At 37.8% G+C, this 144,179-nt stretch overlaps 3 protein-coding genes across 3 annotated transcripts; 2 read left to right on the forward strand and 1 right to left on the reverse strand.

The window, feature by feature from the left end:
* Positions 1-7,695: 7,695 nt before the first annotated feature.
* LOC149793065 (ras-related protein Rab-8A-like) lies at positions 7,696-90,244 on the forward strand. Its single transcript, XM_089966964.1, has 7 exons — positions 7,696-7,868; positions 28,833-28,893; positions 46,774-46,834; positions 74,670-74,747; positions 78,825-78,914; positions 83,970-84,086; positions 85,581-90,244. The coding sequence occupies exons 1-7, from the start codon at positions 7,745-7,747 to the stop codon at positions 85,674-85,676; spliced, it is 627 nt and encodes a 208-aa protein (XP_089823090.1). The 5' UTR covers positions 7,696-7,744; the 3' UTR covers positions 85,677-90,244.
* Positions 90,245-97,031: 6,787 nt separating this feature from the next.
* On the reverse strand, positions 97,032-137,642 carry LOC149793066 (ras-related protein Rab-31-like). Its single transcript, XM_089966965.1, has 7 exons — positions 137,439-137,642; positions 131,162-131,258; positions 125,719-125,788; positions 115,377-115,470; positions 114,825-114,854; positions 112,305-112,430; positions 97,032-105,406 (listed from the first exon to the last, which is right to left on the reverse strand). Exons 1-7 carry the CDS (start codon positions 137,500-137,502, stop codon positions 105,210-105,212), a joined length of 678 nt encoding a protein of 225 aa, XP_089823091.1. The 5' UTR covers positions 137,503-137,642; the 3' UTR covers positions 97,032-105,209.
* Positions 137,643-137,819: 177 nt separating this feature from the next.
* On the forward strand, positions 137,820-143,365 carry LOC149793067 (adenosine 5'-monophosphoramidase HINT1-like). Its single transcript, XM_089966966.1, has 3 exons — positions 137,820-137,945; positions 141,331-141,435; positions 142,938-143,365. The coding sequence occupies exons 1-3, from the start codon at positions 137,838-137,840 to the stop codon at positions 143,100-143,102; spliced, it is 378 nt and encodes a 125-aa protein (XP_089823092.1). The 5' UTR covers positions 137,820-137,837; the 3' UTR covers positions 143,103-143,365.
* Positions 143,366-144,179: the final 814 nt, after the last annotated feature.

Genomic DNA, 144,179 nt, shown 5'->3' on the forward strand with positions numbered 1-144,179 from the left:
TGAAACTTACTTTGCTCACTAAAGTTGCTAACATTTTGCGATTAAGTGCGACTAACATGCTTTGATTAGTTGATATTTCATTGGTCAAGATACAATGATGTTGTTATGGGGTTTAAAGTCATTATTCAGCACAAGATAAGCTATACATGTTGACCAGTTGGATGTGGAGGCATTCCCTCACATATGCTGGCATGTTCTAGTCACCCTTGGAGACAGCGAGTGACTAAAACATGTCAGCAGATGGGAGGGAACTCCTCCACATCCAATCAGACATCATCTTCCCATAGTTTATATTCTATCGAAAGTGAACGTGACCCTCTGCAGGAATCCAGTCAAACAGATTTCATAACCAATGAGAACCCAACGAGTCTCCACGAGATTGCATCAGTCCAGCTCTTCTACACAATCGGTTGTCAGTAGAAATGACATTTTGAACAAAAAGAGAAAACTGGAAGAACCAGGTACAGAATGTCCAGAAGTGAAACATCTGCTACTACCTTCCTAATCAATTCTGCTTTATAAAGAAGCAAGAAAACTTCTATCCTAATTTGTGAAATTTAAAAAGGTAGTTAAGAGGACATTGTACCAAACATGAGGTCATCTGTTTACTTAACTGCACTAAGTGTAAGTGAGACTAAAAGGCAATAAAAAGAACACTTGAGGGATATCTCTAATTATAAAGATTCCCCAGTGTATAAGCATTTTAATTTATGTAACTACAACATAGATTGTGTTAAATATCAGATAATAGAAATTATAAAATCTGGTCCAGAGCTCTCCAGTAGCACTTTTTATTGGATACATGGAGAACATTTTTGGATTTACCAATCACATACTCTACAGCTGTTGGGGATTAACATCAGTGTTTAAACAGGAGTTCAGGCATTTTTTACTTATACCTGGTGACCAGTATAACTGCTGGAGGAAGATCCTGGGAAAAGCCCAGAAGGATACACTGACCCATGGGAAGCCAGGCCCGTCCCTAGGGCAAGGTGAATGAGAAGGAAGCTATTGGCATACTTTCTCATGTACTCACATTGGCCGAGCCCAGACTTGAACTCGCACAGACAGAGATGGCAGTGATCCGTAACAGTGAACGCTTAAAACCACTCGGCCACTCTGGGCCCAGATACTTTGATGAAGGGATCCCATGTAATTTATGAAGAAAAAAAATTGTAATCTTGGATTCTTAGATTTGTGGGGTTACAAAGTGTACATGTATTCACTGAAATCACACAGTGGGAAAGGTGTACTAAGACTTAGATACGTATGGGCAGAACATAAAAATATTATCGATACAATAAAAGAAAATAAATATTATTAAGAAGAAGGTTGCATTAATGGGAAGGCAACACTTAAACTCACCACACACAGACAACTGTATGAACATTCTGATGAATAATCACTATATCTCTTCCAAGCTGTTTATTTATGCAGCAGTGGTCACTGCAGTTGTATGGTAAGGAGTTTATTCCCTAGTGATTTTCAGTCAGTATATCTGTTAAAAGTGATATTTGCTTTAAATGTATTAACAAATCCAGCAATGTTTACAAAATATAAGAATAACATGTCAAGTTCTTTTAACACAGAATTTGATGATTTACTTATTTCACTCTAATGTATACTTTCCAACAGATATAATGCTGTTAAACTTGCCTAAGCCAGACAGTTGGATCAAAAATATTAGCTTTATTGAGGTTGCCAGTATACAGAAGTTTGGTTTGTATCAAAACTGCCTCAATGAGGCCAAAAATATGTGCCCAGATTGTAAATGAGATCAAATTACAGATGGGTCGGAATGTAGATGCTGTAGGGTTACAAAGAGGCCAGTTTGTAAATGAGCTGGGGTTATAGAGAGGTCAGATTATAAAGGAGATTGGATTACAGAAGGAAAAAGCTATAAAAGCTTTGGGGTTACCAAAAGGCCAGACTGTAGAAAATGTGTAGTTTACAAGGGGCCTGAATGAAGAAGTCATGAGGTTAGATAGGGTCGAAATTCTGCAGGCTATAGGGTTTCAGACTGGCCAGGGTCCAGACTCTACAGGCTATAGGGTTTCAGAGTGGCCAGGGTCCAGACTCTACAGGCTATACAGAGTGGCCAGATCATTTGGAAATGGTTACAGAAGAGCCAGACTACAGAGGAGATTGGATTTAAAACAGGTCAGGGTGATAATAATAATAATAATAATAATAATAATGATAATAAAAATAATAATAATAAATACTTTTTTGATGTGGGTAACTCAGCATAATATTCTCCCTTCAGAGCCTCAGGATGAACAAACTATTGTAAATGCAAAAAAGAAAAAAGAAAAAAACAAAGATTAAAAATAACAAATCGTGCTTAAAAGCATTAAGTATGAAGCACAAAGTGTATGAAATATGTTAAGAGGATAAATTTGAGTACATGGTCATTTGTAAATGATCTCAGTTTAGGTCCTTGGTACTGTTCATCTGAATTGAAATGAAACATTCCATGCAAATATTGTAGACAGAGTTTATTCTGGACTTTGAACATTAATGTGGACTTTTGGTATGCTGACTTTGAACATTAATGTGGACTGTTGGTATGCTAATTTTGAACTTTGAACATTAATATGGAGTGTTGGTATGCTGACTTTGAACATTAATATGGACTTTTGGCATGCTGACTTTGTACATTTATATGGACTTTTGGTATGCTGACTTTGAACATTAATGTGGACTTTTGGTATGCTGACCTAGAACTTTAATGTGGACTTCTGGTATGCTGACTTTGAACATTAATGTGGACTTTTGGTATGCTGACTTTGAACATTAATGTGGACTATTGGTATGCTGACTTTGAACATTAATGTGGACTGTTGGTATGCTGACTTTGTACATTTTTATGGACTTTTGGTATGCTGACTTTGAACATTAATGTGGACTTTTGGTATGCTAACTTTGAACATTAATGTGGACTTTTGGTATGCTGACTTTGAACATTAATGTAGACTTTTGGTATGCCGACTTTGAACATTAATGTGGACTGTTGGTATGCTGACTTTGAATACTAATGTGGACTTTTGGTATGCTAACTTTGAACATTAATGTGGACTTTTGGCATGCTAACTTTGAACATTAATATCGACTTTTGTTATGCTAATCAGTATACAGATTTCAGCCATGTCAATTTTAAAAATAGGTTTTTGGATGATGGTATCACATGGTAAATTTAGGATAATTATTGCTGCCCATTTTGAAGTTTGTGAATTGTTTCAATATTACCATCAGTTGTATTTCCCAAATCATGCGGCAGTAGTCCAAAAGAGGAAGAGAATGCATTGTAAAATAATTTCTGGTAGCTAAGTGGTAGAGACCATTTTATCCTCTGTGGGGAAAATTCTTAAGTTTACTACAGAACAAGGCATTTTACTTGCTTACTCCAGTCTAGATTCTTATCAATATGAACTCCCAAAAGTTTTTCCTGTGTCAATATTTTCAGTTTCGTTACTGAACATGTACAGCTCAAATTTGGATTTCTGTTCAGTGATAATCTTTGCTTAGTTCCAATCAATATTGACTTGGTTTTTAGGAGATAAGGAAAAATGATATTCATTGTGCACCAATGTTCAACTTGATATAAATCTGGACCCAATTTTTTGTTCAAAGTTATAAAGTTAGAATCATACTTGAATATAGTAGTATCATCAGCATATTGATCCATTTTTGAATGTCATACATACAGGGGCAAGTCATTTAGAGATGATGTGGTTACAAAGAGTCCAGATTTTATGCACACTTGAAAGCCCCATTATTGTGCAACTATACTTTCCATCAGATTAGTTTAAATTCTGTTGAACGATCTTTGAAAAGAATTTGTTTGAAGAGTTTTCTATTTTTAGTAAGGGTGGCAATATACAAAGGTATAATCAAACCTGTCAGTAACAGGCATCCATGAGAAAAATTGAAAGTTACCATTGTAAAGGGTGACATCTGAATGCTGGTTCACTTTTAAAACTTGGTTCTTGAACAAATACCATGCAATGAATACCATTGTCACTATTATTACTATTATTATTATTATTATGTTTCAGGCAGTTCACTATAAATTTATCATTCATACATAGATTTTTTCAAGATTTTCCTCAGTATATTTTTCTTGTAGTGTATTTTTACTTACGTAGCTGTTGGTATACTTCTGCTGGAAGTTTGCTGACTCTGAAACAACAGACTTTTGCTAAATATAGAAAGCACCAGCCCAGTGATTGACAGGTCACTTTTTTTTAAAGACCTGTAATGCCTTTACATTTGAAATGTTGTTACCATCATGTATGGGCACAAGCATCTGACCTCAGTATTCTTGTTGCAGGATTTGGCATAGCAATTCTATAAAATTTTTGAACTGACAGAATGAGTGCAGTGTTTTTTCACTATCTGTTCTTGGATTAAAAAGAGTAACCCTATGATTATATAATGCGTAAATATTCTCGTCTCACACATGAAAGGTATTTAATGAGGAGCGGAAAATGTATCTGTTGGTTTTTCTTGGACAACAATTCAATGTTATCAAAGGGATTTATTCAAATTTTCCAATTTCCATAGCATTTTAATACATTAAACTGTTGGATTTTTTAAAAAACAAATCTAATTATCCAACAGAAATGAAGAATTTTTGAATTCAATTTTACACATAATAAGTAAGGAAAGCTTACCATCATCTTTATTCCCAAACTATTTTATGCAGTAAAGTGCTAATATAAATCTTGGATAAAATTAGTTCTTGATACACATTAGTAGCTATCATCACACACCCAACCCCAAAAATAAGGGGGAGGACTATAAAAATAATGATTTACCATGGGTATTTACCATAAAAACAAACTTCTTATTTGCCACAAAAATTACTCTTTCAGTGGTTTTGTGGCTTTTTTAAGATTCTTAAATGAGCAGTTGGCTCATATAACGTTACACGAACAGATTGACTTGAACACAGTATTTATAATCAAGATAAGGCATGTTTACACATCTATTCACATGACATGTCTTTACCTAAACAACTCTTTTCTTGTGAAAATAAATACTTCGTTTACACAGTCAACACACTCACATGATCTTTTTGAGCAGTAAGGGGCTGTCCATTTAGTATGTACGCATGGAGGGAGGAGTGGGGTTTAACCCAAATGCTTACTCTTGCGTATGGAGGGGTCTACTGATAATGTATGTATACATAGGAAATGGGTTTACTTGAAACCTAGATAATAATTTGTCTAATACGTAACCTGTTCAACTGGGTTCAGTTGGCATGTGAATTTTAGCAGACACTAGACAAATTTTTAAAGTTACACTGCTTATTTCTTTGATGCAGCCAGACATTCAATGTCGGTAGACTATCTGTTTCTTTAAACACATTAATACTTTTATTCCGTGATCATTTCTGCATGGATTAAATATAGGCCATTGTATAGAATTCGGGGGTGGGGGTGCATCCATCATAAATACCCATGTGATGGTGTTGTGGGTGAAAAAGTATGAATGTGTACAGGGAAGGGGGGGGCAAGGGTCAAGCTTTGCCAGATTTTTGCATATGTACTAAATGGATAGCCCCAAAGAAACACCTTGTTTAGGAATTATCTTCTGACAACAGAAAGCAGGTGACTGTTTATGACATGACCTTTTGAATACATGGCTTTTACAGAGGAAGTTTCACAGGGGAAAATGGGAATGGCTACTGAGACCAGGTGACCACTAGATAAGAATGGTAGATGGGAATGGCCATTGAGACCAGGTGACTGCTATATAAAGATGGATAAATGTGAATGGCCACTGAGACAGGTGACCACTCTATAAAGGTGCCTTTGGGCTATGACGCTTTCTGTGACAATCTGGAATGCTTTTATGCTATGAAGCTTTCTATGACAGTCTGGAATGTTTTTATGCTATGAAGCTTTCTATGACAATCTGGAATGTTTTTTTTTTTGTGCAATGACGCTTTCTATGACAATCTGGAATGTTTTTATGCTATGAAGCTTTCTATGACAATCTGGAATGTTTTTTTTTGTGCAATGACGCTTTCTATGACAATCTGGAATGCTTTTATGCTATGATGCTTTCTATGACAATCTGGAATGCTTTTATGCTATAACGCTTTTTTTGCAAAATTTTGTCCAACTCTCTTGATATTTTCTCAGAAGTTTAATGGTTTTTCTATTTTTTAAATGGTGGCCAGCTATAGAAATTGTAAAGCTGTCCATGGCAGGTAAACTTATTTTTAGGCTGATTTGATGGTAAACATTATAAAAAAAATATAGTATCAAAAAGTTGATGTCTCCTAGACAAAGTATATTTGTATTTGTCAAATTTGTGCATAAAAACAAGTGTGTGTGTGTTTTTCCCCTCTACACTACATTTATTGTCCCCAGATTATGTTTGATTGTAAGGTGATCTTGGGATGGTTTCCCAACCCATTGGTTTTCCTGTTACAGAAACCATTAAAACATTGGTCAAATTCTGAACAACACATAAGTTGAATGTGTGTTAGGCCCATTCCCACTCATGAAAGCCCTTCATTCAGGTCGTTAGGGATATATAGTCCTACGACCTGACAGCTAAATTAGCAGTGCTCCTTGAGCACATAAACGCTTGGGGAATGTGGTACTAATTCCTTCCCCCAGGAACATTTAGCATCCCGCTACGCGGGAATAAACCCGTCGCACATGCCCTTTTGGGTGCACGCGACGTAAATCCAAGTAATCAATCAATCAATCAAACATAAGTTGAATCAAGTTTTCTTACTTTTTATGACATAATAGTTTCCATATCTGAGGGTGGATTGGCATCATTTGAATAAATCTGAAAGACCTTTACGACAGTATGTTTTCTATCAATTTGGTCAATTCTGTTAAGCATTTTATGAAAAGAATTTTATGTTTTAATTGTTAGTGATCATACCTGAAGATGGATTAGAATCTATTTTTATTACTCTGAAAGGCCCATTTCTGTCAAATTATGTTGAGCAGTGTGTGAAAAGAAGTCATTTAAAGGTTTTTCTTTCTTTGGTCACATTCTCAGAAGCCTATGAGAAGTTGTATAATGTTGTTTCTATTGTCAGTCATGGTTGTCATAGTTGATGGTGAATTGGTTTGTTTTGGTGCTTTATGGTACGGCAACACAAGTAGGTTATTTTGTACCAGGGCAATTGGTATTAGGCGACGGCAGATCCGTGTCTGTGCAGTTTGCAGTTGAACTCGACATGAATGCGAATATATATGTTATACATGTCAGGGTGTCTCGTTTATAGTATGAAATGTTAATGGGGGTAAGGTTAAATATATGTTTGAACTAATCACTGATTATGAAATTGCTTTAGAAAAAAAAATTAGCTTTTTTAAAAAGTATTTTATCCGCTAGGTGCACAAAATTCAAGTCAGTATACTTCAATAATGAATATAAATTGTGTTGAGTTATTTAGAGAGCCCCTTACAAGAACAGCCCAAAGGCACATTATTAAAAAAATATGATCGTATATTGCATTATTTCATTCACGATAAATACCGAGTTTTCAGTGAGAGAGAGAGAGAGAGATGTAAAAATCGACAACAAATAAACAAAAAGACCCCCAAAACACCCACCCCCAACCCTCGCTCCTTCTATCAAGCAAATAGCCAGTTAAAAATCCATGGTTTTGAGTTGTATATAGTACGGAAGTTTCCCACTTGTGACGTCATGAACAAATTGTACAAGGAAGTGTTTATTTGGCTTTGTGCTAAATAACAGCACATAGATGGCGAAGGCTTACGACTACTTGTTCAAATTATTGTTGATAGGTGATGCGGGAGTTGGAAAAGCCGGTGTGTTGGTCCGATTTACAGATGATTCTCATAATGCCACCTTTATATCGACTATAGGTATGTTTGTCTATTACAATCTATTACAATGAGTATTACAATGATTGGTGTGTGTGTGTGTGTGTGTGTGTGTGTGTTGAGTTTCACTAGTCACATAAAGTAACAGAGTGCTGACCTTGATATTCTTGTTTTTATTGTTTAACTGTGCCGATGAAACTAGTTTTTCACAAAGCTAATGGATGACTGTCCATTACGATGATAATGTTGAGAGCGGGGAAAGCACATTCCGTGGGATGTGACATTTTTTTTAGCACCAATGTAATGCCGCTTAGCCTGCCTAATATAAATTCTCAACAAAAAATAAAATACACAACTGAAGTCAAGAAGGTTTCTATTTTTATAGCTGTAATAAGATAAAGCATAATATCAGCCACTAGATGTTAGAAGGCAATGACAGTTCATAGCAAAAGTAGTTCACGCATCCCAACCCCAAATTCATACATGCATTTTTCACACCCGAAGGTAATTTTTGACACAGTGATGCTCACAGTACAAACGCGATCGCTTTCCCTAGGTGATAATTTAAAGAACTGTACTGAACAGCCTGATGCAATTCAAAAAAGTTGTCATCCAGGCCTATTTTGAGAAATTCTACTTGCCTCGAACACACGTGTCATCTGACATGGATGGTTAGCTCTGCTCCCTAGAAGACTATCGGTTTTGTTTGGTACTTTAAGGCACATCAACTCATATTGGTTATTTAGTATTTCGCAACCAACACAACATAATCTCTGATTCCACCAACTTCGACCAGTTTCTTTCCGACAGCATCTCGCAGCTTCAAAACATCTTGAATGTCCACATTGGATGTTCGCAGTTTCCAGTTTTATATTAAATAAATCAGAAGCTTTTTCAGAGCCACCTCGGATGCAGTTCCGACTTCTCCTAACGCAGCAACTTTTGCAACCGCAAGAGCCGCAGCTGATAACAACGCTGCAGTGGCAACGAAGAATGGAAATATTCCGCTAGTCTTTTGCATTTGCGTAACTACTGACTTCGACAGTTTCAACGTCACCAAGGTGTTCTTTCGTTTGGCCGCATTAAACTGATTAAATTGTGTCTGGGTAAACCACACGGGTACATTTCCAGTTAACTTTGTAGGAGAAACCCTCAGTGTGATCCCGCCATTGTTTCGTATTGTGCTCTTTATTTTCGCAAGGTGGTTTGGTCCAAGGCCAACCTTAACTTCTTAATAGGACATTATTATTTGAAAACGTAACAGCTTTAATTACTATGTTACGAGTTTGAGAACATTATATGAGATTTCTAAAGGCCAGTTAATGACCCTTATTCCTTCGTCTGTACCCTCAACCAACAGACACATATCGGAGAGAATTTCGGCAATGCATCTGTAGCCACATCTGACGCGGGGAGAGTGGGTGACAGTGAGAATGGGTCCACCTACACGTGCTTCAAAGTATACGTCTACAAGAGACTTATTGAACGAATCCAAGTATTCTAGTGAAACCTAATAAGTCGGGTACATCGTACGAAAGTCGTGCTGAGAAATTTTCAGACCCATGTCAACGTTCTGATGTCGGCCCAGATACGACCATAGCTCATGGTATGCACGTGCGACTTGATCGTCGTCAAAGTTAATCAAAATTTGTTCGGTGGGTTCCTGATGACCGTGTAACAATAAAAAGACCTCGGACACTCCTAGTCTGTCACATATCATAGCACTATTGTGTTATTATTTTCTAGATCTCTATTTTTACAAACGCCACGAACACGTGTTTTGGTGCGCTGAGACCATGTTCGATACTTGTCTGCCATGTAAACTATTCCTGAATATCTCTTCTTGGTTGTGCATCTGTGGTGTGAGCGAGAAACGATAACGTTGACGCGGTTCCAGACCACATAAACGACAATAAACCCGATTCTCTGACCAGTAAAAGGATTAGCTCATACTGAAGTTGCCTAATGGTATCCGGTTTATGATCTGCCTGATCAAATGAGACCTTGTAAAACATCATAGACGGGCCAGCAGACTTCACATAATCTTCACTGTTTTTGGCGAATCCGATAATCGTTGAGCAGCAGAGGGGGCGAATCGGACATTTTGTCCAATCGTTATTTTGCTTAATTATTACTTTCTGCACTCAACGATCTAGTGTCGTCAGCGCCTGGTAAAAAAAAAACGACGACGTCGTTGGGGGATCGTCGCGTCGTCATTTGGTTTAATTAACACCTTCTGCGCGCCGATCCCCAGCGTCGTCAGCGTCCGGTAAGCACGTCGACGACCGCGTCGATGTCATTGCCCCCTCTGCTGCTAAGAGGTTATTTACAATGAAAATTATTTACAACTAACCGAATATTTGGTCAAGTCCGATACGATATCGTGTCCGAGGATCATGTAAATTTATCGTTATGAATCCATGTGGGGTCGACTGAGCATGACTAAAAAAGTTTCGAAAAACATTAAAGTCCATGTCACCGCCGCACCATGTCTGCCAAATATTTCGTAGCGTGTGTGTATCAACGCCGTTGAATACAGCAAGAATATTGCAGTTATCTCTGATTACTTTTGGAATCTGAGTGTATCGTTGAGTGACATATATCACGTCAGTGTTTTTATGCCTGCCTCTGGAAAATATCCTAGCTGGGTTCTTTTGATTGTCTAACATAACATCATCGTACACGACTAGATTGTTAACGTCGCCATCAATATCATCAATACCCGGTGCATCATTGATATCCGTAATAAACTCAATAACATTCTTTTTAGCGATCGCTGATGCATTCTCGTTGAAATCTTTCAACACCTCGTAGCATCGTTGATCATCTACGCTAGGAGCAACCAAATACAACTTATCCCACTTCATCCATCTCATTATTAAATTGAGTAACAATTGCGTCTTGCCGGATCCAGATGGTCCGATGATAATCATCCGGATCGAGTTTGGTAACGCTGCAACATGCTTAACTGGTTCTCTTGTTTTAGTCGCCGAAAAATCAATTATATTCATATCTCTATACATAAATTATGGATCTATATTGTGTGAAGTGTAGAGTGCGTACTGGCACAAATGATATGACAACCGTTACGACAAGAAATAACAGATCGGCGCTTACTGGTAAGTGTGTACAATGCGGTACAAAGAAATTTAGATTTATTTCTATTAGAGATGTTTTAAAAAAAAGCGAGGAGGTGACATCGCAGCCAAATTGGCAAAACTCCCCGGAACACCGTGGGCAAAGTATCCAGGAGAAAAACACCTCCCAGGATATAACTACTGTGGCCCCGGAACACGATTAGATATTAGACTCGATGATCAAAATCAGCCCAAACCCGGTGAGTATCCAATAAACGCTATCGATAAGGCGTGTCATGCTCATGATGTTGCTTACAAAAGTAGCGATCTGCAACAGCGTCATATCGCGGATGTAAAATTAATTCACGCGCTAAATGCTATTCCTGATAAATCCGTCAAAGAAAAATTGGCCTCATGGTTGGTAAAATCGGCTATGAAAGGTAAATTAATGATTGGCGCTGGTAATTAATAACAATCATCCAAGAAAAACGATGGATTCCATCTATTATTCTCCGAGAGGATACTGGAAGGGGAAGGCCGCAATTGGTAAGCTTGCAAGCGCTGCAAAGGTAACAAAGACCACTGCGGCTAATTGGTTATCCAAACAGGCTATATGGCAAATCTATCTACCACCGCCTAAACAAATCAACTTCTCGCGCTTTGATGTCAGCGTACCTAATGAAGTTCATCAGGCTGATATACTATTTCTGCCGCATGACAACGGTTACAAATACGCGCTAACCGTAGTTGATGTTGCGAGTCGATACAAACAAGCGGAACCGTTGAAAACAAAGTCAGCAACTGAAGTAGCCGATGCGTTTGAGCGGATTTATCGAAGAGGTCCTCTGCGCTGGCCAAATCTATTACAAGTTGATCCTGGTAGTGAATTTCGCGGCGCTGTTTTATCAACGCTGAAACATCATAGCGTCGCGATACGACGAGGTCATACTGCGCTACATCGCGATCAGGCAATTGTTGAACGATTCAATCGGACTCTCGCTGAACGGTTATTTGGATATCAATACGCGAAGGAATTCATCCAAGAAAAACGATCTCGTGAATGGGTTAAAAGGTTGCCAGGTGTAATTGCAGCGTTAAATAACGAGATTACCCGAGTAATCAACATGAAGCCCAGCGACGCGATTAAATACGAGTATATACCCGGAAAATTAAAAATAAATAGCGTTTCTAAGCCGATTCTTGGCGATGTCACTGTTAGATATCTATATGAACCAGGAGAGCTTGAAGGCGGTAAAAAAAGGGCTACCGATCCTATTTGGAGTGTTACCACACATAACATATCAACGATAACACGATCAACTGGTAGACCACCGATCTATAGACTGGATTCAACTGCTCCTCAGCGCGGATTTACACGCGAGCAACTACAAGTGATACCTAACGATACTCAATTACCCCCGCGTGGTCTTAACTAGCGCCGTTGCGTCTATTACACTCAAGACAGGTCAACCTCACATTGTTTTTGACATGACCGAGACTGTTATCGATCCTATCCACGGTAAATTGGCGAGTGTCTTTATCCGAATAACGCCAACTCATTATACAATTGCAACTCGCGCAGTGATTATTCTGTTGTTGTCGTAGCGAGATTATTAATTCGGCATCAATATCAAAACGCCGCTGTTTTTTTTTATCCTGTTGGCGGTAACCCGAGAGTTTTCTATCAATGACGCTTGCATCGATGGTGACTTTGTCGCCGGCTTCGTCGGTGGCTTCGTCAATAACAATTCTTCGAAGCTGATTTATCCTTCGTACTCTGGACACTGCAAGATAGACTAGATTCGACCATTCGATGCGATTATCAACTATCCAAACAATTGTGTCCGTGATGGTTAGTCCCTGCGAGGAATGTATTGTTGTTGCGTATCCTAGCGTCCACGGGGATTTATCAGCACGTAGCGCGTCCTCGACGACGCTGATATCAACGAGCACGATATCATTCAGCACGAGAATTTGTTTTTCTGTCCGACCTGGAATTTCAACTTCAATGTTCTGCCGCCGTGTGTCCGCGGGTCTATAACATAACGGCACTGGACGCGTTGGAAACTTTTCCTTATGCAACGTAAACAACTTCCGCTGAAGTGTGTCTCTGACTATCTTTCTACTCGCTACAATCAAATCGTTTGGTCTCCATGTTTCCCAGAATTCATTTAACGGCGTTTCCGGAATCACCTCGCGAATTATTTCACATTGAATTCTATCCGGCTGTAATCTGATTAATTTCTTAACCTCGCGCAGTTGTTCATCAAGTGCTCGGTAATCAGTATCGGTTTCTTCATAATAGTCCACAAAACCCCTTAACCAATCATGTGGACCCTCGCCGACAAATGGTGGTGGTTGGCCATGGTCCCCACACATGATTACCGCTGTATTCGCGCGCAGCAACCACTCAAGAAACATTTGTAAAGTATCTAACGAAACAGTACATATCTCATCCCAGATGATAATGTCGGGAATAAATTTTTCACCCATTCGATCAGGAGTCCACTCACCGCCGCTGTATCGAAAAAAGCTGTGATAAGTAACGGCGTCAACATTTCGTTGTTTTATCTCTCGCGCTAGTCTATGGGTCGGTGTAAGCACGATTATACTTGCCCGCGTTCGAAATAATTCAATTGCCCGAGTCGTCTTTCCTGACCCGCCACAGCCGCTTAAATAAACCGTCTTGTGTCTACAAATTGGATCAGAACACGATGGTGCATTAGACCATTCTGACAATTTATCACCGCGTAAGTAGTTGTTCTCAACGGTGACATCTGCTGACGGGGAATAATCGCGTCGTATTTCATTTTTAATTCTCCATGTACCCCAACTCTCGTCCGGACTAGTAAACTCGGCTACGTTTCCTTTATACGCTACGTCAACATAAAACGAATCAACGGCTACTCTAACCGCGGTATCGGGGAATCTATTTATCATCGAGAATAAATTGATAGCGGCATATCCCAGCATAGACGCCCTCAAATGTGGATACGCCGGGCTGTCTCCATCGCTGTAGGTAACAACTGTACCCAACCTCGTTCCATTGGACAAGAAAGCTGTTTTGCAGTTCACGTATCTATTTTTTGCCACTGTGTCCTTGATTACGAAATCATATTCTGCGTCATCTATAATCAGCCGTGAGCAATATCGTTTGTAGTCGTGGTTTTTTCCACCTTGTGTGAACTTACCAATTATTCTTCTACCGAGATCTTTTGCCTCGCGGTTTCGTTGGTTAAATATCCTCCTGGACCATTCGATGATATATTCCTCGTCGGCATCAATGTTTTTTCTGGACTCGTCAATTATGCTATCTAGACGCTCCGGTTCTGGTAACCAGACTTCAGTCTGTGCCCGGTATGATATAATCGCGTCACTGACAATCAACGAAACTAGCATGCTACAATCAATCATATACCGTAGCAGCGCTATTGGCAGCCATCTCTTTTCAGCCATGTGTCTACCGATCCAAATATAGCAACAGCGATGGAGTCCTGCCGCGAATTCAAATGATACTATGCGAGCGAATCCGGTTAAATCAAAATCAGGCAGTGGTCCATTAATAGCAACACGAATCATTTCATGACTGGGGTGTCCAAATCGTCTAAAGTACTCAGCGGCGGATCCATACCCGAGAAAACTCGCTGGATAACAGGCAACCATATCAACCGAGATCATAGCGTCGCGGTTGTATTCAGTGTTCCATAGTCCACCGTGATAGTATTCCAAACAACTGGATTGTACATCCGGTAGAAATTCCCTGCGCGTTGGTCTCCACGCATTTTTCCTTGCTGCAACATGAGCTACAACCGATGGAATCGTAAAACAATTTGTTAGCAGTTGTTCATCATGCTCCTCAAATTCTATGGCGGTTTTTTTCATCCTGTTGTGAAATGCTTCAGTGCGATATAATTCACCGTTTGGTCTTACAAACTGATCAAAGGTATCCGCATCGTTTTCAGCGCTGCGAAGTAACCACATTGATACAGGGTCGTTTTTACACAAGTAGGCAATAGCATCAAATAGTTTCCTCTCCGCGAGAAAACCGTCCTTGGAGAATTGTTCTCCCAGGAATTCTTCGGGGATATACTTTACTGTTCTATCCCGTGGAAATATTGTGATCGCGGGCGTCCATGCGTGTTCGTTATGATCAATAATTTTGATTGGGGCTCCCTTCGATTTATACTTCGATTCGTATAATACTTCACCGGTTATCGTAACGGTTATTGGAAATCTCAGCGATGTTTCTAATCTCGCTATGTCGCTGATGGTTGCTCCACGCTCTTTTACGGTTAGTTCCCACTGGTTGATTTTGCTACGTCGTAAATCAGTCAATTTGTTTCCTCGACATGCATTTGTAAAATGCTCTATTATTCGTTCTGCTACACAATTTATCCCAGTTGACTGTTTCATCGGTTTCAGTTTTCCGATATCAGGTTTCTTATTTAACGGGTATATTCCATAAACAACTGCTGTTTCAGGATACGCTCGTTCATAGTATGGTTTGTCAATTCCGGTTAACAACCCCGGCTTGGAGTCGCGGCTGACAGTGACTGTTTTCTTGTCGCTGAGAACTGGTTCAAATTTATCACGCATGATCCAATCGCCTGATTCCACCCGGACAATGAATTTTACTCTGAAGAAATACCTTTTACCGTCAAGTTGTGATATTATCATTGCTGCGCGGTTGTCGTTCATGGTAGCATCAACAATGCCATCAATTCGAAATGTTGACCAACTGTGAGATGCGCCATCACGCTTGAATTCATTGATACAATCGCGTATTTTACTCAACAGGGTTTTATCGTTTATTAACGCTTTTGGTGTGTCCTTGAGGACTCTATCGAGATTAAACCTAATATTTTTCCGGGGCTTAATTGCTGCCAATCTCTCGAACTCATCCATATAATTAAAACAAGTATTTAAATGAAAGAATATAGTATAATGAATCACTGCAAATGGTTGATGATTGGGTCGACAACCCCGTGCAATAAATCATGTAGAGGTGAATTCTGCGGGTATCATTTACAAAGCGTTCGTAATGGTTCTCTTGGCCCCCTCCCGTGCTTGGTTTGCCACGTCGGTGTAAGAGGAAAATCACAGTTGTGTATCAATTGTGGCGGAAAGCGATACAGGGAACTAAAACGCTATTATGACAAGCGAATTAAAAACGCCGTCATCAACCCCACCGCCGACTTCGTCATCAAAACCCCCCAAGACTACGTTGAAAGATTCATAATTAAACCAAATAATAAATTAGACAAGTAGTATTATTATACAAATGGACCAAGAATTTCAGCCGCATCCCCTGCTCGTCAATTACGAGGCATCTCGCGACGGTATTGTTAGAAATCGTAGACTGAAGAAGCCGGTTGGATGGAAAAACAATCACGGGTATTTAATGTTTACTGCTGGAGGGAAAAAATATCTCTGTCACAGAATCATCTATGAATGTTTCCACGGATTGATCAAAGATACTCTCGTTATTGATCACATTGATTCTAATTATCAAAATAATAGACTGTGTAATCTGCAAGCCATCTCTCAGAGTGAAAATAGTAAAAAAGGCCAAACTGGTAAATACTCAAAGAAAGCAAAACCCGTAAAGTCATTTGATACAACAACTCACGAGGAAAAAATATTTCAGTCGATGAATGAGGCAGGAAAATATTTTGACATTTGTATCGCCTCAATACAATTTGTTGCAGAACGAATATATCAAACAGCGATCTCAAAAAAGACGGGTCATAGAATTCGATTTTCATATATAACATCAAAGGGAGATAACTCGTTTTGTGATAGCGTCGCATGACAAGAGTTACGTCCCTTGAAGTCTAATTAATGTTGCGTCCCTTGAAGTCCAATTAATGTTGCGATTAATTAATCATTTTACGATGAAAACTAATGAAATACACGCTATTATCTAACAGCTGTATTCTTTTTTTTAATGTTTTATTTGAGTATTTGGTTTCATTTAAATGCCGTGAAACACCATTAATAAGTATTTAAGGATTCAAACGATTCAAGGGAATTCAAATTAACACACACCTTGTGACTGACGCCGCTGTATTAGTCACTTTATATACAAGATGACTCGTTATAAGCCTGGGGCTTTCGAAAGCCAATTCAACTAATCAAAACTAACCCACGCTCTTGACCCGGGCGTGTGGTTGTCTTTTGTTCACAATCATGCAACCGGGTTAATTTAATTGGGTTGCTTTTGATTGGTTGAATTGGCCGTAGAGTTCCGCCCCGCCGTTTTATGTTTGTGCTGTCTTGTGCCGTCCCATCATCCATCAATCATTTCATTGTAAATATATTCATCCTTAATTAAGTACATGTAGTGATGTCCCCCAAGCATATCTTCTGGGCGGTCTACGATGACGTTTGTCACCCTAGGCCTCCCTCCCGGAGATGTATGCTTTGGGGTTCCAAGATGTGAATGTCCTTAATTAAGTATATGTATATGCCTGTAATCTGCCACAACACTCGAGTGGAGATCTACGGCATTGTACTGTCCATGTATGCCTGCAATCTGCCACAACACTCGAGTGGAGATCTACGGCATTGTACTGTCCATACAAAAAACGGGGTCAAAAATGGCCCCAATAATTTTATTAAAATTTTTGATATTAGAAATAAGATGTTTTATAAGAATAATGAATATCGAAGACATCAATAATATATTAACTGAGATTTCAAAATTAAAAAATCAAGGAATTGAATTATCTGATGGTCTCGACAGTGAAAAAATATTATCCGATTATGAGATTATTAACGAACAGTCGAAACGGGGGCGTTTTACCCTGGCCCGCGAGTATTTTTTTATAAAACGATTACAACATACGATTAATGAGAACCTGTACCACAATGACGCAAATGCATTCATTGGACTATTTACTGCCGTTGAAATAATACGAAAAAAACTCGGACGTGTTTATGAACGACGCCGGGAGATTTCTAGTAAGATCAAAAACATTAGAAGGATTATAGACGAAAACTCCGTGGAGCTCCCGATGGTACACTCGGCGGAAAATTAGAAAATTGCGGATCAATTTACAATAATGGTAGGTGAATCACTTACTACTCGGCTAGCCAGAGAGCGGCTAGCAGCGCTTAAAAAGTTTATACCGTTACGAGACAGAGTGAGAGAGAAACTTCAAACGCGACAACAAATGCAAACCGATTTTACTGTTGGAAGCGAACAGTTATTTGCCCCGGTAACTAAAGCGACTAAGGATGTTACGGCGGCAACTGTACCCGTTCTTGGTGCGCTTGAAAAGATAGCGGCAGAGACAAAACAAACAAAAAGGTCTTTAGAAACACTCCCTGCAAAAATAGCGGATGCTACAACACGGAGGCCACCACCACTCGCTATAACCGAACCACAAGAACCTTATGTTACAATGGCCGACGAAGAAGAACCAGGCGCCACCGCAAGAGAACCAGAAGAAGAAATACCCGAAAAAACACCAGAAGAAGAAATACCGGAAGAAAAAGAGGGGAATATACCCCGTATTGTACTCAAGAAGAGCACAATAGATCAAATTAGAGGCTTCAGCAACAGGGAAGAATTAATTAATTTTACTGCCAACAATTTTGCTAAGAACATACGAGATAAGAAGCATATCAATAGCGGTTACGAGAAAAATATAAAGTCGTTAAAAGACTGGGCAAGAATAGTGTATTTAGCAAGTAAACATAAAGATGCATTACCACATCGTAGTAAATCCGATTACGACGCATTCCACAAGGAAGTTAAGAGTATAACACCAAAAAAAGGAAAAGGATACCCTGTTGGTAAAGAATCCTACGGCGTTACCTGCCCTAATAGTGTTCTCAGTGATATATCACGGCTGGAAGTACTAATCGGAGGAAAACGAGCCGGAAATAACTCTCCGGAAATAATCAATGAGGCCGCTGATATTTGCAAGCGTTTATTTGCAGGCGGTATTATGGACATTAATGCATATCGAACGCTCATAGACGAGCTCGTGGATGATTAATTGGAAAACTGGTGTTTTTAATAAGGATGATCATACACTACAACCATGATAAACCAGTACTCGTCTACGTGGTAAACTCGCGATTGCCTGTTTACCGCGCGTACTATGGAGATGGTCTCGGTAGCACCATTGCGGGGTTATTTACAAGAATGGCTCCAAAAGTAGCGCCGTTAGCCAAACAATTAGGAATGAAGGCTATTGATGTTATTCGTGATAAGGGTATTAGTGCTATTGGAGATGTTGCCGGAAAGGCGCTTTCTGCCGCGCGAGACAAACTAATGTCGTTGGTGAAATCCAGGAGAAAAAAACAGAAACCACCGGTGATGCCATCAACGACAGTGATGCCTGCAAATGTCAGTAAAGTAATAAATAACGCCGTGGAAGAAAAATTAGAGTCGTTGGCGACGACTCAGTCGTTGGCGACTTCGCCATCCGCCGATGCGGCAACCAACGCGCTCATGAACGCGATAGCGGGGAGTGGTTTAAATTCAAAGAATTTACGACGAAAAAATCGCAATTGAAAACATCAACATGATAAATAATAGAATGTTTGCGCGTACCGCTGATCCCGCGTTTGATATGGATGCCCCAGTGCGCAGGGATGATTCTGTCCGTGATTATCAATATTATTCTTATTATGCAGCGCAACCCGACCTACGATCGCGAATTGAACTTCAGGTCCAAGATACCAGTAAATACTTTCTGCCGTGTGAAGCGTTTATCGAAATTGAGGGAGAACTCGTGACAAATGCCGCCGATAATACACCATACGCAGATGACCATCGTGTTCGAGTTGGCTTCGTCAACAACGGTATCATGGCGTTATTTGAGAGCGCCAGATATCTTATTGACGGGCGAGAAATTGAATCAATAGAACGCGAGGTTGATGTTGCAACGACGATAATTGGGTTGGCGAGATACTCGGATGATTATACAAGATCGGCGGGCCCATCTATGATGTTTGCGAAGGACACCACCAATAACGCTGACCATATTCAGTACATCAACGTGCTGGCGGAAAGAGATACCGCAACTGACCCACAGGCTGAAGCAGCCAATCCAGACCGCAGAGCAAGACCAGGTGCTAATTTTAATATTATAAAAAGCACCAACAATGATTACAATCTAGGATTCGCAGCACGAGTAGGAATGTTGCAAGGACCACGCCGACAGTTTTCATGCGCGATTCCACTCCATCACATATTTGGATTCTGCAGAAATGTCAGAAAAGTTGTCTATGGGGCTAAGCATACAATCGCGCTGACGCGAAGGGGCGATGATAACAATGCAATATGGCGTGCTGCTGGCGTCGCTGCCGGTAAAGTCATTTTAACTAAAATGGCATTGTGGATGCCGGTGCTGACTCCATCAGTTACCACGGAAGCACGATTGTTAGCATTTATGGAACAGGGAGGGAAATCGTTGTTGAGTTGGCTAGCGGTAACAACTGATGCTAAAGAGGATAACGTCGCCGATACGTTTACATGGCACCTGGCATCAAAACAGGGTGTTTCAGCCCCGCGTCATATATTCATAGCGCTACAGAATAGGGAACGATTGGGCAGTCAAGAACGCAGCCATATGATATTTGATCAATTAGGAGTCAGGGATGTTTCGCTGAGAATAAACGGACAACAGGAACCATCCGAGGATATACAGCTTAATTACGGCGACAACCATATCGCACGTGTGTACCATCGATTGCTGTCGTATATGGGTCGTGATCAAAACGTCGACACTGGTTTGCAAATATCACAACTTGATTTTAAAAACCTGTATCCGATTTATTATTTTTCGCTGGAACATCTTGATTTAACGAGACAATCCGTCGTTGATATACACTTCCGAGCTCGTATAGCCCCGGGTGGTGTTAATTATAGAGCGGTTGCTGTCATTCTCAGCGATAAATCAATGCTGCTAGAAGGTGTTGGTGGACGAATGAGAATCGTTGATGCGCCAGTGGAAAACATGTAATTGAAAGCACAAAACGCGTTTACAATAAATGTCGTATAGTGTCGTCAGTGTAGAGTTGACTGATGGTCAAGTCAAGAAATTACGATCAAAGTCGGCTAAACAATGCGGAACCACAATAACGCTGAAGCCGTCGCAGATGGCGGGTGGTAATCATAAGATATCGTTGACGGCGCGTCAAATAAAACATTTCAATGATGCGATGAAGAATAAAAAGGGTGTTCAAATAGATTTTTCGGCCGCAGCAATTAAAAACATGGAAAAGACCGGTGGGATATTTCCGCTGTTAGCTGCGATTCCGGCATTAATTGCCGCGGCCGCACCAGCAGTGGCTAAGGCGGCGGCGTTGGGGGCCGTTGGTACCGCGGCGGGAATGGCATTGAAGAAGGCAACCGGGAAAGGCTACAAAAAAAAACGACCCGTAGCCGGAAAGGGTCTAAGACTACCGGGAACCCCGTATTCATGGTATTCGGGAAAGGGTCTAAGACTACCGGGAACCGTTTATTAACGCAGGAGTCAATGACTCCTGAGTCAATGACTCCCATGTCTAATTTTGATTTAATAGACGCCGCAAACGCGTTAGCGATAAAAAACTTCAGAGGTGTTTTTATGAGGGATCAATTACCGGCGGCCCCAAGGAATACTGAAACCGGTATAATTAACCTCGATGGGTCCTCCGGAGCGGGAACTCATTGGGTTGCATACGCGATTGATCCGCGTGCGATCGTCTATTTTGATTCATACGGGTTAGCCCCGCCGAAAGAGTTTATGCGGTATATCCGGGCGTGTTCAGCCCCGGCGTGTTCAGCCCGGGTTTTTTATTCCACGCTGCCAACACAGCAGTTAAGTGACCCACCGATATGCGGCCGTGAGGTATTGAACGTACTCGCGGCGATTTCATCATCGCGAAAACCACCTCATGTGGTTGTAAACGAATACACTAGTAGGGTCGTAGAAGCTCAACGGATTTTAGAGAATAACATTTACAATAATAATGATTGATATTTGGGGACGACCGGTTTCGGCGCTGAAAGAATCCACGGAAACGACCGCCGCCGACATAAAAAAAATAATTGAGGATGAAATCGCTGATATGTTGAATTTAACAAGTGTTGACCCGGGCGAAATAGTTGTATTTCAAGACCGCCAGGGTAAATTGAAATCCGGTAATATGTCACTGAATGACGTTTTAACACGACAGCGTGATGCCGACGAGGGCTCTATCGCGTTGTATACCGCCGACGGACGAATCAAACCGGGTGAATCCATCTTGACGATAAATGGAAAAATAAGTACACTTGGCGACAATTATATAACCATGTCAAATTCGTTAAAGGGTTTACGTAGTGAAATTAAATTATATGAAGAACGGATCGTGTTGACGCTAGCGCATTTCGACGATGTGCAACACATTGTCGAAAGATTTTTTCGGGGATCCACGACGGCAGACGAACCAAATCTTGTAAAAATAAAAAATGCTATTTCGGATCTTATGGAGATGTCGGCCAATTTACCCCCGTTGCGAAAAAATGTTAACAGGATCGATGACAACTTTGATAAATTCTTTGGTAAAAAAAATACCAAGCCGGATGAGATTACAATAACTATAAATGATATCACTGCGTATGGACAGGAAATAAAAACAATCAAAACTGATGTTGCAACAAACAAAAGGAGTGTAGACGCGCATGAACGGGAAATAGAAATAATCGGCGCTAATGTTGCAACGATCATAAATAATGTAGACTCGCATGGACGGAAAATAGAAACAATCAAAACTGATGTTACAACGATCATAAATAATATGGACACGCATACACAGGAAATAGGAACAATCAAAACTGATATTGAAGCGAACAAAAAAAATATAGACGCGTATTGGCGGGGAATAGGATTAATCAAAACTGATGTTGCAGCGAACAAAAAAGGTATAGACGTGCATACATATGAAATAGGAACAATCAAACTTGATGTTGCAGCAAACAAAAAAAGTATGACCGAGAATACACGGGAAATAGAAACAATCAAAACTAATGTTGCAGCGAACAAGAATAATATAGACGCGCATTGGCAGGAAGTAGGAATAATCAGAACTGATGTTGAAGCGATTAAAGACGGGCTACCGAGAGTAGCAGAGCAATTTGAAAAAATAAAAATCCCTCATGAGAACATCATCAACACAGTATACACAATTCGGCATGGATCATTCGATTGGACTCCTACACAGAATACAGTAAATATCACCGCAACTGTTAAGGGCATTTATCGATTGACACTGATTTCAATGATGCAGTTTAATATATTATCGTCGAGTTCATCCGGGTTTAACAATACAATATCAACAATTATAGACAAGAACGCAACTGAACTATTTACAATTTATGCCGTTGATAGAAATCTAGCCGGGGCAAACATTACATGGTATGTGGAATTTGTAGCGAATCTAAGTAATTAAAAACACTAGTTCTTTTAAAATAAAAATGACCACCAAGGAAATTGAATCAGAGGTATCACCGACGTCACATCAATATCGATTCGATACCGCAAAAGAATTCTCCGCGAACTTGAAAACGCTTTCCGAACAATACCGTGCAAAAATAAAAAAATACCGCCGAAAAATAACCGCCATCGACGCGGTCGTGTACTCGGTGTCGGGTATAGTGGCCGGTACCGGTGTTATTTTATCCACGGTGACCACGATAGCCCCGATCGCTGTTCCAATCGCTGTCTCCGCGATGACAACAGTTGCTGGAGTCGCCAACGCAATCACTAGGAAGATATCATCGTGTTTTCAGAAAAAACTCAACGAGTATACAGTAAAACATCAAATAGTATCCGACGCATACTCGAAATTATCCGGGTTGATCTCGTTATCGATTGATAATTTGTTCGTATCCGATGTTGAATTCTCCACGATGGTCCAGTTATATAGCTCCGCGATGTCAAAAATCGAGGATTTTCAACTGGAAGCCGAAACCACCTGGTTGTTAAAATTAGACACTAAAGACAACAAATAATAATAATGTCGCTGAACCCCGAAGGGTTTCAATTACTTCAGCGGATCGCGGAGAACACCACTCCGGTACAAACAAATATGATATCAATAACGTCAACGAAACCCGAATTCAGTGTGAACTTCCCGTCGCCGGTTCCAGTGAAGGAAATAGCGCTGGCAAAATTGCGAGTATATCACAGTTGGCCTAATATTCGAGCGGACGCATTTAACGGACAACAACCTAATAACTCGCTGGTTTTTGCACGGAAAAATAAACCCGATGGGACCCCAGACTGGGAGGAGGTTACAATACCAACTGGGTCATACCAAATAGAGCAAATCAATAAAGAATTTCAACGCAGAATAAAATCGATCACAGGAAAGGAATCAAAAATCGCTATTACGGTTCATGAACCGACGTTATCATCGACGATTGAAATAAGCACACCGGGGTATATGGTTGATATTTATAACAGTTCAATAAGAACCATACTAGGATGGCCTAAGAATCCACCCGCGGATTTGCACACAAATGTGCAATCGTATCATGAGATTAATCCCAGTTATCTGAATGATTTGTCTATTATAAGAAACACGTTATTACCCAGCGAGTTTATATTTCAAGACAGGAATACCATGCAATGGTTTTTTCCGTATAAGAAAACTCCTGAATTGTCAGCCAAGGTCACAGTTCGTTTAGATGATATCACTGGTGCGTTTGCCGAGATTAATCGTAATTACCAATCACAACTAGAACAGCTACGGAAAACAAAAGCACGAAAACACGTTGAGGTGTTAAATCAACTTATATCAGACATGGAATATATTAATGAGCGAATCGTTAAGACAATATCCGATAGCAGCGATGATAATAAACAAAAATTCCTAACCGGGTATAATATCACAGAAGCCGATTTACCCGATTTCAAGTTTCCAGGATACAACGCGCCAGAACTAAGAAAGTCTCTTAATGATTTTCTCAGTCCATCAACTTATATCCTCAGACACGATAACGGGGATGATGGTATGCATATTGCTCCATACAACGTAAATATCGCATCGGTGATAGCAATCAATCTAGTGTGTGATGTTATCGAAGGGAGTTACCAGGTAGATACCAATCAATCAAATCAAGCTCAACAGGGATATATCCTTTATTCATTTTCACCAACAGCCCCTCCGGGATTTTTAATCGTTGAGAATCCGATTAATCCGGTCTATATGCGATGCCATGATCGGTTTTTAACGAGAATTAATTTTAAACTCACCGATCAGTCAAATAACCTAATTGATCTACAGGAGGAGGAGTTAGTGATCACTCTGTTTGTAAGATCATTGTAAATAACTTCTTAGCAGCAGAGGGGGCAATGACATCGACGCGGTCGTCGACGTGCTTACCGGACGCTGACGACGCTGGGGATCGGCGCGCAGAAGGTGTTAATTAAACCAAATGACGACGCGACGATCCCCCAACGACGTCGTCGTTTTTTTTTTACCAGGCGCTGACGACACTAGATCGTTGAGTGCAGAAAGTAATAATTAAGCAAAATAACGATTGGACAAAATGTCCGATTCGCCCCCTCTGCTGCTCGTTGTGACATGATCAACGTTATCTAGAATTGCTACGATTTCCTTTCCATCGATGGAATAACATGTTCTGCTAAACAACGCCATGACTACATTGTTGACAATTCCAACATGAATATCGGGAGGACACTCATTATTGTTGTCCCCTATCAGTTTTCCCTCGATTCAAAGAAAGCCTCACACGAAATAAAGAATCTAGAAGTGCCCTTCACTTTTAATTCTATGTTTTGTTGATCAAGGACCGTAGCAGAGTACGAATAGTACTGAAGATATGTGTTGCTGCGATTTACATTGGTACAGGCACGCCCATGTCCAACGCAGGATCGAATGTATCTTTGAATTAGGCCATCGTTTATACATTTATGGTTTCGTCTGATTCATTGTGTGAGAATATTATTTCGTAGAGATTGGGTGAGAATATATTAAACAGTATTGCGGCGTATATTATATTAATGAAGAAAAATTCACAGATTGATGCACATAGTACTTTCAAAGAATGTATGATTATACAAGATTCTGGGACAATGCTACTGAAATTTTTCTAACGTTTCGGTACAGATTAAATAACTGTTTCGCTTGAATGCATCCTACAGATTAGTATGAGGCTCAAAATGTGTGTGCTATCTAGTATGTGTGTGATATCTAGAGCTTCTTGATAAATTAATCGACTTAGCACAGCAACATATTCGACTTGGCCAGTAATTTAGAAAAGTGAAAATTTGTATTTGACATTGTTACGAAAAAAAAATGAGTAGACCACCCAGTGTGGATGAATTAAATATCCTATAATTTTATGATGATGTAATTAGCTACTTTTGTTGTAGCAGTTAAGATTGGCAAGGATACACTAATTTACAGAAATGCTAACAATAGATAGCTCCCAATACACTTTATATCCAAGTTTGCGGCTTCTTTTCATGGTGCCTTTGAATGTCTCTACCCCAAACCCAAGATTGTATATACAAGTTTAAACAAGCCAAAACAAATGTCGCAAAAAATCGCCAGATGGTATATTTTGTCGCCAATTAGTAAACAAAATCGCAGTTTGCGACATTTTCGAAGCCCAGCGCCATCCCTGAATTAGCATGGTTGTGTTCGAAATTGTGCTGTTGGAAATGGAAAACTACAGACGCATCTGCAGACAGATCCGAAACTGAGGCAGTAGAGATCAAAATCAGGTAATTGATTTACAGGCAGTGAATATCGAATAACTGATAGCCAGCAGACTTTGCTTTGCAAAAAACATTTACGTGACTGAAGGGTAAAATCACCAACAGAAATTTGCTGCGCAAGAATGGTTTATGCAAGTAAAGAGTATCCACAATGGCACTACTGTTACTAGTGACATCATTTGATAATGCCACCGTATATTTCTCTATTTCCAATAAAATTATAACAGCTACATCTTGGTACGCTAGCCGTGTTTGTTACGCAGTCTTTCACGCGTGCGTTAAAACTATTTTGTACTGCCCCATAGTGCATACACTCGGGGTAAAGGAGAAAAGTCATGGGATATATAAAATCTTTGATTCGCAGTCTCACAGAGGAATACATGTGTTTTACAGATAAACATACCCAAGTAAATAACTTAAAACTGACTTTATTCGAAAAAGAATTTTCATAAATTTGGATTTGGATCGAACACCTTTGAAAACATCCCATTTGGACACCACGTTGGCACATGTGACAGGTGTCAAATATGTGATTAAAGGCTCATAAATATAATTATATTTTTATTATCCAATAATAATTTGTGACATAATACAACTGTATGGTTAACAAAATATATTTTAAGAATTATTTTGTCATTTAAAATGAAAGCATTCTGTAAATATCGCTAAATTTGTAACAACATTACTCGGGAATTTCCGTATATTCCTTAATGACGGAAACTAACGAAGTACCGGTGCAGCGAAAAAGTACAGTGATACATACCATCCGAAAAAAAAAGCCCACAAAACAACCCGAATACCTGTAATACCGCTCACATCTAATTGCTAGTACAATTCGAATTATGCAACATCATATTAATGTATTAATATGTATTGTTTAATGGTGTGGATACGAATGGTAAGATAAAGGTTAAAGTCTTCGCAAGGCCACTAGTTCCCTCTTTATAAATCCATTAGGATACTCTTGCCTCTCATATGGTATAACATAATAGTTGTCCTTTATGATAAGTCCACTCATTATACTGTTTCCCCTCGTACAGCACAACACACAATGGTCCTTCATTATAAATCCCTCAGTTTAATGTTTCCCCTCGGACAGCACAACACACAATGGTCCTTTATTATAAATCCCTCAGATTAATGTTGCCCCTCGTACAGCACAACACACAATGGTCCTTCATTATAAATCCCTCAGTTTAATGTTTCCCCTCGTACAGCACAACACACAATAGTCCTTCATTATAAATCCCTCAGTTTAATGTTTCCCCTCGTACAGCACAACACACAATGGTCCTTCATTATAAATCCCTCAGTTTAATGTTTCCCCTTGTACAGCACAACACACAATGGTCCTTCATTATGAATCCCTCAGTTTAATGTTTCCCCTCGTACAGCACAACACACAATGGTCCTTCATTATAAATCCATCAGATTAATGTTGCCCATCGTACAGCACAACACACAATGGTCCTTTATTATAAATCCATCAGATTAATGTTGCCCATCGTACAGCACAACACACAATGGTCCTTTATTATAAATCACCCGAGCATACTGTGCAACACCCCTTGTCCTTATTGCTGCTATCCCAGGGAATAACAAGCTGACTGTTGACATTCTAGCCTGGTACATTGAATGGGTGAAAAAAAAGCTGTGTGCAAAGTAGAAATTTGTTTGCTTTTTTCAATTAAAACGTTGGGCTAGTTACATAAAAGTTTGTTAGCCCACTGATGATTGTTTTTAGATGGGCGTGTGATACTACTCTCTGTACCCATTTAAAGTTGGTTTGAGGGAGCAATGGTGGCTCATAGTAGAGCATCAAACTTATTATTCACTACCTACCCAAGGCAACTTGAATCGGCAGTCTTGGTGTATCGCTGTGAACTGCGTTTAGCTTTCACTTCCTTGGAATTATATCGCCAACACCGCGTTAAAGGTACCATTAAAAATCTTCAACCCCATCCTCACGCACCCCGCAATCCAAAAAATAAAATAGTTGGTCGTACAAGAGTAAATAATGTCTAGTGTAGCTTAATGCTACATCAGTCGCGGAGAAGGCAACCCACGCCATTTTTATACTGTGTATATAGTTCCAATCTTTGTGCAATGTTATTTATATAGTATCTGTTCTGTGAAACATAATGTCTACATCAGTGCACATGCATTTTAGCACTCAGCATGCGTTCTTTTCCTTTCAGCCGTTGATTTCAAGGTGAAAACGATAGATCTGGATGGAAAGAAAATAAAACTACAGATGTGGTATGCCATATTTAGAAGAAGGTGTATCATTTCCTACATGCATATTCTGCTGTTTATTGTCATTTCATGATGTGGTGGAAGTGGACAATATTGAAAATATTTTTGTCACCTTTTAATTCTTATCCATTAACAGTCTTCTTTATAACAATTTACATATACATTGATAAAATCAAGAATAATTACTGTCTAAGTATCACTTGCCATGTAAGCGGAAGAGAGCATTTTATTTACTTAAGTCGAACACGAGTATATCCGTATAGAGAGGCAGTGAAAACTAATTATAACGCTGCCTTGAATGATATAATGAACCAAAATCGGCCAGAGTAACAAGATATAATTATTAATTCCTTGAATACAATTACTACAACCTTTGGTCATGTATACGATTTTGCAAAACATAATCTGTTAGTTGTCTCAGTCAAGCCTATACACTAATGGATTGATTGATTTGCACTAGCAAAGAATTACTCCAGCTTCAGTGCCTGTAACATAATTGCCTATTTTATTTCCCTAACGCCTCTGTTCCTTATCTGTGCAAAATGTCGTCGATGGTTTTCCATTTCCACTAGCACCATTTCGAACTCAGCCATACTATATGTTTTATTCCTCAAAAGCTATCAAGTAGAGTTTATTAATCGTCATGAAACTACGTTGTGCTGAGGCGAGAAGTTGTAAATAAATGCGTATCCATGAATGTAATCTATCGAAATAATTTTACCAGCACCTCCTGCGATACCGGTTACTATCGATAGAGCCCCGACAACTATTCAGATTTGTGCTCCATATTATAGTCGCCGTTGTTGCGATTCCAGAAAGAACAAGGTTAAATGTGGTTGCCACGGTTATTCCGCAAATTGCACCATACACACGCATTTGTATTTCACGAGAAGCGCGTTCTTTGGGTGATTTCATATCGCAGTTTCAACCAATTCTTTTTTACTGATATAACTGTCTTACAGTCATAGGAAATGTCCTTTCGGGGGAATATTTTAATTTCTGGCTGTTGCACGTTCTTAGGGGTTGGCATTACTTTGGTATTAAACCATACTGATTATGCCACCGAATAGTTTCTGAAACAATCGGCTTCGTCTTCGCCCACCCAAAATATTACACGGACAAGTACGTTCTTGCTGAATATCAGTTGAGAGTTTTCTCTTCTTGGCTGAGTCAATGTTGATGCAACATAATCAATGGGGAATGCAATCAGGATGGATTTGTTGGTGAACTCCACTTAATCTTTGTAGAAATAATCCCTGATTATTTTTGTGTATGGCTTTGCAGTCAGCAACTGTTCATTTTCGCGTGTTATTGCTATAACGCAAAGATCGCCTTCAGTTGGTATTGGTACATTAGAGTAGTCCCAACTGTAACGCAAAGCTCGCATTGAGTTGGTATTGGTACATCAGGGTAGTCCCAACTGTAACGCAAAGCTCGCCTTGAGTTGGTACTGGTACATCAGGGTAGTTACAACTGTCGATTTATATTTGGCTCTTAAAAATATTATATTTTAGTGCATATATTTGTTAATACCATTTTAGGACATATATTTGTCGGCAAGTATAACAAAATCATCATCAATAGAAGCATCCGCTGTGAGCTGATCCATCACGCTGTCATCAAAATCAGCAACCTCATCACTGCATTCAGAATCCATTACTTGTACGTATTGACAAACACCAAAGACGGTCAAATACCCGTCCTGACAGATGTGGGATGATTCATAACGAATCTCATCTCTGGCGACCAACGCATCCAATAAAATATACATAAATTATTTTGTGAGACAGGTGTCGGGTTCGTTACATATTATTACTCATATACCATTCTGGTTGTTTATCAATGATATCAGTTGACTTCATCCACTATTATAACCGGATACCAAAAATAAATATGATCCGGACTCGCGCGCTGTTAAGGTATGATATTTAGGTTTATTGAAACCATTTACATTAGTAAAACAAGCCAAACATTTCTTATTATAGGGTCAGCTTTTTTCCTCTCTTTCACTGGTCAGCAGTCCGAGGTATTTGCTAATGAAATTACTACTGAAGGTAGTTGTGATAGCACTTTGGTGACATTTGCATTCACATTGTTTTTCTTATAAAATCAAACGATACCCAGAGGTTCTTATTCCCCTGATTTCATGGATTGCAGCCATGTTGTTTGGAACGGAGACTAGCAGATTCAAAACAAAATCTTGAATGTCCGCATTAGATAAGTTTTCAGGTTGATCATGGAAAATCACAAGCTCGCCCGGTCGACGTTAACAACAATCCGGCTGGTAAGCTAAGTTTCCGCTTTATTGGTAAACCTGCTCAAATCCACATTAGAGCAGTATCGGGTTGAGTAGCATCCGTAAATGTTAATAAGCATTTAATACATTATGAAGCATACTTTCTAAGTAGTAAGGTAAACTCAACACAATGTTGGTGAACCCTGGAGTGCACGCAACGCTTCAATAACAAGGTGTCCATATATTGCCCCATCCGTACGAGTTTTGAACGGTAGAGTCGACTAAACAAATGGTTGTTGTCCACCGCCTCGGGTTAAATAATAAACAACTTCCAGTGACGGTTCAAGCCAGCACGAGTCAAAATACAAAAAGTATTGAGGTGTTACCACCTATGCGACCCAGTGAGACCCAGGTCATAGTGATGAATCCAAGTTAATAATCCTAGTTTCCATTGTGCGGAGAATCATTGTCACAAGTTCGGTTTTTTTAGACCTAGAAAAAGCGTTCGACCTAGTATGGACCAATGGACTAATGGCCAAATTAAACCAATTTGGAATAACTGGACGCTTGTTCAACTGGATTGGCGATTTCCTCACAGGCCGGAAAATTACCACAAGAATAGGCAACACCCATTCGGAAGAATTTTCACTTGAAAATGGAACACCGCAAGGCAGTGTAATAAGTCCGTTACTATTTAACCTAATGGTAAACGACCTTGACCTCAATGTAGCCTCCAGAAAAATAAACTTGTCACAATTTGCAGATGATAGTGGCATATGGAGGAATGGAAATCCTGCCAATAACACAGTAGTTAAAGAAATCCAGCAGAGCCTAGACAACATAAGGAGATGGGCGGACAAATGGGGTTTCAAAATATCTCATGAAAAAACTGGCAATCATATTCACCCCCAAACGAAATAACAACCTAGTCTATCCAAACTTCTATATATAAAATCAATTAATCAAATACGTAACAGTAGTAAAATTCCTAGGAATGTTCTTTGACAACCACCTCACATGGAAACAGCACATTGAACAACTCACCCAGAATTGTAACAAAGATATCAATTTACTCAGGAACATCACAGGGACTGACTGGGGATCCAACCAGGAAACCCTCCTCACGATATATAAAAGCCTAATTAGATCAAAACTGGATTACGGTTGCCAAGCATATAACTCGGCTAAGCAGCCTGTACTACAAAAACTTGACACTATCCAGAGAAAAGCCTTGCTATTATGCACAGGAACACTCCCCTCAACATCATTAGAAGAACTACAAACACTAACAGGAGAACTACCCTTAAAATTACGTAGGCAAGAACTGCTCCTCCGATACTCCATTCGATTAGATACCCACCCAGACAACCATCCCACCAAAATAGCTATAAATAAGTGTAAAGTTGTCTTCAAACCCAAAATCATACCTATCACACCAAGTGGCAAAGTAATCCTTGAACTAAGAGAAAAGACACCTCTACTAAAAAAAACAGGTAACAAACAATACAGACCAGAACAAATCACCATGGTTACAAAAACCACCAAGGATTAACATGAAGCTACCAAATTAGGCAATAAAGAAGGACAAGAAAACTTACTAAAACCTGTACTGGTAAACGAAATCAACCAAAAATACCCGGACTATGTTAAAATATATACCGATGGATCAAAAACAAACAACCCACCAAAAACAGCAGCAGCAATAGTCATCCCTGAATTCAATATACAAACGGGATCCAGATTACCTGACTATTGCTCCATTGACACCACTGAATTATGGGCTATACTTGAATCACTACAATGGATCAAAGACAACCAAATACCTAAAGCAGTCATTATAAGCGATTCCCTAAGCGTTATCAAATCGATCCAAAATCGCAATACACACTCTAGGGAACAATTCCTCGACAGAGCATGCCAATTAATCGACGATATCACCACAGCACATCAATTAGTCGAGCTCATGTGGATACCGTCGCACATTGGAATCTCTGGCAACGAAACAGCAGACAAAGTTGCAAAAACCAAACTAGGAGATCAAAACTCTATCAAGCTTAACTATAGCTCTACAGAAGCAATAAGCTTCGCACAAACATATATAGACCAAACATGGCAAGATTTTTGGAACTCCTCCACAAAAGGGAAAAATCACCATGAAACCCAAAAAAACGTAGATAGGAACATACAGCTACCTAAGGGTACCTATTTAGAACAGAAAACCATAAACAGGATAATAACTGGAAAAACTAAACTAGCAAGCAGTTTTGGAAGGTTTATAGGACCCAAACCAGCAACCATTAACTGCTTTAACTGCCACACCACCGAAGATCTACACCACGTATTCAATATATGCCCAAAATATCAACTCGCTCGGAAAATATTTATCAAAAACCAAAAAGAGATTGGATTACCACACACATACCCAGAGTTACTTATGGACTGTAATAAAAATAAACAATCAGCATATAAAAATATAAATCAATTCATAGACTCAGCAGGACTTAGGAACAAAATATAATTACTATCCCCACAAAATCAAAAGACCCAGTAACTAGCTAAATAAATGTAGAAGCCACCACATAAAAAAACCATAACATATCATTCAATTTTATAAGAGTATTAATAAATAATTCACTTACGAAGCACCTATAAAAAACTAAGGAAACCGCAAAATCGGATGTCCTAGATGTCCTTAAGGAACCGAGTAATCAGCTAGGATTCCTGTCCTAGATGTCCTTAACGAACCGTGTAATCGGCTAGGACTCCGGTCTCTTGCTAAATAAAGTATAAATAACATTCAATCTCTAAAAACATCAATTAATAAATAACTTAAAGAGGTAATATCTAAAAACTTATAAATAACATAACGTAGGAAACACACCCTAAACGCCTCGACTAGTAATACCATAATAATCTTGAAAATCTCTCTTCATACATGATATCTACTAAGAACCTCTATAAACAGCATAGAACATCCCCCCTCCTTTTAGAACATTTTGAAGAGAAAAAAAAAATCTCGAAAAAAAAAAAAAAAAAAGGCAAATGCAACAAGAAACCAGCGATGTAAAGCAAGCAGGACCGTTCCCGAGCTCTCCTTCCCACTAATGACAGCCAACCATTCAACTGTAGGGACCTTTATGGACCCACAGATTGAGGCCAAACTATCAGGGTTCCTTGAATCCATAAAAGCCTGGGGGAGGTGGCACCATCCCTTCCCCAGGAACAACTAGCAGGCTGCGGTGCAGTCAGAAAAAAGTGGCACATGCACAATTGTGCGAACGCTACTATAATTAAACTCAACAACAAAAAGTCACAAGTTCATTCCGCCAAAAGACATCTCATAAATGCTTGACTGATTTTATCATAGCAGGTAGGTCAAGACTGGTTAATAGTACACACCCTTTGCGAGTCGTATTAAGTAGTCGAAGATCTCTTCTTGACGGTAATTTGCGAGTCGTTCCGGGTAATCGAAGACCTTTTCCTTTTTTTACCCCCCAAACATTTTCAGAGCCATTCCGGATGTAGATCCGACAGTCCCTAACTCAGCTGGTTTTGCAACTGCAAGAGCCACAGTCGCTAGCAAAGCTGGAATGGCTGCGAGGAATGGAAATAATCCACCGGTCTTTTGCATTTGTGCCACCTATGTCTTGGGTAACTTTAATGTTACTGATGTATTCTTTTGCTTGGCCGCATTAAGCTGATCATGTTATGTTTGACTGAACCACATGACGATACTTCTTGTTATCTTTCTCGGAGAAAACCTCGGTGTGACCTGCAGTCCTTATTTTTAAAAGCTGTTTACGGTCAAATTTACAGTCTAGATTAACTTCGTGATGTGACAATATTTGTGCTGATCAGTTACAATAACTACAACAATTAAAGGTTTTCCAAAGGCGTGCCAATGACCCTAGTTCGACCACCCGCGCTCCCCCCCCCAAAAAAAAAACTAGCATCTAATGAGAGAGAATTACATCAATTCATCTGTAACAGTTTGGGACGCAGGGAGGGGAAGCGAAATCGCTCGCACGGACAGTTACACAAACACGAAAGCGAATGTCGAGCACATACTTCTGTACAGGTCCATGTGTTCCAATGAAGTGTAATAAATCGGGTCCAATGTAGGAAAATCTTTTTTGATAAATCTGCATACCTGTATCAACGTGTTGGTCTCAACATTAAAACACGACATGAATATCCTGTCAAGCAGAATTTTTCGGAGGGTTCATGAAAGCCATTTAATCGGAAAGAAACTTAAGACACGCCTAGGCGGTTGAATACCATCCGATTAACGTTCTGTCCACCACGCAGCTGAACTACAGTTTGAAATGCTCCGAACACATGTCTTGGTGCCCTCATACCTGGTTCGGCTGTTATTTGCCATGACAGTTGCCGAACGTTGTTTCCATACGCGTCTGTGGGAAGCATCATAAATGACAACGGTGTTGTGCATACAGAACTCATAACGATACAAAATGTGTTTCTGAAGCCACTGAAGGGATAATTAGAGAAATCTATAATGTTTATTTCATCAACACATCTTTACTAGCAACACCTCGATGACGCCAAATTACACCATTCTTAATGGGTTTTCGGTATATTGTGACTTTGTCGAATTGCTCGCGAAAAGGGTAATGATTTTCCGTGGAGTTGTCCTCGACGCTACATATGTGAAAAGTTGTAATTATCATTGATAGCAGTTACAGCGAGTGTTTCAGCATTTCATATCGGATTTCTAACGTTTATGTAGGTATACTGGATATGATTCTTTTACTGTCCGATCCATTCTTGTTAAACATCGTAGAAGGGCCAGCAGATCTCGCGTAATCGGAACTGTATCTGGTGGGTCAAATAATCATCATGGCAATGTCAAAGTTTATCAAGCATGCTTTGATTTCCTTTTCATTGGTGAAATAATATGCGCTGCCATACAGCACCATGATACCATTGTTGCACCATCGGGGTAATAAGCAATGTCATTTTGTGCAGATTTTCTATTAATTTCAAATAACCTCACGTGTCATGCACTTATAAATCTATTAGAGATTTTATATCAGGATCAATAGCCGGGTACGAATAATAATGATAATCTTGGACGCTTTGATATATCTTCAACGGCATATCCATGTCAAATGCGGGATCGGTTACTTCTTACAGTTTTGCAATTGTTTACACATTATCAGTTTTGTGTCATACCTTTTGAAGGCTTTGCTACTCGCGTGCACAAACGTAATCTGATTTCCATTTTTGCACTAGCAAATAAGTGAATTGGTTACGCGTTGCTGAGCAGCCTCATTGATGATTTTATTGGCTGGCGTGGGCACTGTTACTGTTGAGGGAGTGCATTCGCCTTTGATTCTAGCCGCGGTGCTTGTGTCACTAATTGTTGTAGGCAATCTCAAATTGACTGAAGCTCTCGCAATCCCAGATTTGCAGCCGATCCTCAGTAACTTTTTTTGATGTTATCAATTAGTCGCATTGCTTCTTGTTTGGCAATCGGTGCAGCCTGAAGTCATGGCTAAAAGTATTTTGGCGTTCCTGTAAATAATCCCTGGACAGTTTCACCAAAGCCATGTCCGTAATATATAATGTGGCCAGGTTTAATCGCGTTAATAACAAGCACGGGTATAACGCGTTCAAGCGCATTTGTCATTGCATGAAATATAAGGCCGATATCTAATTTACAGTTGTATCGTCAAGGTCATCCCGCGTACATCCGCATTGTGCACATCCGGGTCTACAAGAATAAAGCAAATATGTGTCAATAATGATGACGTCATGGGTCAAACTGATTCCAGATCGTTGAGGTAATCCTTATACCCCATGCGTAAAAATCGTATGTCATCGGGAATCTTGCCAGACCAACTTTGAATTGTTCTTATTGAAGACCGTGTGATGTCAACCGCGTATGTAGAGCAGATTCGATCAAGATGGCAGAGTTGAGTAAGATCTCGTGTTCTAGTATAAAATTTTGTAGTATTTTGTGGTCATCATTGAAATGCCCCGTCGGATCTCTTAATTGATCAAGTCCATGTCGCACGCACCAGGGTAAATTCAATCAATATCATTCCAGATGGCGCTATCGTCCGATGTGACACAATGAATTATTCGCGGGAGGGTCCCCAAACAGTCGTGATCAGATATTAGGCCAACTGTAATATATGCGCAACGACGCTAGTGCGATCTCAAGTATGCGGGATTGTCCAACAGTGATTGGGATAGAAAAAGTCACATATAATTCTGGTGTTGATGAGATTGTGATCACCGAAGTAACGCTTGGGTTTTATTCACAACAACGCGCTGCATCGCGGTATAGATTTCGTGTATGACACAAGGTGTTTCAACACGAAGTGTTTTAATTGAAAATCGTCAGAATTCATCATCGGTGTTGTATTATAAATCATGGAAGTCCTTAATGAGTTCGTCCATCAACAAGCGAAACTTCCTCAGGTCCGTAATGTCTTTTGTGAGCAACCGCTGACAAATCGATGCAGCCTCATTGATGACTTTTGGTGCGTTGCTGGCTGCGCGAACCGACCTCACAAGAGTTTCCAACCAATCCATAAGTTCGTTGTGGTCACACTTGTAGACACCTTGGAAACCTAATCCACTAAGGCCTTCACCTATAGGCGGACTGGGAATTTCAGTTTCATCTTCCAACATAATAACGTCTTCTTTCAAAATGGGTGGAGATGGATGTTTGCTAGAACGTTTGGATTTAGCTTTCACTTGTAGTTTTATTAATCCTTTCTTTCTGTCATAGTAAGACTTTGAGACGATGAAAGTTTTACGTGTGGAGGTTTACTTATTTTCTTGGGTTTAGGTTCGTACGATGATATTGGTTCATACGAAAGTGCTTGCCGCCTGGATTGAGACTTTTTCCAAGTTTTGGACACAAGTTCTTCATATGATTTAATCCCCTGACTAAGGTCGCTGTTGTTAAATGCATTAATCATATGCTGATAAGGTGGCTTTCTGTCTTCCAGTAATCTCCTGAATATCTATTTGTGCCATTCTGATGTATTCATCAAGTACTTGGATACCTTATGCAATCACATCAAGTTTCTCTAAGCCTTCTTTGGAACTCTCCATCTGCTGTGTCAACTGCACGATGACTTTGGCGGTCTTGACCATCGAAACTGGTTTATCGTTTGTCCCCATCATTATTCAACCTTTTTGTATTGCTCAGTACCCTTCATGACGTCTTTGGTGGCCTGCGTAAATATATTTTGAAACTTATCCAGCGAGTGGTTGCGGTAGACCAAGTCCAATGCGTGTCCGTGCCACGAAATTTCATTAACATGTTACAGTTCTCGCAGATTTAACATACGCATGTGCGCCTATGTTAAAGTCACATAGATCTCGTCTGTATTTTTATGTAGGTCTGGGGAAAATATTTTGAATATCTTAATTTTCAAGCTTCATATCATCGTACATGACAAAATTATTCACGCTTGGGTCAAGGTCGTCAATGGTAGGAGCTACATCGACTGTGGGAAGAAATCAATGGTTGACGATTTGCTTCTTGACGATGATTAAAGCGCTTCCGTCAAATCCACGAGTACATCATACCATTGTTTGTCATCCGACAACGACGCAGTCGGATACAACTGATCTCACGTTAACCATCGCATTATTATATTCGACAACAGGTGTGTTTTCCCGGTTCCAGCCGAGGTAATAATCAACGTACGGTCTGAGTTTGGACAAATGTCATCGTACTTGGTTAAAATGGACTTTGCCTGCGCAGAGAAGTCAATGACAGTAAAAGCGAAGTTTTTCAAGTCTTTGATTTTGCTCATATTTGCTTTTCTCTTTCGCATCGATGCCACATTGAATATCACCTTTTATATAACTCATTCTTGCTTTCATATTGTGTGTTATGCCGCATGAAAACACGTACCGCAAATCCAACTCGTATTCAAGCCCGAAATGGTAGAGCTGCGCTCACGGGAATCTGTGTCCGGCTTGGAGCAAAAATGTTCACATTTCTTTTAGCAATACGTTGGCGGTAATATGGCTGCTGCGTTAGAGAGCCTAGCCGGGACACATTGGAGCAAATATCCTGGTGAGAAACATCTCTGGTTCCCTCCATGACCTACAATTATTGCAAGCCTGAGACACAGCTGGCTATACAACTTGATTCTAAAAATCGGCGGAATCCCAGAGACGAACATTAAACCGCATGGATTCTTCATATTACAGACCTGATTAGTGTAGAAGGCATCAATTGATATCCGTGCAGATACAGATCGTATCCACTACTTGAACGCTATTAATCCTTCACTCGGAGAAAGAATCGCCAGATGGGTCATCAAAGGGGGTATGAAGGCCAAGATTGTACTCGAATAAAATGCAATCATCGGATGTAAAACTACAATATAATAAAGATGGAAACGAAAATCCTAGCTTCATTATCCGCAATATGCCAATTGTCTACGCGGGTATTGGAAAAGCCAAGCAGCCATTGAAAAGTTAACGAACTCAGCAAAGGTCACGGGGTTCCTTGAGCATGGTTGGCCAAGGACGCGTTGTGGAAAATATATCTACTCGCACCAAGGAAAGTTTCCCGTGGATGGTTTGATGGGAGAACACCTAACGAAGGCCATCAGGCGGATTGGTTGTTTTTTCCACGTAATCAGGTACACGGATGTACATATAAGTACGCATTAGCTATAGTAAATGTTGCCAGCTGGTACAAAGAAACTGTGCAGTTGACGTCTAAAGATGCAGCAAGTGTCGCAGATGCGTTTAAACATACACAAATTCACAGCTAACATGCCTGCGACTGTTGCAAGTGGACCCGGACAAAGAAGTTTTCAGAGTCGTTGCTGCATTGTTCGCAAAACGTAGTCATCATTCGTCTCAGAGATTGTGAAACGATTATTTCGACATTAGTAAGCTTAAAAATTTATTCATGAGGTCTCACATCGCAAAGATATCGCTCGGGAGGCTGTTGAGGCTTTGGTTAGTCATAACAGCCACCAAGCAGAGTATTTGACCGAGAAGAACTGCAAGTCGTTCTCTCGGATACAAAACTACAACCAAGGTTTATTTTAATGCGCTATTGCATCATCTGTAAGCTGATTCATATTTAGGTGGTGCCTTTTTGTGTAAATGGTGATTCCGTCGTAGCTTGGTATCAAGCGGCGACAAACTCACATTGGTGCAGCAATATGTACCTATACGATGTTTCTTTGACCTAATCATACTTGCTCTATATATGAATTCGTGTTAATCACGCAAAGATTCTTCATAAATATTGTACCGAAATTCGTTTTACAATGTCAGTAAGCCCAGTCCTAAACGCTCATTATGATACTACTAAACTTGATTAACAAAATTTAAACAAGCTTGACAGAAAACATCCGGGGAAAATATGTTTTCAAATTTATACAGATGATGCCGAAATGGCTTCTGATATGAGCTCCGTTACCAAAACTAGAAAAACCTTGAACGACGTATTGTCCAAAACCATTAAACAGAAATAGTCTATATTTGACAAAAGTGTTCTGGCATAAAAGACTTTTAAGTTTACAAAAAGTGATGAAAGAATGCTCTAAACTATTGGCAAATTATGCTGATGTGCAATCAAATAGGGCCAGTGTTACTACCAATAGATAAAACGTTATTCCAGCTATTCTCAGAAATCACTCAAGAGAATGTGACCAAAATTTGACAAGGGGTCAAAGCAAAAAATGCATTTAGTTTGTACAAGTGATGTTAAGTTGCCATGCCTGCTGTCACTAACATTTAGAAACTTTTAAATGATTTGTTCTCCAAAACATGCTGGACAGAATTTGAACGAGTTTGATGGAAAGTTTTCTTGCAGAAGTTTCTACAGATGATTATACTAATTTGCCATCAAATATGGTCACCATCGTTAAAAATATTAATACCTTTAGCCAACTTTTTCTCGAAAGATTTCAACCAAATTTGACAAAATCCATTCTGACATCAGGGGCATTGAGACTTGGCGAATAGATAACAAGTTTGACATGAGGGGCATTCCGATTTGTCAAATAGATGCCAAGTTTGAAACGAGGGGCATTCGGATTTGTCGAATAGATTCCAAGTTTGACATATGGGACATTCAGATTTGTCACATAGATGCCACGTTGCCTTCAGATGTAGCCACAATTACTAAAAAATCTTTTAGCCTGTTCTAAAAAAACTGCTATTATTAAAAACAGAAGAACCTTTAGGCTCATCTTATCAAAAACCACTCAATATAATTTAACAAAATTTGACAAGTATTGCATGTATATATGAATGCATATACGAAAGATACTGACTTGACATTATATACGGCCACTGCTACAATACAAACAATAAAAAGCTCCATTTAAATAACTTATCTAAACGTGTTAAATAGAAATTGTTAAAATTTGATAGAAAGCTTCCTCGCATAAAGGAAAGTTCTTCGTTGGATAAATGACACTAATGTGCCTTCACATACGGATGAATATACAAAATATAGAGAACGCTTGACAGAGTTGTTCCATAAACATTTGCAATTTACAGCATTTCGTGGCCACGTGCTCATGTGTTTAACTATTAGACATATGTAATCTATATTTATCTGATTTCATGCATACTTCTTCCTCTTCTTGAAAATCCGCCACCAAACAATAGAGTACACAGCGTCATATTGTTATTTATATTAAATTTATACAGTGCTCTTGACTATTGTCCATGATTGAGGGTTGTGGATAAAGTGCTTTTGCATATTCGACTTTTGTTATGATTGTAAGTAGCAAAGAAGATGTTTAATAAAATTGAAGCTTAAGGTCTAAAATTGTTTATGCGTTAGTAGAGTTTTCCATTAGTTTCCAAAAAATTATATTGCGATTTAGATCAATTAGGGATGTTAACAAAGAGGACTTGATAAACAAATTATTCCTGTTTTGAAATCATTCTGTAGAATCATTTACCATTATGTTCAAATATGATTTGGAGGCATTGTTGATTTAAATGTTTCGTTGGACTTACAGTATGTTCATTGACTTCGGGACTAACACATTACTATAGGATTTTTGTGCACTCATTCAAAGACATCTGGGTTGCGTTACTGTGGTACGTCTGCCATTCAAGAGTTTTGATATCTCAGGAAACTGAAGACTAGTTTTATTTCAGGACATTCTACAATATATGAATTCATTCGGGACGTTCTACACCTTTGACCTTGTGAAAGGACATTTAAGATTACTTGGAACTTGATTCACAATGCTCAGAATGTCTCTTAAATTTCCATTTTGTAACTTAGATAAATAAATTGCTTCTTGATTTGACTAAACTTGTTGGTTTCGCTTTTTTCTGTTACATAGCGTAAGACCCAGAGTCGTGACAATATTCGCACGATGCGTCCTTGTATATTTTCAAACATTTTGTGAATAATAAAATATATCAGAAACTGGGAGTTGTTTGGAAGGATTCATGGGTGCAAATGAAGGTGATGCTATCGTGTATTACTGTATATACAAGCATAGTTCATCCGTAGACCGCACACACCCATATATGCTGGTGTATTATGCGATGACGGATTAGGGTCTATATTATTTGCATTTGGACTCAACTTATACGTGAATATATGGTACAAAATGTGATGTCATAGAATAAGTGTTATAACCCAGACAAGGTTTGCCAAAATTTTCATACGTTGTTTAAGTTGGCTCATGCTACTTAATTGTTAAACATACATACGTACGTAAGCACTCAAGCGCGCACGTACATACACACACATGTACAAATGATACATACATACATACATACGCACGCACAAGCAAACACATACATACATACATACATGCAAATGTTATATATATAATTGACTGCCAATGGCATAAGCATCAGCTTAAGTTTTCTTAGTTTTCTTTAGGAAATACGTAAATTTTGTGCAGATGTAAAAGTTATTGTATGACATTGAATTCTGTCCCAAGTACTCGGTTATAACTCGAGTCCAACTGCAAACTGCATGGACCCAAATCTGCTGTCACATAATGCGCTGGCAGATTTGGATCTATGTAGTATAATAGCTTTGTCACAACCCCGCTGATGCATTATAAATAATGCTGATCCACTATGGTATTATAAATAATACTACAGAAGGTGTGTATTAAAATTTAATGACTCACGAGCCCCCAGTCAGCAGTTCCGACTCTCTAAATGCATACAACAACTCAAGGTCGGATAAATAACAATTTTATCAAATATACGAATGCAAGAATTTCATGGACATACATTTTCAGCTCAATATATCATAATACAATAATGGCCGGGTTGACCAAATGCCCTTTACTCTTTACTTCGTCATATAGAAATTACTGTCCTATTGTGATAGAGTCTCTGTTCAGTGAGTTTTCCCAAGTACTCATCTAATTTCTCTTCTTTCCTCCTTCCTTCCTCTTCCTCCTTCTATACACTGTGCCTCTTGTGTACACACTGGAAGTCTCCACCGCTTCCTTCTTATTATTTCGGTGTCGTCACTTCATACACCCTGGAATATCTCAGCACCGACTCTCACGGCACCCTGTGAGCTTCCTTTGAGAAGCTTGTTTACCCAGTTCAGTTCCTTTCTTTTACGAGTTAAGTCTCGGAGTGGCTTTTAGCTAAAAATTCCCTCCTCAGAATAACCTTCCTGCTTTACTAGACTCTCTCCCCCGAGAATTAACAGCTCACTAACGGGTCTGTGCGCGTTTACGACTAAGAATAAAGCATTTTCCCGCCTAAAGTATTGGCCCCTCCCAGCGGAAAATCTAGCTTCTCTCATCCCTAATTAGTGGACACGCCTACCGTTTGATGTTCTTTCCGCCTGGGTCCAGGTTTCTTCACACCATTTTGGAGCGCTACGGGGTATCCGGCCCGAATATGCCCTTCGGCAGAAGCCCAGCTTGCACAAGGATTAAATACCTTTGAAGCCAATTTAGAGATCCAATATTATGTAACTCCTGGTAAGACGTCCGGCCAACATGCTCTGATTCTGCAAAATTCTGTCTTCGGTTCGTTACAAGCTTTAATTAATAGAACAAACAACATTGACACTGATCTACTGTAGCATTTGGCAACGACAAATGTGTGTATCTGTGTGATTTGGATTTTTAACGTAGCTTTAACAATGTTGTAGTTATATAGCTACGATGTCTGCCGTCTACCATTTTATAGTGATGTCTAGCACTGGGGCATCATGCCTCAGTGATGTAGCATGATGTCCTACCCAGTCACCTTATCCTGACACCAGGCCAACCAGTCCTAGCACTAAGCTCTTAATGCTGAGGGTCAAGCGAGGCAGCTGCTAGTACCATTTTTATGTCTTTGGTATGACTCGACCAGATTCGACCCCGCGACCTTCTGTATCCGAGATGGACGCTCTAACCACTTAGGTTGCTGGAACGGTCATTGGGTAACATAGCCTCATATACAGGGTTGCCGCACTTGGTTGGGGTCACTCATCAGAGGACAAAATAGTTAGTTAAATGATTAGTGTGAGAAAAAATGACTGGAATGGGTGACTTGAGAAGAGTCCTTCATGAAGGAGGAGAAAATAATTAAAATACATTATCTTTTTTGTCAGGCACGATCGTTTTATAAAAGGGGTGGCCTTACTTGAGAGGAGCCTCTCACCAGGTGGATTACTGTATTCAGTCATATGAAGTGCTTTTATGTTGGTAAATGTGCTAGAAATTATTTGCAGTCATCTTGTTTTATGGTTGCCTGCACAAAGTACACGAGAACTTACGCTATGTCAAACACCATCGCAGTTATCAGCGGGGACAACGGCTCTGTTGATGTCAGCTTTAGAGCTCTAGGTACATGAAGGCACTTACTAATGAACCTAGCTGGACTCGATTGTGAGACAAACGAACCGGGTTCGATTCCGGACCGCAACAGTTACAATTTGTCTCCCCTTTTGCCATATGGGAGATTGTTCGACTCTCAGTAGCTGGAGGCCAAGTTGGGAATGGGGTTCAACGGCTGTTAGAGGTGAATCTGGATGACATTCGTGAAAGAATGTCAAATTAAGCAGAGAGGGGTACAGCGGTCTAGGCATATGAGGTTACTTCCTAACAAGCCTAGTTGGTCCTGACGTTTTAGTCTTATGGTATATTGGCCTAATTGTGAGACAGATAAACCTGGTTCGATTCCCGACCGCGACTGTCAGAATTTGTCTCCCTTCCTGTTATATGTCAAATGTTAGTATTCCATCGACTTTTGTCGCCATGGTTATGAAAATTGGCTTGTGTATGCACTTATGCAGAAATAACCCACCATCATGGTCTTCTTTTATACGTCATTGACCAATCACAAAAGAAGCTTTTATATTTATATCTGTTCTTAGACACTGTTGCATGTACTTGAAATTTGCATCCACCTTGAAGAGTACTCAGTTTCAAACACTAGGTAGGTCACTGTGGCCTGTTTTTCATGCAACAAAGATGATATACACTTTCCATATTTAGACTTTGAGCAATGTTCCTTGTACAGTCGTGAAAATAGCTCATACATCCTGAAGAGTGCAATAATACCATACCGAATGTAGGTTACTCTAACAAACTTTTCTTTCTCCAGAGATGTATATTTGTTACATTATAGTTTGCTTCTAGTCATGAAAATAAATATACAAGTGTGTATCATGAAGAGTTCTCCACAACCATACCATAATTGGGTAACAGTGACCAATTGTCACTCTCCAGTATCATGTATGCTTTCTGTTTTTTGGTCTTTGCTGGGACACTGTTGCTTGTACAGTGAGGAAAATTAGATATACAGCGTATGTATTCCTCCCGACGAATACTAGAACACCGTTGCAAAAGAAGGAGTGTGGCCTATATTCTATTTACATGAAATAATGTACACTTTTTATATCTACCGTATGTTATTTTCTGGAACACTGATGCTTGCTTGTACAATATTCTGCATGCTAAGGGATACTACATCATGATGTAAAAATTGGTTACCCTGACCTATTATTTATTATTCAGTCACGTGTTATGTTTAGGTGCTTAGATATAACTTGTGCACGTGTTTTAAGGTTTAGCACACATTTATATCCAAAGTTGATCACCGTGATCTACTTTTTACAGTACGTTTTTTACACCTTGGATATTTTCATGAGTTTATTCTGCCTTCTTTCTTGTATAGTCATCAAACTGGATCTAAGAATAAATCCTGAAAAGTACTGTATCACTATACAAATTGATATCAGGTGTCAGAATTTGCTGTTTTCTAATAGTTTCATGTTTGCTCTTTCTTGCCTCACATTGTAAATAATATTAAACTTAAAGAAGGACACAGATCATCACATTTTCAACATTAAATTTTTGTCAAGCACGCCTTGGCAGACACTCAAAATAGCGATCACTTCCGCAACCGTGTGCATGTTTGTACGTCTGTCCACTTGCTAGACTAAGGTCAGCGTTATAGCGTTTTTGATTAGGCTCAATTTTAAAGCGTTTAAAATTAGTTTCAGTATTAAAATCTTTTGTTTTCACGCTTAATACAAGACAGGATCCAAAATACAATCTCTTGTTATTGAAATAATGCAATAAATATACTTTTTAATGTGGTTTTCATAATGACATAATTAATGTACTCTTTACTCTTCTCCTTTAGGAGTTTTTTTTTTTTCAAATAACGAAATTGATACATTGTAGGGACACAGCTGGCCAGGAAAGATTCAAAACCATTACTACAGCATACTACAGGGGAGCTATGGTGAGTTGTTGGGGACACAATACAATAGTCTTCAGAGGACACTGAGAAAAGTCTAATAAAAATGTGCATCATGACCGCTTGACCAACAACAAGTGACCATTGCAATTGTATCATTGCCTTCTTCCTTGAGAGCTGTTTCTAGTAGTGCTGTCTGGTGGATATAGTGGCCAAGCCAAAAGCAATGGATGTACACTCCACCAGCCGGTATTGTAAGAGAATAGTTCCCAAGAGATAACGCTTGAATAGATTTAGAACTTCCCAAGATGTTATATGAAGCCAGTTAGTCGTATGACACTTATTTAGTCATCTGAGATTGAATTTTCAAATATGATGGCTGAACAGGTGTAAAGACGACATTGGCATGTATCAAGTATGCTGGCTGGAACAGGAGTTGTTGTAGTTCTTATAGGGTTTAACGTCATTTTGCAACACAGCATAGGCTATACATGGTGGCCAGTATTAATGGTGGAGGAAGAACCCTGGGAAACCCCGGAAAGAACCACCGACCCATGAGAAGCTACTGGCAAGCTTTCTCACATACCCACATTGGCCGAAACCCGAAACACGAACCCACGCAGAAAGAGGTGAGATGACAGTAATCCATAACGGTGAGCGCTTTAGACCACTCGGCCATTCGGGGCCCCAGGAACAAGTGTAATGACGAAATTGGCATGTATCAAGTAAGCTGACTGTAACAGGTGTAATGATGACATTAATATATATCAAGTTTACTGGCTGGAACAGGTGTAATGACGAAATTGGCATGTATCAAGTATGCTGGCTGGAACAGGTGTAATGACGACATTGGTATATATCAAGTATGCTGGCTGGAACAGGTGTAATGACGACATTGGTATATATCAAGTATGCTGGCTGGAACAGGTGTAATGACGACAATGGTATATATCAAGTATGCTGTCTGGAACAGGGTAATGACGACATTGGTATATATCAAGTATGCTTGCTGGAACAGGTGTAATGACGACATTGGTATATATCAAGTATGCTGGCTGGAACAGGTGTAATGACGGCATTGGTATATATCAAGTATGCTGGCTGGAACAGGTGTAATGACGGCATTGGTATATATCAAGTATGCTGGCTGGAACAGGTGTAATGACGGCATTGGTATATATCAAGTATGCTGGCTGGAACAGGTGTAATGACGACATTGGTATATATCAAGTATGCTGGCTGGAACAGGTGTAATGACGACAATGGTATATATCAAGTATGCTGGCTGGAACAGGTGTAATGACGACATTGGTATATATCAAGTATGCTGGCTGGAACAGGTGTAATGACGGCATTGGTATATATCAAGATACTGGCTGGAACAGGTGTAATGACGACATTGGTATATATCAAGTATGCTGGCTGGAACAGGTGTAATGACGACATTGGTATATATCAAGTATGCTGGCTGGAACAGGTGTAATGACGACATTGGTATATATCAAGTATGCTTGCTGGAACAGGTGTAATGACGACATTGGTATATATCAAGTATGCTGGCTGGAACAGGTGTAATGACGACATTGGTATATATCAAGTATGCTGGCTGGAACAGGTGTAATGACGACATTGGTATATATCAAGTATGCTGGCTGGAACATGTGTAATTACGGCATTGGTATATATCAAGATACTGGCTGGAACAGGTGTAATGACGACATTGGCATATATCAAGTATGCTGGCTGGAACAGGAGTAGTGAAAGGGGATACCCTAGCGTCAATGGGAAAAAGCATTAAAAAAACCTTTGGGACAATCTAGCGTCAATGGAAAATTAACACGGAGAAAAATCGTGGGACAATCTAGCGTCAAGGGGAATTTAACATGGGAATAAATCGTAGGACAATCTAGCGTCAAGGGGAATGGAACATGGGATTTTTTTTTATAAAAATTTTTTTTAAATTTAAATTTAAATTTAAATTTTAAAGAAAGGGGTAGGCAATTCAAAGGCTATCTCTTTTCGAGAAATATGGCTGGCCCTGAAAAGGGCCTTTGGGTTTATGTTAATGTATTCATTAACATAAAGGACACCGCATTGGTCTTCTTCTTGTCCTTAGGCTGCGTCTCACTGTTGGCCCGTAAACCAGCACTCTTTTCAGGCATCCTTGCCTCTCCACGTAAGTCCTACGTATCCACAGGCTGGTGTTTGTCCTGTGGACAACGGTCCACTTGGATCGGACATACATGAGCAAGTCTGTCCGAAACATCATGGAAGACACAAGGGTGGATGACTCAACTGTGGTCCACATCTTGAAGCGACGAGAACAGGTGAATCAATGCACTGAACTGCGCTTATTTATAGGTACAGGTAGGATTGAAACGGATTGAGTTCATTCACCAATCCCAACACGCGTTACGAAATTCAGTCAGCCCGCATCCAATCCGAAGAGAGCAGTCTGTGACGTCACGTAGTCTATATAGATTTGCTAGCGCTTGTGTGCAGTCAATCTATGCGACAGTGATTCAACATGACGGAAACTCAGAAAACGATCCATTGGGGTGCATCAACAGGGGAGACTGCCCAAGGGAACCCGGACTTACTTTCAGAAGAGGTGAATTGGGATTTTGTGGATTTTCTCTCCTCGCAAGAATTTGTTCCAGAACCTTAGTTACCTTCTTCATTACCGCAAGTGGAGAATTTTAGACAGAGACAGAAAGAAGAATTGGAGAAATTTATACAACGACAAAAGGAAGCGGAACAGGCTTTTCTCCTACAGCAACAGCAACAAGAAGAAGAGGTAAGAAAAAAACAACAGCAACAACAGCAAGAAGAAGTAGCAGCAAAGAAACAAGAGGGTGAAAATCAAACGGTCACGGTACTGTTGGACATTTTAGCGGAGTTAAGAAGTCTGAAACAAATGTATCAGACTTCTTTATCACGACCGAAGAGAATACGACCTTCCCGAGCTAAACACGTCAACCCTGTGACTAAGCCCACCGTACCACCCTTAGTGATTTCAACCCAATCATTATCATCATCATCAACATTACGCAGTCCAGAAGTAGGCCTTGGCCGTGGCAAAGACATAAGGCAGTTAAAGTTGATTGCTTAAACTCACCCCTGTACCATAAAAAGAAAAAAAGGCCCTTTTCAGGGCCACCCACATTTCTCGAAAAGAAATACAATTTCAATTTGCCAATAACTCAAAAAAAACCCCACCCATTTTACCCTTTTACTACTTGTCTGTGTATGAGTGCGTGAGTGTACGTTCTTATTTTAAAATCAAAACTAAAAGATTCTTACCTTATATCATTCATTTATTCTTTTATCCATTTTTTACCATCCAATTCACAGTTCACAACACAACACTTTAATTAAAAGTTCATTGACTTCTTCTTTCTCCTTGTTTAGTCTCTCTGTTTTTTGAATTTCTTCACCGTCTTTTCCTCATTTTCTTCCCTTCTTCTTTTCTTCTCCTGTTTCTTTGCCTCTTGTAAATAGAATTGTCTTTTTTCTTCCTCTTCTTCCTCTGAAGAATCCCTCTCTTCTTCCGAAGAATCCCTCTCTTCTTCTGAAGAATCCCTCTTTTCTTCTGACTCCTCTTGTTTCTTTTTTGGGCAATCTGGAGACCAATGTCCTTTTTCTTTGCAATAATAACAGGTATCTTGACTTTTGTCTTTTTTAGTCCCTGTTTTTGTTCTTTTTTGACGGTCTGGACACTCTGAAGACCAATGCCCTTTCTTCTGACAGATATAGCAAGTATCTTGACTTTTATCTCTAAAGGAAGGAGAGTAGTCCGTAGGCTGGTCTGAAGAGAATTTTCTAATGACCCCTCGCAAAGCTCTGACGAAACGTTCCATCTGGTTAGTCTCTTCCATCGTTGTGCTCGGCTTGAGAGTGAAAGGACAAGACACACACCCTTTTATATACGCTGGTCTGCTATGACTATAAAGTAGCTCATGGTGTTTGAACTTGAGTCATTTGACTTTTTGCTTTCAAGATGAAACGATCTAATTCATTCGAGAAGAAAGAAGAAGAAGAAAGTAAGAGGCAGAAACGTGATCTATCGCCTCGCACCAGGGCTGAAATCTTGGCACAAATTCATGCCAGTGATTTTGAAGAGGACATGAGTGAACCAGAATACGAACCCTCTAAACCAAGTTCACCACCCTTAGTCAACCCTGAAAAGTACTATTCCATTCGAGAGACGGAAAAGCGCTCCTCTAGAAAATTTAGAACCACGGCTTACAAATACACAGTGAAGTTTAAAGATTTCAAGGCTGAAGTGCCGTTAGAGAAAGCAGAAGTGTTCATCACTGAGGTGTGGGATTCTTTGCTCACTGCACTCAAGCAACAATGTCAACCCAAAGAAGACGATCGCTTGAGACTTTCCATACAACACGACGGTTTGAAATCCCCTGTTTGGATCGAGTTTAGCACCCCTGCAGAATTGACCGCTTCCAAAGTCATGGACAAGATTCAACACGTACAACAATCGAATGACCAGTTTGACATCACCGATGGTAAAGCCACACTGGACATGACCCACGTCTCTCCTCCTCAAGGGACAGGACGCAAAAAGATGTTATTGGTGGACGACCTTCGCAACACCAAAACAAGTCTCGTCCGAATTAACAACCCTCATGACCAGATGTGTTTAGCCCGTGCCATCGTGGTGGGATGAACCTATGCCAACAAGAACGACACGGTAGAATGGAAAAGAACCTGGAAAACTATTCAACAATCCGACCGAGCCAAACAACGAAAGGAAGCAGAACTCCTGTTACAACAAGCTGGCCTGTCCAAAGACACACCCTGTGGCATTCCTGAGATGCAAAAATTGCAAGATGCCCTAGCTCCACGATACACCTTGAAAGTGCACCCTCAAGAAGTGCGCGGACCTCTGTTGTTTCGAGGCCAAGACTTTAAGGACGGAAAATACATTCATGTTTATCATCACGATGGCCATTTCGATACCATTACCAGTATCACTGGATTCCTAGGATACGGTTATTATTGTGAGAAATGTGATTATGGTTATAACAATCGAGAGCAACACAAGCACTGTGGATCGAAATGCCCAGGATGTTTGGCCTCTTCACCCTGTCTGAGCGAAGAACCAGTGCCTTGTTCAACTTGTCTGCGCACGTTTGTCAGCCCTACCTGTTACCAACAACATCTGAAGACGCAAGATTCACAGAAGAAATGAGCTTGTCAACTCCTGAGATTGTGCTCTACGTGTGAACAAGTCATACGTACCAATAATACCAAGGCACACGCATGTTCAGGAAAGAAAAAATGTCACATTTGTCACCACATCGTGGACTTGGAACACGAATGTTACGTGCAAAAATACCAACCCCCACCAGGGAAAGAGGACGGTCACAAGAAGAAAGGCAATTTCATCTTTTTCGATTTCGAATGCATGCAAGAGACTGGCATTCACATCCCTAATTTCTGCGTGGCTCATCGAGCGTGCGAGAAGTGCATTCAAGAACCTATCTTCAGTCATTGCCCTCACTGCAGCAAGATTCCTGGAGGGCGTGAAAAAATCTTTCGGGGACCAAACACGTTAGTCGATTTTGCCCGATGGGTCTTAGACCCCATCGACAAGACGTGGAGCCAAGAGGACATCGAACGTTACGGAGATTGTCATCGTCATGCAACAGTGATGGCTCACAATTTTTCCGGATACGATGGACAGTTTCTTCTCAGATACTATACGGAACAAGGCACCGAGCGTCCTAAAGTGACTTTGAACGGAGCCAAAATCATTTTCATGCAAGTGGGACAAGTGCAGTTTAAAGATTCGATGAGTTACTTGGCCATGCCTTTGAGTCGAATGCCTAAAACGTTTGGAATGACAGAAATGGCTAAAGGGTACTTTCCACACTTTTTCAATACGGAAGCCAATCAACATGCCGTTCTACCCCATTTGCCTGAGGCTCACTATTACGACCCCGACAACATGCGTACCGAACAACGAGAAGATTTCTACGCTTGGTACCAGATTCACGCCTCGGACCCTTTCGACTTTCAGGAAGAAATGCTAAAGTATTGTCGTTCCGACGTGGACATTTTACGGCGTTGCTGTGGAAAATTTCGAGAACTGTTCATGGAACACGGAGGGGTCGATCCTTTGAAAGAAGCTTGCACCATTGCCAAAGCGTGTTCCTTAGTGTATCGACAACGATTCATGCCTGAAAACACCGTGGCTGTCATCAGTCCTCAAACGACCCACTTTGTCAAACGTCAATACTCGGTCAAAGCCCTACGTTGGTTACATTACTTGTGCGACAAGGAAGACAAGTGGATTCAACATGCCCGCAATGGAGGGGGCGAAAAGACCATCGGAACGTATTCGGTCGATGGCTGGGACTTAGAAAACCCCAAGATCGTGTACGAGTTTAACGGTTGCTTATTTCACGGATGTCCCGTCTGTTACCCTGACCGTGGCACTAAAAATCAGTTTTTACAACGAACCATGGAAGACTTGTACCAGGACACTTGTCAGCGGCGCCTAAAGTTAGAACAGGAAGGATACCAAGTGGTGGAAATGTGGGAACACGAGTACGATCACCGTATGAAAACCGATCCCGAGTTTAAACGCCTCGTGGAAAGTTACCAGTTTATGGACCCGCTGAACCCGGGGGATAGTTTGTACGGAGGAAGGACCAATGCCACCTGTTTGCTGTACCAAGCCGACGAAGAGAAAGGAGAAGAAATCAAATACTTGGACGTGTGTTCGCTGTATCCCTACGTGTGCAAATATTGTCGCTTTCCTGTAGGGCACCCGCAATTGCTGACGGAACACATCGACCTGAAAAACATTCGACAATACGAAGGCTTGATCAAGTGTAAAGTTTTGCCTCCCACGAACCTATACCATCCCGTCTTACCTCACCATTGTCAAGGCAAACTGATGTTTCCCTTGTGCCGTACTTGTGCCGAAACGTGCAACCAAGACCAACCTTGTCAGCACAGCCAGGAAGAACGTGCCTTGACGGGAACCTGGGTCAGCGTAGAATTGTTCAAAGCTCTGGACATGGGATACCAACTGTTAGAAGTGTACGAAATTTGCCACTTTCCCAAGACACAACAATACCACAAGGGTGACCCTACTCAGAAAGGCATTTTCGCAGACTACGTGGATGCCTTTTTGAAACTGAAGCAAGAAGCCAGCGGCTATCCGTCCTGGTGTCACACTCCCGAAGACCAAATAAAATTCAAAGAGAAATACTACGAACAAGAAGGCATCACTTTAGACCACATCGAAAAAAACGAAGGCAGGCGATCGTTTGCCAAAGTGATGTTAAATTGCTTGTGGGGTAAAATGGCACAACGACCGTGTTTACCCAAGACGGAATATTTGACAGAACCTTCCCGCTACTTCCAGATGATTCACGACAAAACCAAATACATGAAACACGTGGACGTCGTTCGAGAGAATTTGATCTTGGTCAATTACGAAGAAGATCTGGACTTTGTACAAGACGACCCTTTTGGAAATGTCATCATTGCCGCTTACGTGACAGCCCATGCTCGCTTAAAATTGTACGAAGCTTTAGAACTGTTAGAAGAACGCGTCCTGTACTTTGACACGGACAGTTGCATTTACATCCATCACCCGATTCAACATCACCCTAACATCGAAGGAGACCGTTTAGGAGCCTGGACAGACGAGCATCCCGACGACAAGATTCTAAGTTTCGTCAGTGGTGGTCCCAAAAATTACGGCTACGAATACCGGGACAAACAAGGAGAAGTGCACACGACGTGCAAAGTGAAAGGACTGACTCTGAATTATCGTACCAGTCGAGTGGTCAACTTTGGGGTATTGAAAGAAGCCTTGCAATCGGGAGAGGATGGAAACTTTAAAGTGACCACCTATCAACCGAACAAGATTGTACGTTTACCCACTCACCACATCGTCAGTCGACCCTTGGAAAAAGTCTATCAAATCGTGTACCAGAAGCGAGTGCGACTTCCCAATCATTTCACCTTACCGTACGGTCACGTCGGTATTGGTCTGTATATAAAAAAGGAACCCTAGGCAAGATCGATAGTTCATTGGGACTACCAAGACCGAGCGAACAAGATGAATACTTTGAAAGAGACATCGTTCCAGTTTGGGGATTGTAAAAAAGTTGTATCTTCCTCTAGTGTGACTAATACTGGATGGATAAGACCCAGGCATTGCGACGGAAAATGTCCGGAAGGAAACTGCGATTGTCCATGTGGTTACCATTGTAATTGCGTAACGGAGTTTGCAGACGAGTGCGATTGTGAGCCTTGCGATGTGTACGATGCTGTACGTTGTGACCTGAGCGATGCCGTAAAGCATCATGGGAACTTTAGTGTCCCTACACCTATCATGGAAAGGGATGCTGTGCGTGTCAAACCTGAGGGATGCGAAAGTGATGCCGCTCGTCCTCTTGAACATTTTACTGGGTTTCGTTTTAAAGGGGAATGTCCACCTTCACGTCTACCCCCTTAAGGATGTCATCCAGCCCTGAGCAAACTCCTACCTATGTCACTTAACCCTCATCGAAACGAACCTGTGAAAGACGAATATTCGTTCCTGTGCGTTTGTCGGAATACTGCGACTTTGAAAATCGTCTTCAATCGTTCAAAGGAAAATGGCCAAAGTATCTGGGAGGACCGACCCCCGAAGAATTAGCCAGAGCCGGATTTTTCTACTTGGGTGAAGGAGATAAAGTCAAGTGCTTCAGTTGCGGTGTGTCACTTCACCACTGGGAACCGCAAGATTCGGCCTACGTAGAACATGCTCGATGGTCACCGAATTGTCATTACTTACCCTTAGTGGGACCGAGACATTGAAGTAACTTACCATGTCGTTGACGAAGAAGAAACCAGATTGGCTAGGAGTCAAATGTTGGACATCACCGAGACAAGTATTTAAACTTCATTTCAAAAACGATATTGAATCATTACCTAAAGAACTGCAAGAGAAGATTTACAAGGAAGTTTGGCAGGGGTTTGCCAGAGTGAAATCTCAATGGGTCACTGTAGAACTTTTGTGTCGAGAAATTCATAAGAGGAAAGTGAAAAAAGTCAACCAGTGTGTTAGATTTCTTTGGGTCAAGGTTGCATTCATCCTATTATATCGCTTTAGACCGTTTACATCAAAAGAGTTCAGTGACATTCTTGGACGTTACCCTGAATGGCAGTGGTCAGAAATTACTCACTATGTGGATTACTTTTGTGAATTGTACAGACTGACCTATTCATGAGTACTTTACAAGAGAACATTTGTGCTTTGCCTGTGGAGTTGAGAGAAAGCATTTATCGAGAACTAGTTAAAATACAAGTGAAACGTAAAGAACAATTGCATCCGTTACGTCACCGGTGTTTGAACCACTGGTACCTGAAGGCTATACAAGGACTGATTCAATTGAAAGTGTTCCATCGGACGGACATTGGTCAACGATCCTCTAGTTTTAAAAAGGATTGGTTTGGTATGGACGATTCTATCTACTACATCACTGTAAACTTACTGCATCGAATTCCAGAGGAAGAGTTAACGAATTACCAACATCTTGAACACAATGTCAACTTAGTGAAAGAGGAAACTTCTGAACGAATTGTAATGTGTAGATTAGTGACTCAACGATTTAAATTCGACACTGAAGTAAAACCATGTTTGTGCAAAGAGTACATTTCTTGTGTCAGACCAAAGAGGATTTAGTATGACCTATTCATGGATACTTTGCTAGAGAACATTCGTGCTTTGCCTGTGGAGTTGAGAGAACATATTTACCGAGAGCTAGTCAAAATACAAGTGAAACGTAAAGAACAATTGCATCCGTTACGTCACCAGATCTTTAACCACTGGTACCTGAATGGTATAAGAGAACTGATTCGTCAGAAATTCTTTCAATGGTCAGACATTGTTCAAAACTTTGAGGTCGCTAATGATCGACATGTTCATGATTATGGTTACTTCGAGATTCACCTAGTGCAACGCATTGAGGAAGACAAGTTAAAGGATTACAAACATATTTTACGTGGAATCTGCTTAGCGGAAGAGGAAACACCTAATCGAACTCTGACGTTTCGGTTACAGTATGCAAGATTTAGATTCCCTACTGGAGAACGAAGATCTCTGGCTAGAAAGTACGTGTATTGCATCCGAAAAAAAGAGAATATAAAAACAGGCTGCCATGCCACGGTTTATGTCACATGTCATCCAACAGATTCCGTGGAAGGAACTCAATGACCATATTCAAACCGTGGATCATTACCATCGATTATTACAAGAACTGTATCCATTCAATTTGGGACGACAAGTGGTGTGTGTCTTAGTGACTTGTTTTCTGGGATTTCGTTTACCAGCCGATTCTTTGTGGACTCTTTACGATCAGTACTTACCACCTCCATGGCCTTAAATGGTCACGAAAAACTCCTTTTGCTCAAAGCCTTGCGGTTTCATCTGGATACTTCTCGACCTCAACAGGAAAAAAAGATTCGTCAACTTTTAGCTACCCAAGACGTGTATGACGATGTGTGTGTAGCTTGTGACTTACATCCCCATTGGACAGATGTCCGTGCCTGGAAAGAATGGGGTTTTGAGGCTTGGACCCAAGAAGTGGCCCAATATGCACGAGAGTTGTTCAAGGAAAAAAGTTACTTTTCAACCCGTGTTAGTGACGGTGCCAGAAGAACCCGTCACCCAGGACAGGACTGTCGTGGACAGGCCTGAAAGACCCTTTCGGGAGGACACTTGTGTGACCTTACCCCCTACTATAGAACTGGTTCGAACATTACCCAAAACATGTTGTTGTACAGACACTTGTGTTTATTCCACGTTCATAGTTATCATGTGCCTTTTATCCTTGTACTTAAGCCTTTGGCTTTTATGTATTTTTGTCTTTCGTATTCGTGTTTGAAAAAAACATTCAATAAACGTGTTCTGAAAAAGTATATAAACTCTTGTCTTGTTTGTTTTTCGTGTCACAAGTGACATTTCTCACACCATGATTACCTCTGCTGTCTCTGCTCCCTCTTCCTCTACTGTCAAAGTCATCGACGAACACTTAGATCGTGCCAGTTGGGAGGCTTTGTATCTTCGCCATCCCTTTAACATGCTCATTGCTGGACCTAGCGGTTCAGGCAAAACCGAATTCGTCAAACGTTTGATCGAACGACCCCCTCAACGAATCGTGTGGTGTTACAAAGAGTGGCAATCGGCGTACAGCCTCTTGCGAGAAAGTCAAGGCGATTCCATCGTGTTTGTGGAAGGCATTCCTAAAGAAGACGACGGCATCGTCTCTGACTCCCGTCAAACCCATTTGGTCATTTTCGACGACATGTTAGGAGAAGACGAAGAAGAAATTAAATTGTGGTTCACGCGCAAAGGGCATCACCGTAATGCCAGTGTCATTTACATCACCCAAAATTTGTTTCAACAAAGTAAAGCCCATCGCACCATTAGTCTCAATGCACATTACGTGGTCTTGTTTAAAAGCCCTCGCGATAAATCGCAAGTGCAAGTCTTAGCCAAACAGTTAGGAACGCCTTGGCTGACTCAGGCGTACGACGATGCCACTCAAACGCCACACGCCTATTTACTCGTCGATTTGAAACCTACCACTCCCGAGGATTTGCGATTTCGTACCCACTTGTTTCACCACTGGTGCCAAGACGGAGGGCCTGTCCTGTACACGTCTCCGTCCTCGACTTCATTTCACTCCCCATAAAAAAATCTATAAAAACCTCAGACCCTTTTTCGTCTGTCTCACACAGTGTGAACATGACGTCCCTTCAGTCGCATCTTCCCGTCAAATTGATTCGTGCCTTGTATGGCATCAGTCGAGAAAAAGATCCACAAACACGAGCTCGTGTCTTAGAAGCTAGTCTCAAAGAAGTCTTACGATGGTTTACGGTGACGGCACGTCAATTACTCCAAGGAATCATTCAGATTCCTCATCAAACCAAACGCTTTTTCGATCGAAACAAAGTCGCTTTGGTCCAACTGACCGATCCCCGCATCGACACTCAAACCAAAAAACAAATCATTTTGAAACCTGGAGGGAGCGGTACTCTAGGAGGGGTCATCATTCGTTCACTCTTAAGATGGGATCCTAATGCCCCCAAAGTTATCCCCAAGACAAAAGTTCAACGAAGCCCCAAGAAGAAAAAGAAAAAGACCAGGTCCCCAAGAAGAATAGTGGCAGGACCCTCCTCTTACCAGACACCACCCCGGAAAAAGAAAAGAAGCCCCCCAAAAAAGAAACAGAGAAAAAGTCCTCAGAAAAAGAAAAGTCCACAGAAGAAAACTAGTCGCAAGAGAGGCACTTCGGCCAGGACGCAGCCTTACACTCGCAAACCACGACCTGCCACAGCGGTGACTGTGTCTCCGACAGCCTCACGTTTATCCACTTCTCCGTTGATGTCACCAGGAACTGAAGAGTACTTGGAAACGTTAATCACACCAAGAACTTCTCCGTTGATGACCCCCAAAAGAACTTCCCCAGTGGCAGGACCCTCCAATTTAGTGGCAGTGGCTGCTGCTCACAAAGTACCTTCTCCCAAAATCAAAGTCCATGAAAGATCGGGCATGTTACAAAGTTTACTGGATTTGTCCAAGCAAGAACTGACTCGATTTAGTCCGTTACGTACCCCTGCACGACGTGTCATGCCTGTCATGAAGTTGATACGACGTAAAGACAATCAGTGGCGACGCGTTCCAGTATAAAAAAGGTCTGTGACCAAGTAGGGTATCAGTGTTCTTTTGGTGCTCCTAAAGACTCAAAGATGTCACCCTCCAGAAAACCCCAAGGAAAGAAAAGGAAAGGACTGCCACCACGTTTAGCCAAACATGGGGACCTGTTATCTGTCCTGTCCAAAGCTTCTCCACCCCTACGAAAAAAACTCATTCAAACGGCCTCCAAAGAGGTCATCGATACCGTGTGCGAATGTTGTTTGAACGTTTTGAAAGGCACGATCCCTTTGTCCAAACACCAGAAACAATGCTTAGGCAAACATCGTCACGTTCTTCGCCAAATGGTTCAAAAGAAAATTCCCATTCGTCAAGAAAAGAAGATGTTGGTCCAACGTGGAGGCATTTTGCCTCTCTTGTTAGGCCCCATACTGAAAGGAGTCTTGGGAACCATGTTGGGAGGACTGGTGGGAGCAAGATAAAAAGGCCTTCGAAAGTCCCAAGATCTCAGAATCGACCCCTGACAACCCCATGGAAGGACGAAAACTAGCTTTAGTGCCTTACAAACGATGGATGGAATACCATCGGTGGCAAGAACAACGCACCCCGCATTTACCTCCCAATCCCAATTTGAGCGAGATGTCCCAGTTACAACACGAATTGCAGTCCTTGATGGATCGCCAAGATTTGTCCGAAACAGAAAAATCGCAAAAGTACGGTCAACTTTTGCAACCACTGCAACTCTTTCACCAGAAAGCTTTAGACGAAACAGCTTTACCCACTCTAAAAGATTTTAAGACCTTGATGAAAAGTCCAGCACCATCACCAGTACCAGTACCAGTACCAGTGACCAAGACAGAAAAAGGAAAAGAAGAAGAAGAAGAAGGGTTTCAAACTCCACCAGAAAAAGTACGCAAGTTAACAACACCACCTACCTCCAAAATTGGATGGATTAAAAAGATGATGGCCACCCCTTCTTCATCACAAGAGAAAAAGAAAGTGAAGACAGAAGTGAAGACAGAAGTGAAACAAGAACCGATATCCCCCGCTCAGATATCCTCCTCCTCTTCGACACCTATTGCCGGTCGCACACGCAAAGCATTGCAATCCAAGAAAATACCCCAAGAGAAAAAGAGTAGCCTCTTCCAAGAGTGGGTGCCTTATTAACACACCAACCAACACACAAAAAAATGGAAAAAGTCTTAGCCAGCATTTACTACGATCCCTCGCATCCTGCAGGTTACGCAGGAGTTCAAAAATTGTATCGTGCTGCCAAAACTCGACTGAAAAGTCTCCGTTTACCTCAAGTGCAACGATGGTTACAAGAACAAGCTACCTACACTTTACACAAACCCATTCGACGCAAGTTTGCCAGAAGTCGCACCCGAGTGGAAGGCATCGATCATCAATGGCAAGCCGATTTAGCCGATGTCTCTCATTTGGCCAGCTACAATCGTGGCTACAAATATTTGTTTTGTGTCATCGACGTCTTTTCCAAATTTGCCTGGGTCGTGCCCTTGACTTCCAAATCGATCAGCGAGTTAGTGCGAGCCCTACAACGGGTGTTGAAACAAAGCGGTCGTCACCCTCTTCGATGGCAAACGGACAAAGGCACCGAATTTCTGAACCAAGCTTTCCAAAAAGAATTAAAGAAACGTGACATTCATTTTTTTACCACCGAGAATCCCGAAACCAAAGCCAGCATCGTGGAACGTTTGCAACGTACTTTGAAAGAACGCATGTGGAAATATTTTACGCATCACCACACTCTGAAGTACATCGACATCTTACCGCACCTGGTGCAAGCGTACAACCAATCTTACCATCGAAGCATCGGACGTGCCCCGCAAGACGTGACTCCCGACAACGAGGTGCTGGTGTTCGAGCGTCTGTTCGGTACGTCCCCGACGAGGGCTGTCCCCGAGAAAAGTGGAGAGTTGACCGTAGGAGATTGGGTACGTATTGGCAAAACCAAACGCACTTTCGACAAAGGTTACTTACCTAACTGGACCACCGAATTGTTTCGCGTCACTGGACGAGTGCATGGCCGTCATCCTGCCGTCTATAAATTGGAAGACATGAACGGAGAAGTGCTCAAAGGAACGTTTTATTTACCCGAGTTACAACGTGTCACCAAAAAAGAAGACGACGTGTACGACATCGAAAGCATTCTCGAACGCAGAACCCGTAAAGTGGGCAAACGACGTGTCAAAGAAGTCGAAGTACGTTGGAAAGGATATCCACCCAGTTTCGATTCTTGGATCGACGCTTCGCAAGTCATCGACTATAAAAAGAAGAAGTGACCATCATGCCCTTTCACACAGCAGACGCAGCTACGTCGACCACTCCTTCTTCACCTAGTTCTTCTGTGCAAGATTTACAAAAACAACCCTTGTGGGTGTGGTGTGGAGAACGTGTGCCTAAAACGCAAATCGTCTTTTTCTGCCAAATCTTCGTGGTGTATTGTGTCATCGGGGCAGCCATTGCCAATTTGAGTTTGCAACAAGGAGACAAACAATTGTGGACCATTTTATTGAGCAGTTGCATCGGTTACCTGCTTCCCAATCCCTCCCTGAAATTCTTCTCGAACGGGAACCACGGGAACCTCGTGTCCAGTGCCAGTGTCAGTCACCAGTCCAACCACAACCAGAACCCCATTTTGGGCGGAGACGCGCCTCTGACGTCCAGTAATATCCCCTCGGACAGCCACAGAACTCTGGAATTATGAGTCACCAAAACCAATTTTACTTAACCTTACCCAGTGACAGTTCCATGGAGGTGTTTCCCCACAACACGTTGTGCTGTTACACGGCCAAATTACCTCAGGCCATCCCCTTAGATCACGAAGCCCATTGGGAAGTGGCTTTAGTAGAAATGATTCACCCAACCCAAGTCCTCAATGTCCTTCCCAATGAAAATAAATTTGATGTGGAAGTTCATGACGAGCAAATGCAACAGTGGATGGATACCCATAGCAAATATGACAAGAAAACCCGTACACCAAATCTAAAGTTGACCACCTATCACTTGTTCATTCCCCCAGGCTATTATTTTAGTGGTCAACATTTGGTCAACACCATAGCCACCAGGTTTAATGGTGTGTTTCTGAAAGCTTTGGAAAGTGTCAAAAAAAGTGTCACCCTGGAGTACCACAAAACAGCTCGTCGCTTCCTGATGAAATTTCCTGAGGGGCCCAAAATCATGTCTTTCTTATTTTGTCCTGAATTGTTTGACATGTTGGGCGGTGACATGGAGCTGAGGAAGAAAGTAGAAAAAGAAAAAGGTGAATTACCAGTCATTTCTGACAACGATTCTTTTGCCAAGTATTTTCGTACCCCGGTAGAACTGAACCAAGGACTGAATTTGATGTTCGTGTACTCCGATGTGGTGGAGTACAACGTGGTGGGACACACCTCCGTACCGTTACTGCGTGTCATTCCTTTCAAAGTGGATTCTGCCGCAAACGCTGACGAGGAAGGTGGAAACACTTACCACGTCCACCGTGAATTTGTCCATCCTCACTATTTGCCTGTCAGCAAGTCGTATTTGGACACAGTCAACATTACTATAAAAGGAGATTTGGGACAAAATATTCCATTCACCAAAGGAAAAGTCACGGTGAAACTCCATTTTCGAAAACGGTTCTCTCACGACTCGTAAGTAAGTCATGTATCCAGTGTACCGAGGGGTTGCTCGACAACGAGGACACGGTTTAGGAGACATGTTAAAATCGGCCTTTCGTTCGGTGGCTCCGGTGTTGAAACCGATGGTGACACGCGGATTGCACGCCTTGAAAGATGCGGCACTGACGCAAGGCAAAGAATTTCTCCAAAATGTCATCATCGACAAACAAAACCCTAAAGAAGCCTTCATGAGGGCAGGCAAAAATGTCTTGCTGCAAACGGGCAAAGACATTTTGGGCCGACGAGACACACCTATAAATGCCCTGCACGCTACCGAATCAGGCATTCAGCAAGGACAAGGCAGAAAGAGACGACGAAGAAAACACCCTTTCACCAGACTTCAAGCGAGAAAGGCCAAGAAAAGAAGAACCGTTCGAGACTTAGACGTTTTCTATTATTGAGAAAGAACAGAACAAAAAAATGATGCACCGAGAGTCATGCGCCTGTTCCAAGACGGAACTGGATCTGTTTGCCATGCCCCCCACCATGATGACGATGCAAGAATCCCAGTGGGTGGAATTTCACCCCGTCTCCTCATTGACAGCCTCAGCTCCCATCGAGTTTGAAATCAAAGGACAGCCCGAAGATTACATCGATCTGAATAGCAGTTACTTGTACTTGAAAGTCAAAGTTGTCGATGAGGACAATTCAACCCTAGATGGCGATGAGGTAATAGCTCCCGTCAACAATTTCATGCATTCCTTGTTTAGCGGAGTGGACTTGTACTTGAACAACAAACTGGTCAGCAGCAGCATGGATACTTACCCTTATCGAGCGTACCTGGAAAATCTCTTGACGTACGGAATAGATGCCAAGAACACTCATCTCAATGCCTGTGTGCTATGGGAAGCTGACGAAGCAGGCCAGTTTGAAAGATTCGAAACTGATGCAAGCAAAACACCAAACAATGACGGATTTGTAGAACGAAGAGACAAAATCAAAAACGGACAAAGTTTAGAACTGATGGATCGTTTACATCTGGACATGTGGCTGCAAGAGAAATATTTGCTAAACGGGGTGAATGTTCGCCTGAGACTGAATCGTAGCAGTGCCGCTTTCCATTTGATAGGTACTACTGTTTGCAAAACTGTCATCGAGGAAGCCAGGCTCTACGTACACCGTGTGGAAGTGTTACCTAAAGTGGGTAACGACATCAGTCAGACGTTGAGCAGAACGACCGCCAAGTATCCCATACGACGCGTGGAAGTGAAAACGTTCACCATTCCCAAGGGACAGCGATCCATGATCGAAGATCATCTGTTCCAAGGACAGCTACCCAAACGTTTAATCGTTGGTATCGTCGAGAATACAGCCTTCAACGGAGCTGTCGAAAAAAATCCTTTCTACTTTCAACACTTTGGCGTGTCCAAGATCGAAGTCAGTCGCGATGGCAAGACCTTGTGTACCCGACCTTTCGAACCTGACTTTGAGAAGAAGAATTACTTGAGATCGTACTTGTCCCTGTACGAAGCCACCGGCCAGTTAGGAACCAACACCAGTCATGGCATTACGTACGAGGATTACGCAGGAGGTTATGCTTTGTGGGCTTTCGATTTCACTCCAGACCAAGGCAGCGACGAGGGACATTTCCACCCTATAAAATCCGGCCAAATTCGTGTGGAAATTCAGTTTGCAAACCGAGACCCTGATGTAACGGTGAACGTCATCCTGTATGCCGAATTTGATAATACCATAGAAATCAATAGTTTGAGAGAAGTCATTCTAGATTACTAGAAGCCATGGAAGACTGTTATCCCTCTTTACCTAGTGGAGAAACTTTGGACATGGAATGTAAGGAGACTGTGGAAGAAGAAGAAGTGATCATGATGAAATCGAGATGGCCAGAACAAGAAGCCCATTTAGTCTCCTGTTTTGCCAAACACTTGGTCGATAAAATGACGGAATTGATCAAGAAAAATTGTTATGGATGTCAAAACGATCGTCCCAGTCAAATTCAACACGATAAATGCCTGATGTTAAGTCAAGAAGAAAAATTGGACGAGTATCTGGACGATGCTTGGAGTCTCATCTCGAACAAAGACGTGTTGCACCAGTGGTATAAAGACTTGCGTGAACATTCTTGTCCACCATTAACCAGTCAAGAGATCCATCGTATCGAAGCTCTCCTAAATCAGAGTGAGGAAACAGAACGAATAACCGGTTATTCGTCAGACATTTTCAAGCAAAAAGTCAGGATCGAATTGACGACTTATTATTACCTGTGAAGAAGAAGAAAAAACAACACAGAAAACAATGGATACCTGGGAACTTTATTACCTTTTGAACCACAGTTCGTATACAGCTTCTTGGAATCCTGTCGTCTGTGCTAAAGATGAACTCCCTCATCGCAAACCTAAAGACCATCAAGCTTACGTGATCAACACGGACGACAGTCATCTCCCAGGAACCCACTGGGTAGCCGTCTACTTTCCTCAAGAAGGATGTGTGGAATATTTTGATTCGTACGGATTGCCCCCTTTGGAAGACGATATCATTGACTTTATGAGAAGAAATGCTCAAACCACCCGATTCAATAATGTGAAATTACAAGGCACAGATTCCTTGGTGTGTGGACAATATTGTGTGTATTATCTGCATCATCGCAGCCTAGGCTATTCCTTAGAACATTTAGTGACTCATTTTGATCCTCGTTCTTCTGCTAGAAACGATGTGAAAGTAGATCGATGGTTTTGTGACCATTATGCTTATCTTTTGTCTCAAGCTAGGAAACGTAGTGTCCATCAATGGCCTAATGATTTCCAACAGTGGAAATCACAATTTCATTCACAACGTTGTCAGCCCTGTTTAAAGTAAATTATCAATTGAGAAAAAAATGTTAGTGATTTGAAAAAAATGTTTGATGTTATAGTGTTGGATTATTGTTAAAAATGTTAGAGTTGTTGTTTAGTGTTAAGTGATTTTTGAATAAAAAATGTTGTGTTTTGAAAAAAATGTCTTTGTCTTTTGTTTACCTAGAAGAATGTTGGATTGATGCTCTTTGATTTCTTACTATCCCTCTCATGACACTCACTAAACGTTGCGACTCGAAAACCGTGTGGGGGATGTTTTCCTTCACGTCCGCGCTTTGACTTTAAGAACCGGGGTTGTTCTCAGTCTAACCATCCATTGTCGACTCATCCTCCTACGAAGATGTGCTCCAAACTAGCTAAGCTCAACGAAGCCTACGTGAATTTGCATAGGGTCAGACACAGTCTGATACCGAAGCCAGAAGAAATAGAGAATGTGAGAATGTTAAAAATCACTGAAGACCTAATAGAAGAACTCTTCAGAGAAGAAATGAACAGGGAAAAAGAAGAATGGACAGAGAAGTACAGGCTTCAGAGACAGCAGCAACAGCAGCAACAGCAGCAACAACAGCAGCAGCAACCTGAAGCTGACAGAGGTTTTGTCGATTGCCGTATCGACACCAAAGAGTTCTTCTTCTCTTTCCGAAGAAGCAGACCTATCGCCAGAAAGTCTGTCCTCAGAGGACATCGCATTCTTAGAAACTAAAAAAGAATGCCATAGCAAACAAAAAAAACAGCCCTTTTCAGGGCTACCCCAATACTCTAGAAAAGAAATAACGATTAATTTGCCAATGTGTGTAGGTAGAGTAGTGTGAAAATAAACACTAACTCTTTATTAATAGTGGAAGTGTATGTGTTTGTGTGTTTGTGTTAGTAAGTGGTTAAGTAAGTTGGTATGGATAGTAGATTAAAATGATGTTTGTTTTTTTGGCTGTTAGAGGTGTATATTTTGGGTTAGATTGGATTGCTTTGCGTATGTGGATAGTCTATTGAAGTGATTTATAAAAAATTTTACAATAGTGATGGGTAGCATAAAAAAAGTGAGTGAGTGTTTCTTTTAGGTCCGCGCGTTGTTGTTGTTTTTTTGGTCATGATCTAGGTAAGATCAATTTTATGTTATTAGGGGGATGTTTTCCATCACGTCCGCGCTTTCACTATAAATTGAAACTCGCTGGGCAGTCTAGCTACCCTTGTTGATTGATCAACACAGCCAGAAGAATGAATAGCAGAATAGTGAAACTGTTAGAACTCCAGATGCACCTGGAATATGCCAGGCGCATAGTAAACGAACTATCAGCGGAGGCTATCATAGAAGAAGCAAGAATGAAAAAAGAAGAGGAGGAGAGAAGAGAGAGGGAAGAAGAGGAAAAGAAAAGAGAAGAGAGGATGTCGTTTAATATTCCCGAGACAGAGGATTGGGGTGTTGAAGCGAATCATCCTCCCTCTGCGCTCCCCAGAAGAAAGGTGAAAGAAGACTGGGGAAGAAGATGCGTGTGTGGCGCCAGGCCAGGACGGTGCAACCATTAGATAGGTGCATCAGGAGTTCAAAAAAAAACCCAACAGCCCTTTTCAGGGCTACCCCAATACTCTAGAAAAGAAATAACGATCGATTTGCCAATGTGTGTAGGTAGAGTAGTGTAAATATAAACACTAACTCTTTATTAATAGTGGAAGTGTATGTGTTTGTGTGTTTGTGTTTGTAAATGCTGAAGTAAGTTTGTGTGAATAGTAGATTATGGGTTTATTTATTGATTCTTAGCGTATGTAGAGAGTATAGTTAGGGTTATATTATATGAAATGAGAAAGTAGGGGATGTTTTCCTTCACGTCCGCGCGTTGTTGGGTCATGATCTAGGTAAGATCCATTTTATGTTTTAGGGGATGTTTTCCTTCACGTCCGCGCTTTCACTATAAGAACCCACAGTGTTGGTCGTTCGCACCATTCTACGGAATAACGGAAAGAAAATGGTAGCTGTATCTGACCTGTTCAACAACTTGAGACACTGTTATTACTGGATAGTAGATGGAGTATATGTTGTAGAAAGAGTAGAAAAGGAATGGAAATATCCAGTTACAAGGGATTTTGTGACCAGACAAGTGAGGAGTCTGAAACTAGCTATGGATCTCCTTGACGGTATGTTACAAGAAGAAGTGAAGAAAATAAGAGGATTAATTAACCCTCCCTATGTAAGAGTAGGTAGCTTAAAGGAAGCTCTAGATAATACAACATTAGTAAGATGTTTCCTACAAGATATCTTAGTTTGGAGTGAGTGGTCTTTTGTGAAATGGGGTGTTGACCAACTTATAAAAGCCGAGGAACTTATGAAACGAGTGCTGACCCAAGAAGTAGAGAACATAAAGGAAAGGTGGACTAAAGAAAGAAAGGAAGAACAGAATAAGAAGAAGAAATTAGAATTCGACCAACTGAATAACAACTGGATGAAAATACAGGCCAAGTTCCGAGCCATGGGTCACCCGGACTGGATGCCGGAAACAGAAAAGAAAAAGAAGAAAGGAATGATGGACAAAATAAGAGGATGGTGGAAGAAGTTAAGAAGTTAAAAAGAAGAAGAAAAAAACCCAAAGGCCCTTTTCAGGGCCAGCCATATTTCTCGAAAAGAGATAACCTTTGAATTGCCTACCCCTTTCTTCAAAATTTAAATTTAAATTTAAATTTAAAAATATTTAAAAAAAAAAATCCCATGTTCCATTCCCCTTGACGCTAGATTGTCCCACGATTTATTCCCATGTTAAATTCCCCTTGACGCTAGATTGTCCCACGATTTTTCTCCATGTTAATTTTCCATTGACGCTAGATTGTCCCAAGGGTTTTTTTAATGCTTTTTCCCGTTGACGCTAGGGTATCCCCTTTCACTACTAACAGGTGTAATGACGACATTGGTATATATCAAGTATGCTGGCTGGAACAGGTGTAATGACGGCATTAGTATATATCAAGTATGCTGGCTGGAACAGGTGTAATGACGGCATTGGTATATATCAAGTATGCTGGCTGGAACAGGTGTAATGACGACATTGGTATATATCAAGTATGCTGGCTGGAACAGGTGTAATGACGACATTGGTATATATCAAGTATGCTGGCTGGAACAGGTGTAATGACGAAATTGGTATATATCAAGTATGCTTGCTGGAACAGGTGTAATGACGACATTGGTATATATCAAGTATGCTTGCTGGAACAGGTGTAATGACGACATTGGTATATATCAAGTATGCTTGCTGGAACAGGTGTAATGACGACATTGGCATATATCAAGTATGCTGGCTGGAACAGGTGTAATGACGACATTGGTATATATCAAGTATGCTGGCTGGAACAGGTGTAATGACGACATTGGCATTTATCAAGTATGCTGGCTGGAACAGGTGTAATGACGACATTGGTATATATCAAGTATGCTTGCTGGAACAGGTGTAATGACGGCATTGGTATATATCAAGTATGCTGGCTGGAACAGGTGTAATGACGACATTGGCATTTATCAAGTATGCTGGCTGGAACAGGTGTAATGACGACATTGGTATATATCAAGTATGCTTGCTGGAACAGGTGTAATGACGGCATTGGTATATATCAAGTATGCTGGCTGGAACAGGTGTAATGACGACATTGGTATATATCAAGTATGCTGGCTGGAACAGGTGTAATGACGACATTGGTATATATCAAGTATGCTGGCTGGAACAGGTGTAATGACGGCATTGGTATATATCAAGTATGCTTGCTGGAACAGGTGTAATGACGACATTGGTATATATCAAGTATGCTTGCTGGAACAGGTGTAATGACGATATTGGTATATATCAAGTATGCTTGCTGGAACAGGTGTAATGACGACATTGGTATATATCAAGTATGCTGGCTGGAACAGGTGTAATGACGACATTGGTATATATCAAGTATGCTGGCTGGAACAGGTGTAATGACGACATTGGTATATATCAAGTATGCTGGCTGGAACAGGTGTAATGACGGTAGTTATATGTACTCATTATTATCCCTATACAACACATGGGAATAAAGTGGGGTTTTTTTTGACAATGGGTGTCTGTGGTTTTATTTATTTTGGATGGTTTTAATTTTTGTGGTTTTGTATAAAGGAAGACAAATAAAACCCTAAACACATTTTTGTTGGTACTTAAATTCGTGAGTCCACCTGTCGAAATTTGCATATTGGTCGATATTTATTTTCATAGATTAGCCTCTTCAAAGACGTAACATAATGAATATTTAAGAAGAAAACTATTTCGACAGCTGTCACTTTAAAGAATAACATAATAATACCATCTATTTGGGGCAGAAATGAAACATCTGTCAAGATCAATAACTTACACTCAAAGGGAGATAATGCAGCCAACAACACCCAGCTAATCGGTTAATAAAGTACATTTGTATGCTCTCTTTCATACAATTGCACCATCATCATTTTCTGATGACCCTGGTGTTAACACATAGGCTTAAGAGTGGTAAAATTCAACTTGGAACCCCATTTGTTTGGATGATGTCATCATTATCCATATGAACCAAACATTTGATCATCCCCTTGTTCAATGAAGTTGACAGGCAGTGCCAAATATTGAATGTGCCAATTAAAGTGTGAATAAGCTAACTAAATGGAGAGACAATGGAATCACTCGTTTGTTTGAGCCTGCTGGATGTTTGAAGCAACATAAACCATTAGAATGTACAATAAATCAAGATCACAAAGAATAATTAAATTCATACTTCCACAAATGGTATATGGTATGCTAAACAGTTCATGGAGACCATCAGGGAAAGGAAAGATATCATTTGTATTAGCCGACCTTATAATCTCAAAAATCAGGCTGATTCCTGCAGAATGTATAATTGCAGCTCACACAAAAATGTATGAAAGATCTAACCGAATTATCCATGGCTTTTAGAAAGCTGTACTTTGTGAACTTATCAATTTCTGGAGTATTTACCGGCCAAACATCTGTGTGTTCAAGCATGCTTGATTTACACGATGTTGAGTCAGTAGTTTTGTCCACAAATCAGTGCATCGTGAGCTTCAATACCCTTTCTTGTTAGTGTCTATAAAGTATTTCATTCGTAATTGTGACATAGCAATCATAGCAATAAGTATAGTATTGTACATTCTTGTTGTTTATTTGGATTACACATGTATGGATAAAATGCAACATGCTTATAGGAGAATTTTAAATTTTCGACAACAGTTGCGCTTGAATTTGAATACATATTAAATGTTTATTTTTCTTTATTTACATACCAGTACTCGTAACATTTATAATTGTATCTTTCATTGTCAGTAATACTAGTATTTCATTATCTTATGGTATTTTAATATATATATATATATATATATATATATATATATATATATATATATATATATAACTTTTCTCTCTTTCCTTAATTATATCATAACATGTCAATTTAAGTAACTGGGTGGAAATTAAAACTACTAGATACTGTTTATAACGTGTTCATTGAAACAAATATTAAACACTTCATGATTCAAAATGTTTTGACAATTGTGAATTCATGGAGAAAAAAATAGCATATATGTGTAATAATGTTCTATATAGACACATGTCGCACTGGTCCTAGATGTGTGTTATTTCAAGCAGATATATTTCATCTGGAAATAGACATCTTGCATGATAGCCTTTCATTGTTAGTAATGTTTAATTTGTTACATGAGTAGTATATTTTACATACTGTAATGTTCAAACATGGAAGATAATCTTAAAATTATCATAACTCTGGTATCTCGAGGAAGTGTCATGCAGTGTAAACAAAAATTAGACTATCAATTTTTATCAAAATGCAGTTCATTCTTAGACCAATGAACAGAATGGAATAAACTTTCCAACTTCAGATCTCATTTAAAACCATGATATTTGTTACAGGCTATGTTTTCATGAGATGGATTTCGTCATATCTATTACGGGATGATGATCCAAAAACTCGTGACAGTGATGGTGATAGTAAGAGTGTCAGTAATGTTTATTTTAAGGATGCAATTCTGTTTGTCATCTTATGAAACCTATTTATAGCAATGCTAGTCAGTGACTTGGGCATACAAGTCAATTGGTGTGTCACATTTCATCGGTAAAGTAGCTTACATGTCACGTCAAAATCTGTGGAATCTAATCAAAGACCGTTGACAGACTAATCATGATGATTATAATTAAACAGAGGAAGGTGTAGGGTTTGTTTATCAGTTATGTTGTATCAGTTCGTTGAGTAGGTATCCAGTAAAACAGTGATTACTACATTTGATCATAGCTAATCATCTAATTAATTACAAAAAAGAATCTTTTTCTTACACATTACTGGCCAGAATCTATGAAATGTGCATATACTTTGCGTGTACAGAGAATTTGTATTCAGAAAGTTCTCACCAAGTGGCTTAATCAAGATTCAGACGGCATTTTAGATAAGAAATAAATTGTCAGTCAATCTAAACATCTATGTGTATACAGTCTGTCGTTAATCAAGTTGACAGATACTGACTGCTACGCCTGCCATGAGAGCAAAATCTAAGGTCAAACCAAATGACACTTCTGTAGAACTAAATATGGGTTAAATTCATTTTTATTTTTCAGTTACTCGAGTGGAATAAGACCAGAATAATGCCTCAGCTAATATTTTTCAATATAAAATTTACATAAACCTCACTAATGAGTTTTAATCTTGATCTTTAAAATATTACACGTTTTTAAATTGCAACAACAGCAAATTATCCATTTTACTACTACTACTACTAATAATAATAATAATAATAATAATACAGTACTCAAGACACATGATGTCCTAAGCTATTGCATGGAAAAAAGTATCGTTATTGGGACTCCAAGTTTTAGGCCTGGGGCTGCAACTTTTTCCAAGGAATTACTTATACAATATAATTATATCTAGAATCCAGCGCCTTCATTGTAATGCAGTCACTGGGAGCCATATAGTGTACCCACTCTGTAGATAGAATGCCTTATATAGTGTACCCACTCTGTAGATAGAATGACTTATATAGTGTACACACTCTGTTGATAGAATGCCTTATATAGTGCACCCTCTCTGTAGATAGAATGCCTTATATAGTGTACCCACTCTGTAGATAGAATGCCTTATAATCAACTTCCTCATGAGATAATTTTACTAACAATTAAAGAATCTGAATCCATGACCATACATGACTTATAACATGAACTGTGTTATAATGAAGGACGTTATAACATGAGCTGCTATAATAAAGGGCATTATAGTGAGGGAGCATGGTAAAAAAAAAATCAACAGTTTTCATATAATGTTGATCAATTTATCAAAAATATCTCTGAAGGATATTCGTATCTTCCATTTTGCCAGGGGGAGAAGAAACTTCTCCATGTTTTTTGGAGTGGGATGGTTACTGGGCAAGTAGGGTTTCTGGTAACTGTTTAACAGTAACAGTAAAACAGCTGTTTTTCGTTCAAAATAAAAAAAAAACAGTAAACAGCTGTTTTTTTTTCTAACTGTTTTACTGTTTCTAACGGACATTGAGACATTGGATTTTGACGCTCTCAAAACTCTTCTGAAGGCAATGGAACCTGTGAAACTTGCTGTTGAGAATCTATGTCGAGAAGACGCGACGTTGATGAGTGCTGACACAATTTTAGAATTCATGTTCAACAAGCTCTATAACCTGAATAATGACATTAGTACCAAGCTCATAGAAAATTTGAAGTGTCGCGTTGAAGAGCGATTGAACAATGATGTCATGAACCTCCTGCGCAGTCTCAAAGATCCATCTGTCGCCCCGTCAAAAACTACGCTAAATTTCGCAGGAAATCTAACGTCTCGTCTATTTGACGTCAACGATGTAGAAGATGTCGTCGAACAGTCGTCAAATGATGCTGAAAGTGTGAACTTGTCTCTTCAAGATGAATTGAATTTGTTGCTTCAAAAAGATGGATCATCAATTGCAGTCGGAGGGCAAGACAGTTTCAAATGGCTCAAGTTCGAATTCACGCTCTTCAGGAACTCTGGCCAGCGCACTGAAAATCTCCAGAAATTGTACAACGCAATTCTATCCATTAAACCGACATCAACGGACGTTGAAAGAGTTTTTTTTTCGGTCTGTACGAATTTCTGTACAAAATTAAGATCGCGTCTCTCAGACAAGTCGCTTAATGCACTTGCATTCTTGAAATATTATTATAAGAAGTAAAAATGTATTGATTTAGAACTTATCACGAAAGATATATAATAAAACGGTGTTCATCACAAAAATAAGTTATTGACTGTAAAATTAGTGAAAATATGAAAATAAACAGTAAAACAAGCTGTTTACAGCTGTTTTTTGAAAATTGAAAACAGTAAACATCTGTTTTTCAAAAATGACTGTTTTTCAGAAACCCTATGAGCAAGGTTGTTAATCGTATATTCTGACTTTCATCACGTGTGTCTTAAGTGTTTGATGCTAAATGTTAAGTGTTTGGGTTATATTTCTAAAAGTGTTTAGTGCCATAGTCAATATAATACTCTTGGTTTTGATAAATGAATATATATATATATATATATATATATATATATATATATATATATATATATATATATATAATTTGTCTTGGAATATTTATTACTAGTGTTTGGAATATATGTAGTAGAATGTACATTTTCTTTTGTTATCAAATTTAATATGTCATTTCCTAAAATTGCAGGGTATAATGTTAGTGTATGACATCACAAACGAAACGTCCTTTGAAAATATCAGGAAATGGATCAAAAATGTTGAAGAGGTAAGATAAATATCTTGTCTTCCACTGTTTCTTAATTTCATTTGTGAAAGGAAAATATTATGTTACATTTTATCATGTTGACTTTCATATGGTATTACTGATTGTGCAGCACACTCCAGGTACCACTGATACAGGGACCATTTATGGTTTTCAGATTTTAAGTATAACTGATACAGGGATCATGCAGGGTTTTTAGAGTTAAGGTACCATTGATGCAGGGACCATTCATGGTTTTCAGATTTCAGGTACCACTGATACAGGGATCATTCAGGGTTTGCACAGTTCAAGCATTTGCTAAAATGTGAGGAAATATTTTGTACTGAAGACCGGGGCCAGAAAGATCAGTCTTTCCTGGTAGTTCCATCAAACACTGATATTAGAAACCAAAATATAATCATCATCCTTCCATGATAACTTATCAAATGATAATCATTCTTCCATCATAAATTACCACACGATCATCATTGTTCTATGTTAAATAGTGCACGATCGTCATTCTTATGTTAAATTACCAAATGACCATCATTCTTCGATGGTAAATTGCAAGGGAGTGTAATTTTTCCATGAAAAATTACCAACAACGATCATTCTGCCATTATAAATTACCAACTGGTCATTATTTTCTGTGACAAATTACCAAATGATTATTCGTCTGTGGTAAATGACCAGACGATCATCATTCTTCCGGAGCTTATTACTAAATGATATTTCTTACATGATAAATTACCAAGTATGATGCCATGAATTATCCACAAAAAGAAACAATTATCAGCTCACATTCCAGGATAGAGTAATAGAGGGTCAGATTAACCTTCATAACTGTTTTTGAAGGGTAATAGAGGAAAACTTGAGGGTCAAAAGAGGTACCGTTGCCGGCATTTCGTAACATATTATGAGATAGGGGTAGGATAGTGCATCAAGTACATCAAAGAAAATCCTTTTCACACTGTCACATCGCAAACTTGGCGAGTCACGGAGTTTGAGATGGAGAATCAGCTCATGCACTGTGCATCAGACATTCCACGGAGAGCATGGTAGATTTTTTTCCACACATACACATCCATGAACAATACCCGATACATTGGATCAGGAAGTTTCACTTGCAGCCGCTATATAAGATATCGGATCAGTTCTCTGTGTCCAACATGACTCTCATTATAATCATGTCTGCCAGATACACATAACTGACAAATTAAGCCCCATTGGGAACTAAGATGTTCTTAGTTCATTATAAAATATTTACATGTATAGTTTTATGAGGGCCTCACATCAAGATGTTCTTACTTATATGGATATTGTAGGAGGGCCTCACATCGAGATGTTCTTTGATTACAGCAATATACTTATGTGGTTACTTTAGGAGAGACATGCATCTAGATGTTTTTATCTTTTAGTATTATATTTACATGTATTTTGTCAGGATGGCCTGGTATGAAAACGGCTTAACTTCTAGTAATATATTTACATGGGTATTCTAAGGAAGGTCTCGCATCAAGATGTTCTTATCTTGCAGTAATATTTTTACATGGGATATGTTTAGGAAGACTTCGCATCGTAGAGACGTTCTTAGCTTATAGCAATATATTTACATGAGTATATTTTGGAGGGCTCACATCGAGATTTTCGTAGCATAAAGCAATATATTTACATGGATAGTTTTTGGAGGGCTCACATCGAGATTTTCGTAGCATAAAGCAATATATTTACATGCATAGTTTTAGGAGGGCCTCACATCGAGATTTTCGTAGCATAAAGCCGTATATTTACATGGATAGTTTTAGGAGGGCCTCACATCGAGATGCGGAAACATTGAAGTAATCATCCCTTTTGTCCATCCGTACATTGATCCTTATGTCTGTCAGTCTGCCCATCCATTCGTACTTGACTCTGCAACCCTTCTGTGTAACTGTTTGTCGTTTTGGCAGGTAAAATGCATATTAATATAGATGTGCTATGAATGGCTTAATTTTTTCAGGTCCAGTTTTGACGTAGCTATTACCCTTTATCCATCATTAGATATCTACTACAGCAGGTCCTTATAATCAGCATAGCACAGGAAGCATGCAAAGTATTCAAACAAGGTTTATTGTGTATTGCACAGTCTTATCGACTTAGATGTGCCTTGAATAGGCTTTGTGTCTTCTACCATTTTTGATAGAGTTACTCAACTTGAAAAATAATTTAATATCTTTACGTAGGACGTTGCTTTCAACCGGCATATATCTGCAACCCTTACAGTTAAGTACATGGCATTTGGTAGGTGGTTGCCTCTTACTTCTATATATTCCTGTAAAGGTTTCCTCATTTCAGGTTCACTTTATCCTTTTTCCATGAATAGTTCATTACTACAACAGATCAATGTAACTAGAACTTCTCAGGAATTATCCAGCCTAGTTTGATGCTGTTTGGTGAGCAAATTGTTTCATAGCCCTAGTTTTGACTTCGATAGGTTTTGTTTTGTCAACTCCACATTGAATAGAGTTACGGTCCTTGACAATTAACTTTTCATCTCCATATGATATGTTGCTTGTAAACAACAGCTTCGCAACCACTTCACATGGATACAATTTAGTATGTGAATTGCCTATTACATGCAAATGCTGCTTTCAAAATGTTTCATCTTTCTAGTACAAATTTTGACGGCATTATTGCTCTGTTTCCATCAGTGGTATGTCTCTACTACTCCAGCAGTCCAATAAATTAAGCACCCGTACCGATACTGGTATATTGGCGATTTGGGGTCGGACTACCTCATTTGAAAAACAGCAGTTGTCACCAGAACATTCTGTTCAAACTAATACTAATTTTGGGCAGACGGGATACTAACTCTGTGTTTTCATGACTCGCGCGCGATATGTTGGCCTGTTCAGCGAATGACTTTGAAAAGATGTAATGTTAATGCATCGGGCTATAGAAATGAAACATTGCTTTTAACTCTTTCTGTCAGCATTTCAGTCGAGGAAGTAGGTCAGGTTTATAGCTGCTTTCACAAAATTCAACACAACAATGGCAAGAGATACGAAGCAAACTAGTCAGATATTGTAAAACAAAATAGTAAAAGTTCAACATTAAAAAAGGCTATTATGTTGAAGAGAAAGAACAATGAATATGATGTAATGTTTTTACTGCGTCTCGTTTATGGAAAAAAGTTTACTCAATAATTTCGAAACAGACTATAAACCGGGAATTTCGTGAGAATCCGTTCGAGCGGCAAGTTGTCAAGTTGCATAGCAGACGATAAAGTAGGTGTGGGACAACTACTTGCAAAAAAAGAAACTTGGATTAAGTTATAAAGTAAATATTTCTATGTTTTAAATAATGTATTTGATTGTATGATTCTAAAAGAGAAATTATAAATAGTTTTTTTCTGGGTTACAAGTTCAAGAAGGTCATAGAGTGGGTCTTCATGTTGACATTTAGAAATTACATTTTCATTTGTATTTATAATAGAAATGTGTGATATATTTGAACACTTTATGAATATCGCTTCCTTAAATGAATGGACGATTGTTCTATCTTGATACGACCTGGATTTTCGACCAGAAACAATACGTGATCCAATGTTTACAGAAATGACGTATCGTTGCGCAGAATTACCCCACGCACAGAAAAGGCCGACACGGTAGTATGTATATATATATATATATATATATATATATATATATATATATATATATATATATATGTTAGTTTATTACTCAAAAATGATATTATGGTAAAAGAATTCTCTCAGTACATACGAAAACACTACAACAAATGCATATTAATTCACACAAGATTAGAGATTTGCTGGACTTAGCTCTGGTGATGTCGTCAGCAGTATCTAGTGTGGAACTGAATGGAGGTGGGGGGGGGGGGGTCTTTTCTCAGCTCGTAAAAGAAATGGGGACATTGTCTAAATATAGGACGGATTTACTGAAGGAATGAAAGTAGGATTCAAAAACATCACGTGCGACTTTCATGCTTTCAATTTTAATATTTTAATGTTTGCATATTAACACGTACAGAAATAGCGTTTCTGTAAAATGTGACAATTGTCAGTAATTACAATGAAATCACAATTGTTTTTCTTTTCAGCACGCACCCGGGGATGTAGTGATGATTCTTGTTGGTAACAGTTGTGAGATGAATGACAGGCGGCAGGTCTCCAAAGAGAGAGGAGAACAGGTCAGTTAGAGGTAAAAGGTCATGATTGTGACTGTCATACTTTCAAGTCCTGTAAATATTTACTGGATTTGAAGACTATGTTTATACATACAATATTATGCATGACTTTTGCACCAAGATAGTTAGTCAGTTTCGGTATTGAACTGCAACTGTAGCTTATTGTAGTCTACTTTTGCGTAAACAATGTTTACAGCACAGCTCGAATCGTACTGATCGTTATATTATAATGGCATCGATATGACCCCACCTTTTATCAAGGTGTATCACATCACTTTAGAACTCTGATAGAGATATAACGTAAAATTACATTGTTTCAAAATGAAATATTAAAATATTACAAAAACAAGAAAAATGCTTACACAATTTGAATAATCACAATACTTGTCTTGTGAAAGAAAATTATAAAGTCTACGAAAAATATACGAGACCTGGGTAAATCTTCCGTAATTTATGACCGAATGTAAAGCAGCCGTTATAGAGAATCGATGTGATCTCAGTAATTTTGCTATACTAAAACGATTCACTCACCTACATACCCTTTTCATTGTGTATTTGATACGAAGACTGGACACTTGATGCAGTTGTATATGTATATTTAGCTATTGTATGAGTGAGAGTACTTGTTTCCACTCATTCCAATTCAATGACTCTAAATTGCAAAATTTTGTTCTCTGTTAGAAGACAAAGAAAGGACCAAGAAAACAAAGGCAACAATATGTTTGCATGTAATTTGGAAATGTCATCCTGTATCGATAACTGACAATAAGATTACACCGATCACTGCAATTTCACAGTCACATCAGTAAATGCTATTGCTATTTACAATCATCATCTCAGTAATTATGTAGGGCAAGATTATATGTTCGTATCATTCTGACGTATCAAACAGTATGGGCATAACTGTTCAGCAACAATACCGAATGTAGTGCCACCGAATTGCACTCTGTAAGCAGGCAAAATACAACACAGTCGGGATTGTACTCTTTAACTTGATAATTCCATGACTTTCGTTCGCGTCAGTAATCTTCAGGATTAATTGCTACACATGTGCTGGTATTACTTGCAATGAGATCAACAATGACATTCTGACTTTTCCAACTCATATGGAGCCTATTTAATAACAAGGCTGCCGCGTAAACAAGGGAAATAACCACTGTTACGATTTCGATGCTGATGGTCTCAGTCGTCAGTCATCTAAGTCAGCTTGTGCGAGTTTATAATTTTTCTTAAAAACCATATTTGTTGCATAATCTTTTTTAGAATGCAGGTGAAATGGAATGTCTCTCCCTCCCTCTCTCACTCAAAGAAACCAATAATTAAATCCAGGATATATACACTTTACAGTTTTTATTTAATATAAAAAGAACATCCAAATTTGTTTATTTTTCTGGTAGCAGTAAAATGTAGACAGTTGTAATATGAATGATAATAAGAAGCAAACGAAAAGGACGGAATTTTCTAAATAGTGATTAATTTATTTCTATGTTGTGGGACTAATCATTATTTAATCATTGATTTGAATGGAGATTTACAATACAGGAAATAAAATTAAACACAATTCATTTTCCATAATCTATGGATAATGTGGGAGTTGTTTATTATTATCATTATTATTATTATTATTATTATTATTATAAGTAATTATATTTACCACAATAAAAAGTATTTATCTGGTAATAATATAAAGTATTTTTAACAAAGTGGTATTACTGGAAATTGAAAGATAATTTACATGTTTATTGAAGATATTTAGAATATGAGCAAAATATTTTGGAAAAATTGTGTGATGCATAATAAGAGAATATGATTTCTTCTATATACTGTTTAACCAGCCCATGTTCATTCATTTCTTAGTAACTCTTCTGCTGTTTGATTTTTTTTTATAGTTTTAATATTTATTTGTTACAAACATAAGTGCATTGTTGACAGAGTTTGAAACACAGGAGAAAACAATCATAAGAAAAAAGCCCCGAATGCAAGACGTTCCCATGTATATTTTTTCAGTGCATTTGACAAATTTAAACTTGTCACAATTGTAATTTTATAACAAGCGTATATATATTATTTTGGCCTAACAAATTCAAAGAGTATATTCAAAGTTAGGTCTTTATAAAGATGACTTATATATCAAATAATTTATTTTAGTTACATGTGGCAAAAGTTCTTTGTTTTTAACTCGCACCCTCCCCCTATTGTGAATTCTGTGTCTTAAATATTTGAAAGTCCAGTTCACCCTTACTTTTAACCCAAGTTTCAGCCTTATGCAAATTTTAAACGAAAACAATGACGTATCAAAATATGGCTCTCGGTGTTTTCTTCCATAGCCAGGAGGAAAAGTAGAATTACACCCTAGATGAGATGCGTAATTCAAAATCAAATCTTAATGAAATCACGTCTTCGTCTCAATTTTCCCTCGAATATTTCCATTCCAGGCAGAAACCAAACAGTTTCCATCTCAAAGACGGTTGGTTTCCACTGCACCATTTTGTAACAGTACTCAGTACTCAGCAAGAAATTGTGCTCCAATCTACAAATAATTAGGCATATTTGGACTGCATGCACCCTAAAAATGCATTTTTAAAATATAGATCTATTAACGTTTCACAAGCAAACATAATAGCATTTCTTACTTTGCGTTTGTGCTCGAAAAGCCAGGATTCCGAGTGTAATATTCACATCGTCATGAAGCTTTTGATATGTCAGGATTCCTAATGCCTTACTCTCATCATCATAATGCCCTTTGATATTCCAGGATTCCTCGTGTCATACGCTTATCGTGATGATGCCTTTGATATACCAGGATTCTTAGTGTCCTTCCATCATCATCATATCTGTCGACCCTTCCATTCCTAATCCTCTTTGGTTGTTTAAGTGTCAGAAATATGGCCAAGCAACAAAGATGGCTGCAAGAGGGAACCTTTTGGTTCTAGATGTCGTCGAGAGGGCGAGGGTCACTATGAATCTTTATGCCCAGAGAAAACCTTGAATGCCAATTGCCAGGCAGAAAATTTATTGTATTATATAGACTACTGAAGGAGATCCAACGAGTCAAACAGGGAAAAGGCATGAGCTTTCAATAGATCAGGAAATTTATGCAAGCAAAATTTCTGCTTAACACAGCTGGGAGATCATATAATAGCATAGTTAGGGAAGAGAAAAATCTTTCCATTAATGCTCTTTCTTCCCAGACAGACATTACATTGCCCGAGGGACGAGTCAAATTCACAGTCCCAATGCCACCAAAACCTGTGATAGCAGCCACCCAAGCCCCAGTGGTCAAAGAATCAGTATGCCACATAAGATTATCAACTCTCCTACCAAGAAAGCGGTCAAATCTGGCGCACCAAAAACTGAAGCAACCTGCTGGCACCATTGGTAATGACTGCTCTTACCCAACAACGGGGGGACTCTGTAATGTACCTTACTTCTCAAACGATCTGGAGATCCTATCAAACTGCTTATCAAGTTTGAAAGGCTAGAGAGTATGGACACTGGAGAGCCCACTGATATCACAGCAGGAAAAGCTTCTGGAAGTCATGTACTCTCACTGCAGCCATGAACATCTATAATAGAATGAAATTAACCGTAATTAAAGACAAATATTGATAAAATCAGTCTTCTATTGAAAGAACAGGACAGCTGCCTACATTCAGATGAGTTTCCTAAATGAAAACGACAGAGTTAATTTTCAAACTTTACTATATACAGCGGTTTTTAGTAGGTACTGATAAGGCTGCTCGAGTAATATCTATCATTATAACAAATACACCGTCCATCATCATATATAATAAAATGTCCATCATCTTAAGTGATAAAACTTTTTAGAGGTGAACTGGATATCCGTTCGTGTGTCTGTTACATAAAACCATCTCTTTGTTCAATGTATCTCAATCTGAGCACTCCAGTCGATCAAGCTGAAGTTGGTCATCTCAGCGCCATTTGATTTGCTGGGTGACTTGAATGGCCAGCATACAGTGGGGGCTGTAAAGAAATTTGATACAGACACTACTGCGAAAAATGCGACCAAACGTTTACCAGTCGGGAGCAACACTTTCGTCGCAAAGAGAGATGCCAGTGTTTTTTAGCATCTAAAAGCTTCCCTGTTTAGTCTGATTGTTGGTATGTGGAGACTAACCAAGGAGTTTTTGATTGTGTGTAATAGATATTGGATGGCAATAGTGATGTGTTGGATATTATGTTTGTGTGATTCTATGTCCTTCTTTAACACAATACCCCTTTCTTCTGATAGTAAGTTTGCAATTTATGAGATTACACAAGAAGTTTGGATTGTGTGCTGTTGCATTGTATAAGTGATATGTTGCATAGTATGTGTGTGCAATTTCATGTAATTTTTTATACAATATCCCTAATAGTTGGTGTGGTGTACGGGCACTGCACAAGGGGTCTTTAGATTGTATGTGTGGGGTGTTGGATGGTATATGTATGTTTGGTTAGTATATTTGTGAGATTACATCTTCTTCATTTACGTCACACCTGTTTCATTTGATAGCTGGTGTGGGATTTTAGACCCTACACAAGGCGTTTGTGATAGTATGCATGAGGTATTGAATGGTATATGAGGTGTGGTGTATATTATGTTTGTGAGATTTCATCTTCATTTACATCACACCTCATTTTTTTAAATATAATTTTAAACCCTACACATGGTGTTTGGGACAGGGTGTATGGGTGTTGAATGGTATAGATTGTGTGATGGATAGTAGGTTTTGGATTGTAAAAATAATTTTGTCTCCATAAACCCTTTTGTTCCAATAAAACCTTTTGTTCCTAACATCTTTTCCCTATAAACCCTTTTCTCCCCATAAACATTTATGTCCCAAAAAGTTGCATTTTACAACATTTGGGCTGAATATGAGGAGTTTATTATTTCACCATATAGGTCCAAAAAAGATAAAGTTTCTTGGTCGTCCAGTGGTAGAATTCTCGATGTACTGAAAAAGGCACGTGTATAATATGCCGATATGTCTCTAATGAGAAAGCCTGCTTGCAGATGTGTTGTATAGTAACTGATAATATTTGTTCTTATATTTATAGTTGGCAACAGAGTATGGTATGAAGTTTATGGAGATCAGTCACAGACATAATATAAATGTGAATGAGGCCTTCTTCACACTAGCCAGAGATATAAAGGAAAAAATGGACAGGAAAAAGGTGTGTGTAGCTACTAATAAGGCTTGAACAAATTTCAGTTCTCTAATTATTGGACACATGTTCTGGACCTTTCACTTGTCTTGTGTCAAGTTTAATCATCATACAATATGCTTAATACAGAATCCACTTAAAATACCACTTGTCCAATTGAAACAACACAATGTTTTCTTCAGTTGAAAGCCCATAAATACAGTGTAGCAGAGGCTTTTTCATTTACCCATTATTGTAATGCTGGCCATGCATAACTCTTGATTTTCACTGAGCTATTCCCCTCTCCTCTCTCTGTCTCTGTCTTTCTCTCTCTCTTTATATATATATATATACACTAGCAAGATATCATGTGACTAGTATCTAACTAGTTAGATACTAGTTTCGCACTGTTCGTTGTCAGTTTATTGCATATATATATATATATATATATATATATATATATATATATATATATATATATATATATATATATATATAAACACCACATGAATAATTCTGTTAGGGGAATTTAAGGATATGGGAATGGATATTTTTGAATTTAGTTAGAGAATTCATTTTTGAAGGAAACGCTTTGCCATAGAATATTATGAAAATGTTTACATTACAGAATTTGTATACAATATGCTCACTTGTGTACAACAAATGCAATAACTTGTGTACAACACAAATGCAATAACTTGCGTACAACAAATGCAATAACTTGTGTACAACACAAATGCAATAACTTGTGTACAACACAAATGCAATAACTTGTGTACAACACAAATGTAAGAACTTGTGTAAATTACAGAACTTGTTTGTTTGCTCATTGTTGTTATATATCTTACAGAGGGACTGTCACAAGTCTTCATTTAATAATATTTAGTACAAAATTTATGATCATGAAAAATATTGAATCTTATTGGCCACATGCTATGTGTGGCATACTGTATCATTCTGTGAGTGTCATAAACATGATTTTGGAAACTGAACCTATTAAATAGCACTAAATTAATGTCTTTGCATCAGCCTTTTCGATGTTGCTGTATGGCAATGGAAAGTATTGCACCACAGTATGATATAACATTAATTAAGACATTTATTTATGATATGACATCATGATGCTAATAAAAATATGTTAGGTGATAAATAGAGGATATTACATAAAATTTATGACAATAATTCAATCTTTGTTTGCCTGCAAATGAATAAATTAAATTACTTGATTCCTTGGATAAATGTTATTGAATTAGGACAAATGTAAGACTCCAATTATCTTGTTATGAAAAATACTGATTTTAATTGACAGAACCACAAAGTTGCTTAGTTAATTGACTGAAATATATTCAGATGCCTTGACTTTTACCCTTTTCCTTTGCAATGATGTCGTTTTTGTCATGATTACACTTGTTACATGTATGAAGAGTACAATATGGATATTGATATATTAATGAAAATAACATGTTTGTCATGTCATAACTAATGTTGTAATAAATATTTTATTTTTCTGTGCTTCATGTGAAGGAAAGTGAAGACCAGCAACCAAAAGGTGGAGGCTCACACCAGTTAAATGAAAAACATCAACCAGAGGAGTCCTTTGGGAAGTGTGCTATTCTTTGATTGGTCCTTTTGTCAACTAACCAGACTCTTGCTCATTGAAACATCTTCTTTTTATTGGTCCATTCAAATCTGTGTCTAAAGACTGTCATTGCTCATCTATAACCATATAAGCAGGAAGTGTTCACTAGTGATGAATGGGTTGGAAGATAAGATTTTTCAAACTTTATGTTCTCTTAAAACATCAAATGCTATCAGAGTTCTCTCCAATGATTTATCGAAGAAAGACATCTTGAAAGCAGAGTATCAAAGTATGAACTAGTTCATCTGTAATCTGTCTGGAAATGGCAGATGCATGTTGGAGAATATGCATCATATTTCAGGATATACCTATGATGCCAATGATAATTCTGACTGAATTCTTACAAAGTTCTTCCCAGATTAAGAATCAGGAATATGATTATGGAATATGGTGCTGACAATTCTTTTCCTTATACAAGAGAAGACATGGTTGTGATATTAATGCTATAATTTCATTTAACCAAGACAAAAACAACTTTGTATTTTTTGTACTTCCACATATATGGTTAAATCTTTGTTATTAAGACCATTTTGTTTAAAACTAAAGTATTTTTTAAAACCATATTTACATATTTTACTGGAAAAGCCCTCACTAATTTTAGCTTGACTACTGGTAGTAAAGGTTATATAGTTATATTTGTGTTTACCTGATATTAAAATTGTAAAGGTATTGTAATTGTAGTTAATTGAAGAGGCAGCTCATGATATCCTGTCAGATTTGGCTTTGGTTGATGTTACTAAATACTTCTGTATGTGATTTTTTTAAGAAGGCAACCTGAAACTTAAGTACATCAGCATGAAGTTTTGTTATGTTAACATTAGACATAATCCATCTTCACAACCACTATCTCAAAAAATGGTGAATACCAATGCAATTTTAAATTTATAGCTTTTAATCAAGTTTATCTTACTTTAATCTTTAAATGAAATCTGATTTACATTGTGATTTTGAAACTTGTAGGTGTAGTACAGAAGCTGTTTCTCGTTTATTATGATGTGTTACACAGCAAGGCAAGTTGCTGTGACCTATTTTCTGTTCTTGATTGAACAGTGTACTTAAAGATATTGATTCTTATCACAAAAGCAAGGTTTATCATTGAAGTTCCCGCTCCTGACAACTCAGGTTGTTTGTTCTGGTTTCTCTTTATTTAATTTTGATTCTGTTCCTTAAAATTTGATCTGTCACAACTTTATTAGTGTTCTTCAGTTCAAGAATTTTTTGTATGATTCTATGCAGTGGTAATAAGTAGAATTATATGTGAAACCGCATACTCTGAATTAATACATTGCTTGATTACTGGTATATAATATTCAGAATAAAATTATCCACTTAAAATACAATTTTGTCTTCATCGGCCTACACTGTAGTACTGATGTAATTGTCTGCTCTTCAAAACATATTAGATGTACAGCAATGCAAATGTGAGAAATGTATTAAGAGAAAGTAATGTACATAATTCCAGGATAAATAGACATACTACCATAGTTATCTCTAAGAGAAAGTAATGTATGTAATTCCAGGATAAATAGACATACTACCGTAGTTATCTCTAAGAGAAAGTAATGTACGTAATTCCAGGATAAATAGACATACTAGTTATCTCTAAGAGAAAGTAATGTACATAATTCCAGGATAAATAGACATACTAGTTATCGCTAAGAGAAAGTAATGTACATAATTCCAGGATAAATAGACATACTAGTTATCTCTAAGAGAAAGTAATGTACGTAATTCCAGGATAAATAGACATACTAGTTATCTCTAAGAGAAGACCAGAATACTTAGAGATGCTGGCAAAAATTAGGTAAACAATCATATAAAATCAATCACCTTCAGTTTTTTTTTTGTGTTTAATATTCAAAAGTACTTTACTTCAGTTGCCACAGCACTAAATAACCTACTTGTATTGCTGTGCTGAGAAGCAACAAACCATTTAACTAGCCTATGTTACATCAGGTGTCATTAGTTGCAAAAAGCAATGAAATTAGAGACTTTGTTTTAGTAACACTAGACTATGATCAGTCTCTTCATACAGATTAGTGTTTGTACTGTTGGACGCTGTCTGTAAGTTGGCATGAGATTTGCAAGTTCCATGTACTTTCAGAGAAGCCATAATACTCAATGCTACAAGCACTGTACTATTCATTAGTGAAATAATAAATTAGATTTTATTTGCCTTTTGCAAATTATAATGAATACTGATATTTGAAAATAAATCTTGCTTTAATTATTTTTAAGACTCAGTTTTGCATGCATAAAGAGTAAGAAGAGATGTCATTTTACATACTTTTGTATCATGATAGACATACTTTTGTATCATGATAGACATACTTTTGCATCATAGACATACTTTTGTATCATGATAGACATACTTTTGTATCATGATAGACATACTTTTGTATCATGATAGACATGTTTTTGTATCATCATAGACATACTTTTGTATCATCATAGATATACTTTTGTAGCATGATAGACATACTTTTGTATCATCAATACATACTTTTGTATCATGATAGACATACTTTTGTATCATCATAGACATGCTTTTGTATCATCATAGATATGCTTTTGTATCATCATCGACATACTTTTGTAGCGTGATAGACATACTTTTGTATCATGATAGACATAATTTTGTATCATCATAGACATATTGTCGCATCATGTCATCACCACTGTCCACATTGGTTCAAATCTTGGAATTGGCCTATTTGGGAATACAAGAAAGCTAGTTGATTCTGTTTTTTGTTTATAGTTTTGTAAAATGCTTATATGTCACCATATATTATTTCCCATATTTTACTATTTTCTTGATGCTGAGGTTGAGCAATTCTATTCAATGTCAACAATGTTTACAGTTACACTTACAGTATGCATGGGATACAGTATTTGTATATGTGATTTTGGGATGAAAAGATCAAAGATCAAAGAACTAGGTGAATGTGACTGGATTTGCACAATAGCTATTGTTATAGAATTAGTTTGTACGAAAATATTTATGGATGGCTTGCTCTTTGGATTTGAAAAAAGTCTGCAGATGTTGAGATTAAAAGATCATGAGGTCACGATTATGATGAATCTAATGAGAAAATAATGGTTACTGCACAGAAAAATGTTTTTTTTTGAACAAATACATGTTGGTCAATAATGTCCAGAATCAACCATGCCTGCAATGAGGACTATTAAACATGGATCATGCAGATATGTTCCATTCATGGTACTCTTGTTGTTTAATAATTTTAAAACTCATATAACATTGTTCTTATTTCCAGGACAGACTTGGGTTCAAGGAATCCTGTTTTGCATATTGACTATAGAAAAACATTATGTAGAATTAGTTAATAATAGTCTATTAATCCACATATACAGACAGATGTAAATTCTCTTTGTAAATTTGGTGTCACTATTTCAGCTTTTGTTGAATGAAAGATTTAGGAAGCAAATCCATTGCTGTGTTATATATACTTTTCTCTGGGGACACTGTATGCAGTCATACAAGATGGCTGCTATTGCATAATCGGCTTGATGCAGCTGTTCCATTTTTTGTGCCGTTTTCATGATATTTGTGCTTGTTGCCTGTCTTTGTCTACGTTTTTGTGTTCATTATGTATTGGCTGTTCAGTTTGTATGTGTTTCTTCATCTCCTTGTTTTGGAAACGAGAACAATTAGACTTTTTCTCAGCTGTCTTGCTCCACTGCTACAACTGCCATTTGAACAAACCGCCATCACGTGATACTTGCCAGTCAACCCGTTTATGCTATGATGGACCCTCATTAATTGCTTTAAATGACCACTCCTTGGCTCTCCACACTACATTGTGCTCTAGACTAAACAAACTGGGACTATATTCATTATTACCTAAATGTAAACAGAAGCAAAAAAAGAAATGTTTCAAAGCTGGCTGGCATAGAACAGGAAGAAGAATTCCAGTTATCTCCCTCGTGCCCTTTCTGGCTCGACAATTTAAAAATTCGACTGTTAATTTAGATAACCTAATTCAAATCCCTATTAATTCATCAACCTTCGTGTCAACTATCCAAGAGATGCCTCTGCGTATTGCATTATTCAATGCCCAATCAGTAGGACAACCCGGAAAAGCGCACAGAAATAGTTAATTTTATCAACGACCAGAATATTGATGTCTTTTTCCTGACAGAAACATGGCTAAAAACATCAGGCGATGAGCCCAAGTGTGCGGATCTAACACTACTGGTTACTCCATCAAGTCGTTCCGCCGTAACTCTCGCGAAGGTGGAATTGCTGTCATCACAAAGAACTCCATGATCAAACATCTTAACCACACCACAACATTCAATTTCGACCACACATCATTTGAACTAGTCCAAACCACACTCACACTAGAGCAAATGTCAGTCCATTTTTTTTGCCTATACCGCCCTCCTCCTAGTAGAAAAAACAAGCTGACTGAATCTCTCTTTTTGGAGCAGTTTCCGAATCTCCTGGAGTATGGAAATTCGATAGGTGGCAACCTGATTATTCTTGGAGATTTCAACTTTCACTTTGACTGTCCCGGAAACCCAAACACATCAAAACTCATAGATTCCATTAATGTTTTCAACCTCATACAGTCAGTTAACCAACCCACCCATAAACATGGTCACATTTTAAACTGGATTCTTCATAGACCTGATGATAACATTCTACAGTCCTCCCTGGTATCCCATGAACGTGCAAGAGATCACCTCTGCATTATATGCCATCTTGACATATCAGTCCCTAACCCTCCACCTTTATCTGCTACTAAGAGAAACCTCTGTATGATAAATAGAACCAAACTAATGCATGACATCCAAGAAAACCTAACAACTTGCTTACCTTCTACAGCAGAACAACTCGATAACTGCCTGCATTCATTGCTCGACAAATATGCTCCAGCTACCAAGTGCAGAGTATCAATTCAAAAGTGTTCTCCATGGTATAGCAGTGTTAGGGACCAGCTTTGCACTGCTAAAAGAGACCGCCGTAAAGCTGAAAGGCTTTGGCTTTCCACCAGACTCACTATCCATAAGCAAATCTATGAAGCCGTTAAGAAGAATGTCACAATTATAGTCCATGCAGCGAAATCAGCCCACTACACTACTAAGATCATGGAAAGTTCCAGCTGCAAAGAGCTCTTCGAGATTACAAAAAGCTAATGTCAAGGAACAAATCTACACCACTTCCAACAACCTTCTCTCCAGTCGACCTTCCAGACATGTTTGCAGATTTCTTCCGTGACAAAGTACAAACCATTAGAGATAAGCTTGACAACACAATTTCAATTGACTTGTCGTAACCATACAGTTGGGATACAGAATTTGAGTGGCAACCATTAGCAGCATTTGAACCTGTCTCTATGGATTTCGTATGTACAATCCTGATGAAGAGTGCACCAAAGTCATGTGAACTTGATCCAATTCCAACATCACTGCTGCTTGAGAGCTTAGATCCAGTATTGCCTTCACTAACTGATGTTATTAATATCTCTATCTCATCAGGGAAATTCTCATCATTTTTCAAAACTGCCATTGTTTAGCCTCTGCTGAAGAAACCAACACTCGACCATAATGATTTAAAGAACTACTGCCCAGTTTCTAATCTCCCATTCATATAAAAATTCTTAGAAAAGGTTGTTCTATCCCAGCTTGTTTCTCATCTGAATTCAAACAGTCTTTTTAGCAATGTACAATCTGCTTATTGCCCTTGTCACAGTACTGAAACTACTCTTCTAAAAGTAGTTAATGACATTCTCTCTGCTTTGGATAGTGGAAAGATTACAGTCCTCACCCTCCTTGATTTGTCTGCAGCATTTGACACAATAGACCATGATATATTACTTTACTGTCTCCAGAATGTATTTGGCATTCATGAAACAGCCTTACTGTGGTTCAAGTCCTAGTTGGTCAACAGGACACAAATTGTGTCTGCAAATAGAATACACTCCAGCCCAGTTGATCTATGTTGTGGTGTTCCACAGGGGTCTGTTCTTGGACCTGTTCTCTTCATTCTATATACTCAGCCACTCTCAAGTGTCATTGATCATCATCCAGTGTCTCACCAATTGTACGCTGATGACACCCAAATATACAAATCCAGCCACCCAACTGAAGTTGATGCTACCATCCAAGGTGTAGAGAGGTGCATTTCTGATGTGAAATCATGGATGACATGTAACAAGCTGCAGATGAATGATGATAAAACTGAGGCCATTCTGATTACAACACAAAGACTTTCTCATTCACATCCTTTACCTCAAACAATAAATATCAGCAACACCAACATTGAATTTACACAATCAGTACGAAACCTAGGTGTTACTCTGGACAGTACTCTCACATTGCACCAACATGTCATGAACATATGCAAGGCTGCATATCTTGAGCTGAGATGCATCAGCTCCATTTGCAAATATCTTTCAGTTGATGTCACTAAAACACATGAACATTAGTTCATTAGTACTTTCAAGACTGGACTATTTTAACTCAATTCTGTCTGGTTCATCTCAATATCTACTCCAAAAACTTCAAAACACAGCTGCTCGGATCATACTTAGAGTACCACGAGCAGAGCACACCTCCCCACTGCTCTGTACCCTACACTGGCTATCCATTCGATCCAGAATCAAACACAAAATTTGTTCTCTGTGCTATGTTTCACTGACAGACTCTAGTCCATCATACCTATCCGACCTCACCCATGTGTACACACCAGCAAGATACTTACGCTCCTCTTCTGACAATCATATACTCATTATTCCCACTATGAAAACAAAGTCATATGGACAGCGTTCTTTTGCATACCAGGACCCAGCAACGTGGAATGAATTGTCCACTGAACTTAGACACAAAGACACAGTGATCACATTCAAGACTGCTCTCAAAACTCACTTATTTCGACTGCAAGAACAAACTTAAAGACCTAACAATGTTTCCTACTTTAAATATTCTCAGCATGTTTATTTTCTATGTTTTCTAATTTCATGGTGTTTGTGTTTGTAATCATATCATTATATATGTTTTTTATGTTATAGGTGTTGTCTAATGTTGTAAAGCGCTTAGAGCTTCTAAATATTAGGCACTATACAAAGTCCTCATTATTATATATATATATATATATATATATATATATATATATATATATATATATATATATATATACACACACTTGTCCTAGATGAGGACGATGTATATATGTAAATATTACACTAGTGTTTGAAATAAACACCCGTAATACACTTTGCTCTTTTTGTGATAATGTGAATGTAAAATGTCTTCATTTTGGTAGCACAACAAAGTACCACACATTTCATTCAAATGAAATTCCCAGCAGACAATTTCAGCACTATGTTTATCACCTTTGAGAACACCACAAAAAGCTGGAGGCAGAGGGTAGAATGCCTTTGTATCCATTCTTTTTGATGCAATGATGTTTTTGTAGTTGGTTTGCATTTTATTAGTGGATCTTCAGCAGGCAAGAAACATCCATAAGGATTAGAAACTAAATGGGTCCCCATAAAAAAGAACGAAGAATTTAATATAAAACAACATAAGAAAACTTTCAAAATACATTTTGATATTTTGAAAATTTTTACCCACAATGACAAACTGAGGCAAGGGGGAACACATCGATGTAAAATCCTTTTACAAGTTGTGGCCAAAAGTTTTTTTCCAAAGGTCTGCTAATTTATCATAGCTAGAGGTCAGATGTATTAAAAAAATAAAGAGGGTCAAAGGTTAAAGGAGACCAGAAACCAATGGAAATATAGAATAATAATAAAAGTACTATAGAAGAAAACCTTATTCTGAAGTGTCATCTGCAAGCATAATGCCAATATTAAAATATTGGCATATCTTCTAGGAGTTGAATTTCCATGACCTTGTATGCAAAACTTCTGTGCCTATTTGGCTACTTTTGGGATGTGACGTCATAGTAGCGACTCCAGCATCCCAACTGGAAGATGCCAGAGTAAAAGACAATGCTGCTTTGCGTTGCTTATGGGTGTAATAGCACATTAAGAAAAGCCTGTGGACAACATTTTTTCTTTTCTAAAAGCTAAAGGCGTAAAGAGAGTATGGATACATTATTACAAGCGAGTCAATTTCATTGCAACACCATACAGCACTCTGTGCTCATTACATTTCTCAAAGGAATGTTACGAGAGGGATCCTGAAAGATGGCAGCTCTAGGATACGCAAATGCTAGGCTTAGACTAAAAGTTGGCTCTGTTTCAGACATACCTTTGGATATTTTAAATCCTGGGAAAAGTGTTAAACATGTGAGTAAAGAAAATAGGCAAAGGGCCGAGTAAGTGACCACAAAATGCAATAATCAATTTACAGATTTCATCTACACAGTAGTGCTAAAAAATAATTATAGCCCGACAGCCAGGGCCTCTCAGATTTTTGTTCGAGCTCATCCTGTATTCAAAGTGACGTGCCCGTTGGGCTTGTCGAAACAGAAATTGTTTGCCTGAGGAAACTTTGATCGTCCTGGTGAAATGAGTAAATGTATTTTCAAGATGTTGACATACATGTACATGCCTTAACATGGCACAATCTCAATCAAAACACCACACTGTCCTAGGTGAACTTGAGATCTGATTTTAATCAAATGGAAGCTTTGCTAAAAATAAGATTCTAAACCTGTCGTGTTTCGAGAAAACACAATTTTCAGTAATCTTTAAAAAAACAAAAACCTTTCAGTCTATGCCTGTTATATGTAGTATGTATAAATGGTAATCTGTAATGATTGGAACTGATATAAAAATATCCCTTGGGCAGTTTAAATAGCAGCGATTAAAAGAAAAGAGGTCATGTATAAAATCAACGTTCCACATTAAATGGCTGACAATAGAAATTGGGGGGAGGCGACTATTGACCCCCCCCATGCCCCAACATGCAAGCGCCCATGGTACGCGCCATTTCTCCCTGTGATAGTTTTTTTATCCCCCAGGACAAGCCCCCTTTTTCATATTCTGGTTTTATTTTCTGAGAATTGAAAATTGACAATGTAATAATAGGGAGTTCTCTGAAAAATCTGGAGATATCACGAGATCGGGAAGCAGGTGTGGAACAAAACCCCAAAATCAGGAGGTTTTTCTCCCGACTTGAGAGTTGATAGGTGTGAACTGTCCGAGCTTGTGGAATTTCAGTCAGGGCTAGTGAGTGAGTTTATTTAAGTCACCAGCCCGGGGACTGTGGCAAAAAATTTTTTCTTTGAACGCTGACCAATACAGTACATAAACTATTTATACCAGACATGTATATACTTTCAGATTTGTCAACACGCTAACTCTAGCCTGCATGTAAAATACATTGTACACTGTAATTGAATCCTAAGAAGGAAGTTTCTTAATGTTTAAATTAATTACTTATGATTTCCGCTTTGCAGATTTATTTGTGGGGAGGTGGGGGGGTTGTGAAAAACTAATGCATAAGTTACAACCAATGAAAACCGTTCTCAATGCCTTTTACACCTTCCCTGTAATGGATATTGTTTCACACAGAAGTCAGTCCCCATTCTAGTCTCTTCATCCAGAATTCAGTATTATCTCTGTGTTTCAGTGTTGGATGTATATTTCAAGACGTTAGTCCTTAGGTGGTATGTGTATGTGTGTGTGTTGGGGGTAGGTAATGAATATGTCATTTACATATAATACGATTCGACCTCATCCTTCTTAAATGAATTTACTGCACTGTGGTAAATTTTTAACTTTTGCATTGGACACCATCACTTAGTCCTTATCACATTTTTGCACAGCACACAATGCATAAGTATTTATTTTAAAATTACATTGCTTTTTTTAAATTCCAAACTATGAAATATGAGCACCTTCTTACTGTTGTACGTTTCTGCTGTCAAGTCTTAAATACATTGTTAACACACAATTCAACAGATATAGTTACGAGCATATCTTGAAAACAGATTCAACTTTTGAATGTGCAACCTAAATCTGGTCTCCTTCTGTCTTCCATGTTTATGTTTGTATTCGAGGACTGGCTAGTATTGCATCATGGGACCATGTAATCTGTCGTCTCATCAAAGCTCGGAAAAACTCAGCAATTTACGGAATCGTGGTATCTTTTGTGCATTATAATCACTACCCGCCTACAATATTTAATTTATAAACATTACAGTCTAATTAAAATTTGTAAAGAATTACATACATAACAGGAAACGTTTTATTTCTGGTCTCCTTTAAGGTCATATAGACCAGTGGGTTAAGTTTTGGGTGGAAAATCAATGGTGCAAAGTTTAGAGTTTGCTGTATATCCTGTTTTCAAGGATGTATCATTATCAAACAATGCACTTAAGTTCTTGAGGGTACATGCAGCATCTTTGAAGTACGAGAAACAGTAATGACTTTCAAGCCAGCTCCTGGTTGCTACAGTGCAAATGCTGAAATAGCATTTTACTTGGATCAAAATTTATATATTGGCAATGTCATCTCAGGCTCTGGAATGAGTTTGATAAGTTTTTCTAGTTATCACATAGCTGTCACAGTTCTCAGGAAAGCAATATAGTAAATCCACAGGCAAGTGATGTAGTGAGTCTACAGGCAAGTGATATAGAATGAATCAACAGAATTATTGTTGTATGCTGACTGAAACAAATACAGCATGGTTTTTGACAAACCTGGTGACTGAATCAACAGAATTATTGTTGTATGCTGACTGAAACAAATACAGCATAGTTTTTGACAAACCTGGTGACTGTACACAATTTGAAGTTCAGTATAGTCTAATTTTATATCAAATTCAGGATCTTAATGGGGAATGATCTGGCAAAGTACTCATTTTGATCCTCTGTGGTAACCGCTTTAATCTCCAGTACCAACCAACACAGTGGGGGAATGTTTTAATAAAATTGTTGACAAAAAAACCATCATATTTATGGTATTTCTTTACAGCAACATTCACAAGCCTGTCTACTCACAAATTATTTAAACATCCATATAAAACATGCTGCTTACAAAGCAGTAGCACTTACATCTATAGAAATTAGGTTAGAAATTCAACATATGGTTTACATAATTGTTTATATTACAATCATATCCTTTAGGATCTTTTAAAATTTTTAGTGAAAATTACTTTGCTCACTAAATATGTTAACATTCTGCAATAAAAAGTGACTAACTTTTGGGTTAATTGGTGGTGGATTGTCCAAGTTACATTCATGAAGAAATTGAGGAAGAAAAACAAACTGTAATTTTGGCACATATTTCTTTAACTTAAAAGCAGAAATGTTAAATATTCTCTCAAATGACCAAGTGGCAAAGGGATTACTAAGAATTATAAACATTATGGAAGAATATAAAAATATCAGCCATACAATAAGAGAAAATACATTTTATTGAGAAGAAGGCTGCATTAATGTTAAAGCAAGACTTAAACTCTCCACACACAGACAACTGTATGAACATTCTGATGAATAATCATTACATCTATTCCAAGCTGTCTGCATGGACATGGTGGAGGTAACATCTGAGTGATTAAATATAAAGTAGAAATATGTTTTCCCCAAAATATAGGTCTTCTTATTGCGGTAATTGTTATGCATAAATCTGACAGACCCATTACAACACAAATTATGGCAGCGGCTATATCCCATACAATTCTAATGCACGACAATGTGGTCATTGCAGCTGAATAGCAATGAATTTATTCCCTACTGATTCTATGATAGTATATCTCTTTAAAAGTGATATTTGCTTTAAATGTATACAATCTCCAGCAATGTTTACAAAGTATGATAATACAAATTCTTTTAACACAAAAACAATACTCAAGCATGTTAATTTGCTTATTTCACTCTGATCTATAATTTCCAAAAAATATAATGCTGTTAAACTTCCCTAAGCAAGACAGTTGGAATCCAAAAGTTTGATTCCATTATGAAGGTGGTCAGTATACAGATGCTGGGCTTGCATCAAAACTGTCTTAATGGGGCCAAAACATGTGCCCAGATTGTAAATGAGATAGACTACAGTGTGGTCTAAATGTAAAGGCTGTGGGTTTACATAGAGTCTGGATTGTAAAGGATGTGGAGTTACAGAGAGGCCAGACTGTAAAGGCTATTGGGTTAGAAGGAAGCATAGAATGTAGAAGATACGTGTATGCAGTTTCCAAGGGGTCAGTCTGAAGAAGTGATGGAGTTACTGAGGCTATGGGGTTACAGAGAAGCCAGATTATATAGGAAATATATACTGAAGGGCCAGATTGCAGATGATATTAGATTTAAAACAGGCCAGACTGTAGAGTAGATGTGGTTAATGAGGGTCCAGATTATAAATATAGGGTTACAGAAGGGGATGTGATTACTGAGGGGCCAAACTGAAAGGTGATAGATTTATTGAGAAGCAAGATTGTAGAGGCAATAGGGTTATAGAGGAGTCAGATTCTAAAGGAGACTGGGCTTTTGAGGGACCAGATTACTAAGGATACTGGGTCAGCAAGAGGCCAGATTATAGAAGTTTCAGCACAGTGATGTAGGACTGGACACATATTTTATCTTGGATTCATGTTCATAACCAAAGAGCAATAACAACCATAGCTGAATGTAAATTATAAATAATTATGAACCAAAACGGACCACATGGCTTTGCATGGATGTCTGAGGCATGGAATTAATGTGACTACAAGATGGAAATATCTACAGAGGACAAAATATTACATTATGTAAGTCATTTACTAGACCAACAGAAAAATATGCTTTCAAGCTGAAAAATTAAATGGAGCTTTCTAGTTAGAACTAATCCTATTTGATTCACAATCATTCCTTTGAATTAATGAAAGTATCTTTGCAATAATGAGATTGTACTGGAAAACAATTGTGCACTTGTGCAGTGAACAAAGAAAAGCAAGAATTATAGGGCCAGTGAAACTGTTTATCATTAAGTTCTATGATATTCCACATAAACAACCACTGATTCTGAAGGAAAAAAAGCCAAGACACTCAAGAAGGTCTAAGATCAATTACATGGCTGATGTGTGTATAAGAGCACAATGTAAGAACAGCTGACCCAGAAATATGGGTTAGTAGGGTACTTTCCACAGAAATTTCTTCTAATGCTGTAGCTATGATGTCGTAGCCTCAACTTGAATTGGTGTGGTTGAGGCTACGAACCGATCCATATCATGTAATGGAGCAAAAAAAATCGTCACTAAAGTCAGAAAAACAAACAGTGTAGAAATCAACTACATAAGTATAATCATGTTGTGAAAGAAGTTTGGCTTGTTTTGAACGTATTAAGCCTTTACACGATAAAATAAATTGGCATGGTTACTCTAACCTTATCCTGTCCACCATGACATATAACGCGAGACTCTCGCCGTGACCACTTTTCTACGTAAGGCTTGCCAGACAATATTTTGGATATTCTACACTATATTATTATCAATCAAGTGGCGAATAATTGCTTCTTGGTGAAATTACAAAGTTGCCGATAAACTGTATTTACTTTTAATGCGCCAAATTTTTGACCCAAATGGCGCCAAATTTTTACTTCGATTTGTTTACATTTCCAAATTAAGCGTCAATGTCCTTATATGGCACACAAACAAACGAGGCTGAGAACAGAAGTAATCATTATTTGAAATAATATGGCAGACGATCTAAACGAAAATATCAGCAAAAAAAGGTTAACGAGATTTTACAACTATTTCTACAATGATTTTCGATACTTCCGGTATTAAATAAGAGGACTACTCAATTTATTGGATTATATGCAAGGAATATGTTTAAAGTGTTATTATTAGGCTAAAAGAGCACCGGGTGTGAATCACACCCAGCTTTCTCCATTAACACATATATGCTCATGTTAGTACCCTGTCCACAAGGTACAAGTAAGGGTACTAATATTAGTACTACTAATGCTGTTGACTCCATATGTTATAAAAACAACTGATTCAAGTTTTTTTTCTTCTATTTTTGTATTTTCAACTATATTTGATAGCACATCGTCATAATGTATGTTATACTGAATGGCCTTAGTCCCACGATGCTGTGCATCAAAGCTGGTCAAATTCAGTTAAACAGTATTGTCAAGAGGTTATTGGAAACAATATATTTTTTTAGTAATGGTGGTCATACTTAATGGTAAATCAGCATGATCTGTATAAAAAGCCCCTTCATAACAGGATGAATCTGCCAAATTTGGTCAAATATTTGAGAGTTTAAATTTGAAATGAAGTCATTTAAAGTTTTTCTGTTTTTAGAAACAGAAGCCATATTTAATGGTAGACTGGCATCATCTGTACCAGTTGGAAATACCTTTGTACCAGTATTCTTTCACCAAATATTAGTTTAATCTATTGAAGGGGTTTCTGAGGGATCAGTTCAAGGTTTTTTCTATGTTTTAGTAAAAGCATCCATACATTTGCGGTGAATCGGCATCATCTGCATAAATAAGTCCTTCAGGTCAGGAGTGTTTGGTTAAATTCTGCTCAGCAGTTTTTGAGAAGTCTTCTAAAAGTTTTTCTAGTTTTAGTAATGATGACCATACTTGATACAGCTTTCGCAATATTTGTACCAACCTGATACAACTTTAACAATATTTGTACCAACCTGATACAACTTTAGCAATATTTGTACCAACCTGATACAACTTTAACAATATTTGTACCAATCTGATACAACTTTAGCAATATTTGTACCAACCTTATACAACTTTAGCAATATTTGTACCAACCTGATACAACTTTAGCAATATTTGTACAAAGTTGACACAACTTTAGCAATATTTGTACCAACCTGAAATCCCCTTTATTATGTGCAGAGTAAATACACTTTCTGTCCAATTTTGTAAAATTCTGTTGAATGATCTTTGAGAAAAATTTGTTTGCAGGTTTTGATATTGTTACTAATAGTGGAAATGTGCAATGATAATCAAACCAGTCAATTGGTGGCACCCATGAGAAAGGCCAAGCCTGCCATTTTATTCAGGTGACATTTGAATGCAGGTTCACCTTTAAAACTTGGTTCTTTAACAAATGCCATGCAATCAATACCATTATTTCTGTTAATATTATTATTGCATGCATTATTATTATTTTTATTATTTTTGTAATTCATTCATATATTCTGGTTGAAAGGGCTTTCATTCATAGATTTCTTCAAGATTTATCTCAGTATATTTTTCATGTAGGGTATATTTACTAATAAAGCTGTTTGTATAGTGTTGCTTGAGTCAAATGTCTCTGAAGCAACAGACAATGGCTAAATATAGAAAGCATCAGCCCAGTGATTGACAGGTCACTTTTTTTAAAAGAATGTAATGCCTTTACATTAGAAATACTGTTACCATCATGTATGGACACAAGCATTTGACCTCAGTTGTCTTCTTGAAGGATTTGGCATTGCAATTCTTGAACATTTTTGAACCAACAGAATAAGTGTAGTGTTTGTTCACTAACTATTCTTGGATTAAAAGCTGTAACCTAATGATGATATAACATTCTCAAAAACGGACTACATTAAACATTTACCACAAAAATGAATCATCAGCAGTTTTGTGGCTTTTTTTCAGATTCTTAAATCAGCAATTAGAAAATTTAAAATTAAACTAACAGACTGTCTTGAACACAGTAAATATTACCAAGATAAGGCACATTTACACATCTATTTACATGATATGTTTTACCTAAACAAAGCTTTTCTCGGGAAATAAATACTAAATTTACTACGTCAACACACTCAAGTGATCATTTTATGCAGTGAGAAACCACTGACTGGTTAAACACCGGGCCACTGACCACAGAAAGCAGGTGACTATTTATTATGTGACTTCTAATACATGGCTTTTACAAAAAAAATTTCAAGTGGGTAAATGGGAATGTCCACTGAGACAGGTGACTGCAATATAAAGATGGGTAAATGGGAATGGCCACTGGGACCAGGTGACTGCTATATAAAGATAACTTTAGGGCAGGCTTATCAGTATCTCCATCTCATCTGTAAAAACTTCAAAGTTCTTTATGCTGAAATGCTTTCTATTAAATTTAGTCAAATATGTTCAGCCTTTTCAAGTTTAATGGCTTTTATTTTCAGTATTCAATAAAGGTGGACAGGCATTATTTGTAAGACTTGAAAGTCCTTGTTGTCAGGAAACTTCCTGCCAAGTTTTGTTGAAATTGGTCCAGGGATTTTTGTGAAGTTGAAAACAGCAATTGTTCATGGACAAGACATGATGAATGTGGGACACTCCCATAAGCTCACTTGGCCTTGTGGCAAAATGAGCAAAATGATAAGTAAATACAAATCTACCCTATATATACATTAAAGTTAATACATTTTAAAAAGTTAAAAACTTCAGCAAGCATACAGAAGTACTTCTTGGCACTTCACTAGTGGACTTTCTCAAATGTACTGACAGTCCTGGAATGCAGGTTCTGTTATGATTAAATAAAGGCAGGCAAAACTTTTAACATCAGAACATTATAAACAGTCAATTGAAATTCATGTTGGACTCAGAAACTCATAATGAAAATTAAAAGCCATTATAAGAAACCAAACTACAAATATGTCTATGTCAAGAAAATGTTTGCACAGAAAATAGGGGCAAAACCTTGCCCATGAAAGTATGGTGGAGAAAGGCACACAAAAAAAATTCAGTATGACTAGAATTAGAGAACTAGATATCTTGGTTAATATTTTGTATTCAACATTCTAAACATTTTAAAAATCTTTTTTTCATTTTCTATATTGGTAAACAAATTATAAAATCAACGTTGGAGCTGGCAAGATGTGCGGATTTTTTTTGTAATGGCAGGCACACCTGATGGTAGATCAGAATCATTTAAACACATCTGAAAGGATGTTATCCCTCAGTGTAGTCAAATTCTGTTGAACAGTTGTTGTGAAGAAGTCATTTAAATATTTTGCTATTATTCAATAACAGCAGCCATGTTTGATTATGGATTGGTACAATTTCTTCTGTAATCCGAAAGCCCTCTACGCCTGGATATGGTTAAATTATGAGCAGTACATAAATTGTATAAAGTTTTATATTTTCTTTTTTAATAATGCAATAGTTTCCTTATTTGATGGTGAATTAAAAACCATGATGCTTTCCATCAAATTATGTTGTGTAGTTCAAGAGAATTCATATAGTTTTTTGTTTAATTTTTAGTAATGGTGGCGACACCTGAAAGAGAATCGGAATCTTTTTGCATAAATTTAAAATCTCTGTATGTCAGGATGTTTTCTGTCAGATTTGGTCAAATTCTGTTGAGTAGTTTCTGAAAGGAAGTCATTTAAAGACATTTTAAAAATATTTTTCAGTAATCTCAGATTTGAAAGCCCTCTATGCTTGCATACTATAAGTAAAACATTTGGTCGAATTATGTTGAGTAGTTTCTGAAAGGAAGTCATTTAAAGATAAATTTAAAATATTTTTCAGTAATCTCAGATTTAAAAGAAAGCCCTTTATGCTAGCATAGCGTAAGTATGAAAGTTGGTCAAATTCTGTTGAGTAGTTTCCGAAAGGAAGTCAATTAAAGACATTTTAAAAATATTTTTCAGTAATCTCAGATTTGAAAACCCTCTATGCTAGCATACTGTAAGTATAAAATTTGGTCAAATTCTGAGCAGTTCATACAACTTATATAAGGTTGATTCTATTCTTAGTAAAGGTAGCCATATTTGACGATGGTTTGGATTGGTTGGATTTGATGCTTTATGGTACTTCAACACTACTATGTTCTTTAGTGCCAAGGTAATTGGAGTAAAGTGCTTTGCTTAAAGACACACCACAGTAGCTGAGCCAGGCTAACTTGCTGATAGGATCAGAACCTGCACCCTTTTGATTGTAAGTCTGACCAATGAATCACTATGGCTTCCTGTACTGGATGATGAGTTGGCATCATTTTGATTAAATGTGAATGACCTTTGCACCGTGATGCTTTCTGTCAAATACTGTTTAGCATTGTATGAGAAGAAGTCATATCAAGTTTTCTATTTTTAGCAATGGTGGCCATACTTGATGGACTTGCAACAATGTTGAAAGACATTCCTGCTAGGATGCTTCCTATTCTTTTTCTGTTGAGCAGTTCTTGAAAAGAAAATTGTTTCAAGAATTTTCTGTTTTTAACAATGGTGACTGTATTGGATAATCAAACAAATCTGACAGGCCTTGATGCCAGACTACACCTTGTAAAATCATGTTCAAACTGGTTTTTAAGAAGTTGCACAAATAATTGAAAGTGGATGATGACATTACTGTAAACTCACATGGCTTTATGGACAGGTAAGCTTTAAAAAAAAAAAAGGAAAACAGGAAAACATTTATAAGTTCATTAAATTCCAATGTCCAAATTTACCACAGAATATTAATATTAATTCAATAAAAATTCAATACTATGAAATCAGACTAAATTTAATAACACGTGTTTTACAATTTCAATTTCTGTTTAATTAATATCTGTTAGCATGTACACACAACTTTTGTTCAAAAACATATTAATGAGCTGCTTGCAAATTAAAATAATATATTTTATACTAAATATATGTAACAGGATATCCATCAAACATCTGAGCTATGTGCTGTTTCTTGTCATTCTAGACACATTCACATTACACATAAAGCAATATTTCTAAGCAATGGAACTAAATTTGACAATAAAAGTGCTTCTATTAATTAATTATTAAGAAATAATATAAATATTTTTAAAATATCTTTGCTTACATGACCCTGCTTAAATCAGATAAAGCAAAAGGAGATGAGAAAACACACTTAGGAAACAATTAAATAAATAAATAAAATCCAAGTTAGAAAACTTGTGAACATATTTAACTCTTAACTTAGTGCCAATATATTTTTCCAAATTTGTTAATGAACCTTTTATATCCAAAAGTAAGAGAGGTAGAAACATGAATCTAAAAACAGCATTATTTTCAATATGAGGGTGTAGCAATGAGAATCACTGAAAAGCAGAATATCAACCGTCAAAAAGCATTTGTCACTTTATACTCTGTTTATACATATTTATGTTAATTACAAATTTGTTTCAGAACAAACTGTGATACTTCTTCAATTATATGATGCTGCCGCCAGGTAGATAATCGTACACGACCAAAATTAATTTAAAATGCAATCTTCAAGTTCAGATCCGACTCAAGCTGAAAGTTCTTTCTCTTTATAGAAAGGAGCATTAGTAAAACCAGCACACTTTCGCCAACATCAATATAAACTCATGACATATAACTATCAACTAAATTTAAACTGTTCTACAGGGATTATCCAAACAATTCTCATAAAAAATGTACCATTTCAAAGTCTATAATGACTTTGTAATTAAGTCCATCATTTCAAAGTCTATCATGACCTTGTAAATGAATACATCATTTTAAAGCACATGATGACCTTCTAACTGAAAGATTTATTCCATTACAACTGGTGGAGTAGTAATTTCATATTTTCAAATAAAAATCAGAAAACACTGGAAACACATTAAAAGTGACATACATTGTAAGCACATTACTGAAGATACATGAATGAATGACATCACAGTAATCAACAGCCACAACCTGAACTGGAAGGTTCTTTATGAATAGATTTCTGTCCCGATGATTCAACATGGATACTTGAAGAGGGATGCTCTGTTTCAGCGTTATGAAATGAGGAGTCCAAAATGTTCAATCCAGATGTGGGAGTTGTTTCATATAGTTTTATCAATTTCTTTGCAACCTCTAGGAAAGCTTCCTCTATACCTGTAAAAGATGGATTTTAGCAAATAATACATGTCAAGGATTTTAGTAATACATATCAAGGATTTTAGTAATACATATCAAGGATTTTAGTAATACATGTCAAGGATTTTAGTAATTCATGTCAAGGATTTTAGTAATACATGTCAAGGATTTTAGTAATACATTTCAAGGATTGTAGTAATACATGTCAAGGATTTTAGTAATACATGTCAAGAAGTTTAGTAATACATGTCAAGGATTTTAGTAATACATTTCAAGGATTGTAGTAATACATGTCAAGGATTTTAGTAATACATGTCAAGAAGTTTAGTAATACATGTCAAGGATTTTAGTAATACATATCAAGGATTTTAGTAATACATGTCAAGGATTTTAGTAATACATATCAAGGATTTTAGTAATACATGTCAAGGATTTTAGTAATACATGTCAAGAAGTTTAGTAATACATGTCAAGAATTTTAGTAATACATATCAAGGATTTTAGTAATGCATGTCAAGGATTGTAGTAATACATGTCAAGGATTTTAGTAATACATGTCAAAGATTTTAGTTTAGTAATACATGTCAAGGATTTTAGTAATACATGTCAAGGATTTTAGTAATACATATCAAGGATTTTAGTAATACATATCAAGGATTTTAGTAATACATGTCAAGGATTGTAGTAATACATGTCAAGGAGTTTACTAATTAATAAACATCAAGGATTTTAGTAATACATTTCAAGGATTTTAGTAAATAATACATGTCAAGAATTATATTAATACATGTCAAGGAGTTTAGTAATTAAAAAACATCAAGGATTTTAGTAATACATTTCAAGGATTTTAGTAAATAATACATGTCAAGGATTTTAGTAAATAATACATGTCAAGGATTTTAGTAATACATGTCAATGAGTTTAGTAATACATGTCAAGGATTTTAGTAATACATATCAAGGATTTTAGTAATACATCAAGGATTTTAATAATAAATGTCAAGGATTTTAGTAAATAATACATGTCAAGGATATTAGTAAATAATCCATGTCAAGGATTATAGTAATACATGTCAAGGAGTTTAGTAAATAATATATGTCAAGGAGTTTAGTAAATAATACATGTCAAGGATTATAGTAATACATGTCAAGGAGTTTAGTAATACATGTCAAGGATTTTAGTAATACATCAAGGATTTTAGTAATACATGTCAAGGATTTTAGTAAATAATACATGTCAAGGATTTTAGTAATACATGTCAAGGATTTTAGTAAATAATACATGTCAAGGATTTTAGTAAATAATACATGTCAAGGATATTAGTAAATAATCCATGTCAAGGATTATAGTAATACATGTCAAGGATTATAATAATACATGTCAAGGAGTTTAGTAAATGATACATGTCAAGGATTATAGTAATACATGTCAAGGAGTTTAGTAATACATGTCAAGGATTTTAGTAATACATATCAAGGATTTTAGTAATACATGTCAAGGATTTTAGTAATACATGTCAAGGATTTTAGAAAATAATACATGTCAAGGATTTTAGTAAATAATATATGTCAAGGATTTAAGTAATAAATGTCAAGGATTTTTAGTAATACATGTCAAGGATTTTAGTAAATAATACATGTCAAGGATTTTAGTAATAAATGTCAAGGATTTTAGTAAATAATACATGTCAAGGATTTTAGTAATACATATCAAGGGTTTAAGTAATACATGTAAAGGATTTTAGTAATACATCTCAAGGCATTTAGCAATACATGTCAAGGAGTTAAGTAATGCATGCCAAGGATTTTAGTAATACATGTCAAGGATTTTAGTAAATAATATATGTAAAGGATTTGAGGGAAGGTGTATGCCCCAGTTCCTCCACAATGATCAAAATTGATGGAGGGAAGGTGTACGCCCCAATTCCTCCATAATGATCAAAATTGATGGAGGGAAGGTGTACGCCCCAGTTCCTCCACAATGATCAAAATTGATGGAGGGAAGGTGTATGCCCCAGTTCCTCCACAACGATCAAAATTGATGGAGGGAAGGTGTATGCCCCAGTTCCTCCACAATGATCAAAATTGATGGAGGGAAGGTGTACGCCCCAGTTCCTCCACAATGATTAAAAGAGCATGTATAGCATATGCCTCTTGCGTCATGGAACAATGTAAGAGAAATGTCAAGCATCAGATGGCCCCAAAGGGGTCAGACCAAATGGAAGGTCCCTGGTGGGACAACTCTATATGTAGCAGATGTCATCCCTTGATAATGAGTTGGCAAGAGCATTTAGCTAGACAAGAATGTGTTGGATTTGAATCTCTCCGTGAGGCAAAAGGTTTTGTGACTGTTTCACCCCTTGTCACAACAAGCAAATCGTCGGACATTATCAGGACTATATTTCATGGATTTGTTCCACCCACATGTGGAATGCATTGAGAATGGCTTTCATTTCGACAAGGATGATATGAAGAGCTTTCTCTGGAAGAATCCACATGCCAATGACCATCAAATCCATTTGTAAACTGTAACACATCCATCCTCACAATGAGTAGGCCAAGGAGCTGTAAGAAACATTTTCACCTAAACAATGTCTTGTGTGATGTTTTCTCTAATACACAAGTTATACTTTCGATACATCTGGGAGAATGACACAAAGACAATATGTGTTAGGAGAAAAATTATTGAGAAGAGACAAGGTCCAACTTGTCTACATTTATTATCCACCATAACTGTGAATGAGAGAAGGTAGGTTCTTCATGTCATGAATGAAAAACGGTACTTTCCAAATGGTTTTGTAATGTGTGGAGGGCATCTATGGTTTTGTAATGTGTGGAGGGCATCTATGGTTTGTGTGGAGGGCATCTATGGTTTTGTAATGTGTGGAGGGCATCTATGGTTTTGTAATGTGTGGAGGGCATCTATGGTTATGTAATGTGTGGAGGGCATCTATGGTTTTGTGATGTGTGGAGGGCATCTATGGCTTGATCCAACGTCTTCCAACATTAATGTCTTGGTTGATGCCTTCTCTGATGCATAAATGATTCTTTTTTCATGCGTTGAGGACAGAGTACATGAGAATCAAGGGTTCCATATCTAGATGGACTAAAATGCTGAGAAGGGGAAAATGTCTGACTTCTTTACATTATCAACCACAGTGAGGGAAGTAGGGCTGTTCCCATTGTGACCCAAAAATCCAACTTACTGAATGATTTTATGGTGTGCTGTACAAGAACACCATCTCTGTAGTGGCTTAGACTGGGGTAATATGAATTGGTATATGGAAGTATGTGTCATACATGTCAATGGCTTAGATTTGGGCCATATGAATTGGTATATGGAAGCATGTGTCATACATGTAAATGGCTTAGATTTGGGCCATATGAATTGGTATATGGAAGTATGTGTCATACATGTCAAGGGCTTAGATTTGGGCCATATGAATTGGTACATGGAAGTATGTCATACATGTCAAGGGCTTAGATTGGGGCCATATGAATTGGTATATGGAAGTATGTGTCATATACGTCAAGGCTCATCACATACTAGTCGCTTCTCTATCACAGGTCTTAACTGCCACTAAACTGTTTGTGTGGTTTTTGTCCTATCTAGACCACTCTTGGCAAGCAGAAAGCATGGATATCACCCTTTACACTAAACAACAATTTGGGCATGAGTTAATGGTGCATTGGAACATGTTTGGTTTTGTAGCCCTTGAGGTGCTTTTTCAAAACACAGGATCAAGAATTTTTGTTCCAAGTGCACGTTACATGTGTGTACCAATTAGCAATTGCATGCATAGACATGTCTATGTCCATCCTCCAAGACCTATATCATTTACACTTGGTTGTCATCTCTGTAATGAAAATGAGGTACTAACAAGTGCGTGCAACATATATATATTACATACGAAATAATGTAAACTGCATTGTCAAAATGACACAGAAGCGTAATAATTGACAAGTACACTGCTAGAAACTTTCTCCTGCGAAACTGAATGTCACCAAACAAAATAATATAGGACAATAAAGAATGGTACGATAGCTGCAAAGATATCAATATTCACTGGAATTCACAATGCACGATATAAAACAACCTTCTGACTTACTGTACAACTGAAAAAGAAATGTGAATGATTAAATTTAAGTTATACAAGTGATATAATTTAACTGAATTGTCTCACGTACATCTTAGCACATAGCAGTGAAAGAAAAAACTGGATTAAGCTGGGTTTTAATGGTGGGGCCCTGAGTGGCCAAGTGGTTAAAAGCGCTCTCCGTCACGGATCACTGCCATCTCACCTCTGTCTGCGTGGGTTCAAGTCTCAGGCTTGGCCAATGTGGATATGTGAGAAAGCTTGCCAGTAACTTCTCGTGCGTCGGTGGTTCTTTCCGAGGTTTTCCCAGGTTCTTCCTCCACCATTAATACTGGCTGCCATGTATAGCCTATCTTGTGCTGAAAAATGGCGTTAAACCCTATAACAACAACAGCAACAACTGGGTTTTAATGGTAGGGTCCAAGTGGGTAGAAAGAGAGGTAACTTGCAAGAGTTGCTTCCCTTATTGATATAATTTAGAAACAGAAAGACATTTTTCCACCTTTCAAGGAGGGCTGGATTTGGAGGTAGCAAAGAAAGTTAACCTAATATACTGCCATCAGGTAATGTAGTTGAAGCAGAAACACTCAAGTTTTTCCATTATGGAAAGAGTAGGCTTAACAATAGTGGCAGGTAAGGTTTTAAATTCTGCATAAGAGTTAATATTTACTTTCAAATTCTGGCGATGTCTGTGACAATTATTCTGAATAATCTTTCCTTTGTTAAGCAAGTGCATTTTACTTGACTAATGAAGGGACACATAATATTAGTATTATGATATCCAAATTCAATGCAGTTTGTAATTATTATTTTGATAGCATTCTTGGTACACCACTTCTTCGATAACTCGCGAACCTGCTTATAACGCGGTGTCAGGCGTGGATTCCATTTTTTAAACCCGAAAATACCCCAAACATTTATCCCTATTTGTTGAACTTGAAGAAAATCACGATCAAAATTGGTAACGGAAACTTTGATGTATCGCTCATTTTATCGTTGAAAATGGTACATAGGACCTGGAAATTTTAATCAACACTATGAAATATCAAATTTAAAAATAGCTCATAAATTTTTTACATTTTCTTTCCAAACGACATTCCTAGTACACTGCAATTAACGATATGTAAGGAAATTTCGATTAATGAAAATGTCACTTACGCTGAGTGGAGGCAGTACTTTAATAAATAAATACAAATTAAATAATTTTTTTATCAATTGAAATTTGTGTTCTAGTTCCATCTTTTAGTTCCTTTTAAGTGTAATCATCATAAATGCAATGTGTCCTCTTGCAATTAAATGTAAAATGCGTCAATCTACCATAACAGCTATGTCTGCGAGCGTTTCTCTGAGAACCTAATTAAGTGCCGACCGTGTTTTGATAACTGAATTGCGGAAGTATTTGTTGTATTGTTGCACTGAATTAAAAGCTGGCCTCCTTTGTATTATCAAGTTAATTATGTCTTTTGAATTAAAAAAAAGGAGGTGGAATAAAAGAAAAGTTAAAAGGCACAAAAATCGGACTAAATAAAAATCTAGTGGCCTCGGTTGTATGTCGGGTGAACTCACTTCATTTGATCAATCGAACACTGTAATAAACGTTATTGTGTATGTAACAGAAACTACCTTAAATTAACCAACTCTTTCATAACTGTGATCAAAGATAACAAGGCAGCCAAGCGAAATGAATACTTCGTAAAATATCGAGCTTGATTTCACAGATACGGACCATTGTAGGCAAGTGAGGTTCAGAGAATTCTTGAACTGGCATTTAGAGATATCCTCAGGGATGAAGAAATTTCATTATTACTTCCAATGAAATCACCACATTAACATTGTACTAAATGAAGAATAAAAAATTGAGTTTCACGAAATAAATGTCACGTGTTTTGAAAAAAAGGAATCTTGTTTGGTGGTGTATCAACAGTTAGTCCAGTTCCCAAATTAGGAACTACCGATTTGGCAAGATATTATTAAACACCACTACGGGAACCAGACTCATCAAGAAAACAAAAAGCAGTGACGTAATACACAGATTTTTCGCGTACACGTGATGGTTGTTCAAATCAGTTGGAACAATTTTTCTTATGTTGGATATTTTGAAAAAAAATGTTACTTAAACTAAATAACGAACAACTTCATTAGAAAAAGCACATTATTAGAAATTATTATTGACGTGATTGTAAAATGAGGGTTCCTTAAACAGCCCAGTTCCATAACGCCACCCCCCCCCCCGACCCCACGGTTTTCTCGATGTCAAAGCGATTTGTTTTCAATTTTTGGAGGTCCCTCAGTAACTCGCGCCTCACTTATAGTGCAGTCTATGTTTGTGGACCCCGTTGTGTGCGAGTTATCGAGGGAGAGGTGTAAATATATAATGATAGCAAGATAAAGAAACTGTACATGAAAAAAGAGAAAATTACCATGGACTATTTTTGATAATGATATTTTACATTTCCTATATTTCTGAGACAAAAGTATCTCAGGTTGTTGATCCACTTTAAACAAAATGGTTAAAATGATCCCAGTTCATCTGTCAGCCTTAATAAGAGGCGTAACATTTAAAGGCCCTTTATACCAGCATGCTCTCAACCGAATCAGGTCAAAAGGGTCCAGTGATTTTGTATGTGATGTTTAAAACAGCAATTGTTGACAGAAACAAAACAGACACTGGAACATACCATAACTTTAACTGACTTACTGCCAGGTGAACTGAAGAAAAAACGAAGTCCAGGGTCACCTTCCTCCAAAAACAGGCAACAAAATTTAAAGCAATCTCTTAAATCATTTATATTATTTCTGTAGTTTTGACAATAATATTACCTGTGTTTTTGAGCGCCGAAGTCTCAAAGAATAAAGCATCTATTGACTCTGCATACTCCTGTGCATCAGTGAATGGAACCTTACGTCCCTCTTCTAGATCACACTTATTTCCAACAAGGCACAAAACTGAAAATATGTATGTATGCAAATTATTGACATTTTTATTGGTGAGTATAATTTAAATTTATAGATGTGTAGCATCCATAATTTTACAAATCAAGAACAATAGATAAGAATTAATTATCATCATGCTATTGTAAATACCCGTCTTTGATTTCATTGCCATTTCATTGACTTAGAATTCGCTGATGAGTAATCATAAATGTGATGTAAGAAGTATCAAACAGCATTAAATAAAATGGTGAATGATGTGACAATTAGTACTTCAAGTCATGATGGATATTCAGTACTGTGACAATTAGCAGCAAATCAAGTCTGATGGATATTCAGTACTGTGACAATTAGCAGTACATCAAGTCTGATGGATATTCAGCCCAGTGACAATTAGCAGCACATCAAGTCTTACTGATATCCAGTGCTGTGACAATTAGCAGCACATCAAGTCTTACTGATATCCAGTGCTGTGACAATTAGCAGCACTTCAAGTCTGATGGATATTCAGCCCAGTGACAATCAGCAGCAAACCAAGTCTGGTGGATAATAAGCACTGATGGATAATAAGCACTGTGACTATATGCTGTACAAAAAGCACTGAATTCAAATTTTCTTGACACATGGCTTTCACTTACCTGAACAATAAACATGAAAATTACAAATGAGTTTATACAATATGGATGCCTGGGCAATATGATGCAAATGAAGAACAAAGTTCAAATCAAACAAGAAAGAGCAATAACTTGCAAAATTTTATCAGAAATCGATAACAATATTACTGATATGCTGTAAGTAAAAAAAGAAAATATCTTAAAATTGACTATTACAATGTTGTCAATAAAGTCTTGTAAAGTCTATGAATAACACAAACATAATCGATTACTATTACCACTTAGTATGTGAAATCACAGACTGCCTGCAGTCATATTCAATTCAGTACAATATGTGAAATCACACAGACTGCCTGCAAGCGTATTCAATTCAGTACAATATGTGAAATCACACAGACTGCCTCCAAGCATATTCAATTCAGTACAATATGTTAAATCACACAGACTGCCTCCAAGCATATTCAATTCAGTACAATATGTGAAATCACACAGACTGTCTGCAAGCATATTCAATTCAGTACAATATGTGAAATCAGACTGCCTGCAAGCATATTCAATTCAGTACAATATGTGAAATCACACAGACTGCCTGCAGTCATATTCAATTCAGTACAATATGTGAAATCACACAGACTGCCTGCAGTCATATTCAATTCAGTACAATATGTGAAATCACACTGACTGCCTGCAGTCATATTCAATTCAGTACAATATGTGAAATCACACAGGCTGCCTCCAAACATATTGAATTCAGTACAATATGTGAAATCAGACTGCCTGCAGGCATATTCAATTCAGTACAATATGTGAAATCACACAGACTGCCTGCAGGCATATTCAATTCAGTACAATATGTGAAATCACAAAGACTGCCTGCAGGCATATTCAATTCAGTACAATATGTGAAATCACACAGACTGCCTGCAAACATATTCAATTCAGTACAATATGTGAAATCACACACACTGCCTGCAAGCATATTCAGTTCAGTACAATATGTGAAATCAGACTGCCTGCAAGCATATTCAATTCAGTGCAATATGTGATATCACAAAGACTGCCTGCAAGCATATTCAGTTCAGTACAATATGTGAAATCACACAGAATGACTGCAAGCATATTCAGTTCAGTACAATATGTGAAATCACACAGTCTCGAAGCATATTCAATTCAGCACAATATGTGAAATCCCACAGACTGCCTGCAAGCGTATTCAATTTGGTACAATATGGGAAATCACACAGACTGCCTCCAAACATATTCAATTCTGTACAATATGTGAAATCACAAAGACTGACTGCAGGCATATTCAATTCAGTACAAAATATGAACTCCCTCAGACTGCCTGCAAGTGTACTCAATTCAGTACAATATGTGAAATAACACAGACTGCCTGTGGGCATATCCAATTCAGTACAATATGTGAAATCACACAGACTGCCTGCAAGCATATTCAATTCAGTACAATATGTGAAATTACATAGACTGCCTCCAAGCATATTTAATTCAGTACAATATTCAACCAGAGGAATGTGTTTTGCACTGCATCTTTCATGAGAAAGGATTCTTAGCACTTATGATGACAATTAGAAAAGTGACATTCATTTTTGGAATTAATTTCAAACCTTGGAACAGAAATACTCTTACCCTATCTATTTTAATTTTCTGCAGGCACGCTGACTTTATGTGGCAGAGACCAACATGAATACATTACAGTCATTATCCATGAGGCAAAAGAATTACTACTAAACAGCAGCAGCAACAACAAAAACATGGCTACTTAAGGAAAACTTACCTATTGGAGTGTCTACATTTCTTTTAAGTTCTGAAAGAAACAAATAACAAAATTATACATTAAGATGGTCATTTTTATCTTTATTTTTATGGGGTAATAATACAATTATTTGACGTGGACATCTTTTGACTTGGATATAATATTAAACTCCTGACAGCAGTGTGTCATTTGTAGGTGATGGAATTTTTACTCTCCAGCTGCCTGGCTAATTTTCAAGCACTTGTATTAATGTCATAACAAATTTATAGTAGTTAAAAACCACCTTCTTTTCATCAGTGAGTACTTTTTATGGTCGTTAATCAATGAATACTTGTTTAAAGTTGCTAACTACCACCTTTTTCATTCATGAATACTTGTTTATGGTCATCAAATACCACATTTTTTTGTTGATGAATACTTGTGTATGATTGTTAAATACCACCGTTTCATCGAGGAATATTTGTCATATATCACATTCCAGAAACAATAATGAAACATAAATTAACAGAATCTTGGATGCATGTTAATTATTGCATACAGCTGATATATTCCTGATTACATGCAAAAACTTACCACTGACCCAGTCCTTGATGTCATAGAAACTATCAGATGAAGATATGTCGTAAACCAACATTGCAGCATTGGCTTTTCTGTAGTACATAGGAGCCTGAAAGTGGTGACAATTTGTTTTGAATAGTACATTATATAATTTGACAAAATTAAATGCAAAGTTAATTTTCATGTACAATATTTTTACAAGAATTCTATTGCTTTTCGGTGGCCACTTCTTTCTCTTTTTCTGTTAAATTTAACGTAAAACACTCACAATCAGAAACAGGCATGAGTGGCTATTGGTTCAGATCAACCAATACTTTGTTACCAAGAGATATTCACTGAAACATAAACCAAGTAAACAATAAAGGAGCTGGTTTAATGTAAAAGTTAATGATTGTGTTTGATTTTTCCCTAGAATATCTCTTGCATTTTGTGAAAAGCAACTAACAGAATTAACCTTTTTGCCCTGGGATGCTTCCATGATGACATTCCAACTAAGTAATGAATGTTTTAGAAGTGTGCAGTTAAGGATTTTACCTTGTCTTGGTTTCTTTGTGTGCCTTTTTGTGGATACCTGGATGTACTATACAGCCAGGATTGTGGTGATGTGCAATTAAACCCGACGCTTACATACTGTCTCAGTTTCTTATTTTTTTAAAAAATTTACAACCTTTGCACAGCTTATGATGACATGGTGTTTATGTAAAAGGAAACGATTGGCAGACAGAAAATTTACAATCTTTGCACAGCTTATGATGACACAGTGTTTATGTACAAGGAAACGATTGGCAGACAGAATATTTACAATCTTTGCACAGCTTATGATGACACAGTGTTTATGTACAAGGAAACGATTGGCAGACAGAATATTTACAATCTTTGCACAGCTTATGATGACATGGTGTTTATGTACAAGGAAATGATTGGCAGACAGAAATAGTGCTCTCTTAATGGACACCAAAAATTGCAATTTTAAACCGACAAAGTACTATTATGCATAATCTATAAACATAAAATACAGTTGAGAAAATTGTACATTATGATACAAGTATATGTACATGTAATTACTAATTCAAATGTCAATGAACCTTGCATCATATCTGTAGTGATAGACCCAGATATTGCCATGCCACCATGTTTCGTATGCACTGTACCTATCAATTGATTGCAGATTTCTAGCTATACATGCCTCTCTTCATGAACGTCTGGTCCATCTACGAATCAATCCACAATGCCATGAACATGAATATGAACTTACAACATATTTTAATATTTGGCATAAATAATTCGTATTTTCCCCCCAACATATTTTGCTATGAACATATATATGACCATTACAATGCAGAGAGCATCATAGACTCTCAAAATAAGAAGCAATATTTTCATTAAGGCTCAACAGGAAGAAGTGAGGGAACACAAATTTGGCTTAGTGGAGTTTATAATGACATATTACAGTTATTAAAATTAATAATAATAATAATAATAATATTTTGTTATAGTAGTGGTAGTTGTAATAGCAGCAGTACTAGAGGTAGTTAGTGCCTGAAGCTGCAATGAGCAATAATTATACTTGTTTTTGATTTTTGTAAGTGGAAGTGACAACAGCTTCAGTGTCATCAACTCATTATAGTTTTGAATGTAAATGTAGCTTAAAATTACACTTAAATGTACATGTATATACAAACATGTGTGAATGATTGACTATCCATGACAGACTTGAATGTAAGTGTAGCTTAAATTTACACTTAAATGTATATACAAACATGTGTGAATGATTGACTATCCATGACAGACTTGAATGTAAGTGTAGCTTAAAATTACACTTAAATGTATATACAAACATGTGTGAATGATTGACTATCCATGACAGACTTGAATGTAAATGTAGCTTAAAATCACACTTAAATGTACATACAAACATGTGTGACTGATTGACTATCCATGACAGACTTGAATATAAGTGTAGCTTAAAATTACACTTAAATGTATATACAAACATGTGTGACTAATTGACTATCCATGACAGACTTGACTGTAAATGTAGCTTAAAATTACACTTAAATATACATGCAAACATGTGTGAATGTTTGGCTATCCATGACAGACTTGACTGTAAGTGTAGCTTAAAATTACACCTAAATGTACATACAGTGTACATGTACAAACATTGTGTGAATGATTGACTATCCATGACAGACTTGAATGTAAATGTAGCTTAAAATTACACTTAAATATACAAACAAACATGCATGTAATGATTGAGTAAAACTCAGCCCAATGAAGTAAATCAAAAGTCATAAAAAATAAATAAATGATCTGAAAATATTGGTTAGAAACAAAATGACAGAGTGAAAAGAATGCTCCAATTACTCACCTATTCAAGCTACATAACAAGTATTGTGCCCTCGTCAACTCTATTACATTCTAGGGTACTGTAAGATACCCTGACTCCAGTGTCAACAGTACATGGTGGCAACAGTATCACTTTCTTACTAATGAAAGGCAAAGTTTCATGCCAGAAAGTGACTCTTTCAACATATTCCCCCTTAGGATCAACTCAGTGTTGCCATTTTGTTATCTATACATGCAGAGGCTTCCAACAAAGATGACATTTTTCATAGAGTAAATTTCTGGTACCATAAATACTTGCTTGTAAGTCCAATTTCAAAAAACACAGACACTGATCAACCATCAAAGATCAGGGTCCATGTTGTCTAATCTACTGGTCACTTCTAAAAAACTGTAAAGACCCAAATAAGCCTGTGCATTTTATGATAGATTTGGTTCTGTGCATTTTATGACAGATTTGGTTCTGTGCATTTTATGACAGATCTGGTACTGTGCATTTTATGACAGATCTGGTTCTGTGCAGTTTTGCAGTTGGACACGGCTTAGAAGTTATACAGTGTACGTTTTTCTGAGAGGACAAAAGGTGGCAGATTTAAATTTCAATAATAGAAAATAAAAGAAGTCTATTTATTATTTTAAAAATATGTATTTACCACCACATTCAACTATAATCCACTGTATAATACCTATTGTTATAGGTGTTTTCAAGCTCGTGCTACACTGCACAGCACTATGGGGTGTTTGACATACGATAGGCTGAGTTACCATCTGGGGTCTACTTTAGAACTGCAAAAGAGGAAGGTGATTTTAATGAAGCAAATGAAGATAAGGTATGCGAATATAATGTGTAATATTCATGCATTTGGTCTGGGGTTTTTTTATGCACTTTCCAAAAATAGAAATTTGCACAAATCTCACAATTACACATGCCAGAACTGGTCCTGCTTCATGACAAAGTGGTTAACACCCATGGCAGTGCATACTGATGAAGTAGACAACAATATATGCATATGATGCTGAGTGTATCAATTGAGTGTAATACAAATGGTGCTAGACTTTCACTGGCATATCAATGAGCCACACTCCACAACACCCTAAACCTGGTCCAGCACATCTTGAGTGTAGTACAGATAGTGCAAGACTTTCACTGGCATATCAATGAATGACACTCCAAAACACACAAAACACATAGTGTACTACAAATCGTACTACTACAGCTTCACCCACACAAATCAATGAACTGCACTCCACAACATCCAATGCATAATGGAACATGTTATATTATGTTTTATTTCCTAGTGTTAATATCATTCACATTTAATTATGAAGTACAAAATACATGATATTTAACAAGTGGCAGTCAAATAAAATACATCTTTTTTGTACCATATGATGATCTATATCCAGGAATTAGTCAGTTTTTTTTTCTCCCTTCTTATACAGAAAACTTGCTCTTGAATTGAAGCTTTGAAAATTAAACTCACTTTCCAATACAATACCCTTCTCCCTTTTCATAAATTCATCTCAATTTCATTGGCTGACCATATAAACACCTATGACTTAAGACAGTACTAAGAATACTATTACATAGTCACTCAAAGTAAATGATATACCTGACATTTTGTACTTTATCTTACTCTTATCTGACTACAAAGTATGTGCAAACAAGCACAGCTGGTTTATCATTGTGGTAAGGGGAAATATCTTCACTGAGATGTGAACATTGTCAAGTCAGACTTCTTCAGCCAAAAAATTAATTTCCATGTCTGGAAGGTAATCCAGTTTCCGTTTATTTGTTCTAACTCACAAAGTGCTCATTTTTCTTGCTGCACATATAACTTGTAGGCACAAATAAACAACAATAGTATAGCATGATGAGAAACCTTGTATTTTCACATGTGAATATATAGAAATTAATTTTTCAGCTTTGAAAATACAGTACCACAATAAAATAAAATGAACATTATTTCATAAATATTTGTCTATATGTCAAAGTTAAGTATATAAAAATACGGTAAATGTGTGTACTGTTGTCATACCTCACTGTAAAACCTTCCACTATATCACTACCCTTCTCATGATTTGGATATGGTCATGTCACCAAGTAAATTGGTGTACCATTGGGACACAGCCTTTCACGAATTTCCCTCATTATGTGTCCACACTTATACATCAGCCACTTTGACAACTCCCAAGAATCTTATTCAAAGTAAACGTTACACTGATTTATTTGTCCCAGAGTAAAAGACTTAAAATTTTCAGCCCAATACAAGTCCTATCACAGATAAAGTGAAACTTGTGTGGCAATGGACAATGGAACTTGTGTGGCCATGGACAGTTGAACTTGTGTGGACATGGACAACTGAACTTGTGTGGCCATGGACAATTGAATTTGTGTGGACATGGACAATGGAACTTGTGTGGCCATGGACAGTGGAACTTGTGTGGCCATGGACAGTGGAACTTGTGTGGCCATGGACAATGGAGCTTGTGTGGCCATGGACAATTGAATTTGTGTGGCCATGGACAATGGAACTTGTGTGGCCATGGACAGTGGAACTTGTGTGGCCATGGACAGTGGAACTTGTGTGGCCATGGACAATGGAGCTTGTGTGGCCATGGACAATGGAACTTGTGTGGCCACGGACAACTGAACTTGTGTGGCCATGGACAATTGAACTTGTGTGGCCATGGACAGTGGAACTTGTGTGGCATGGACAATGGAACTTGTGCGGCCATGGACAATGGAGCTTGTGTGGCCATGGACAGTTGAACTTGTGTGGACATGGACAGTTGAACTTGTGTGGACATGGACAATTGAACTTGTGTGGACATGGACAGTGGAACTTGTGTGGACATGGACAGTTGAACTTGTGTGGACATGGACAATGGAACTTGTGTGGCAATGGACAATGGAACTTGTGTGGACATGGACAGTGGAACCTGTGTGGCAATGGACAGTTGAATTTGTGTGGACTTGGACAGTGGAACTTGTGTGGCAATGGACAATGGAACTTGTGTGGCCATGGACAGTGGAACTGGTGTGACCATTGACAATGGAACTTGTGTGGACATGGACAGTGGAACCTGTGTGGACATGGACAGTGGAACCTGTGTGGCAATGGACAGTTGAATTTGTGTGGACATGGACAGTGGAACTTGTGTGGCAATGGACAATGGAACTTGTGTGGCCATGGACAGTGGAACTGGTGTGAACATGGACAGTTGAACTTGTGTGGACATGGACAGTGGAACTTGTGTGGCAATGGACAATGGAACTTGTGTGGCCATGGACAGTGGAACTGGTGTGACCATGAACAGTGGAACTTGTGTGGACATGGACAGTTGAACTTGTGTGGCCATGGACAGTTGAACTTGTGTGGACATGGACAGTTGAACTTGTGTGGCAATGGACAATGGAACTTGTGTGGCAATGGACAGTTGAACTTGTGTGGACATGGACAATGGAACTTGTGTGGACATGGACAGTTGAACTTGTGTGGACATGGACAGTTGAACATGTGTGGCAATGGACAGTTGAACTTGTGTGGACATGGACAGTTGAACTTGTGTGGACATGGACAGTGGAACTTGTGTGGACATGGACAGTGGAACTTGTGTGGACATGGACAGTTGAACTTGTGTGGCAATGGACAATGGAACTTGTGTGGCAATGGACAGTTGAACTTGTGTGGACATGGACAGTTGAACTTGTGTGGCAATGGACAGTTGAACTTGTGTGGACATGGACAGTGGAACTTGTGTGGACATGGACAATGGAACTTGTGTGGCAATGGACAGTTGAATTTGTGTGGACATGGACAGTGGAACTTGTGTGGCAATGGACAATGGAACTTGTGTGGCCATGGACAGTGGAACTGGTGTGACCATGAACAGTGGAACTTGTGTGGACATGGACAGTTGAACTTGTGTGGCCATGGACAGTTGAACTTGTGTGGACATGGACAGTTGAACTTGTGTGGCAATGGACAATGGAACTTGTGTGGCAATGGACAGTTGAACTTGTGTGGACATGGACAGTTGAACTTGTGTGGCAATGGACAATGGAACTTGTGTGGACATGGACAGTTGAACTTGTGTGGACATGGACAGTTGAACATGTGTGGCAATGGACAGTTGAACTTGTGTGGACATGGACAGTTGAACTTGTGTGGACATGGACAGTGGAACTTGTGTGGACATGGACAGTGGAACTTGTGTGGACATGGACAGTTGAACTTGTGTGGCAATGGACAATGGAACTTGTGTGGCAATGGACAGTTGAACTTGTGTGGACATGGACAGTTGAACTTGTGTGGCAATGGACAGTTGAACTTGTGTGGACATGGACAGTGGAACTTGTGTGGACATGGACAATGGAACTTGTGTGGCAATGGACAGTTGAACTTGTGTGGACATGGACAGTGGAACTTGTGTGGACATGGACAGTGGAATTTGTGTGGACATGGACAGTGGAATTCAATGGTAAATATGTCAACCATTCTAGTTTTTGAAAACATAAATCAAAAGTGATAACCACAGACCATGACAACAAATGTTTTTATGACCAGGTAAAATGAATCTAAATTTACAGCAGACAATATGAGGCGCAGGACTTCCTGTTGGAATCAGTCATTTATGCAAATCATTTGATATAATTTTCTCCAAAGTATATTTATGCGTATTCCTGGTCTTCGGTTCTCCTTTGCTGAAATGTAACATGCTTTGGGGCTGAATAAAAGAAAAGCACAGCAGTCATACCCACAAGGTTCTGCAGCAAATTACCTTCAATGGCTTTCAGCAAATTACCCACAATGACTTGCAGCAAATTACACACAATGACTTGCAAATGGGAAGCCTGTAATGTAATTTTTGCATCTACCATATTAGTTGTTGAAACTAAGATTTCTTGAGTCATGGTTTGTAGTTATCTTCTTTAAACTGGTGAAATATCTTTTGACTATTGTAAAAAAGGTGATTTTATTACCCATGCCAACAAACTTAATGTAACACACATCATTTCTACCAAATCTTTTTAGTAATTAGGAATAGGACTAGAACACTGTGAGAAATACATCATAATAAAACTATCTCAAAAGCAACTGCAATGACTTGTCACCTCAAATCCTTTGTAGGTGCAAGAAGGTACTTAAACTTAAAAATTACCATTTGAGGCGAGGGACTGAAATAGTTTGATGTGTCATTCTTGGCAATAAATGCAAGAAAAAAAGTATTGTGTACTTTCTATAGATCCATATCTACAAAGAGGTGATCGTATTATATTCTTTGTATATCAAGATTGAATAAGTGAATTGTGATTTGTTCTATGTTGGGCATGAAGAATCTGAAGTTTCCTTCTGCTCAAATAAAGGTGCCTGGGAACAAATGTTTTGAGTATTCAATGTGCTGTAAAAGATTTCAAGTCTCAATGGCCAAAGGAAGAAATGAGTGGTAATTAAGACTTGTTCTAGCCTGTAGTAATTGGAAATTATTTACGTGACAGAAGTCATGGTGAGTATTGTCACTAACAGCTGGTGGAATCAGAGATGCAAAACTGGGAGAGGTTGAAACAGTTATCATTTTAAACAAGCATACAGGTTTTTGTTTTTGTTATCTGGATTCAAAACTTTCCCATCCTATTTCTCCATGTAGTGCTTCAATAGATTCTAATTTTGTTAAACCAGTCACATTTCTGGCTTCATTTTGTAGTTGTTCGAGTTAACTTTTCTTGTGTAATATGAAGTTGTTCCAAACCACATTACCATATTCCAGAATGGGTCATATAATATAATTTCTAATGATTTACTGTTAAGTTGGAATCAGAGTCTATGCATTACATTAATTCTTCACCACGCCTTCTCAAAATTTGGGATGTAATCTGCATTGCTTCCAAGTCCAAGAATTTCTCTTGTGGTGTACCATCATGAACTTTCTTAACTGATTTTACATCTAGAGATAAGCACAAGTCAGGTATGCGTGTCCAATCCAGATAATGATTTTAAAAAAATGAGGCAATCAAAGCACTGACTCCATGAAGCATTTCTTAAGGCAAACATTTCAAAATTTTATTAATTTATTTACTTCACTGCTATGTGTCACTCAATAGTTTCGTATGTGCATAATTCCAAAGATTGACTGCACTATTTATTCAAAGCAAGAAATAGAGTTTCACTCTTTATCATAGATGTTACCACCTGACAGCTGTAAGCATGTCAGGTTTGTCTCCACGGTATTTCAACAAATGAAATAATTAATGTTAGTAGTAACCTACTTGAATTATTCCTGTTCTGTCATTTCAATTTGCTCCATAAAATAGACCATGCAATACTGTGTTTCAGTATGTAATGAGCTATGCTGTTACCCTAGGTCAAGCCTTCAAACTGCACAGACCCAGATCTGCAGTCACATAATGTGTTGACAGGTCATGGTTAATGCAGTTTGTTAGGAGTAATCAGTAGAACAAACATATACCCTGGTCTGCAGGCACATTATGCTACTGCAGAACAGGATCTTTGTTGGTTGCAGTTTGACTCGACTTATAAGTGAGGTATATGTATTTATCACAGCTTCAAATGAAACAGATTACAAATAACTAAAAAGAGCATCTCTGTACGCTGCATGGTTCCCACCAATGTTTGTTGTACATAACCGGTTGCTATGAAGGGTTCACTCATGCACCAGACAATGAATGTTGTATATAACAGGTTGCTAGGGAGGGTTTACTCATGCACCAAACAATGAATGTTGTATGTAACAGGTTGCTAGGGAAGGTTCACTAATGCACCAAACAATAAATGTTGTACCTAACGGGTTGCTAGGGAGGGTTCACTCATACACCAAACAATGAATGTTGTACCTAATGGGTTGCTAGGGAGGGTTCACTCATGCACCAAACAATGAATGTTGTACGTAACAGGTTGTCAGGGAGGATTCACTCATGCACCAAACAATGAATGTTGTACCTAACAGGTTACTAGGGAGGATTCACTCATGCACCAAACAATGAATGTTGTACCTAATAGGTTACTAGGGAAGGTTCACTCATGCACCAAACAATGAATGTTGTATGTAACAGGTTGCTAGGGAAGGTTCACTAATGTACCAAACAATGAATGTTGTACCTAACGGGTTGCTACGGAGGTTCACTCATGCACCAAACAATGAATGTTGTACCTAATGGGTTGCTAGGGAGGGTTCACTCATGCACCAAACAATGAATGTTGTACATAACAGGTTGCTAGGGAGGGTTCACTCATGCATCAAACAATGAATGTTGTACCTAACAGGTTGCTAGGGAGGGTTTACTCATGCACCAAACAATGAATGTTGTACATAACAGGTTGCTAGGGAGGGTTCACTCATGCACCAAACAATGAATGTTGTACCTAACAGGTTGCTAGGGAGGGTTCACTCATGCACCAAACAATGAATGTTGTACGTAACAGGTTGTTAGTGAGGATTCACTCATGCACCAAAACAATGAATGTTGTACATAACAGGTTGCTAGGGAGGGTTCACTCATGCACCAAACAATGAATGTTGTGCATAACAGGTTGCTAGGGAAGGTTCACTCATGCAACAAACAATGAATGTTGTACCTAACAGGTTGCTAGAGACAGTTCACTCATGCACCAAACAATGAATGTTGTACATAACAGGTTGCTAGGGAGGGTTTACTCATGCACCAAAACCTTTATGTTTTGGGAAACTAGTATTGGGATTAAGAGGGGTAATCTTAAGCCATGTTTTACTGGATGAGCCAGTTCTCTAAATCAGTGAGCGAAGTGGAAATCACTCCAATGCATTAAACTGGTGACTTCTCATGAAATAAGTAATTATTGACATTATTTTTGCCTGCAAGTTTGACCCCTGAAATACATCTAAGCTGTTTCTTTTTAAAAATGTTGTGGATGGAGGATAATTATTAGAGATCCAAAACACTCAAGGATTGGAACAAAACAGTCTCAGCTGTAAAATATGCTTTATTAACAATTTATAATTTGTTACCTACCATACTCCTGAACCTCTCCTGTCCTGCTGTATCCCATACCTGGAGCTTCACTCTGTAGTTCTCCAGGTTCCTGGAACAAACAAATAATAAACTTCTTCAGATTTACAAATACCATTTAATGCATTTCCAGTTCATCCCAAATAAGTAAAAACAACATTAAATGAGATAGAATTTAGAAGGCTGGTAACATGACCTACCCTATTTATAATGCCTTGACTTTATAATATTTTATCGCAAACACAAAAACAAACAACAAAAGAAAACATTGGTATAAACTGTGTCCATTACTGAACTCAAGAACAAACTGGAAACAGCAATAAGCTAATATAAGTTGGATGAAAAAATAATAATAATAAAGAAAAGTATTACAGATCTTTTTATCCAAATTTGTTTCGCACAGTTACTACACCCAACTGATTTTTATCATTTCGCTTTAACACAAAATATGAATGCATTTCTAAGACCATAAAGTAAAGTAATGATTATGGCAGATGAGTGCAATTGTAAATGAAATGCAAATAAAATGTAAACAAACTGTGTATTTGGTAAATTTATGTTTTCAGGCCTGTTTTTACTTACAACCTTCAAAGTGATATAAACCCAGGGATGGTCCTGGCTTTTAAAAAGCGGTCGCCCAAAAAATCGCCAACCTCAATATTTTGTCGCCAATTTTCAAAAAGTGTCGCCAGAACAAGTAGTGTACATTTTTTCAAGTGTTAATTTAGTCTATTAATGTAGCAGGCAATGAAAATTACAAAAGATGGGTTAGTTAATACTCTAATTACAACAAGCATTAACAAAATGTTACAAAGTGCTACATGAAGATCCGTCGCGATTTTAGGGCTGCCCACTTGTTGAATGCAGTTTCAAAGTCTAATTTTTCACATCTGTACATGCTGATTCTCATTAAATTCTTGAGAGATGAGATGCAGAGTTTATTTCTGATGTCAGTTTTTATGAGGTTCATCTTACTGAATCCACGTTCACAGTCTACAGTGCTGACAGGTGACACCAGTAGTCTATCAGCAGCCCCCCACCCCTTATGGCTAGCTTCACAAAGCTTGTAGTGAATTGCTTCCTAAATCCCAAGAATGATCACTGAATGCTGTATAACTTTTCTCAACAAACAAAATAGGATCTCCATTCCCACGAATGAAACTTACATGAGTCAACACCTGGCAATATTGGACCGTATATATAAGCATAAATTCACACCCAATTTAGGGATTCTTTCACTCCTGTATTTTGAGAAATAAATAATTATTAATTATGCAAAACTGTTGTTTTGTTTTTTTTGCTATTTCTTGTTGCGGAGTTTAAGTCTCTGCAGCCGTAACACGGATTGAGGGCAAAAGGAAAAGATCAATGAGTAAAATGCTGCACAGGCGACAGATATAATTGTGATTGAGATTTTTTCCATTTGCTTTGTATTTATACGCAGTAGTCGGTACTTCAAAGGTTATCAGTTTTCTATGAAGGTTCAACAAAACTATTGTATTGGTATATGTAAAAAAAAAAAAAAACAATAGAAGGATTAGTCATTCAATTAATTGTATCTGTTCTATTCACGTCTTCAGAAGTCGGTCAGTTGTAGGTACAGTTCGGTAGCATGATTGACTGTAACACAGCATACAGTACTCAGCCCAGATGTCAGCATAAGCAGATTATGATGTAACAATGCACTGTAAAGATGGGGTTGTCAATATGAACAAATGATCGTTTGTGTAACAGATTGATTCCAATGCATTGCTTAGTCAAGTTTGTGGCTTCCTTTCATTCTCCCTTTTAATTTATCCAGTCCAAATCCATGATTGTATGTACAAATTAAATAACCAAAAAGTCTGTTGCCAAAAAAATCGCCAGATGGGATATTTTTGTCGCCAATAAGGAAAAACAATCGCAATTTGCGACATTGGCGAAGCCCAGGACGATCCCTGTAAACCAGTAATCCATGACTGACATGTACAACCCTGTATTGTTGGTCTAAAAGGTTTGAATAATGGTGTGGGTAGGGTGAAGGATTCATCCCAAATGAAATAAAAGCAACTGAAAAGAGCAATTTTATCTGATGGCTGTATAACTGACAACAAAAAGAAGGGCAAACAATGTTACTGGAAGTCTGTACAGCAGGCAACAAACAGAAGGACTAACAATATTCAACCAAATGCACAAGACATGGGTTTTGATCTGCATAACAAGGGCTGGTTACCCTCTTCAAGCAGTATAGGAAAGAATGAGTTTTCTTTACCTCATTCTTTCAAAATCTTCTCTTCTGTGACTGTTACTATGCTACATATTATTAAGATACAGTTGGGATGCCTATATTGCCTGTTGGGATGCCTATATTGCCATTGGGATGCCTATATTGCCGTTGGGATGCCTATATTGCCTGTTGGGATGCCCATATTTCATACACGTCATAGTTTGTCACAGCTTCACATAAAAAGTTCCACTAATTTACAAGCCAATCTGAAGAAAAAAAATCAAGATTGCCAATGTAATGGACCTGATAGCCACTGAAGCCATGTTCTTTTCCCATTTAGATCCACCAATCAAATTACAGCATTTACACTTATGAAAGTGAAGAATTTCAGTTGGAACATATTGTTTCTAATGACAACACTTCCCAAAACAAAATGCAATGGTTTACCTTATAGGGTATTAAAAATAAATGGACCCGAAATTGCACAATCAGCAGAACCATTATCGGTGTCCATCAGATCTGCTTATTATAAGCACTCTGTATTTCAAGGTTGCATCTTTTTTCAGCCACTTAATGATGCTTTAGCCTTGCAACCTACTATTGCACTTTCCAGGCATTTTGCAACGATTTCTCCTTAAAAAAGAACCTGTCACTAATGAACCATCCTTGCTTAGCAAAAACATGTGGTGAAATGAAAGAGTACATGTGCATTATTCACATCATGTAAAGGGGATGCTATACGCCATGTCTAATTACTTCCCGTTGATTCTCATAATGACAGAATGACTGGCAGATGATGAAAAATCAAACTGTACTTCCAATCCTTGCACAATGTAAAATAAATGACTTGACAGTGAAATTTTCCATAACATTTCATTTTGAATCAAAGTCTTTAAAATTCAAGGACAGTCAATGACCTACATGAAAAATCAATGATTTTCAAGGCCAGGAAATGAGGTGTTCATTTCTCAATGACTCTGAATGATCATTAATGACCATGTGAACCATGTAAGTAGACAACGATTAATTTATAAGCTTTTCTGGGGCACATTTAAAACCAATCTTTAACTTGCTAATTTTATTCCCATGTTTGATATAAAAATTGTATATCATGTTTTCCATATTATACTCCAGAGACTAATATCAAATATTTATTCAAATAAACATGTGTCATATCATATGGTTAAATCAGTACATTAGTTTTAAAGTTAGTGAATACAACAAACATGTAAGTAGGTTCTTGTACAATTAGTTTCCCTTCCTATGAAATTTATTAAACTGTTCTTAGTAATTTGAATCTTCTGCTCAGCATGCCTAGGTTTGGAAACAAGGAAATTATTCAACTTGTAAATTTAAAAGATGTGCACTGATGTAAAATATTCTATTACACTAACTAATGACAGGAGTTTAACTGCGGAATTTAGCTCTGAGAGTCTCATCATGTGTCCAGGTGCTATTTATAAACTTAATTAGGAACAAGAGATGCAATTTTTAGTCCAGTCCACCTTTAATTTGGCAAGACAGTAAAACACTTTAACAATGAATTTAATCCCATAAACTTTACAACTTAACTTAATCCCAAACACTCTGACAGTGAACTTAATCCACAAAATTTTAACAGTGAATTTAATCCCAAATACTTTAACACTGAATTTAATCCCAAATACTTGAATACTGAATTTAATCCCAAAATTTGTGCTGCTAAACTTAATTCCAAAACATGAAGTTAATGTCAAAAACTTTACCACTGAATTTAATACCAAAAACATTAAACTTAATCCCAAAATGTTTAACTCAGAACTCAATCCCAAAAACTTTAACACTGAATTTCCCATAGCCTTAATACTGAATTTCCCATAGCCTTTAATACTGAATTTCCCATAGCCTTAATACTGAATTTCCCATAGCCTTAATACTGAATTTCCCATAGCCTTAATACTGAATTTAATCCCAAGCACTTTAACTCTACTTAATTCCAAAGTCTTTAACACTGAAATGAATCCCACAAAATGAAACAATGGACTTAATCCCAAAATTGTTAATACTGATTTTATTTCCATAAACTTTAACACTGAATTTCTCATAGCCTTCAATACTGAATTTGAATCCCAAGCACTGTTACAATGAACTTAATTCTAAAATCTTTCACAATGAAATTAATGCCATAAACTTTCAGAATGAAATTAATCCCATAAACTTTCACAATGAAATTAATCCCATAAACTTTCACAATGAAATTAATCCCATAAACTTTCACGATGAAATTAATCCCATAAACTTTCACAATGAAATTAATCCCATAAACTTTCACAATGAAATTAATCCCATAAACTTTCACAATGAAATTAATCCCATAAACTTTAACATTGAACTTAATTCCAAAAACTTTCACAATGAAATTAATCCCATAAACTTTCACAATGAAATTAATCCCATAAACTTTCACAATGAAATTAATCCCATAAACTTTCACAATGAAATTAATCCCATAAACTTTCACAATGAAATTAATCCCATTATCTTTCACAATGAAATCAATCCCATAAACTTTAATACTGAACTTAATCCCATAAACTTTAGCATCAAACGTAATCCCATAAACTTTATCACTAAATTTAATGACCAAAACATTAACATTTAATCACAAAAACTTGAACACTAACTTAATGCCAAATACATTAAGACTCAATTTAGGTTTGGTTTGGTTTTGTGAGGTTTTAATGTCATTATTCAGCACATGATAGGTTATACATGATGGTTGCCAGTATATTTAATGGGGAAAGAACCAGGTCAGAGCCTGGGAAGAACCACTAGTCTACAGGAAGATACTGGCAAGCTTTCTTATATGCCCATACTGGCCAAGCCTCCACATGAACCCATGTGGACAGAGGTGGGATGTGAGTGATCTGTAAAGGCATGTGCCTTACACTACTTGCCCCCACCCCTCACTTTAGAGTGCAGACATATATACACATGGGCATTCCTATGAACACCAAAGAGACAAAGAGATCACTACATCAAAATTCCACCAAGGTGGGCTCAGCCAAAGAAAGAAAAGAGCATTGGTGGGTTGGTTGAACATGATTCAGTGAGCCAGAGATTTTTCCCTCTATATCTCATGAAAAACCCTGGAAGCTAAATTACAAATATCTTCCAAACTTGTTCATGATATGGAAGAAGGTGCTGATTTCATGAGACTATGTGTCAAGTTGGAAAATTAACATTCTATAAAGCACTCACAATTTGTATGTGAAAAATGAGGCTCCAATGGTTGGGCTTACAGCCTTACTGAACATTCCTCCAACATATCTAATTACAACACTTGTCTTCCCAACACCTGTAAAAAAGTAAAACAAAATATTGAAATTATCTTTAAAGAACTCATTAAAAAAATACAATGTATAACCACATACTAAATGCAGAAGAAAATCAAGCATAGAACTAAACACCCCAAAGCTGGAACATTCTGGTCTATAATGAAATTTTCTGGTTCTTTAAGTACTTGAAATATCATTTAACAAAGAATAAATTGCTTCTGATACATAAAATAAACAATAGTAAAAAGAGGACTAAATACACATATACCTACCAGAGTCCTCAGTAAACACGTGATATTACATTTATTACATTATTATATTCAATATATATTGTCACAGTGATCATGCATTAAAGTCTGGTGAGCTCAAATAACCATGGTTTGGTGAATCTTGTTAAAATGTTAATAGAATGACATTAAAGGCTAGGGATAGTAGAAGACATTTTCATTCCCAAGCATATAGAAAAGAATCCATGAAACATATAAATCCCACCCACCCACCCCAAAAAAAGAAGAGGCCCAAGTGGATTTGATATGGCTCAAATGATATGCATTGGTATAAATGGAAGGTGCCTATTGAGTTAAAAGATTCCAATGTATTGACAATTTTCAGCAAATGATGTAATACCCTAATGGGTTAAAATACATGTTAAGATAATTTCCAGTGACATGATCAAAAACTGGAGGTATCTAACATGTCATTTAACTGTGTTTCAACATTCAATTACTGCAGCTTAACTAGAAGGTGCATTTTTGTGGTGTGAAATGTATTCTGATAGGATTCTCCATCATATTTCAGTGCAATATGGTTGTTGTTGTTGTTGTTGTTGTAGGGTTTAATGTCATTTTTCAGCACATGATAGGCTATACATGGTGGCCAGTATTAATGGTGGAGGAAGAACCCGGGAAAACCCCGAAATTTGCTTAACCCTTCTAAAAAAGCAGAAAAATGTTTCCCACCAAACTGCTGTGGAAACCACATATTTGTTTCATCATCAACGTGGACTACACATGCCAATGTGCTGCTGAAATTGTCCGTTGCATGGAAGGTTTGGCCATTTACTGTGATGGTAGGCTCTAAGTAAGGTTTTCCTATTGCAGGATGGTGCATCACCTGTCTTCTTGATACTGATTGCGAGACTTAAATGGGATAAGCTCAAGATAAATGGTCCATTTGGTGCTGTATGTGAGACACAGATTTGGCATCTAGGGAACAGTTACCAGAAAATAGGGGATCATGAACAGTCACTTCTTGTGCCTCTGCCTTCCATTTAAGTCTCCTCAGACTGAAGAGCCTGCCATCAGTCCGGTATCTGATGTTGTTCCCAGTGTCACAGTCAGTAACCATAGTGGAGAATATCATGCTGAAGAGGGTTGGGGCCAACACATAGCCTTGCATGACTCCATTGGTGACTGCATGGAAATAGTTCAGAAGACTCACCACCATCCATAACATGAACATGTATTGCCAAACCATTATAATGAATTTCTCTGGGCAACCAAATTTTGCCATGATCTTCCAAAGGCTTCCACAGCTGTGTCAAAAGCTTTTGTCAGAGCGATGAATGTCATGCACTTGTTGGAGTATTTTCATTGTATTTCTCCCCAGTTGACGAGCTCCAAAAACCATGTCTATGGTCCTCTGTCTTTTCCTGAAGTCACGCTGGCTCTTGTGAGCATTTAGTGTACCTTGTGAAGTGGAGGATGTTGGTACATGCTCACTTAACACAATTAACAGTGCAATTAAAAAATAAAACAAAATGTCGGTTCATGACCATTTCTTAACAGCTATGATAGCAAACAGCTGTAATTTTCACTGTAACTTCTAAGGTTTAGTGATGGCTGGGTTTCAATGATCATTTGGCAAAATCACTAAGCACTGGACAGTTGATTAGTGTTAATTTTCAGCCCTGATATGGTAAAACAAATTATATGTACTAATTAAATATAGATTAAAATGACATAACGTATAAAGCAGTCAACATGTCATCTTCACTAGCCGAGGTTCCAATATGATAATCCTATCTACACATTGACGGATCAAACATCTGTTGGATTTCATGAGTTGCCTCCCTTAGTATGTAATGCCAACTAACCAATAGCATGTGTGTGTGTAATCTGAATTATTAATGAAGCTTAAAAATGTTTCAGTCATATGGTTGTGATGTCAGCAGTGTAGCAGTTTATAGTGATGTCTAGCACTGGGGCATCATGCTGCAGATATGTAGCATGATGTCCCACCCAGTCACATTATCCTGACACCAGGCCAACCAGTCCTAACACTAATCTCTTAATGTCTAGCGAGGCAGCTGTTAGTATCATATTTAAAAGTCTTTGGTATGACTCAGCCTGGGTTCAAACCCATGACCTCCTGCATCCAAGGTGGACGCTTTAACCACTAGGCCACCAGAGCGGTCAGTGGTGCACTGTACATCTAGTGAAAATGGTGGAGGCAAATGACTTCAAAAGGATACTTTATAAGTTTAACATCGAAAGGATGACTATGTACCAGAGGGAAGCCATTACTGGTGTATCTGAGTGAGAGGCATTTGTACAAACACGGACCAGCAGCGGAAAATTGCTTATTTATCAGTCCATTCAAGTTGTGTGCTCCCTATGTATCAATCATGTAGAAACAGTGTTCAAATTTGAATAACTTAATTTTGATTGGATGTGGTGGCTTGCTGCTCATCAAATGAAATTTACAGACCCCAAGCACAGAAATATTTGCTCAGTACACCAAGGTGGTATGGATCATATTGGAACCTTGGCTAGCGAAGATGTTCACATGTAACATTTGTTACATTATGTAGCTTAGATTGTCTAACATAAACAGATGCATCTTTGGAGTTCATGAAATCAAAAAATGCGCTTGTGCATATTGTTTTGGAGATGCCTGGAATAGTCAATGTGTGGGTAATGAAAAAATATCTTGAATTTATTTAAACAAAGATGCACTGATATTGATAAAGGCATGGTGTAGTAACAAAAGACATGTTGTAGTAACAATAGGCATGGTGTAGTAACAAAAGAGTCAGAAATATTTAGACTTTCAAAATGAATACAGCATGATCTTGCCTATTGAAAAATTAGATTTGCTTCCCTTTCCTTACCACACCAGCATTATAATTTGTATGCAGAGCCTATGGGTTGTTTCCACCAAGCCCCAACAAATGGATAGTTGACCTTGATAGTTATGATGAAGAAGACAACAAAGAAATCTATGATCAATACTAATTATCACTTGTGGGGGATGTTCGTGAGAGATACATCCAGAAAACTACTAAAATACAGATTGATTCATATAAACTGCCTGCTGAAGCTTTTAGTGATGATCAGACAAAATGGCCTGAGGACAGCTATGCAGACCTTGTTCATTTTTTGATTTTTCAACAATCAGCATACACCAAGAAACGGTTGAAGAACTACAAGTCTCTTGATGCTTACATGCTTTTCCAAGACGGCTGGATCCAGGAAATACTGCACAAGGAAATTAATGGGGTTCATTTGTTGAGAGCAAAGGTACTTACACTTACACTATTTTTTCTTTCTCTCTTTTCGTAACATAACTTCAGTTAACTCCACTGTATTACTGCAGTAGGTTGTTTGTGATGACAGATTTATAGAGTTAAAATAACAATTATAGCATTTTCAATTTTATTCGAACTATTCATCTGTTTGTGAGTTTGCTGTAACTACACATGTTTAATAATGGTTGATTGATAGCACATGTGTACATTCCTCATGTACATGTATGGATACATTTGACATGTACAAAAAGCTAGAGTACTTACACAATATTAAACATTATATATATTAAAACTTGTTATGTTTCCTTCATTCTAAATTCCAGGTCACCCATTCTGTGCGAGTCAGACAGAAACTTCTAGAGCCACGGGTTATTGTTGGCACATAATGGGAGTGTGGAATCAGCACATTGCACATGCATGGCAGGACTGGGGGAATGTTGTACTCACACTGCCGCAGTTTTGTTTGCCTTGGAGAAAGGTGCGAGAATATGCAAAGAGCCTATAGTAACTGATGTACCTGCATACTGGATGTTTCCTAATTCAGCTAAATCTGACATGCCATATAAAAGACTTAAAAATATGGACTAACAGTCTGCAGTAAAAAAAATGACACCTTTCAAATAATGAATCTGTGCACATTGTTTCTGATAAACAAGCAGCATCAAACATACCATCGCCTACAGCAAATAAGGAAAACCTATTTTAGGATGAACTTCATCAAAATGTGCCAAATGCTGCCATTCTATCATTAAGAGGCAAGTTCTCAGAGAACTTCAAACCCAAGTCATTATTTGCAGAGTGGCCAATTGACTTGTGTCAGGTATGCATATACAAAAAGGATACAAGTAATTCAGATTCATCATATGAGAAGGGGTGTTAGAGAAGTGTAGTGCTCTAGACCTATCTTTTTCCAAGGAAGAAGCATCATATCTTGAGAAGTAGACGAGGGGCCAAACAAATAGTCTCTTCCGGCACAGATATCGTACAGGAAGAATAATTTCTTCCAAATTTTTATTATTGTGTATGCCACACTATAATTTCACAGCCATCTCTCACAATATTAAAAACAATCCGTGCATCTTATGATAATCCATCAACAAATCGCTGAGGGTATTTGCAATGAACTATTTATGTCTCTGCAAGGTGTTTATATAGGCAGGAAGACATGATATTGGCATGTTACTTAGTAACTTAGATTGGTAGGTAGGTTAGCAGGCAGGCAATAACTTACATAGGGTACAGACAAAATCGCCAAGGACCAACTCCCCCAAGGACCAAATTCCCAAGGACAAACTCCCCCAAAGCAAAATGAATGACAGGACAAAAATCCCCTTCCCAAGTCTTAGTTTAGCTCTTTTTCACCTTTATAAACCATCATAAATATATGAAGTTTTGTGCTGGCTTCCCTTTAGTATACAAAAGATGTATTATGTGTGGGTAAGATTTTGATTTTGACATGGAGATTAAGATGCCTAATGACTGTTTTCACCTAAGACTAATTGCACACATATGTGCTTTGTCACCTCACTTTAATAAGTATGGTCAATTCATGAAAACTCGGACTTGCAGGTGAATTTGGACGAGTTATGTAAAAGATTAATGCTTTACATCTTGTTTATCTTTCTTGCTCATAAGCTGTTACCCATATGATGAATAAACCTTTCTTCTAATTAAAAGAGTTTTGTCCAGTGACCATTTACTTCTGAAAAGTACATATACATATATGTGTGTATGCTTCGAATATAATTCACCAATCAACTTCCTGAATCCAGTGACCTGAAACATTTCACCCTGTACCACAGCATATACTTAATCAATGTCATGTAATATGATCCCATTATCACTTTCTTATAACTATTAATGACATGTTAAGGGAGTGAAATAAATATGTTTTCACAATAAATGAAAAACTGATAACAAAATAAAAGAACACATATAAAGGTAAAGAAAAAAAACCCAGAAAGATTGATGTATCCATTTGGAAATAAAGAACAGAAAATATCAGAAAGTCTAAAAAGTGAGTGAAAGAGTTTCTTTAGTAAATTCTTGGATTTGTCATTTAAAAAAATATAAATAAAATTAAATTGTTTACAACTGATTTCTAATAAATATGAAAACTGAATTACATAAATATTAAACTTTTTCATATATCTATACTTCTGAATAATATAATGGGTGAATCTAAGCCATGCATATTCTGTTCTGTCAGAATTTTCCGAGATTGACCCTTCTAAATTTACTTTATTAGACCATTGCTGTCACATTTTGGGAAGTACTTGAAAAATGTTTGAGTAACATAAAATTCCATAATTTAATTAACTGAAACATGTTACATTTCTTCTTTTTCATCTATCCTGTTTCAAAATAAATCAGTATATTTGCAATGGTTTAAAACGTTTAAAAACTTTGACTGGGGAGAGGATATGTTCTATCTTTCATTGTGCTGGGAAGAGGGTGTTGGTGGGGGGGGGGGTATGGGATTTTTTCTTACACCCAATTTACATTATACTTAGGTAGAGACAGGAAAGCACACATTTAAGTATTAGGGAGAGATCAGTTTAGATCAAATACAATATGATAATAAAATTATCTTGATGGTCTGTTTGGTCACGGAGTTTACGTTAAACTCCCGCTGACTGCTGTTTCAGTTTGGAAGATATTAATTTCTTGCCTTGAGATCCTAACACAACAACCTTCGCCTCCAGTGATTTCATCTTCCCCTCTTGCTGAGACATCTGTGATGCGTGATTGCTACTTAGGATGCCACAAGAATAAGTATTACAGGCTGCACGAATGTAATCTAATGAAAACAACCGTGTTAAAAAATTTGCTTCTAAGAAAATACATGAGAGAATCAGCCACCATTTTTATATCACGTGATTGACTACAAAACTAAATGTAGCCAAAAGGTGAAATCCAATTTTACTTGAATGTATTTACTAACTACAAATGCAGTTATATCATAATAAATTAATATGATTATTATTTCGAAAGAATTTATGCTATTATAAAAAAACAGAGAAATTTGAAATTCTATCAGCGTCTATGTAAGTGTTGCTATTTGGATAACATGGAAGAAACCAAGAAGGCACAGACTGCGAAGCCGGGTGGAGATACAATATTTGGAAAGATTATCCGAAAAGAAATACCATGCAACCTTATTTATGAAGATGATCAGGTTTTATTCTCGTGAAATCTCTGCAGTTAATTTGTTGTCTGTGCATATTTTATTGTAGTACCGGTGGCTGCACAGCAATTATGTACATTATATTGTCGTCCTTGGTTTTGACGCACCTACTTTCACTATTTCATAAATAAGCTTTCATAGCGCACCTGTCATTTCCTTTGCAACTTCAGTTATTGTAGCAAAGCAAGAATATCAAATGACTGTGATATATTCCCCTGTACGCCATTTGGCATGCTTTTAACCACACGACCCCATATATACAGTGTATATTGATTTTTTTTAATGATCTTGTTTGACTGCTATTGCATTGTTACAGATGTTTCATGAATAATAATGAGCTCATTGTTCACATTTAATATAGTGTATTAGTTAAATATAATAACCAACAAAGAAACTGCAGCAAAACTTTGCGTTCGAAACAACCTACTCCACAAACTGGCTGGCTCAACCCGGGGTGCTAGTGCTTAGACACTCAGGACATCAGCACTGGTCATCTTATTTGACAGCTGAGTATTGCATTCCTGTCTGGGCTCGATCATCCTACACTAAGTTAATTGATGTCTTGCTCAACACAACAATGTGCATAATCTCCGGAACACTACTTCCAACTCCTTTACCATGGCTGCAGGTACTTATCAACATTCATCCTCCACATCTGTATCGCCAGGAAGCAATCACAAAAATGTTGGCTAAGTTCTATGCTAGTGATAAACTTCCACTGTACATGAACATCGCCTCACATCCAGCAGTCCGCTTGTCTTCGAGATGCCCAGTCTGGTTAGGTTCATTTGCCAGAGGATATGACATCTGTCTCAGCATGGAGTGTTGAGTGGTCTTCAGCAGAGGTTGTAAACAACACCCTCATAACTGAGCCATCTGTCTGCCCTCCAGGCTTCAACCTTTCATGTCATCTGTGGACCACACTGAACTGCTTTCAGATAGGACAGGGTCATTCTGCCGTCAACCTTGTCTGATGGTGTCAGGCCACTAACTCTTCTTCTTGTGGAACTTGTCAGACCATGTCACACATTGTGAACTACTGTCCACTGACAAAGTTTCCTGGTGGACTGCAGGCTCTGCACCTTGCTGATGATGATGTTAAATGGCTGAGCATGCACACGATAATAATAATAATACAAGCAAAGTATGTTTCTTGTAAATATGCACAACTTATAATTGCAAAGAACCATCTGTGAAAATCAGTAACACTATCTCCACATAAAAGTTTATAATGCAGTACATTATTCTAAACAGTGTTACTGCTGCAATTATCCACTGCCAATAATGTTGCTGTCACAGGTTCAATAGCTGTCTGGCTATTGATTATGGCAGGAAGTTAATTTGCCCCATCCAAATAATTAGCACAGATTTTTATGTGGTCTTGCTGATAGGAAAAAAAGAGATTTTAGTGAAATGAATTTGTTTTTTGTGGTATTGACCTTTGTTCATTTCACAGCTGATAATGGTTTGATTTGAACAAACTTTTCTGTTTATGTGACTCATTGCTGATTAGTGTAAACAAATGTTGTTCTCATGACCTCACTGTGAGATGCATTCTTTTGAGAAATGGAAATTTATGACACTGCACCAAAACAGAGTAACTGCAGAAATGGGTGGATGATGCAACATATCCTCCTGTATCATCATGTTCGCACTTACCACCATGTTATTAGAAAATATACCACCTAAATAAGTTCTTTTTATAAAGAAAAATGGGAGTAACATTTTGTCATTATCTTTGCATGCATGCAACCAGGCAACCCTTAAATAATGTGTTTTGATGCACTCTCAATGAATCTTCTTCCCCTTACACTGTTGGAAATATTTGATCCACAGCAATGATCCTTAGCAAAGGCATATTAATATCATATAGAATACACAGATTTAATTGAAAAACAGGAAGAAACTTAATTTTGCATTTAGTCATACCTACATACAATTAGTTACATTCATGCTTGTGTACAAATGTAAAAACATTCATATGTATTGGTGTATGTACATGATATACATTCACACATATAAAAGCATGCTAATTTAGTTAAAGGAACTAGTTATTAAGAATCTTGTTTCTGTGTTAAAAATACATTAAAAACAAGAGTAAAAATGTGATTTATATCCAAAAATTAAAGATATATTACTTACATAAATAGACCCCAGTCTAATTATATGTAAGGATTGGCTAATACACACTTAGGATATATGTATGCATGCATGAAAGGTTTTAATATACAAGTAAAAAAAGAGTTGGACAAGACTTTAAAAGTGTATATAGAAAGCATGTATGAAATCAGTATAAAATGCACATAAAGGTGTTTATAGAAGGCATATAATGGTTTTATACAGAAAGCATGTATTAAATAAATGAAACAGGTCATGCTATCAGGTGTAGTGGTCAACTCAGTAGCCTAAAAATGTAAACTTCATCTTCTTCTGTTAGAAAACCAAAAGGACTTTGCCCTGTGACTTTTTTTGGAGGTACATTGAAACCTGTATCATTTTTAATTTGGCATTTAGGCCTGTAATTTATAATTTGTCTTTTGGGCCTGTCATATATAATTTGGCATTGAGGCCTGTTATTTATAATTTGGCATTTAGGCATATCATTCATAATTTGGCATTTAGGCCTATCATTCATAATTTTGCATTTAGGTCTGTCATTCATAATTTGGCATTTAGGCCTGTCATTTATAATTTGGCATTTAGGTCTGTCATTCATAATTTGGCATTTAGGCCTGTCATTTATAATTTGGCATTTAGGCTTGGCATTTATAATTTAGCATTTAGGCCTGTCATTCATAATTTGGCATTTAGGCTTGGCATTTATAATTTGGCATTTAGGCTTGGCATTTATAATTTGGCATTTAGGCCTGTCACATTTGTAATTTTGGCATTTAGGCCTGTCATTTATAATTTGGCATTTAGGCCTGTCACATTTATAATTTTGGCATTTAGGCTTGTCATTTATAATTTAGCATTTATTCTTGTAACTTTCATAATATGGCATTTAGGCCTGTCTCTTTTTCAGAAGTGCAATAAATATATCATTGGGATTCTGTTTTGGGACCTTAATACTGAAATCCTAAGAAAATCTCAAGAATCATCCAAACATTCATTGTAGCAGGAATACTATGAAGGGACATCAGTGGAAAGCAAAAATTTTTAAAGAAGCAGTAGAATCAAGCTTTTGTCTATAAATGAGTCAGACAAATGCTATTAGCACTTGGTTATCAACCCGTTAAGGGTAATAATGGTTTTTGGGGGAATGTGTTTCATGTGCATGCTCCCCTCTCCCCAAGTATTATCCGTAATCTGAAAGTAACTGTTGTATAAATGAATGTTTCTTGGGTTGTATTACAGTATGGTCTCCTCTTTTCAGTGCATTGGTTTCAAGGACATTTCACCACAGGCCCCTATCCATTTCCTGGTGGTACCAAAGAAACCAATTGTAATGTTGGATGAAGCTGAAGCTGAAGATCAGCAGGTATAACTTAACATATTCTTTATGTCATGAACATATGCTTATGAATGATAAAATTTCAGGTGGGATATTTTGAAATGTTTATGGCCATTGTAAACAAGATACCACTAACCCATGCGCTCGGGAATGTACAAGAAGTTAGATGCAATCTACTGATGTCATATTGGATAGTCAGTGGTTATCATGTCAGACTCCTCAGAAGCGGGAGGTCACGGGTTCGACTCCCGGCCAAGCCATATCAAAGATATAAAAATGGTACTGACAGAAGCCTCGCTAGGTGCTCAGAATTAAGAGGTTAGTGTTGGGACTGGTTGGCCTCGTGTCAGGATAATATGATTGGGTGGGACATCATGCTGCATGTCTGCGGCATGATGCCCCAGAGCTAGATATCACTATAAACTGCCACACTGCAGACATCGTGGTGATATGAATGAAAAATTGTTAAAGCTACCTTAAAAATCCAAATCACACATCATGTCAGACTCTGATTTCAATGTTTACTATCAGATCAGCCTATATTGACTAGCATTGTGTGTTTCAGGACAAAGCACTTAGCGGTAATTTCCTCGGCACTAATTAGTCTGCTTGAGATTATGTGCTGTAAAACACCATCTATCTATGAAAACAATAATGAGTCCACATTCTGTCATTCTTTGTTGTTTAACAAATGCTGCATGGTTTTTTTTGTGTGCAAATTTAAACTTGGTACCTTTGTCATTACATAAACCTGACTAAATTCATTGATACTGTGTTAAGATGCTCACAATGGCTTCTTGTGGAACAACATTTTTGTGCACAGTCTTTAAATTATACAGGTCTTTCCTTTTCTTAAGGTTATTTGTGTAAGTTTTTTCTACTCATGGAAGAGATAATTTAGCCAACCATAAAAAGTTTTGACAGGCTGTATAGCAGAATAAAAGGACCGTAAAGTGACAGTTGTCAAGCCATAATACAGAATAATGGACCGTAAAGTGACAATTGTCAAGCCATAATACAGAATAATGGACCGTAAAGTGACAATTGTCAAGCCATAATACAGAATAATGGATTGTAAAGTGACAATTGTCAAGCCGTAATGCAGAATAAAGGACCGTAAAGTGACAGTTGTCAAGCCATAATACAGAATAAAGGAGGGTAATGTGAAGATTGTCGAGCCATAAAACCAGAAACTACAGCAAAGTGACAGTTGAGACTACAAAGAAAAGGATGTCAAGGTGGCAATTGTCAAATCATAACAAAGAGAAAAGGAAGGCAAAGTGACAGTTTTTTCAAACTAATACCAAGCAGGCAAAGATTATTTATGAAATCTAGAACTTTTTAAGACTTTTGGAAATTAAAGGAAGAGTTTGTGCTGAATTTTTTTTGCCTGGATTGCTTTTCGATTTAATTTTATTGGTGTTATTGCAAATTTGATAATTTAAAAATAAAAACTTTTATTAAGAAAAGTATATTTTTTTTTGCTTCTTCAGAAATTTAGATATACATGTATTTCATGCTTATTTCAGCTACTCGGACACCTTCTGCTGGTTGTCAAGAAGGTGGCCAGAGAACAAGGGTTAGACGATGGTTACAGAATTACTATTAACAATGGTCGGGACGGTGGCCAATCAGTGTACCATTTACATATCCATGTGATGGGAGGCAGGCAGATGGAGTGGCCTCCAGGCTAGTGCTCAAGGTTCTGACCCTTGACTGAGGTCATCCTTTGCTGATTCAGCATGCTGACATGTATGATCCATAGAAAATTGTTTGTGTGTTGTGTTTTCATTTGATGGAAATATGTTCTTGTGTCTTGTAAATATTCTTCTTTGATTCATCTTACTAAACACATGTACTTTTTCTCTGTTAATTACAGCGGCAGCTGTAGATATCTGATGCATGCTCATGCATATCCTATTGCCTGAAGTATAAATCATGGTTACAAATTAATACTTGAGTGAAAAAATTTGTATTCAGTTTTTGGTAATCTAGATATTTGCTGCATTTAAGTGAAACTCGGAGATAATATCGCTTTAGGTTTAAAGTTTATGTAATTATATGGTAGGAGTTGTCTTGCCTTTCCAGCTTATGCATCATGATGGGCCATGTTAAAGTTTTGCATGAAAGTTTTTGAAAGTCACTTATCATTGGCTGCATTGAACTGAAACTTTAGAACAATTTTACTGTAAAGTTTATGCTAGGAATTTCTGTAATGCTTCTTTAAGCAAAAAGCCAGATTCATCATTGTGAACAAAGTTAAAGTGTGTCAAAGTTGTTGAAAGTAACAAATCTACGTTTGTTGCTGCATTCATTTGAATCTTTGGCATAATATTATAGTTGGTCAGAAAGTTTTTATGTTAGGTGTTTATGTGTTGCCAATTTATAAGCTGATGTGCTGGGAGTTCCAATCTACACAGCTTAAGCAAAAAGTATGTTTCATCATTGTAACCAGTGTGAAGTTTTTCGATTAAAAGTTTGAAAGTCACACATCTTTAGTATCAGTTGCCATATTTAAATGAAAATTTTTGATTATGGATCTAAAGATTTTACTCTGAAATGCATTAAGTTCCTGTCTTGCTAACTTAAGCAATGGGGTCAACAATGTTAAAGGTGAAAGTGGTTTAAAATCAGAAGCAAATACTATACTGACACATGTTAAACACCAAATTGTACAGATACTAACAGTTTTAATTTTGTATCATTATTTTCAATAAGAAATGTCTGAAATTATGTAATTGAAAATAGGTATGGTTCCATTATGAAATTTC

This window comes from Sinohyriopsis cumingii, chromosome 8, assembly GCF_028554795.1.
Source record: "Sinohyriopsis cumingii isolate HCF-2022 chromosome 8, ASM2855479v2, whole genome shotgun sequence".
NCBI lineage: Eukaryota > Metazoa > Mollusca > Bivalvia > Unionida > Unionidae > Sinohyriopsis > Sinohyriopsis cumingii.

Excerpts from the sequence above, each read along its gene's own strand:
- LOC149793066 (XM_089966965.1), bottom strand. The coding sequence starts at position 137,502 with ATGTCTCAGCAAGAGGGGAAGATGAAATCACTGGAGGCGAAGGTTGTT. Across the intron at positions 131,259-137,438 it reads TGTTGTGTTAGGATCTCAAG|GTGTTGGGAAGACAAGTGTT; the intron begins GCAAGAAATTAA and ends ACTTTTTTACAG. Across the intron at positions 125,789-131,161 it reads TCATTTTTCACATACAAATT|GAACCTGGAGAACTACAGAG; the intron begins GTGAGTGCTTTA and ends TGTTTGTTCCAG.
- LOC149793067 (XM_089966966.1), top strand. The coding sequence starts at position 137,838 with ATGGAAGAAACCAAGAAGGCACAGACTGCGAAGCCGGGTGGAGATACA. Across the intron at positions 137,946-141,330 it reads TTATTTATGAAGATGATCAG|TGCATTGGTTTCAAGGACAT; the intron begins GTTTTATTCTCG and ends TCCTCTTTTCAG. Across the intron at positions 141,436-142,937 it reads CTGAAGCTGAAGATCAGCAG|CTACTCGGACACCTTCTGCT; the intron begins GTATAACTTAAC and ends TGCTTATTTCAG.
- LOC149793065 (XM_089966964.1), top strand. The coding sequence starts at position 7,745 with ATGGCGAAGGCTTACGACTACTTGTTCAAATTATTGTTGATAGGTGAT. Across the intron at positions 46,835-74,669 it reads CATACTACAGGGGAGCTATG|GGTATAATGTTAGTGTATGA; the intron begins GTGAGTTGTTGG and ends CTAAAATTGCAG. Across the intron at positions 78,915-83,969 it reads CCAAAGAGAGAGGAGAACAG|TTGGCAACAGAGTATGGTAT; the intron begins GTCAGTTAGAGG and ends TTATATTTATAG.